The following is a 118,568-nucleotide window of genomic DNA, read 5'->3' as shown; positions in this document are numbered from 1 at the left end:
AAGCATAAAAATCCATGTTGGAAAAGTAAATATGAGAAGGCTCTACTCTATATTTTGGGTATCTTACTGTACTATCTTCGAAACTGCTTAGTCAGAGGAGATGTAAGGACACCCACTGTACCTTATGTTCACACATATACTGTAGCTACTTCATCAGCGTCCAAAATGTCGACAGTCCGTGCATGTAGCCCACAGATGTAATTTGATTTCAGGATTGCTGAATAACCACCTTGAGCAGGTGTGAGCCTCCCTTTCCCCTGTAGTGACAGGAGGGAATTAAACTTCGTATCGAATAAAGTAGATGTTTATGTATTAAGCCTTATCTTTTCATTAACCTCTTCCAAAATACTTGGGTCTCCGAACTGCTTCAAAATACACAGATCAAAATCTTCCATTACGAATACACAATATGGAGCATCAGATCACACATCTTTTTTTTTTTTTTATTGGAGACTTAGCTTAAAAATGAAAACATTAAGTGACCTTGATTCCCAATACGTAACTATATTCAGCTAATAAAAAACCTTTTCAAACTAATCCAGCATTTTTAACACACAGATGAAAAGGGCCAGATCAAGGCAAGCGTAATAAAAGTATAATTGTAAATTAGTTATAGTGTAATTGTGAATTATTCATTAAACATGTAGGGTGTGGGTCTGTCATTTTAGCGCGCTGATGCATAACTCTTATACAAGAACTTGAAGGACTGAAAGGTCACCAGAACATGTTCAAGGCGACACATTTTAAACAGCCCACGACACACAGTGCTTGAAAAGATGGCATCGTCACAAAGCGATAGAAAGTTCCAAACGTCATTTTTAATGTAAGTCATAACATGTCACATATTATCCTCAGGGCACACAGGGCAGGGCGAAAGTTTGTTGTTAGGGAGTTAGACACTGAGTCCGGTCCATTTTTTGTCGCACAAGTTTCTTGTGTTTACTCTAAAATGCTTGTTTGCCAATGACTGCTACTTTTCCAAATGAAATTGGTAATTGAACATTTTACATGTGAATATACTAGAAATTTTTAAAAAATGAACGGATTATTATCATGAATATGAAGGAAAATATTCTATTCTACAGTGTTGTCTTCAGTCCTTCTTTGAGCATGGTGCTGTTTTATTTATGGCAGTGGCCGGTTGATGACTAACTAGCTGTCAGAGCATGAAAGGACCCTTGAAATCCGCGTGAGTCATGCATGTCATAGTTGTGTTTCTCTACTTGAGACCCTGGTTACCCCTCTCTGGAGTTCCAGCTCTGAGTTCACCGCTGTTCCATCACAGTTCACTTTCAAATGCCTGCGTTTCTCTTTTCGACCAGCAGAGAAGGATAGCAGTCAGCCGCTACTGCTGTACTGCAAATAGGATCAGTGTCTCTTACGCCGCTCTGCCCACTGAAGCAGCCGCCTGCAGCCGGGAACAGATGTTAAAGTCTGGCTGTGTCATCACTCTACACGTGGAGGAGGTGTGAGCCGTTTTCAGGAGAAACCTCAAGCTAGTTTCACTCCATGTAAGTCTTAAAAATTTTTATCACCGCTTAGTCGCCACCCTTCAGAATCAGTTCACAGTGAGTAAACACAAATGGTCAGCTGAGAAATTTTTGTGTCACTCTTCATTTTCAACAAGTGCTCCACTCGGGTGAACCACAGTGGCTCTGAGAGGTCAGGAGGAAGTCATATCATTCACCGATGGAAATCTGTTGCTGCTTTAGAACACCAGTTGCGTCGTTGGTCATTTTCACAGGATCTTTTTAGACGGGTCACAGTCGGATGACCTTAAAAAGTCAGTGCGACAGGTGAAAAGGTGTGCTTATAGGAAAAGCTTGCAGTTTCAGCGGCAGATGCTACCCAGCTGCATTGTGGGAAGCATAAGTCGTTGTTTTCTATTCTAATTAGTAAAATTAACCCTTTAAGTCATAGAGTTCTTCTGATTCCCTCAACTTCATGGAAGTTTAATACAAAAAAGGGGTTTTATATCTATTGTTGATTTCATACAAAAGGCCCCTAATTCCACTTACTGTACAAACTGCAACAAAGTTGTCTCTAACATGTTTTATGACTGGGAGATGTGAAGGAGCTATTGTAGCATACTGACGTTGAAATTATAATAAAAATGTAATGACCCTGTCAGTTGAATCACCCACTTCATTAATTTAGTCTGAAAAAAAATACACATTTTGAAAAAAGCACATTCACCTTTTGGAGCAATGGCAGAATTGATGTAGATGAGTTGTAGTTGTGCTAAGTTAATTTCCTGTCTGTGAATAAGAAAAGGTTTTATACTGAAGTGCTGCTTCCAGGAGTGCCAGTCTTTCTCTCTCTCTCTCTTCATTTCAGACCCCTGTTTTATCCCCACGCCGGACCCGGGGAAGGAAGGAGGACTGTATCGCTCAGTGTTTTGATGGACCAGCTGTGAATCGAGCCGCCCAGTGTGAAGTGACGCAGACTCACCCCAGAGGAGTTCCTGTTCGATCCCGGCCAGCGCGTCGGATCCAGGATCCGGATCCGGATCCGACCCCTGCAGGTGAAGAAGGTCTGATCCTTTTTCTTTCTTTCTTTTCTTTTCTTTCAACCGTGAGCGGGCTTTCTGCTGGATTACAAACTATGAGGCGCCTCTCCTTCGCTGTCTCCTCCGGGCAGCTGTGACCGCCGCGGCCAGACTCCGACCTCCTCACGGCGGGAAGCATGCCGGCCCGGTCCCTGCTCTGCGCGCTGCTGCTGTCGGCCATCCACGCCCGGTGAGTGAGGCGCTTTGTGCTCGGAGGAAACTTTGTGTTTGGCTCCAAGTTTCTCTCGAAGGGGGCTGACGGATCACGATGTGCATGTCTGCTGACTGTCCTCTCTCACCCCCGCAGCTCGCTGAGCCTGCAGCCCGAAGGAGACTATGAGGATGTGACCGTCAACCAAATGCTGGCTCCTAAATCTCACCAAACCGACGCCACCGAAATCCTCAACAGCTTACTGAAGGAATACGATAAGAAACTGCGGCCGGATATCGGAGGTAGCTGTCTTCACTCTCAGTAATTACCCATCTAACTAGTTGTGGGCTCTAAATCCAGAACATGAAGTGAGGGATCTGTCAGATTTGTACTTGTAAGGCTCACATGGAGCTCATCCGCATGTCGTGTGGCTGTTGTGTGAAATGGTGTGCTTCAAAAGGCTCCATAATAAGCAGCTCATCACTGAGTGTAGTTAATGTAGCTGATTAACATATCACCAATACCTCATTAACTCCATAACTGGGCTCAAACTTTGTAAAGTTTTACTTTTATTAAAGGGATTACGTGCATTTATATGCATGAATGATTCAGTGTTGTAATGAATGAGTTACCTGAAGAGTTCATTAATGGCGTCATGATCCTACAGTCATTGTGTTGACATCTGTAAACACAACTGCATTTACATGAGGGTAAGTCTTAAATGTGCAGAATCGGGATTCAATATCCATAGTTTGAGTCTATAATAAATATATGATGTCCCCATAATTTTGCAGCTTTCTGATTACACACGTTGCTTGTCTGAGATGAGTGGTATGTTTTAAGTGGATATTGTATTTCAGACTGGCTCCTGGCCGGTCCACTGCGCTGGCATATTGCATTTTTCACAACTGCATTACGGTGTCCAATTAATCGGATATTCTTTTCATTTGACACTTTTGGCTTTGTATGGCCGCCGTGCCTTTGGCTCTAGACACATCTCCATTGCTTCAGTGAGTGGGAGAGGAAATGCTGGGATCCCTCGGTGATAGTGTGTGCTGCCTTCATCTGATCCATCCAACATCTGTGACACCGTTTCAGCTGCCAGCTGCTGTCCTGAACACCTAGCACTGCTCACAAGGTGTATTTTAACCTCTATAACACAGTGATGTCCAGCAACGATCACCACCACTGACCTACGACAAGGAGGACACTGTAAACCTGGCAGAAATAACTAAGTCTGATCTATAGTCGCAAATACGTTTTCATAGTAAGTACAGAACAAGTTTTAGAAAGTTCTTTGGTAATAATAACTAGACTCTGATATACAGTTAATGGTATTTAAAGCAACAGTACCATAGAAGTCAGATTGGGGTGTAACATTAAGCTCAGGTAGACTTTGGTTTATGTCTTAAAGCAAAGAAATAAAAACTCCCTGATTCACATTTTTATTCCTAATCCTCTGACCTACAATAGTGAACATCAGGAGGTACATAACTCATCAGCATATTTCTATGAATATAAATGTCATTCTGAGGTTTAAAGTTTGACTGGAGGACAGTGATTTGAGGTGCGCTCTCTTTTTGTGTTTTCAAACATGAGGTGATTGGGGAGTGACTTGGTCTTTGGGTCCGATGATTCAGTATTCCCACTCAGCTCTTAAAGCTTCTGCTTCTCGTTCATATGTGCTCACCAAACGTTTGGAAAGTGGCCTCTGATGTCTGGATTCATATCCTGATACATGTAAGCTATAATGAAACTGGGGACTTTGGCTTAATATGAAATATTTCCACAACTTGTTTTATTGCAAGATCAAGGTTTAGTTATTATTCCGTATCAAATTGCTGCAGCGCAAATTGGTTGCCCGGTGTTATCAGAGCCCAGACAGGAGCTTGAGGTCAGTTTTCATCCACCTGAACTGAAGTATGACAGCACACATGTCAGCAGGTCAGCAGGCTGTCCAGCTGAGGCTTACACGCTGTGTGCATCAGTGTTTAGGAGATGCTGTGCCTCGGACATGATTGGTATCTTGTTGCCTTGATTCTTTGTCTTGGATGTTTGTTGTTATCATGTCTGTGATACTTTTAGCTTTATTTTAATTGGCAGTCACTGACGAGGTGATATATCAGCTGGCATCTGGCCAGCTAACTCTTAATAGTTTCATCTGGATTATAAATCTTATATTTTAAGTTTGTACAGTATCATTGGATGAGGGATGGAACAAACACTGATAAAATGGAGGTGATGGAAATGTTGATTAAAAAAGAAAAGTCTCCATAGGATGAAAACAGAGCCATGTTTCAGAATTTTCTCTGATTTACATTCACCATTCATCTTCCACGATGGATCATTTGCTATTTGTCCTTTCGGGGAAGGGACCATAACTAACGAAGAAAAAGAGGTGGCAAAAAAAAAAAAAGGTGATGTGTTGGCATTTATTGTTCACTCCGGCATTATTTCTTTGTGCCAGAATGTAATTTAAATCCCACATCCATTCAGTGTTTGGCTCTGAACTTGCAGGCAGATGAGTTTGGCTCATGTGATTCCACTTGAACACAACTGTACCTCACTGTTCAGTCACAAGAATAATCTCCACGGACAGACCTTTTCAGGGAAAATGCAAATGATAGTGGATGTCCTATGAGAAACATGTGATATCTATAATCAGAATCAGAATCAGAAATACTTCCCAGAGGGGAAATTGCCTTTAGTTACAGATGCTCCCAATCAAAGTCTCAAAAGAAGTAGGAAGGTATAAAATATATCAATGAAGGTTTATATTTGTGGGTTGAGTTATTTTTGTATGTCATGATATGGCAGTGATCACTTTTTGGATTCTGCCTCTCCTTTTTTCCACCTTCACCAGATTCCCAGATGTTGTGCTGGCACAGCATAACATTGAAGTAAGTGCTGCTAGAACTACTGAGACAGTATGGTTTTCAGAGGATTCCCCTTTTGTCCTCTGCTGCCATTATATTTGTGGAGTGTGGTATATCCTATTTTTGAGAGAGGATTTACCAGCATGTAATGAATCTTGGGATAGGTCGGCCTGCTACCGCCTGCCACATTTTGCCATCTTTCTGCAGCTGTGACACAAATTGTCTTCCAAGAAAACAGAGTCTGATATTGAACACAGCCAGTGACTTTTGGATTCCGGTTGCCTGGCAACTGCAAGATGCCGATATAAAACTCAGTAAAAACCTCCACATCGTTACATTTCTGTTGTAGCATCACGTGAACCAGCTATACTGTGTGATGAGTAAGCTAGGCTAGTAGTTTTCTCCTATTTCCATCGCAGTTTCCTCATAAGTTTAGCATCAAAGTTAGATATCTTCACTCGTCTCCAAGGAGACGTTACATGGAGAGTAATGGCAATATCAGCTCTTATTTCTCAGTTGATGCTGAGTATAGGCAGTATCATTTTAATCCATGTCTCCAACCTGTCTCCAGAGAATTGGCGCACGTAAAATGCATCACATAAATGATATATTTATAATTAAATCACAGATGCATGAGCCGAACTACGAGGTTTTCTCTGTGCATTTTTCATTTTATTAGTTTGATTATTTGTGGAGAGAGTGGACTGACAAGGATGCAACACTTTTGTACACTCTCAGGCACGTGACGACCATCACTACCTGCTGATGGCAGGATGCCACATTATAAGAGAAATTCATGTTGTGATTTAGTGGAGCAGATTACAGCAGAATCAAATGTACTGTACTGTAATCACACATGAATTACCCCAATGAATGCATAAAATGTAAAGGCCTATAATTCCCAATGGTGCGCAGCTCGAGAGTATCAAAAGTAGGGGTGTTTTTCATGGAAGAAGAGCAGGTTGTGAATGTTGTCATGTGAAGTTCAATCTACACAGTAAAAACAAACCTTTGACGGACAAGTAAGTTTATTTTCCTTTTGCCAGGACATTATTTTAAATCTGTCTTCGTCCTGAAAGGCAAGTGAATTTTTAAGCTATTGTTTTCCATCTGTATGAATATCTACAAGAGGAAAGAGCCTTGAGAGAGAAGATCTCCCGCAGTCCTTAACACAGAGTTAGGTATTCTTAGAAGGATTTAATATTTATTCATTAGATTTGTTTTTCTTTGCTGGACTTTTACTAGATGATGCAAGAAAGATTGATGTTTCTATTCGTGTTTAACAAAGTGCTGAACCTGAGCCCTGCCATATAAAAAGGCAACGATGTATTGTCCTTGCAGGTTTAGCAGTATGCTGTACAGACGACCTTTTTTCCCCGTTGGCATCGGATCAACGCTCTTTATTATAAGTTCAGGAACTGAAAATTGGTTTCTGCATTTTATAAAAAGCTTTTAATTTGGATGCAGTGTTTTTAATTACCGTTCTTTTTGCTTGTTTGTTTGTTTTATAGCAACAAATGCACGAGAAATGTTCACATTGCAGAGCCCTGGTTTCTCACAGTCCCAACTTTCCCACAATGTCCTCACAACAGGCCCACAGAAAACATCATTTTATATCTATCGCACATCTGGTTTCCTCCCTGTTTGTGCATCTAAATTAGGCCAAATTGACTTGTATGGATTATTTCAAGCAGGTATTAATGGGACGTGTGCAATCAGAATTTTTCTTTTCCAATTCCTCGCAAACTGCTGATAAGTAAATTAGAAAATAATTAGTTGTGATTCCAGCTCATTAGTGGCAGATGGTGCAGTAAATTAATTTGACCTTGTCCTATTGAACATTAATGAATGTGGCTTTTTAAAGTGTGTAATGGCCCGTATTTAAGCAAAAAAGGACACTTCCACCACCTGGCTTAAATATGAAGTACTCAGGCCGGCCATGTTGACTGACTGTCCAAACAGAAAGGCTCCAGGCCTGGGAATCGCTAACCACCACGCCACCATGCTGCTCTGCCGCCACATACATACATAGAAAGATATAAATATAAATATTAATGTTTGGTGACTAATTGTTGCTCATAAGGGGCCTTAGTCATTTTTGTAATTGTATGAAAATCTAAAGAGGGAGGTTATCTCAGCGTAACTTCATTTCTTTAACTACATGTGTAACTCCTTTTATAGAAAATCCCCTTATAATTGCCAACCATGTTCTTTTTTTTTTCTATTGTGCATAATGTCAAGACACAAAAGTTCAAATCTGACACAATCACAGTAAGATAATAGGCTTTCAAAGCAGTGTGGCGAATCAAAAGAAGAAAAATCTTGAAAGTGGAAAGAAGCACAAAAGGAACATGTTTCAATTGGCACCTTAAGTTTTGACATTTAGTAAGAGTGTTACCAAGTAACTATATTATTGAGGAGAACTGTGTGAGGATCTGTCAGAATGTGCTCTGTGGATAACAGCGGCTGATTGATCTGGCTTGCATGCCGCTTTTCCTTCATTTTGATTCATCAGAGCTGTGTTTGTGGGAAAACCAAAAACAGCATGATGCTGGAGGAGTACACAGTATTTGGGACATCTTTTCTTCGTACATTGCAGTTTACAGCACTCGGTTCCCCTGATACTTAGAGCCATAGTTGGGGTTAGTTGACGTTGCCTTGTATCTCCACTGGTGCAGTTGAGAAAATGGCTGGACAGCAAGATGAAAAGGTGAGAAGGTGAGCGGTAGAAATCCATTTTTTAAAGTGGCTAAAACATGTTCCTATTGAAGGCATTGACAGCTGCACATGAATCAGCTTCTGTGATGCTTCTGGGTGTCCAGCTTTTGGCTTATTTGTGACAATTTCCACTTCTACAGTAAAATAAATTGGTCACGGTCAGGTGCTCCTGTTTTCCACATATAATCGCTGTCAGAGTGTTAAAGAGATGACTTTGCAATTTGTCCCCATTTTTCAGTATCAGCTATTGTGCATTCATTAGAGAGGCTGAAGAGAGATTGACTCTCGTCTCGGTAGACCTGCTCACCACCGTCTGCCCACCCTAATGACAAATAAATCTCACAACAGGTTAGGGCTTCCCTCTTTCTTGTCCGGATGATTTTATACATGCACCTGTTCAATAATGCAGAGCAGATTATACCCTCCTTAACGAGTTCATTCTCAGGTATGCTCTTGTGGTTTCTGTGGTTTCTATTTTCAGGTGGCATATAATAATTTATATTTATTTAGTGGACGACCGGTAAGAATAATTCACCAATGCATGCGATGATAAATAACCACCACACAACTGTTAATTAATTTCTGGTTCATCTGTTTCCCCACAGTTAATGAGCTGTCTCCACTTACTGAATGACTGGTCACGGACTAACTGCTGCGAAGTTGCGCTGTAGGCAGGTGGAGGGTTACAGCCTCCAACACAATTAGCACTGCGTAATGAAGGAAGTAATGCAATGCAGATTCCTCGCCAGAGGTGCAAACATTCAAAGGACCATAATTAACACCATAAATGCCCATTGTCTTTAGTCTTTCACAGCCCACACCTTGGAGCCAGTTGTCAGTCTAGCACAGCAGTCATACAATGCGACCCTTTACTGAATTGTCTGTCCCTCCAATGTTGTGGCACGACAGAAAGAGCGCGCTGGTGTGGTGGACAATTCGACAACGCGTTGACTTTTGTCTAAGTCCTCACCACTGACGCTATCGTTGCTGTTACACTTTCACACTCTAGCATATAATATACATGCAGTGTATCGAGCTAGCTGGATAACTTTAGCTGTATTCCAATTTGCGGGCAGCTGCATTTAGAGACCAAGTGCATCACAGCTGCACGACTGGGCTGCGCTTTTTCTAATGTCCTATTTGATCGTTGTTTGTTGCATGTGTTTTTAGGTTGCAGTGTAGTGAGCATTCAGGGCCACTGTAAATACCGTGCTTATACAGTATGACGGACCATTAACCCCATGGTCCACAGGTACACAGACATTTCTCTTGTTGTTCCAGATGGTCCAAATGGTTATTGTTCTATAACTTTACTTATAACCCACATTTTTAATGCATATCGGTCTTAATAATGAGAAAACCGCACATGTAACTATAGAATCAATTTAAATGATATCTGTGCATGAAAGTGGAAAATTCTCTCAATGAATTGCACCCGCACAACCTCCACCTTCTAACTTTTCATTGCACTGAAGAGCGTCACACTACAGTACTTCCTGGGAATATAAACGCTTGTAAATTTTAGCACATACCAGCCTAATTCACAGGAAACAGGGTTATACTCTCATGTATCTTTGCAGAGTTAACTTTGTGATCTAAATTAGATCAAACTGTTTCAGCACTGGTGATATCATATTTTGGAAACACTGTAATGAACCAGTTTATCTTTCCAATGGGATCACAAAAATGTGTTCTATTTATTTCCTCTTCTCATTTTGTGTTTATTACATAAATGAAAATCCCACTAAAACAACCTCATTATTCACAGAGAACTTAGTTTTAGGCAGTGACCCGATGGAATCAGCTGAGATTTCTGGGGCCATTAGTGATCTCAATTTAAAAAAAAAAAAGCATGGGTCACACCAGCAAGCTGTCTGTGTATGAATATTGTATTTCCCATATTGGGAAAAATGAGGTCATCTAGAGCGTTAAGCACAAGTCAAGCAGCAGTTTGTTGATGGCCAACCAGCAGGGTCTCAATTATTGTCATCGTCGGATAGTTTGGCTTGAGCGTCTAGTCTCTAGACTCTGGGGGGGTCACGCCAAATCAGTCAGCGTGTTATCAGATAATCCGTATCATGTCATAATCCATCCATCCATCCACCGCTGCCGTGCTGTCCATCATTCCATCATTCATTATTTCGATATTATAAAGATGATAGATACATACTTTATTTATCCTGAGGGAAATACACCAACATGCATCACTCACACAACAGACAAACAATAAGACACACAGAGACATGCTGCTTCACCTTCACACTGCAATGCGCTTCACTTCCCAACATGACAGACACACAGCTCGTTTTTGTAGATTAGATGATGAGAGGTTTGCAAACACAAAATATGCTCAGCAATGGGGAACTATATTGAAATGTATGTGTGCCTCCTTTTATGAAAGCACTTCTTGTCATAGATGCAGGATGATGGCACCTTAGCTAGCCCAGCTTATGCTAGTGTAGCTAAGCGGTGCGGGCCGACCTACAGCAGCTCCTCGAGCAGCCGGGATCTAGTCAGGGCGGCCGTCTGAGACAGGAAGTAGCTGTGGGCAGCAGCCCAGGTCACCACCAACCAGGTCACGACACCTGACCTAACCCGCTGAAAACTTTTTCCCTGGTTCGTCCATGTGTGCCGAAGGCTCGGATTCATTCACGAACGGGTCTTTCTGCCGTATATTTTCAGTGTAGAAACGACTGATTCGTTCACGGTCTTCGGGTCTTTCGGTCATTAGTGGTTACAGCGGTAAGATGCTGTTATTACTGGTGAGGAGAGCTACCTGACGTTAGCACGAAAGTTAATGTTAGTTATGCTGCTCTGGGATGGATGTTTCATTTGCCTTTCAGCTGGAACAAATTCATACACTACAGGTCTTCAGTGAGCAGGTAGGCTGAAGTGAACATCCATCATAGAATGAGATTTTTTTTTTTTTTAATGATAGGCTGAGCGCCCTCCTGCCAGCAAATGAAGTAATCAGTATTTTGTCTTCAGTAGGCTTTGGCCTAAAAGGGGGCTCAATAGTTTAACTAAAGCAAACGTGTGAATTATATGCCGAGTGAAGCAAACCATGTTGCTCTTGTGTTTGAAAGCTGTGCTTTTTCAGTCATTACTCAAATGACAGCTACAGCGCCACACTGGTTCCGATGAACAAAATGAACAAATTACTTGAAAAAATATTAGTTCATTTTAATGAATGCGATTAAAAGACCTGAGTCAGTAAAAGATCTGAACTTCCCATCACTATCACCAATCTTATAAAAGTGCTGGGCATCCCGCTCCCAAACAATCCTGCATGCTGGGTCTGAACAAAGCAGTCTCAAACCTGCAACCAATAAAGGTAACTCAACTCAACTAATGACCGTGTGTTTGTTTTAATTTACTCATGTGCTTTGATGCGAACAAAAACAAACAAACCTGGGATAGGAGATGGTGAAATCTTACGGCAGGGATGGCAAATTATGACAAAACGAAAATAATGTGGTATACTGTGAGAAGACGGGACTGCAAACCCACTTTGTCACAATCATTTCAATTTTATTTGGTTGTAGTCATAATTTCCTGGTTTTTTCGACAAAACCATTCAGATGAAAACGTGTAGTCACTGAAGTGACACTGGTTGTGTGGTTATGGATACAGTGCCTCTGAAAATCTGTCCCAGCAGGAACTCTCCTGAAGTGTTCTCCAGCGAGCCATCTGTCGGCACGTGTATTGAGCTGAAACAGACACTGTCAGGTGGAAAAATTCTTGCTGTGGATTAAATTGGATGAGACACAAACATTCCACAGACACGTAATGTAAAATGATGGAGAGGCTCTTTGTTATGCTAATGTGGATGTTCATGCCTGTCATCTACCAGACTTCAGCTTCATGCTTTCAATGACACAATTCCTGAGATTTGGGGAAAGCCGGGGGTGTCCCACCGCACCTGAGGCTGCCTGAGCTGGGAGGCAGATTTGTGCTGTAAACCGGTATGAGAGAGGCAATAACGTGGCAGCTTACAGTAAAGGTCACAAGGAGGCACCGACACGATTAACTCGTGAGAGCTGAATAATTTAGCTGTTGTCAACTATTGCCCAATATTAATCGCACAAAAACGGGACACACATTGAACTGATTTTATGCCATTAATCCTCCTCATTATTCATTGCAACTCACAAATGAACTAACTAGATTTCCGTGCTCAATCAGCCGTAGAGTGCTTGCTTTATCTGTTCATTGTGAAAATGGTGGAGTAGATTTTGTGATCGGCTGTCAGGATAAAAATCTGGAGAAGTTTGGATTCAGTCTTAAGAACCAGTGGAATCCCCTGAGGCTCTGCTGTGTGGAGTAATCTGCAAATTTTCACCTGTTTGTTGTTGTTTGTTGTTACGATTTGCTGTATTTAAGAAAGCAAAGTGACTGAGCTTTATGTGATTAAGATTGATTTGTGAGCATCGTTAACGAATGCAGCTCCCCGTGGACCGACTCCCCCCACATCTGCTTGCTGTTCATAAGAGCTCTGTACAACAAAGTGCCAGTGATTCAGCTTGTGCTGTCTCTGTGATTCACAGGAAACGTAAGTCCATTACCTGAGTAATGAAGGTATTGAGCCATAATTATTTTTGCTTTTTTCCTCCACAGTTAAACCAACTGTCATAGATGTCGACATATTAGTGAACAGCATTGGACCAGTGTCATCAATAAATATGGTAAGCTTTCAGTGTATAAGAGATTCATCCGTTCCATTATGTTTGCACATAAAAATGTTTATGGATTTTTCCCAGCTTGAAATGTCTGTCAACATTACTCCTGTGTTCTGTCCTGTAACGCGTGATTGCCTTCTGCCCCCCTTATGTCACCCCCTCCTTCACCACTTCATTTGTGCTGCACAGAACCTGGAAACTCTGGTTTTGAATAGTTTATCAAGTCTGGTAAAGGTTGACTGTAGGAGAACAGACTGTACGTTGCTATGGGGAGCAAAGGAAAGGAGGGAGTGATCAGAGAGGGATAATGGAGGTCAGGATAAATAAAGGCATGGAAGAAAAGCTTAGAGATCAGAAGAGAAGATTTAGATAAATGGAGCATTGGAAGAGTTGTCGAACGAGGGAAGGTTACAGGTTTTTGAAAATGACTGAGAACATATCGATGGTCTGAAGGACGTATAAAGAGAAGTTTTGAGTGAACAAATTTCTGGATGACTGAATTGCAGAGCCAAACAGACAAGATATTTTCCTCGACACTTAACAAAGATGACTGTTGTCTACGTTATAGGATGAGTTCTGAGCGTGAGGGTATGGGGACAATTAGCTGGGTCCCCTCGGGTAGCCTGTAGTATTCCCTATGAACCCGGATGTCATGGCCCAGAAAATTGGCCAGCATGTCTGTTTCATTATCTTATACTGATGCCATTTCTGAAATATTTATCACACATGCGCACACAACAAGTGCTAACAAGAGCTTGTAACTGCATTTTTTAAACTGCAAATTAAGCGCTACAACACCACTCAAGCATCTTCTCTTTTCTTGTGTAGCAAGCTAACTCAGGCTCCATTGTCACAGAAAACTGATATACAGACATGAGTGATCAGGCTGGTATTGTTTCTAATTATACTGCAGTGTGGCAATAATTCAGGGTGTCATGACTTCTCCAACATGACAGAAGGTAATTAATGTTCTTGTCTTTAGAGGAATTAGGACATTGTCACATTAAAACTACAAAAAAAAAAAAAAAAAAAGAAAATGTTCACACACTTTTTAAATTTAAATTCTGTATCTGAAAGAAATGATTTTATTCAGGTTCATTAGCCAACTGGAGTATGATAACAGGTTTTGTGACATAAAAGTGGGACTGCTTGTGTAAAATGCATTAATGATGATGAAAGGTGGAGGTGAGTGGATGATGTAGTACAAATGAAATTCATACTAAATGACATTATGACATTTGTACTCATCTTCTGAATGGCTAAATCAGGAATTGAGCTATCGGTCCAAAAACTTAGCTTCCCTTCCATGGAAATACTCCGCCATTGTTCTTGGATTTTACAAGAGTGTTCAGTTAGATGTGTTTTTGAGTATCTGCTTTGCGAGCTGTCCAAAAGGTTTTGTAATAAGTTTTCCGAACCACCCACTGATGTCAGCTGGATGTGCCAAATGTCTGCGCGGTCTACCCATTCATTTTGTTGTTTGTCGCTATCAATAATTAGATAATTAACAAGGTGGTGCATCCATAAATTTCAATTAAACTCTTTTCTGAATGAAATGGTGTGAAAAAAAAAAAAAAAAAGATAAAAGATTGAACTAAACTGTGCTTGTTCCCTCTGATTATCAGTTAGATTCAGCGGTTGCACATCCTCATGGAATTAATAAAGGAGCAAATAAAGCAGTCTTACATGGAAAGTAATGACAGTCATGATATACGCTGTGCTGCGGTGCATGAATCCTTTCTGGACTCGCCAATCGTTGACCAAATTAAATGCCGGCAGCCTTCTGCATTTTCAGACCATATTCACCATTTAAAGTTGTTAGTGATGAGTATATTCACATTTGCCTGTTAGCAACTGGTAACACCGATTACCAGTATCCCTGATGTTATGCTCTCACCGCATTTTGGTTAAATAGCTGATTTCAATAAAAACAGTAGCTGTTGCAGGAAATGTCTGTAATTGCTGGAGAACGTTAGTTTGTTTAAATGAACCTTACTCAAGCGTTACATGGAGGGAAGTGAACTATTAAAAACAGGATGTGGGAAAGTTCATACAGTATTAATTTCCTCGTCCCTTAATGGGGTGAATTATGCACGTCCAGGTCTTTCTTATCATTAATGTTAGGCCTGTAGATAGTCCATCAGCAAGACCACCAGTGAGTTATGTGCAATGAATTTAGGAAAAGGAGCCGAAACTGGTGAACAGGGGCACTGGAGAGATTGTCTAGCACAGAAGCGGATCAAACTCAGACTGTTACTGAATTACCCAGAATAAGAGAGGCTCTGGGCTCAATCGTTACCAGAAGGAATTTTCTACACTACAAGACAACATCTCCCCCCTTTTTTTTTTTTTATGGCAGTTTTTCATTCTAATTCTGTGCTCAGGAGAAAGGCCAAGATAGGCATGTGACACAAAATATTTGTCTTGTATTGTATTCAACTATTCTTCCCGTTTTCCAGGCTGTTTCCTTTTCTCTTCATTAGTTACTGCAAGACATACCGCAAGTGGCCTAATGAGAGGAAACAATACGTGGGGAAATTATTTGTAGAAATCGTTTGCATTTTGTTGAGCAGGAGAGGGCAGCATATTTGTAATTGAAAAGAAGCTGTTTTTATACTCGTGGGTTGTACAGTGTCCCAGGCAGGAACTCCTGCCCAAACGAAAGCTGGTGCTCGCCTGGTCTCTGATTTTGATTTCCCATGTGGGGAAACCTTCTTGCTTGCAGGCTACAATGCACCAGAAATCCAGAGAAATGCTGGTTCATTTCCCACTGGATAAGTGAACTGCTGGTGGGGCTAATGCAACATCTTTGTTGCTGAAGTTTAATTTGGCGCTCAGCACAGTATTCACTTCTAACATCCCTCTAATTTGAAGCCCGCTAATTGTTTGTTTGTTACCTGTTGTGATATGAAATGGCCGTGATCTTTTTATCTTCACATCATAAAATTCTTTTCTCAGTATGTTGATCAGCTGGTTCAACTTTGTTACTCAATGGCTCAGATACAAAAAGGAAAAGTGTTTCCACTTAATCAGTCAGAGTGGTACATTCAATTTTTTAATTTTCATGGCTGGATGATTTGGGTAATGAAATCATCAGCCTGAGGATCATATATTGATGCTCTTGGTAACGCCACAAACAGAACAGATCTCGGTGGACTGTTAATGTGCCACAAGTGTGACTCAATCAGTAATGAACTGACGAAAATATCTCTCCCATTTTACCAGTGTGATGTGTTTGTGTTACTACACTACAGGGCAGCTTCTGTTTCTTGATCCGCACAACAACTCTTATTGAAAAGTTTTGGACTGCACTGTTATACCTGAGAGATGAGCAGATGTACCATAACATTTCCGACCCATCATTTACTACTAAAGCCTCTAGAGATTTAATAAATGAGCCAGAGACGCCAATCAGTGTGTAGAAAAAAAAAAAAAAAAAGTGACAATTCAGAAAACGTAATTTCATTCAGGTGTCATCAAATAATTGGATGGAGGATCACAATACCGCTCCTGTCGACATGATTGTTCCACCAGCCCCGAACAGGGTGTGTTGTGTTAGCTGCCTTCTTGCGAACCGTACATGAATATATATGTGAAAGACAGAGATCCTGTTCTTCGTTGAAGCGGTTGCCTCAGAACGAAGCTTAATGAAGCAGCAGGATCACATAGGAAGGACCTGCTGGGTAACGGGTAGGTGACGGCAGTAAGAAGCGTGGAGGGTCTGAAAGGGCTGCTTAGGGTACATTTTGCTTTAGCGTCAATTATACCTGGATTATTTCTTCACTGAGAAGGAGGAAGGAATGGCACAGAAGGGTTTTTTTTTTTTTTTACGAAAGAAAAGATCGATGCAGGACCTGGTTGGTTGAAGACGGTGATAAAGAGATGTTTTATCCAATCACCTGCCAAGCATTCTGCCCTTTTCCCAGCAGTTTCCAATAAAGCCCTCCCAGATAGTGTGGGGTAAACCATCTGGTGTTCCAGCATTGAAAATTATTGCAAATTGCACAAGAAAATTCAATTTTGCAGTATCTCCAAAAGCATTTACATCGGAAAAGTATTTCACTCACAACTTTCTTTGACACATTTCCTCATTTATCTGGCATCATCAAACTGAATATGGAATACATTTACAATACCACAGCAGCTGTGTAAATGGACGGAACAAGCAAGCAAGCAAATTTTTGCAGGAAAATGAGCTCTGGTCATGTGCCACTCTTTGAACATTTTCAGACCATTTCAAAAATTGCGTGATAAAACCGATAGCTGTGGAAATTTGTGATGTTACATTTTCCAACTGTTTCCTCTCTGTTATATGCATGTGCAGATGTGTGTGGAGTCTGATCCAGCACATTAAGCATTGAGAGGCAGTAGTAGCAAGTTGAGGAGAAAATAATTCATCAGCGCTGTGCAGGATGTGCAGTTGATTTGAGACAGAATCTACTGCAGAGTAGAGCGACTCCTTGAGAGAGGGGAAGAGAAAGTGCTCAGAGTTGGACGGCTGTAAGTGGCCATAGCATTGCAGTATGTGCACTTGGTTTGTGCTACAGCTACAGCTACAACTCCTCAAGATTGTTGTTAATATCCAGTAGAATGTTTACCCGGTTTCTGTAGGAGAACCTGCAGGAGGATCATCACCATCCTTCCCAGTCGCAGTCCAGACTGTGAGGCAGGAAAGGTGAAAAACACTTAAAATACCGGATTCTGTCTTCTCACCCCAGTCAGTTAATGGTCGACGCTTTTGACGTGAGCAATTTGTGATGATCTTCTTCCATATGGCATATTTAACAGGTTTCAAATCCTGATGCTTCTTCGGGAATAGAGAAAGGTGCAAATGTCTGGACAGAGAACAGCAAGATGGCAGCACAAAATCACAAAGTCACTGAATACCAGCAAACGTTCCAACAGGAGTGCGTTTGTCATCTGTTCTATAGACTGGAAAACAAGAACTCAGGATCTGGAAGGTGACTGGTTGAAATATTTGGATTTGGTTTTTCTCGTCCCAACATCCTGGCAGTTACAAAAGGTAGAAATTTCACAGTGTGTAATTTTATGCCTCTTGGGTTTCTCTCAATCAAAACAATAACAAAAGATAGCATGAAATAGCTAAAGATCATGAAAATTGTTGTTTTCATCGCCATTGCTGTCAGCTTCTCCGGGTTTGTTTTACCAGTCCAAAACAAATAGACCAGGTAATAACTGTTAAAAATACAGACTAAAGCAGTTTCACATTTTATGGTCTCTTATTATTATTGACTTGCCAAAAAGTGCCTGTTTAAACTGCGACACCCTTCTTTTCATGGTGCAGCGAGACTAAATGATAAGTTATTCCTAAAAATGGAATCTAGTCACTGAATATTATTTTATCTGAAATCAGCCCAGTCATGAGCAGACTGATTTCGCCTAATGGGAGCCCAGATTTAGCTCGCCATTCTTGGCTGGAACACAAAGTAGAGGATCGGTAATCTTGGATGTCGGGCTTTGAATGGTCCATCTCGGCAGCCTGCTGGCACTGTTTTCCTCTGCATCAGTTCTTGTTAGGCTTCCCTGCAGGTGTTCATTGGCAGACTGTTGTGAGTTAATGTAAAATAAAGCTGGAATTGCCTTTAGTGGAGGCTGGTGTCCAAACTCGTCTGCTCCGAAACCTTAAGGAAAGACGCCAGGTGGGATCTTAACACACTGTATGTTACAGAATAGTCAGACCCATTTACTCAGATCTGTGTCTGCGAAGAGTAGCCTGCTGCCAGCTAGTGAGGACTGGAAGGTAGCTCGTAATCTGTTTCTGTTCGAGAGGGCCAGAAGGGAGAAGGTAACGTTTGTGTCTGAGAGAGAGACAAAGTCTCCAGGATTCACATTACTCTGTCGTGGTCCTTCTCAGTGTTCTATATAACAAACTAATGTCAGTTCAGTGTTGTATTGTTCCACATTGTTAATGGAGATTTTTGTTGTCGACTTCACTCCAATGAGTTGATGGTCTGGAAACGACCTCTGGAGGTGCTGCATGTCTCTGCGAGGTGCTGAGAGCCTGTCTGCGTTAGATTCCTTTGTCTATATATATATATATATATATATATATATGTGTGTATGTATATATATATACAGTATATATATATACTGGGAGTTTTAGTTTGACGGTGGTCGAGAGTAAGAAAGTGTCAATTTTGGGTCAGTACATTGGATCCTCACGCTGAACTTTTGATGAGCTGTGACTGATGCCAGAGCGGGTGTGTCAGTCACAGTTCACAATCATGATACAAAGCCATCCACGATACGATGACACAGTTCTTTGCATAATTAATAATGTCTCATGACATAAAGAGGCAAGGTCCCCCCCCCCTACATTTTTGACATTGGATAAAGTTTGTTAGTATGACCTGCTGCATACCAGAGTCAACCTTAAGTCACATGTGGACCTTTATAATGATTCGTATTCCCATTTGTCCCGGTGATTGAAAGCTTAATGGGGAAATGTTTTCACAATTCCAACAGGAAATCTGTTCAGCCTGACCTATCTTTACATATTTTAGCCCGGACACAATGATTAATGATCTAATTAAACATTTTACTTCCCACATTGTATGTAGACAGTACATCCACGCTGCACTGTGCAGGGGAGAGAAAGCTATTTTGTATTCACAGCAAATGAGAAAAACGCGCGGTGGAAAATGTTACTGGACGTTTCAGCAGAAGTGAAACCAGAACTCAAAGGTTCTGTTTCAGAAGTAAGACAACTGAATCACAATCCTACTGAGATTCGGGACAAATCTGGTAACAGAAAATTCAGTCAGTATGTCATTAGTGGTCCTTAGTTCTCTTTTATGATAATCAAGAATTACTATTCATAAAATTGAAAACAATATTGTGTAACATAGTGAGTAGTAAGATAATTTCTCCCAAAATGGAGCTAAGTGGCCAGCCACCTGTAATCCAGACTAAATTATATATATATCAGAGAAAAAACCTTTCCACACATTAAATGAATTTGTCCTGTGGGATCTATCATAAACTGCACGGCAGTATCTTTGATTTTCCTGAGTACAGACCATACCTGTATATCAGCAGCCTTAATATAGGAACTCCTCTGAGCCACTTCAGGCGAAAGCACCATTTTCGTCACAGCGTTGTCTGTTGTATTGGCTCAAAGCAGCTGCATGCAGCAGTGAACTCAATACTCTTTTAATGTGATTAAAAGTACAGTACAGGCCAAATGTTTGGACACACTTTCCTATTAGAATGAGAAGGAAACTTTTGGCCTGTACTGCACCTTCTAATATGAAATGCAACAAGAGATCACAAAAATGGAAACGTAGGTTTGTGATTTGACCTTCTACCTTCTACCCTCCATCTGTAACCTTAACTGTTTCCCTTTGTGATTGCCACCACTGTATTTGTTTGATTTGTTGTACTTCTCCGCAGATCATTAAATTCACCATTACGATCAGGTTTTCGTCCCCCAGAATCCTCTGAGCTCCACACAATTAAAGGTCATGAGCATCCAGTGGTTCTCTTGATTATAGACTTCATACTAATTGGTGAGTTATTCAAAGTGGTGCAGAGACTGGGTAAAAGGTCAAATGCATTCCAGGCAGTGGCAGCCATATGAAAAGCAGTGGGCCGGAGGAGGAGAGCAGACTATTATTAAATCCATTATACTCTACATCTTCAGCTGTATTGCTGCTAAGGAGGACCAAAAGAACGCGACTGCCAGCTGAGGACCACTGAGCTGGCACAGAAGAGCTATTGCCTGGAAAGTCAAATTACCGACTGTTTATTTGATATATTTGCTTAAATTTTAAATGCTGTTGTTGCAAAAGAGGCATTATTTACATTGTCACCTATATAATAACAAAAAGTGATGACATAAGTTCTGATAGACAATTAAAAGAGCAGTTGTTCCCTTCATTAAATTCGCATCTCGTGTAATTAATGTGAAGCAGCAGTGAGCGATTCGGTTAATCACAACTCCGGTGCGTGTCTCAAACAAATTAAAGAGCTCTAGATGTTTAATCCAATTAGAGTTCGCACAAAATCTATGATATAGTTTAATAACTGAATGTTCCTTCTAGGTAAGAATGCATGTAAGCGCTTAGTGTAAGTAAAGATACGTATGCATGATGCACACACTGGCTTCACTGCAGGAGGGAGCGGAAATGTCTGCACGATCCCTCATGCAGACATTTCCGCTCCCTCCTACAGCCAGCTTATCTGCAAGTATGTCGACAATTTGCATTCACTCACGAGAAAGTTGATCAAATTGTTTATTTTCCACTCTTCAACGTGCTAAAATCATCAAAAGTCACAAACACATCTGAAGGTAAACTACCTGTGTATGGGGACTCCCTTTTTCACGTAAACACTTCTTGATGAGGTTTATTTTTGCAAAGAATGATTTTGTGATTTATCTCAGGTTGGTTGAAAGAACTCTATGAGTGAATTTTGTGAATCTTTATGGTCATTATACACAGTGAAATGAAATTTGGTGTGGCTTTCTTTTGAAATGAAGGAGCACATTAAATAGATGAGTGAGCAAAATAAATAAAATAAGAGTAAAACGAGGTAAGATAAAAAAAAAAAAAAAAAAAAAAAAGGCGTGTCGATGCCCCCAGAATAAAAAACAACAGCATGACACGGCTATAAAGGTTAAAAAAGTGTCTTCAGTGCCATGCTGTGTGTAGTTTGTAGAGGTCTCAAGATATCATGGTAAAACGGCACAAACACACACACACACAACCAACCTAGGCCAAAGACAGCTTGACATCCTGCGTGACATCCCATTCTAAATCCGTCGGTATTCATTTGGGGTTCGACCTCAGCAGCTTCCGCTCTTCTGGGAAGACTTTCTACAAGATTTTGGCGCGTCTGTTGGAATTTTTTTCCATCCGTGCGGAGGGGCATTTTGTTGAGGTCAGGCACTGATGTCAGATGAGAGGGTGGGGTTGAGGTCAGGACTTGGTGCAGCCCAGTCCAGTTCTCCCTGCCTTTAGAAACTTTGCTTTGTGCAGTGGGGGCACAGTCATACTGAAACGTGAAAGCGCCTTCCTCAAACTCTTCCCACAAAGTTGGAGGCAAAGAATTGTCCAAAATGTCTTGGTGAGCTGAAGTAGTAAGATTTCCCCTCACTGGAAATCAGGGGCTTAGGCCAACGCCGTGGCATTATCCTTCCTCCACCAAACTTTACAGACGGCCCAACATAGGTAAACATGCAATGCAGCCTCAAAGAGTCCTCTGGCAGTACAATAGTGAGTTGAGCCAGTCACTGAGAAGTGGCCGCTTCATTTCTGAGCTTTCTGTACAGCATACAACACAACGCTTCCACTGGTGAAAGTGATGAATGATAGACATTTGTTGTGAGCGCTTTAGAAATGAAATTGCACCAAAGGATTCTGCACGACATATCCCCTCACACATCTTCTGGTTTTTGCTTTGTTAGGAATACCAAATCGACATAATCTTCGCCCAGACGTGGACAGACAGCCGCCTTAGATACAACAGCACAATGAAATTATTGACTTTGAACAGCAATATGGTTGGCCTTATTTGGCTACCAGACACCATCTTCAGAAACTCAAAGAAAGCGGATTCCCACTGGATTACAATGCCCAACCAGCTGCTCAGGATATGGAACGATGGGAAGATTCTTTATACTCTGAGGTAAGCACAGAAATCTATTTAAGGCTTTGGCCATCTCAGCATATGACCTTTAAATTCCTCTGAAGTGTCACCACACTATCAGTTTTCATAAATAATTTGCTTTGGGGCACAGTTTTTGGGCATACTCAGCATTCATTAACTTTGGCTCAACTCTGCTTAACAGGCGTGCATACCTTTATATTGTTTTTGTTTCACATATGTAAATTCAGCATCTGAAATACTCTGCAAGCCAATTAAAAAAAAAAGAATATAAAATGTTCACTTTTTTTGGGGGGGGCTCTTGAAAGATATAAGCGAAACATATGCTCTGATTTCACTAACTTGTGGATTATTAGCCTGTTATCGTAAAGCTGCAACATTTCTAAACAGGTTTCCTACAAATTTTTTCCCCAAAATCCCTTTGTCCATTTAAATATGTTTATCAATGAACTTATCTGTTTATATTGTTTCTGACTCCAGCGATCTTCTCCACAAAGACATTTTTAGAAAATGATATGTTTACAAGCTCTCCCCAAAAAGAGCATTGTAAGAGCAAGCTGCCAGTTTAAGTTTCAAGACCAATTTGCTGAAACAGTAACCTTCATGCCCTCAAGCAGTCTTTGTAATTGGAGCACAGAATTAATATGGAGTGTAAAGGGCTCCTTTAGTATCTTTCAACCGTCCCCATTCTTTTGAGTTGTCCTCATGCTTGAATGTTCATCTCCAGATGTTGAAATGATTCTGGACTAACACTTAGAGAAGATTAAGCCAGTGCATTTCTGCAAGAACTGAAAACCTAAAATCGTTTCTCTGAGGATCATTCCACAAACAAATAGCTCAAGAAGTGAAACTCAGTCACTTCACTAGTGATATTGACTATTCAGGAGCATGCAAACTTTGAGCAGTAATATCCAATGATGGCATGAGTGTAAGAGAATGAAATGTCAATTGGCATTAATTTTGTCTGCTTGGCTGAAGTAAACAGAGATGACATTTTGTGATATCCAGGCCGTGCTTACATACATAGCATTGTCCAAATTCCATGCTTTAATGAGGTTCAAAGATCACAACAGAACTGCTGGACAGCTTCTTTCCTTCTTTCCTTTTTTCCTTTTCTTCTTTTTATCTGTGTCAGCTGTTGAACATTATATAATTATTATTCTAATTTCCTTGGAATTGCTGGTTTTAGCTTGCACTCTGTGTAGTATGGACAAAGATCAGTAGCTGGATTGTTAAACCTCAACTCATTTTTTGGCGGGTGATGGAAGCAACACAAACCTAGTTGCAGTTGGCAATACCAATTTATTCATTAGTAAAGAGATAACTAACGATAAAAAAACAGGGATTGAAGCTAACCAAAGGGAGGAACAGGGCAAAATATAAAAAGACAGTGGTATAACCAGCTATGATTTTCTAAAGGCAGAAATAAAATGGAAAGAATACTTTTCTAGCTGCACAAAGATACATTTTTTTTCTTCTTTTTTACAGGCTGACAATAAACGCAGAATGCCAGCTGCAGCTGCACAATTTCCCAATGGACGAGCACTCCTGTCCACTCATCTTCTCCAGCTGTGAGTATGCCATCCACACCACATATTTTCTCTTCCTGTTAAAGTAATAAGCATAACGTGCCTGTAGTATAACGCTGTGTCATACATTACTATAAAACATAACCTGACAGAAAACACATTTTGCCCAAGCTAGGCTTCATGATAACAGCTCTAAAGGAGGAAGTCGTACTCAACAGAAACTCTCCTGTAAATTTCACCGAGTGGAATTAAATTTTTTGGTGTTTGGATGTCCATCTGGCAGGATATGCAGTAAACCTGATGACATCCTGAGGAATAGATGATGTAGTATCTTCTTTCGATCTTGAGTGGCCTGTTAAATTATTAATCGTCTCGACAAAAAGGTGACTTAATATGAGAAGACTTTGCACCTCATGCCGCCTGATAGGGCTTCAAACCTGTTCACCGCACTGCCAGGTCTGCTGGGATCCATAACAACCATTTCCTTAATCATGGAAATCACCAGGCATTACATTGGTTTCCATGACAGCATCTCTGTTTTCCGATGAAGGTTCGATTGTATTAATGCAATCATGCTCCGTGTAGGTTTGGAATAATTAACTGTGTATACCGTAAAAATACAGTGCCATTGAAACAGCACCAAAAAAAAAAAAAATTGCAACACCGTTACAGTTACCAAAAATTACATGGGATGCTGTTGTCACAATGTCTTTCAAGGGCCCATATGGTATCTGAAACACGTTTCAACATTGTACACGGGTACAATGACCATTATTGACCATATACTAACGTATTTCATAGCAGTGAGGTCTGAGCTCATCAGATCAACTGAGGATGTGCAGATGAGTGATTTACGGAAAAAGACTTGAAAAATTGGTGGAGAAACATAATGACGACTGAGACGTTGAATTTCTAAATGATGTGATGTAGCCTTGACATTCTGCAGCTGCCGCCGACATCCAGTGTGTCTCTGGTTTAATAAATCATGTTGCAAAGTTATATCAGCTGCTATCTTCTCTGTTTATTAGATTACACATTGTCATGAGTAAGCACTGTCGTTCTTTTAGGATAATGTGTTTTATTAGCTCTTAAACGCATCATGAATCATGCCATGAGACCATTACCAATGTTTCAATCAAGTGTCCTGCAAAATATTGCCAATGTATTGTTACCATTCATAAAGGGTGGTCCACTTAAGAAGCTACTCTTAATAGTAAACCTTTTGTGTTTTCTCAGATTTGTGAATTCGAGTAGTAATTGCCAAATCTTTAATGACATCATTAATACCAAATGAGAGAACTGTGGCATATGTTAATGGAAGTAATTCATCAAGCATGCTTGAAAACAATTAGTAATAGATAACAACTTCGCTCCCAATTAATGTTATTCTTAATTGAATGCCTATTACATCGAATTGCAATCAGCCAAGATCATACTTTTGTTCGCTCTTTTACTTCAGATGATAATGGGTCTGTTTAAAAGAGCAAAGATTCAAGCTTGTAGGCACCAAAGCAGAAAAGGAATCATGAACCCATCATTAACCTCACATGATCGATTGTGAAAGCAGTCCCAGGCTCTGCGCATATCATGTCAAGCTCAAGCCCAACATCAAGATGGATTCAGTGCATTATTGGACCAACGTTTTCATTTAGTCTACTTCCCTTCTACATCTGTTTTCTTTCCAGACCATCTTTTCATTAAACGCTCTCCAAAACAAGACAAATGTTGCTCTGGGTTGCCCTAGGTCTGTCTGTACAGGGGATCCATCATTAGGATGTGCTGCGTAGCACCAGGGGTCAGACACACACATGCTCTGTGTAATTGCAGATGGATACCCACGAGACGAGATGATTTACAAGTGGAGGAAGAACTCAGTGGAGGCGGCAGACCAAAAGTCCTGGCGTCTTTACCAGTTTGATTTTATGGGCCTGAGAAACACCACAGACATAATAAAGACTACAGCGGGTAAGAAGCTCTGCTTTGTCAGGAAACAAATCGTTTGCAGACACGTTGTTGCAAGTAGGAAGAGTGTTGATATTCAGCATCAGAACATATGTCGCACTGGATTTGTAGAAGTGACGGCGAAGTAAGTTTAAGTTCCTTATTAATTCTTTTTTTTTTTCATTTATTTACTGTAAACAATTTCTCATTTAAATGTGAACAATTTATGCGAAATTTTGTCCTAACTGCTGTGTGAATTGTTGCGTAATGACTGAGAAGTATTGTGAGGTCAAACTGTGACGCTCAACCTTTGCTTAATCTCTTCCCTCCAAGTGTAACCCCAGACTGTATTTAAAAATGGAAGTGAAGCCATTGTTGATATCCCTTAAATCTGCATCTAACAACCATCAGGAGGCAACTCCACTGATTGCAAAAAGTCAGATTGTATAGAAGTTAATGGAAAAATGTTTGTCGTAGAATGATCCTTCTAAGATTAAAACATATTACAGTAGCATCAAGCATGTAACATAATTTTCTTGTTTACAGGGAGCTTTCAAAATACAGAACAAATCCCAAAACCATGACTCAATCTTCTCATTCTTTTGTCACAAATTTTGGGCATGATCAAAAAAAGCAGAGATGTACTTCAAAAATATAGCGATTCATTGAAAGACAGCCGATGAAACTCAATGCTCTCTACTACTGCGCTGCTCAAAGAGGGCACAACTTCCGCCTCTTCTTAGGTAATCTAACGCAGCTATTAATTTGCTTTTCACAAACAGGCCACCTTCTCAGCTGAACTTCTGCCTTATTGCGTTTTAAAACCTTTTAAAATCAATAACCTTTAAAATGTTCTTTTCCAAAGGTCCCAAATATATATTTCAGAAAAATATCTAACCACCAATTTACTCTATAGATTACCATGTAACACTCACACCAGGTCTGTAAAGTTTCAAATGGAGTTCTGCTGCTTCTACAGGGGACTATGTGCTGATGACCGTGTACTTTGACCTAAGTAGGAGAATGGGCTACTTCACCATCCAAACTTACATCCCCTGCATCCTCACCGTGGTCCTGTCCTGGGTGTCTTTCTGGATCAAAAAAGATGCCACGCCAGCCAGAACAGCTTTAGGTACTGGGAGCTTACAGCTAAAATATCCCTTATGGGCAAATTCTGCTTTTGAGTTTCCATTTTTAGATGTTAATTTTTCCTTTGCTTTGATTCCGCTCCAATCTGTACTACGTGGATATTTGTTTGCCACTTGACTTGAGTTACTCCACCTTCTTCTGTTTTGTTGTTTGTTTCCCCTTCTTTTTTACAAACTCTGTTTTTGTTGTTGCAGTCCTGTGGAGCGTTTTGTTGAAGGTAACTGATTTTGTATTATTTTTTTTTCTTTTTCACTTTATCTCTCTTTCTTTTCATCTCACTACATTTTATTCCATTTGTCAAATGATATGCATTGTATGTGGTGTCTGGGTGAGGTTCTGTTTGCAGAGACATTAAATTAAGAAATTGGGAGAATGCTTTCCTAAACCAGCTTAAAGTTGGCTTTTAAAACTTGAATGTGTTATTTTCAGCCCTTTATGGTGTGCCCCTGGTGGTGAACCAGTGTCTGTGAAGAGGCAGTTCTCACATTATCACACTGGAACATATCTAAAAAAATAAGAGTGGTATTAGTCACGCAGATCTGGAGGATATTAGGGGCAGGCCAATTGTCAATGTAGTATGTCAAACTGACCCAACATGAGAGTAAAAATAAAACCCTACAGTTCAGGTTTTTGCTAAAATAACAAATAACTACAATACCACAATACTGCTTTGCTTTCTACAAAAGTAGTCACTTATAAATCACCTTAAAACAATCTACAGCGTGTTTCACCCATACAAACCTAACAACTTAATCCACATTAAGATGCCAGTAAAGACAGAAGGGCTTTATAGCTCCTCTTCAGAATATTTCATTTAATGTCTCACTATGGGCGAAAGCTCCACCGCAACCCTAAGAAGCACTAACCTCATCACGTCAGTCCTGATTGGCTGGTGAATGTGCACCAGGCAGCGCCGCCTACTTTAAATAATGTGTGGGGACAGAACGACCATTTCAAGATGAGCAGACCTCTTAGGTTTGGACAGACACATTCAAGAGCCAGTCAGGATTGGCGTAGTGAGATTAGTGATGCCTGCTCCCACAGTGAGACATCTCACTCATATTATTCAAAGAAGCGAGGTTATGTACATAACCTACAGATTTCCTTTTCACAAGCCTGCTTATTCTGTCTTTAAGAGCTAAATCTGCAGCATCAGCAGAAGAGAGGTAAGGGCACTCACTGCGGCAAGCTTATTCTACAGGAAAAGGGCGAGATGTCCAATTGAAATAGGCTTGGCCAGCTTTTTACCATGGGAACCTTAGTGAAACAGTCACAAATGGGTTTTTTTTTTTTCCTCATCTCAATAATGTTGATGGAAGATAGAGAGAGGAAAGATGGGAATAAAGCTACACAGCGGCACGTATGCTTTCTTACACTGTCCTTTAGCTCTAAATCGGCAGATTTCCTCCAAAGATCAGAAGACTATTGAATGTATAAAGAATCAGCGGCACTGATGAAGTGAAGAGCACCTTAGCTGGCTGTCTGTCTGTGGCCTGACACTGCAGACATTTGTTTTTAGCTAAATACCTCTGATAAGCCCAAAGCAGAAAAGTCAGGCACCTAATGGAGGCCTGGTGGCGCATTTATCAGTTTAAGAGACAGATATTTTCCCCCAGAGTCAGTGGAGATGAAGAAAACAAGTAAAAAGAGAATGGATGTTGGTTCAGCATACAGTATCTGTTGTCTTTAATGCTTACACAAAACAACTGCATTGCTGTATTACCAGGATCTGCTAAGTTTATGCAATTTTAATCCATCTGCTTTTTTTTTTTTTTTTTTTTCCAAAAACACTCTAAACCCATTGAGTAAAACCATTCAGAGGAGCATCCCGTTTAATTAACAAGACCAGGACCCGAGCTGCTATATTCAGGCAGAAAAACAATATTAACGTTTCAATGTAGTGTTGCTAACTGAAAGTAGATCCAGCATTACTAAATGTGAGCAATTCCTCAGTTGAGTCTGTCCTTTATTGCGACTTTCAGGTATCACCACTGTGCTGACTATGACTACTCTTAGCACCGTGGCGAGGACATCACTACCCCGAGTGTCTTATGTCACTGCCATGGACCTGTTCGTCACTGTCTGCTTCCTGTTTGTCTTCGCGGCTCTGATGGAGTATGCAACATTAAATTACTACTCATACAGCACAAGAAGACCGAGGTGCATGGAGACTAAAAGGCCCGTAAGTTTGTCTCCAGTCAGTCGTATATAGCACTTTTAAATATTGCTGCTGTATTCCTTAAAATTACAGACTTCATAAAAACTTTTTCTTTTCTTTTTTTTAAGTTGCTATAAGTGGTATCCTCGTGCAAAATTCTGCCATTGGTTACCAAAGATTTCCGTGTTATTACAAGAGGGAAGTGAGAAAAACTTTCAGGGTTGAGATGATGCGATGAGGTCCTTTAATGGGTTTTCTGATACAACTGTTACTATTTTAGGGCACACTACATCAGTCTGAACAAGATAAACAGGCATTTTCTAGCCCAGTAGGAATTGAGGGATGGAAGCAAAGCCTGTCACCTCATTTTGTCCACATAAAACCATTGTTCAAATCTGCAGCTCTAGTATAAGTGCATCGCCACTTATGCCCTGCAAATTGGACTAGGAGTGATATTAGTCTTCTTAATTTTCATTTGGCCATGTAATATAATTCATACCGCTTCCATTATAATATGTGCATGTCTTCTGTTTGCACAAATGAAACCAATGTAGAATTTTTGTGTTCACATTCCTAAGAAAAAACTTTATGTTGCCCTTCTGCTTGGGCAGGAAATTCGCAAATGTGTGTGTTAGGGATTCTAAAACATATCTCCAGTCTGCCATTTTAAAATACTTTATTTTCAGGTATGCCTTGCTCAGAGTATTTTCAATTTATTTCTACGCATCTGATGTATTATTGCAACCAAAATTAACATAAGATGATAGATTGTCTCAGACAATGACACTATATGTCATTTATATTGACTTCGATAAATCAGTTATCAATAGTTTTTGTATATTAGAGAAATGTTTCCAGGTTTAGCCACTAACAACAATATAAGTTCATAATTTCAATGTGGATATTACTAAACACAAATAGCACATGAGTCTGAGGCACAAGTCTCTCTGAGGTAGAGAGCAAACCATCTAGTCTCTATCATTACAAACAATAAATAAAATACTGAGGTGTAAATTTTGCTTCCTGTACTTCTGTATGTCTTTTCCTCTTCCCAGAGCTACTCTGTCCTGGATGGGCGACCTCCACATACTGTCATTGCTTTAAATAACTCCCTATACTGGCAGGAATTTGAAGACACTTGTGCTTACGAGTGCCTGGATGGAAAAGATTGCCAAAGCTTCTTCTGCTGCTTTGAGGAATGTAAAGATGGCTCGTGGAGAAAAGGACGCGTCCACATAGATCTGCTTGAGCTGGATGCATATTCACGTGTCTTTTTTCCCACCTCCTTCCTGCTCTTCAATGTCGTCTACTGGGTGGGCTATCTTTACCTTTAGCACAATACAGACGTGTTTCAGATGGCGGGCACCACAATTCAACTAAAGAAATTCAAGTTTAATAATAAGGTAGCACATAATAAATCCTGCTACCTGAAGGAGTGACCTGGAGAAGAAGACACTGTCTGTCTGGAGACCTGTGACAAGCAGGGAGCCCAGGATGGAGTGTGTGCTCTTGACAACACAAAGACAAAATCGCAGATGTGCTCGGTACCGTTACCCCAAACATCTTCATCAGGACGATGAGTTGTGTTGTAGGGAATGTACAGGCACAATATTATCCAGCCATCAGTCAAACCCAGTTAATGAAAATTCAAGGACATTTAAACCATTCATAGTGCCTTCCTCTGGAGGGGTAGATAGTATCTGCTACAATAATCAGGGAAAATTATTTCTAAAAAAAAAATAAATAATAATAAAATACAAGAGCCTGGTTTTGACTGATTGTGGCTGCTCACATTCAGAGATTTGAGTTAAATTTATGGTTCTTATTGCTTTATACGGACTTTCGGCCATTCGGCATGCCACATTCCTCTTGCTTGCAACAAGTCCATATGAGTTCTAATAAATAAACTGGTTCCCAGGGAAGAGTAACCTTCAAGCAGAAGTAATGTGAGTAGTAATTTTCGTGGTTCTCTATTTTAGTTGTGTGCTTATTTGTATTGAGACAAATCCCTCAGCAGGAGGTCCGTCAGGGGCTCGAGAGAAAATCTCATTATTTTGTGAAAGCCCCTTCAATAACTCGCATTGCTACCAGCGCAGAACCCCCCCCATGTTACTTTCACAATGAAATCATTTGGCATGTGGGATATTTGATGCTACTCTCTTAAGCCTAAGATTGAGCCTACTCTCATGTATGTAGGCTACATCAAAAAAGCTTAACACAAGACAAATTATAATATACTTCAGTGTTATTTTTTATTTTGACATAGCCAAGCTGGCCGACTTCGGTTTTGTCCCCAGCTTTTAAGCTAGGCTAAACGGCTGCAGGCTGTGAAATCATATTTGTCAGATGTGACGGTGGTATCAATTTTCTCATTTAAACAAAAAAACAAAAACAAGAAACAAGTAAGCATGGTTTCCAAATGTCAAAGAGAGGTATTAGTTTGAAAGGAAAAATGAATTCACACCACTGGAGTATTGGACTTTTCCCGCTGGTTGTTCCAAAAATCATTTGGGACATGAGATGGCTTCAATATTTTTTAATGTATTTGCTCAAATAGCAACACGGGCCTTTTCCTTAACTGCAAAAGCTTACATATTTGATGCAGGCTTTAAATTATACTTTCATCATGGTGTCACATTCCCAGTTCCAGTGCATCAGCTGTTTTGACTTAACCACCATTGTGGCAGGCCAACAGGATTTTTCTTGGTGCTGTCGATGGCCAGTCTGTTTAAAACACAGCCTCCTGGCATTTTCCAGTGACAATAGGCTAATAGGCTAATAGGCTAATAGGCATTGTAATGAAACTGGGATTTAATTCTTTCATGTTAAACTAGCAATTCACTGTTCGGGTTGTCCTGCACCTGAAGTGTCAGCACGAGGAGAGGACAAGTTAGACAGAATCTAAAAGTTCCATCACGCCTTGCAGACAAATGTACACAATCCAGCCATTTACTAGAATTACATAGCCTTATTCTAAACAATATTTAAGAGTTGAGTATAATTGCAGATTGTAGGAGAAGTTTATGTGCACCAACTGCAATGTTACAGATAGAAGCCATTTATAATAATAAAAATATTAATCAGGTGTTAGTTTTCTAGATGTTACACATGTATTGCTGTTGAACAGCAGGCACTTCTTGAAGAAAATAAGCATGTTTCCTCTCTTACCTGTTCAGCTAACAGCAGCCCTACAGGTCCTTGTCCAGCACTGTACAAGAGGAGCAGAGTTCTCAAATTAAGCATTATGAGTGTCATTTGTACATTAGTTTCAGCAGAAATAAAATAATCCTTCCCATTAGGTTCTCTCATGGCTTATTCATTGGAGTTCAGTGGAAGGTTAGTACGGGGGTTCCAGGGAGCAGGGAAGGATCTGTCAGGGCCAATGGGTTAGGGTGCAGGCAAGGCAGGGAACTGCTGGTCCGGGAGGCAGGGACTCCAGTGTAGAAAAAGGGATGAAGTGGGGCTGGCAATCAGCAGGATAAGTTAAAAAAAAAAAAAAAAGCCAACATGGAGCACAAGGAGACACAAGGAGAAAAGTTGGTGGAACAAGAATCTGCCAATGAGTGGGTGAGAACGCATACTAGGTCTCCTGATTGTTGGACTTGTGTGCAAGATGTCCAGTTGCAACTGCTCCTCCAACAAGGAACTGAAGGAGACAGGCTTGAGAATGGATATTGAAAGACTGGGGAGGCTTTTAAAGAAGCTGGCAGCTTCAATTTGACCATTAATTACCAAGTCCATCGTGTATGTGCCAACAAACTGGGATGCCAGTTTACAGGAGTGTATTTGTAATGGGGGGATTTGTGAGGAGAGCCAGATCTTTTGGCCTGCTTGGTAGACTGGTGCAGGAACCTGATTTCAGTTTGCAAGCCGCTGGTTTCGGAACGCTGTTCGGAGGAGGACTGCTCAGTCCAAATCAGCCAGCTGCATTGGAGATGGACTTGGACAGGGAACAGCCACCTCGTGCTCTTGGACTGGGTCCTGAAAAGCTGGTGGAGCAGCCAATCTGAGGGTTATGGAATCTATAACAGGGTTGGCATAAAATAAGTGGAGCTTGCAGGGATGAGATCACAATGCTTTTTGTATGATTGCCGAATAGGAACAGAGTTAGGGGAGAAATCTGGTGAGTGAGGTGGGCCAGTAATCTGCCATCGAGCACCTTAAAAGGTTTAGGATTGGCAGAGCCACCACAGGAATACTGGTTTGGGTGAGTAATTCCAATTCGATTGAGTTTTCATCTGCACTGGAATCTGATGAGAGCAGCAATGGGAAATAATTCTATGTTCCAAAGTAGGTTTGCAACCACTTGAGTGCAGACTAGGATGAAGTGCTGGTGGAGGCAGGAAGAAGACTCAGAGCTCCTCCAGTATCTGATGATTTTAGGCTTTGTGCTGCTGTGGACAGGTAACTAAGTGATGCCCAGCCTTGTTGCAGTAGAGGCTCCTGCAGCATTAACTTTGCTGGTCCCAACTGTATGGCGACCGAGGGAGGAGCTAGCTGACTGACCAGGGGGAGGGAGGTGGTTGGAGCTAACACTAAAGCCTAAAGGGTTATCCAAGGGTGAGGCAGGGACTTGCAAGTGACCAAACTTCCCTAAACAATTCTCGTCCCAAGAGGAACGTTCGTCCTTAATACCTTGGACAACTCATGAATGAAAGCTCCTTGCAAAGAAGCATCGTTCCAATTGCTTCATCAGCTAAAATCCTGAATTAAATAGAATAGTCTGCCATTACCATCTGTTACCATGGCGATTGGAAAAACACTGGCTGGTCAAACACTTTACGCATCTCATCAATGAAACTCAGATACAAGTTACAAATAGGTGAGTTAGATTCCCACAGGGTGGTCGTAAAGTAATCCCACTCTGTACGCAATGCGCGCCTGTTCTGACCCATAAGGAACACTGAAACAGAAATTGCCTGCAAGTCTCCAACTCAGCCGAATACTTCTCAGGAGTGTGGATGAAGGGTTCTCAAGTTCGGAGGGCAGTCGGCAGTAACTTGGGGAGGAGAACCCTCAGAGGCAACGGTGGTTGTAGGGAGAGGGGGGCAGACGGGGTGCCATTTGATCTGGGCGGGTCTAACTCTGAGTCAGGATGGCTGAATGTGTCTGGAAAGACTCTTCAATTCCCTGGAGAGCTCTGGATTGTTGGCCCACGAGACTCCCCTGGGCCACTAAGGCTCGATGGAAGGTATCTGGGTCTGCTGGGTCCACATGATCAGATCGTTCTGTCATGTTTAGACCTGGTCAGTACCCAAAAGCAGACACAGAGGTAAGTAGAGGTGGTGTTTATTGGAGTCCAGTGGAAAGTTAGTACAGGAAGGTTAGTACGGGGGTTCCAGGGAGCAGGGAAGGATCTGGCAGGGCCGATGGGTTGGGGTGCAGGCAAGGCAGGGACTCCAGTGTAGAAAAAGGGATGAAGTGGGGCTGGCAATCAGCAGGAATAGAAGCAGGTGGCAGAGGATACTGAGCGCAGGAAACCAAGGTTAGGGCGCCCAAAAAAAAAGAAAAAAAAATCCCAAACATAGAGCACAAGGAGACTTGGTACAAATGTAGGCCAAGAAATCTACCAAACTTGGTGGAACAACAGGCTATCATGAGTGCGTGAGAACATATACTGGGTCTCCTAATTGTTAATAATGGACTGGTGTTCAAGATGTTCAGCTGCTCCTCCAATCAGGCACACACAGACAAGAGGAGGGAATATGGGAAAGAACAAGACCATCACCAGATGGCGATAATGGACCAGCTGGTCCATGACACACGCAATACTGTAGACAACTGCAAATTACCCTGAAGAATCTGTAATATGTAGGGATCAGAATTATAATTTTAAATGGACTGTGTTTATCACAACTTGATTTCCCTTTGTTTAGATTTGGCATTAGCAACCATAGAATTGCCTTAGTGTAGCCCGCCAGGAGCTAGGATTTACAACAGAAATACAAATTTTACCTCTGATAATAATCTCAGTGTGGCGACGGCGTCATTGCAGTTCAGGCTATGTCCGTGCCATGGGCAGTACACTTAAATGGGACTTTTTTTCGAGCAGTTTTCTTTTTGCTGTACTTTCAACAATATTGGTGCCAAACTTATGTGCCCAGCCATTCATGTTTGAATAACCCTGAAATAACTATATTAATATGCTCTGATGTTGCACATACATTATGTTACCGTGGCAAAAGTCTTAAAGAGAAAACACACATGCTGCGTTCACACTGTGGGAAGATGCAGTAGAAGTGAGACTCAGCAGCCGTTGAAAACTGTAAACCACGCCAGCACAGGTGTAAAATGCCACCTATTGTGCCTGCAAACATGACAAACAAGATGTTAAAATGAAAATCTGTGCAGCCACATATGATCATGTCTCAGCAGTTCCTTTAACTGTCCTTTTGGTTCTCTTCTTTGGCATTTATGTCAATAACCATACTCATAAAATGAGAAGTCAAACTACCACTTATGGTATTTTGTCAGCCACAGTCACAAACCTGGTGTTTTAAAGCACAGTTTGCTGGTTCATCACTGTTGAGCCCACATGTTACTGAGCCAACTCCCAATGCAATAAGGTGTTCTGGGTGGTGCTATACTTTACAGTAACATTTGCATTATAATGTTGGTATAAAAAGTGATATAGGTTCCAAGAACATACAGTTTTGGTGGCGTGTAATCCCTTCATCGAACAGAGTGCAGGCATACAGTATGACAAAAATCTATTCTTCAGTTAAACCCTGACTATTGAAAGCATGTTAACTGTCAAGCAAATTGTGCCTAAACTTCAGCAGACAAAATGTTTGTGACACTAATTAAAATTAAGGAGTAAAGGTTGAACATTGATTGTGAACATGGATCCATGGACGTTAGCAAGATCATTTTTGTAACATTTTCTGATCAAAGATCTTATTTGTACCATTTGAAATTTAGTAATGTGGTTATAAGAAGTATTGTAAGTTTTGCGATTGCTACACGGCTAACATTAGCATCAATGGCTGCTTACTCACCAGTCCAAAAGGAATGTTACAATTTCAGCATCGAAACGCATCCCTTCACTCACTAATGACAGTCCTCAGAGGTATGACAGTCTCATCATTTTCTGGCCACAAGTGACAGTAGCAATCAGTCTTTTCTGAGCTTCTGAGCCTTTCCTGCTCAGAGGGCAAAATAAAACCTTTTATACGGTGGCCAGGAGGTGCAAACCAAAATTACAAAATCTGAAAGATTTTTACAAAGTTTGAGGCAAATGTACTATTTAGAAAACATTTTTACATATCATAAAACAAAACTACATTACTGTATCACATGTATAAGTGCCCAAAAAAATTACATTTTAGAAAATAATTTATCACCCAACTCCGGGGTTGACCTGGAAGTGGTAACGGGAGCCACACGGCCAGTTGGGTCATGACATTGGCATTGTTGGAGTGCATGGATGCAGTGGATATCAACTGAGTGAAGTTTTGCCCATTTTGTGGCAAACACAAGCCCCTTAATGTGGTTTTGTTTTTCCGGTGGTTGGTCTTTAGAGTTTTTAAATGGCGCAGACCAGACGAGATGTGTTTGCCACAAAACGGGCACAACATCACTCGTTCGAACTCCAACTGGCCGTGTCGCTCCCTTTATCAGATTTTGTAATGTGTTGCACCTCCTGGCCACCGTACTTTGGTCCTGTAAATGTAGTGTTCAGTAAGACAATCAGTAAACAGCTGATAATATGCGTTAGCTCAGCAAAACGTACATATATCCGCATTAGTTTTTTTGTTTTTGTTTTTTTTTTTTATATAATAAAAAGTGAGTCCCAACATTTGATTTGGCATGATGTCAGATTTGCAACCTACAAGAAGTCTAAGGGTAAAAAAAAAAAATAAAACACGTAATTTCCATTTACTCTCCGTACAATTATAATTTTTCCATCTGTAGATTTTTCAGTATTACTCTGGGAAAGCAGAGAGAGTCAACACAGGGAGTGCTTCAGCCTGGGATAAAATGCCAGCCTGCTGTGGCATGTGTGTGGCTCCAGACTGAACCAATGAATGCCAGCACTGCGCACTGTGGCATTTGTGCCAAGGATCAGCAGGACTTATGCTGTTGGGGATTGGGGAAGATTGGTGGGGAGATAGAAGCCAAACTTTCTGTTTGACATGAATGTTCAACCTCTTGCAAAGAAAGTTCTAAATTTGAAACGTTTCTGTTAAGTTTGCAGACTCATTAGTGCAGTTTTTTATGACAAACTACAATAAACTCATTTCATTCCAACTGCACTGATAATAAGCCACATTAAATATTGTGTGAATAAGCCAAAGACATTTCTGTTTCGGTTTTCTCTGTAATAGTTCAAATCATGGTTGAAGTAGTTCTTGTGGTAATAATTGTTGTTTTATCAAAAAAGGGGCAGCTTTGTTTGCTATTTATTGAGTGCAGTATTATGAGGCGTCATTTCCATAGAAACTATAGGCATAACAGAAGTAGCTCTTGAAGTGCTTAAAGATGGTGTGAGTCCCTTCCATTGTTGTAATATTGGCAGAAAAGTCACGTATAGCCTCTGTATGTGCTGAAGATGACACTGGTCTGTAAAGATGTATAGTACACAAAGTGTTTCTACCACAAGCGTTTTCTTCTGTAGCCAGTTTTTTTGCTGTTTATATTGTGTTTCAACAGCAGTGAGTCATATTTCTGTTGTATTACCTCCTCCTTAACTTCCTGTGTACACTGTACTCACGTGTAAACTTTCTGCTTTGTGTTTTTCATACTTTTGGCTTAATTGTGGATAATTAACTATCTCAGAACTCAATGGTACAGTCAAGTGCAAGTGTTGAGCTCTCCTCAGCAGTGTAGTGTCCTGTGATTGGGATGGTTTTGTTGGCATTGCTCTTTTGGTTCAGGTAATACAGTCCATTTAAGATGCCCATGCTATTTTCATAAATGTGGTTCTTTTTATATCTGAAATGTGCATCAGTACCAAGGAGCAGAAAATATTAAATAAAGTTTTTTTTTTCATAATTGTATATCACTGTAACCGATCTTTCTTTTAAAATTGAAAAAACTGATTTGTAATTTAAGGGTTAGGGTTATTTTAGAATCATTTGATTTGAAAATGTGTTTCCCAAAGGGCAATAGCTTACCTCGATGCCTGTAGTGTTGTCAGAAAAAATTGTTGGAGAAGAGGAATGAAGGACATCATGACCAGTGTTTATAATAGCACCTGAGTAAAGTCTGCCTCACCATCCCCACCATCTAAGAAAGGAAAGCAGATCACATCAGTCTGCTCAGCAACATGGCCAAAGACATTAGGTTCTATCAGCAGCTATAAACTGACTTCAATGATTGGAAAAGGGGAAAAAGCCGATGACCACCGCATTAACTTGCATTGTGGCATTGAACTTACTCATTTTGTGGTGAATTATGGTCTTAATACATCTGCAAGGGATCCAAAAAGTCCAAATTTGGGTAGAATATAATATCTTGTGTGTTTTTTTTCATTTCACACCTTCTTCTTCTCAGCAAAGGCACCAACTCCCTGATTTAAACATCTTAGAGGCTCTAGCTTTCCTGAGAGGGCGAGAGGTAACTTTTCTCTTCTTTTTTTCCGGGTTATATCGGTTGGTGTAACCATGGTAACTCTTTGTTTAATACCACAAAGCAGTGAATAGTGACTAATTGCATCATGCAGAAAGGTAAACAGAAGTGCTAATTTGCCTGCTAAGTGACTTAATGGTTTAACAGCACGAAGCCTCAGGCCCTCAAGAGTCCCTAGAAATGGACAATGGGTTCCTGTACCCAGGGACCCTAAACGCTCTTGAGATAACAAGATGTTACAGACCAGTAACTTAGAACTGAGGAGGTCTGAGGGAAGCAATAGAGCGGTACAATCTGTATGTTCTGTTAAGTGTCCTGTTAAAAATATCTAGTTAATGGCTAAAAGATCCACCTTGTTTACCAGTTGCTAATTTTGTCCTTCCCCATTCGGTGCAAAGTACCAAGAAGACTGAAGATTGGGTATTTAGAGCTAAAACCGAATAGACAAGATAATTCTTACATCACAAAACAACCCCTATCATATCCAGCGTGGTTGTTGATATTTTGTAAATCATATATGCTGATTAATCATTGAATAATTGTTGAGGAGGTATTTAAACTTCACTGAGCAGTTTAAAATGATTCCAATTTATAGTTATGATTTACATTTTGGAGACAAATTTGTGTTTTGTGCTTCAGTGCATTATTCTGACAGTTTTATGTGCATTACAGTTAGGTAAGTTAAGCTGGGACATGGTGGAGACACTGTGTCCACTGAACTCATGAGATTCTATTCAGGAGATTAACAGCAGGCGCTAATGCAAGGCGACTTTATTTGTACAGCACCATTCGTACATTCAGCGCTTCAAGGTGCTCAGAGAAAACTGTGTCCTTTTCTGTGCAAATCTTTACACGGCGGGTCTCCGAGCAAGATAACCTGTTCGAGAGATGATATGCAAGATCATTGTAATGTCTGTGTGTATAGAGAAATACCGAGAGAATGCTTTATGCCCTTCTGCTCGTAGCATGTTCTGTGTTACAGGCTGAAAATCACCCACTTGGAAGTATTTCGAATAACCTGGAAAAACCTTTTTCCTTTTTGCTTGAGTCCTCTGTTTCCAGAAAAGTTCCCAATACAGCACGCCCATATTCTGTTTTTTCCTGCACACAATGCCCAGATAAGAAATCCAATTAAGTCGATGATGCACAGTCTTCCTTCCCATTTCTGCAATCATCTCGTCTGAATGTCTGTAAACAATAAGCCATTGAGAGCGTATTGCATTTTTGTCATAGACATGCAAATGCTCTGTTATAATTTTTGTTTCTGTAGTCATGGTCAGGCCAGCTGCAGTTAAAAAAAAAAAAAAAATGTTCCACCTTTGTTGGGAAACGCACGGTTTGATTTGCACTGCCTTTAGCTCCTGGTAGCGGAGAGTATGGAATTGTTACTGTACTGTCATCTCATTTTCACAAAATGATATCAGGGATGTTAAAAACAAATGTCCATAACTAAAGTGACGTAGGCATTAATTTCCACACTGGAATGGAAATTCCGAATCTGCTTCGACAAAACAGTTAAACCATCAAATTTACATAACCCATGTATAAATCAACATGACAACATTGAAGGGATGACTGTCAGCTGGTGCATCACAAGTGACAGTGGATACATCAATACTTCAATGAATAAAAAAAAAAACAAAGTTGGGTGACATTCCTGGCTACTCGTGTTTATCTTTAACACAGAAGGTTGAGCTATTTCATAAGCTGTACAGAATATTCGTGACTCTTTTTGTCACAAACAAGTGCTGCTCTGATCATCTGTCGCATTAATGTAAGGGTGGAGAAACTGATCGACAGAATATCACTACGCAGCACTGATCTGTACATGAATGAGTCCATATAAATCAGAGATAAGAAACTTTCTTTAATAAGTAATATGTCATTTTAACACTCACTGGCTGATTGTTCCACAGATCAGATGATCATGTAGGAAAAGACACAATTTAAGCTTCACAATTAAAATTCTCATATTTGAAGGGATTGTAACAAAAACTGTTCAAAGAAAATGATTTCCCTTGTTTGTTTGTTTTATTACGCCTGTAAAAAAGCCTAATCCAAGCTTCTACAACAAGGAAGTAAAAAAAGACTCAAACCTGTTCTAGTTAGGGACATTTCAGGACAAATGAATGTCACTTGTGCCACTCCCGCTGTGGAAAGGGTCATCTGGACATCAGCGTGTCTTCGCAGATGGCAAATTGTGCTTTGACTGTCAGCTTTTGAAATAAACGCATTGTGGTTGTTTGTGAAATCAAACAGCAGCAGGCACAGTACTAGCCCACTATTCAAGTCAAAGTTGAAAATCTTATTTGGATAACTTGCATTTCTTGGCAGACCTCTTCATTCCTGGTCTCCATTGTTCCCTGAGCTATTGGAGGAGGCCAATGTTTTCTTACTGTCCAGGCTGTTTAGTTAGACTAGTATGGCACAAACTGCTTGTGTCCCTGTCAGGAATCTGACCAGCCGGCAAGCTGGCATTGGTGTATTTGAGACTTACACGGCATCTGTTCATATGTTAAGTTTGGCATGTTCACATTCATGCTGCTGAACATCCACACATGCTGGAGAAGTGACTTTGGATATTGGTTATTGTATTGAGCGTCAGCTTCGATAAGAAGCTGATCGTGCTAACTCAGGTCAGGCATGAGCTAAATATCACACATTGCAAATTACATTCCTTCTGGAGGGAAGCGAAAGGAGCCTGTTATCACTTTTGCTCTCCTGGACGAGTTTTTCCACTTTATCTACACAAAAAAACACATAGATGTGTTCATCACGACCTCAATATTTTCAAAGCATTTTTCATTGAGTCATACAACCTTCAGCTTTTCCTCAAATGCTTCTTGTGCTTCGAGTGCTCCAGAGGCTCTTTCTCTGCTGTTCAGGCAGCACACAGCTGCTGCTCATCAGCCAATCAAACATGTAGGCCGTTTGTTGCTCCCCTCTGATTGGTGGACTCAGTTCAAACCATTTTGATTGAAAATCTGGTCACTTTGGAGTTCTGCCGCTTCAGCACACTTCCACCTGCATTCAACCTTTAAACCATTCACAAAACCTTCAGCTGTGCTACTAGTATCACTGCTACTGTTCCTGCTACTATTATCAGTACTACAGGACTACTTCTATGATTCTTACTCCTATTCCTCCTCCTACTCTGAAGCAGGATAAGCAACACACAGGTAAGGAAAGGTAAGGTTCAGTCTTTTCAGCAGGTTCAGCTCCTTCAACAGTTAGAGTTCTCAGAGCTTGTGGGAGCTGGGCCGGATTGGGACGAGCAGGTGAGTATGTGCTCACAAACTACACAATGGCAATGAATTATTTTAGTGGTTCACTATATGCAAGAGTTAGAAAACAAATTGTCACTGTTATTGATTTGAACTCTTGTTGATGCATGGAAACAAAGACTTAACTGTCATCATGTCCCCCATCAGGGAGGCGCCTGGATCAGTGACCACAATTAACATGCTCCAAAGGCCTTAATTCTAATTAATGGTCTAGTAATGGCTGTGAAGTGAAGTCTTGGAGGCCGGAGGGCTGGGATTGGGAGCAAAGACATGAGCTGAATAGAAAGCTGCGCTCGCTCTGAGTCAAGTCAGACAGGATAGTGGCAGCATATACCCAGGACAGGTCGCCAATCAATTATAGTGCGTAAATACAGAGACAAACAACCATTCCTACTTACATACACACCTCATAATCAAAAACATGCAAATCCCACACAGAGGGGGCCCAGATTCAAGCCACAGAATCTGAAAGCCAGTCCAGAACCTTCTTTCTGTGAGGAGACAGCGGAAACTATGGAACCACAGTCCATCAAAGTAATTCACAAAGTCCAGAGAGGAACTGCTAATCACTAAATGAGCATCTTTTTAGCTGTAACTTTTCAATGTTTCCCATAACACACCTCACTTACATGTTTTGGTAAACCCTCTCTACCTTTAAAACTCCATCTCCATGAAAAATTGGCTTTCTGCTCCTTCTTAGATGGATCAAAAACTGAAGGCAATATCAGGTAAATTTGTCAGACTTCAACATGTTACTAAACACCGTAAATTATTTTCATAAGTCGTGGCACATCATCAACCTAATGAATAAATTGAGGAAATCACACTGAGCCGAATCCAGAAACATCACAAACTTTATTCATGTTGATTTGTGTCTGAATGTCCTGAACATCTTAACCTGCAAACACAGACAACTTCCCGTTTTCCTGGTTTAGCCGTAAATACGTGAATGGACCACAGAACACATATGGAGTTGATCAAGCCCCTCACAGGCCAAGGTACAAAGTTTTTGTCCATTTCATGTTAGAATATTTACATAATCAAATTCTACTCTAAAGTCTACTTTAAAGTTACACTAAATCATCGAGTTTACATTACTTGTGTACATAGTACAATAGATAGTATACAATGTGTAAATAACAGTCTAAATCTGTTTTATTGAATCTGTGATTAAGCCATTTGTAATCTTTAGTTATCAAATTTAGATTCTTTTTTCTACATTTAGTTACAGACCACCAATAATTGGGAATCCAACAAAGAAATATGCTTTATAAACTGTTATAAAATCCCTTTCACTGGGTTTTGTAAACCATGGGTGAAATGTACAAATCAGTGTCTAAGAGTCTCTGCAGGTAAAATGAGTATGACACATCTGGAGAAGTCCTGCCATTTGTAAACAGGCCACATGGATTTGGAAAACATCAGTCTGACAAAGGAGGCATTTGCACTGGAATCACTTACACCAGCTCCGCCCTCTGAAGCGGTAGCACCATGTATAGCATTGTGAGGCGGGCCTCATTTTTGGTCGAAGCTCCTGTGACTCAGGTCCCTGATGGTCTTCTCTTTCTTCAAAAACACTTATTCATACTTGAAAAATATAGTGTGGCTACAATGCTTCAAATATCATCTGTAATGCGATCAGTTAATCAGACGACGCATCACAATGACGTGAGCAGAAGCTCTGAACGTTTGGAGGATTGGTCTCACACACACACACACACACACACACACACACACACACACACACACACAGTCTCTTTGGCTATGTACAACAGGTGTGAACTACATGTTCCATCCCAGTCCGATGTGGGTGGCCAGTAGGTAGCACATGGCGATCATACAGGTCATTATCATCATGGGGAATCCTAACCTGTAACAACAAGAGAGAACACTTTTTCATTTGACACATGCGTACACAGTTCATACAGCGGGCCTTCTTCCCCAGGTGATGAATTACGACTGTCCTTCTATCAAGTACAACCACAGATCAGAGACTCCATTTTTAAAATATTCTTCACATGTTGCAGGACTTACCAACCACTATTCTGACTTAATGCTATTGTTAACATTTTATTTGTAAACTGAACACGTTAAATGTAAAAAAAAATAAAAAAAAAAAAATAAATAAATAAATAAATAAATAAATAAATGTGACGTAAACTGATCAGGTACATGATGATAAAAGTAGCACAGCACAAAAATAAGATTTGAACATTCAGATGTAAACATGGACATGTCAGACCTTGAATTTAAATAATGAATTTGTAACGTAATATTTATCATCACTCACTTTTTTTTCTGTTTTTTTAGGTTTTTGTCGGCCTTTCTGGGTTTATTAAATAGGACAGGCTTGAAGAGTGACAGGAAATGATTTGCGAGAGAGTGGGAACTGAACCAGTGTGACAGAGGAGGACCTTGTAGCCTCCTGTTGATGGGGTGTGTGCTCTACCAACTATGACTAGCTGTAAACACGTCTGTAAAAATAAAGCCTGAAACTGAGCACAGATGCTTCTTACTCAGAGAAGCTGTTCGCTTACTTTCTCTGCATCACGGTTCCTTTCTAAATACTAACAGCTAAATAAATTCAACTTTAGGCACGGTGTTTCTGTTATTTACTCATCGCTCTTAATTAGACAGTTTGCTAAAGATGCTCCAAAATGAAGTGGAATAGTGTTGAATCAATTAGCTGTCGGCTGACATTTATCAACAGGCTTTTCCACAGGAGCTGGATTTTTCCCAGGCTTCCTGCAGAGTAGATCCCCTCCATTCAGCCCGCTGCACAGCCCCGATGGAGCTGCTACAAATTCAGTGCCTCGCTTCAGGACAGCCTTCAGGCGATAGTTTTTCATTCTGCTCCCCAGCTGCTGCTCTGCCACAATGTTAAAACAGGTGTGCATAGTATTTGCCAAATGAAATCACATCATGTTTGTCGAAAGCCCTCAAATGCAACCCACCAGTTAGTAGTTTAAGTTGGACACGTGAAGGGGCTTTTGAGGTGTGCGGAAGTCGCGGGATTGTCTGGCATTTTTAGAGTCAACAGGAATTGAAATCTTGAGCCTCTCAGTACACCAGCAACAATCAGTGACTGCCTTCATTCCCAAAATAGCATCATCAATTTTAAATGTCTTTTTAGAGTTCTCCAGAACTGCAGATGGATGGCTGCCATGTCCAATGAGGACGCATGGTTGCCCCAGCCTGTGACACAGATCGGGCTTACAGGGTGAAGACAGAAAAAGGGGAACACATCGATATTTAGTGTGCCATCCAGCCATCTCCATCAAAACAGTAAAGTCTTAATTAAAACTATAGTCCCCCAAGTGAAGAATTTAGACCACCAATAGCATCAAAACAACTTTTAGAGCAGATGTTATCGACTGCTGTGATGGTAGACAAAAGATGCACCAAATGAAGCTGAGACTATGTACAGCTGCCATACCGCGCTCATGATGGTGATTCACATTGCTGTCTCTGAAAATGATAACAGCCACTTATTTTCCTTGCAAAACCGATTATCCTGATAATGAGTGGTAAGCCTAATATGTTTGTCTGACCATTGTCCAACAACAAACAAATACAGATTTTATATTCCATTCGCTCAAGCTATGGTTTAACCGAGAGACGTTGATTTTATTTTTTCAATTGGATGTATTGATTAGACTGATGTGTATTTCACTACAATAACCGTTGTAGCACACAGACAATTTTCTTTGCAGGTGTTGAACTTTTGATTAGATAGATTTTAATTATTAGAGATTGAGTGGACTTTTTCTGTTTTCTTTGATTCTGGTCCCCCTCGAGTATTTCAAGACCTGAGACGTGAACTCACACTTAAGATCAGTGCTTGATGTACAGTAAGTAACAGGTACTATTTGGTTTTGATAATTCCTTACTGTGTGAACTTGCTTGAACCTCTGAATATTACAGGAAGTACTTTTGTTTTGTTTTTGTTTCTTTTCTTCTTTTTTTTTAGTTTATTTGTTGGAATCTATCAACGTTATCAGGTGGTAGCTGATAATACTGCTGACACGAAGTACAACCATAGTGACGGTGCTGCTCAAGCCACACGTGTCAGTGCAGAGGTTGTACAACGGATAAATGCACCTATTCAAAAAGACATTTATAGCAGGACAGTCACAGAGTCATAACCATAGAGGCTACAGGGCACCGGGTAACAACCCGGTAATGATTCAGTAGATATCCGGGTATTCCGACTTTACCTGCAATGATTCTTGCTGTCTGCTATGTTTTATCTAGTTTATTGCTGGACCACTGTTCAAAAGCTTTGCTGCAGTTGGCCACCGTGAAAAATTGCTTCATTGTATTCCTTGTTGCCGACACGCACCATGTCGAAAGCAAATTAGTTAATAAACAAACCACAGCAAGTGAAAAAATATTTCTACAACTGTTAAATAGTGAGGATTTAATTGATCAAGGCTAACTGGAAGTCATAGAGATTCACGCGGTGGAATCTCTAGTCTAATCAAGACTACTTCTTACACTATTTTATTTATTATGAGATGAATTTATTTATTTGTCAGCTGAGAAAAGTTTAGTACTTATATGATTGCATATAGGTACTAAACAGGCTAAATACTAAACCTCATTGACTGGTGATATTCTGGATCAGTAAGAAGAACTGTGAAATTAAAAGAACAGAACAGGACTGTGGGTTGAGCATACGCACCCACAAATATATAGTCAAAGATAATAAGGACGTTATTAGAGGTACGGAGGACCTGATCCCAAAGCCGAGGTGGTTTATGTGTGAGCGTGCTTCCAGTGTATTCAGTGTATCCATTTATTAAACAAAAGGAAGCGTCCTGTTTATAGCAATAATAATAATGCGGTTTGTTGAATGGTCATGAATGACAGAAACAACATGAACTCCTTGCCAACCTTTGCTCTCCTGTGTAATATTCTGATGTTGAGCAATCCAGCCATCCAGTTTCTGGTATTATACTGTACACTAAAATGCTAAAAACTCCCGCCAGGAGTTGTTGCAACAGACAAAAGCATCATAAAAATTATGGGCCATGATCACGTGCACACACAGCCTATGACATCAGTATCCTGGTTTAGCTCTAACATGAAGGGGAAATACCTAAAAACAGATATTAATCACAAGAATGGTACTGAACGGCTGAATAGCTATAATGCAGTGCTGTTTTCAGCCACGTACTGTTTATGCTCTGATTATTTGGCTATTATTTGCTGTGTGGAGTGAGATATAAATACTACAAAACACTCCGGAGCCTGATAATAATGTAGTATGGATCTCAAGTGAGGGATTTCTGAGGTTATGTTAACTATTTTTTGCCAATGTCCTGTATTATAGCAGTCTAACTATATTCTCATTCTTACATATAATATGTAATAATATAGTTTCACAAGGTCATGGCCTTTTAATAGCCAGATAACAAGCGACCACTCTGACTGAAATTAGGGTCCAATTAAGATGGATGGGGTGAAGAATATCTAAACTCTTATCAGTCACACATGCAGAGGTCACCTCTACATCAAGTGCCTCTCCAATGAGCAGTACATATTTCCCCATTACAGCCTCAGTATGTAGAGACAGATGACACATGAAAAACTTGCAACAATACGGCAGAGAAGGGACCAAGGTTGACCTTGTTGAAAAATTCCTGACCTCGTGATCTCAACCGTTGCATTTGATAAGATCTCCTTGAAAATCCTGATGTAATCTCTGAAACACTCTTCTGATAAACCCAAAAGATGTGAAAATCTAACTGTGAAGGTTGTGGACTTACAGTACAGGACAGCACTTGTCCTTATGACTGTGCTCGGCCTGTATTATCAAATAAGACTCGTGTATTTGTATCTGCTTTAATTAGAGTCTAGTTTAGTTTAGTTGTGTCTCTGGTTGCAGTACATAGTAGGTTTTCTGCAAATGAAATTCATACACCGGTTGTCTCACGTGGCGTTTTGCCAACACAAGCCCCTTTTGCAGATGGAAAGAGCTGATTATTATGTATCTCTGGAAAATCCTATTGCAGTGTTTTAATTGTGGAAATCCTGGAAAATGCTGAAAATGATGTTTTAGCTGAACTTGGAACCACGAGCAGTGTCTATACCCTGTTAAGATGGAGCCTACTGTATGTGAAGGACGATGCTCCCCAGGTTAAGGATTTGGAGACAGGAGGCTGATTGGGCTGAGCAGCATGAATGAACCTACACGGACTATACCATCTAATTGCTGAGCTATTCAGGGCCTCTAATTTTGCTTTGTGGTGGTCCATGAAAAGGGCATTCATGTCCTTTCAGGCTCATCTTTAACCACCTGACACAACACTAGTCAGTCACAGCTGCCTGAAGCCATAAGCAGACGGGTTTCTCTCTTACCTGTCTCTGTGAACAGCTGTGACCCCTGTTACAGACAGCCAATTATAGGCAGTGCTTCAGTCAAGAGCAATGCCTCCGCCCAATATCACAGCAACAGTGTGAAAGAGCACCGTTGATAGTTTGCAACTGTTCTGTTCTGCACTCAAGCATCGCTTTAACAAGCATTTGTGAATGTCTTAACGCCATAGCTGCTGTTTTTTTTTTGTTTGTTTTTTTTTTTTTTTTTTTACCAGCCACAATCTCACAACCTCCTACTATCCTTTGCTCATCAAGTTTTAGAAAACCAAAATAAATCGGCCACATCTTAGTGGAGCCGGTGGAAGGAAATGACAGTACTGTAACTGACAAAGTCATTCTGGATTCATATATTTTTCTTTGATTGTTAACTGTGTAATTATTAAAATATCACAGAGTCCTTTGAAACACAAAGGTTTGAAGCAGGTAAGTCCGTCTCCAACCCCTCCAGTTACCTCGACATGAAGCGTTCCCACACTGTCTATTCATCAGTATATTCGGTAACCTCCCATGAATCCACTGCAATTTCTAAGTGATTGCATATTAAGCCTAATCAGACCCATATTCATGCTTTTTTCAACTTTTTCAACATCACTTGACCACCTACACTTCTCTGCCAAGCAATTAGCAACACAAAAGTATGTCTGCCTACTACATCTCCAGAATTAAAAGTATTGTGAGCAGGTGGTGGCTTCAGAGGTAGCTAATTTAGCATGCTTGAGATATATATGGCATATTTTGCACTTTGTCTAAAATATGGTTTAGTGAGTCCGTCATTCACATCAGTGCCATGTATGTTTCAATATTTAGGCAATTTCTTTTTTTAACTCAGTGGGGCAGCACAGCGGAATAGTTGTTAGTGCTGTTAAGAAGGTCGTGGGTTTGATTCCCAGGCCTGCAGCCTTTCTGTGCAGAGTTTGCATGTTCTCCCCGTGCCTGTGTGGGTTTCCTCCCACCGTCCAAAGACATCATGTTTGGGTTAACTGGTGACTCTAAACTGTCCGTAGGGCTGAGTGAGAGTGTCGGTCTCTGTCTGTCTCTGTGTGTACCCCACCCTCACCCAGTGAGCTGAGATTTTCTCCACCGCCCACAACCCAAAAAACTAATAAGCCGTAGAAGATGAATGAATGAATATAACTCAGTGTAAAGGATTTGTTTTCTGTGGACCATGAGCACATTTTACAGATTGGGAATCACTGCGCTGACAAAAAGACATAAAGTCAGGGCTGAAAGATTATTTACTTATTTCACTGAAAGAAATGCACACTACTCAAGGCCGTCTGAAAACCATTAAGTACCTCAATCTGCTTAGACAAATTCACTTGTGTGTCAGTATCCAGAATTCCTGCACTGTCCCTCAACAAGCAGACCAACCTCTGCCGGGTAACACAGACACCTGCACAAACACTGGTCAATGAACAGAGCTCATGTTTATCGAGCAAACCACCTACATTTGCTCACAGCAGAGGGCAGGACTACTTCTCAGAGAGAGTACGGCGTCACTGTTTTACAACAAACTGTGATGATGCACGATGACGACGACAAAACTTTAAACAGTGGCCCAGTTGAACATGTTGAAACCACTACAGCTGTCCCGTGCATGTTTTATGAGATAAATAACTTGGGATGATACCAAGGTTATATCAAGAACCTGCTCAGTCACGTCCTGCAAGATGTGTGTGTGTTAAAACCATAACAGTGGTTAAGTGCCAAAATGTGCCTTTGAGAAACTATTTACAACACAATGTGTGTTTTGTGTTGTTGTTGTGATTCATGGGGCTTTTTTAAATAAATGTTCTGAGGCAACTCAGTTGACATTGTTGCCATCTGTCATAGTGACAGATGAAGGACATTAATGTGCAAGTAACCACTTCAGGCACAATACGATCACAGTAATGTGGAAGTCTGACATTACCCAAAAGATAAACTGAAATTAAATTCTTGGTGACAGATTTTTTTTTCTGTGAGCTATGTCTAACTTTGGACTATTTGATTTGCTGCATTTAGCGCTGATGAGAGAGAAATGGCTCACCTGAAGAACTCCACAAAGGAAAATCCATATCCATGTTGCTCCGCAATTCCTGCACACACCACATTGGCTGAAGCGCCTATCAGCGTACCATTTCCTAATGGTGCAGGAAAACAGCATCACAATGAACAACTCTTTTATTTTAACTCCTAAATATTCTGATCTGAGTCCAGTGTCACAGTTACACAGGACAAGTTCATATACTGATATAATAATTGGATTACATTAGATTAGATAATATCAATAATCATTTTCCTGGTTTTAAGCATTCTCTCAGTATTTCACTTTTAATTTATTATTAAATCTTGTTGTCTCCCTTCTACTGCATCCGAGACAACTCCCAACTTTAAAGCTAACACTGTGAAGATGGAGCTGTGCAGTGGCAACATTATACCGTGGATCGATACCAACCTGTCACAGTGCAGTTGATTAAACTGAAACACTATGACAGCTCTTTCTATTGGTTTTGTGTCCTCCCCAGACATTAAGAACCACACAGTGCTGAAGCACCAGCTGCAAGAGGTGTGGCGGATCCTGAATGAGCAACCCAAGGCCCTTAAAGCCTTGGGTTGCTGTCAGAAAAAGTAAAGCCGGGCCTCCCCAGGGAGTGACACAGCTGTAAAGTGTGGCTGTTACTTAGAGCATATGATGTCTCCTTCTGACAGGCCGTCTTTAAAGAGCCTCACCTCAAACAGGGACAGACTATAAGGTGGCTGCTATTTTTAAGGAGCTGCCAGTTTCCCCCAAAACAAACAATATCAAAAAATCACACCCTCCCTTTACACTCCAGTTTATACATTATTACAGAGAGAGGTTAGAAATGCGACTTACCACCAAGGCAGGCTCCCATAGCCAAAGCAAAGATGAGAGGTTTTATTGGCAGGTTCACGTCTGCGTCCTGACTCAAGTTGATAAGAACTGGAATCTGTGAGAGCAAAAGGAAAACATACACCGATTTTAGTTTGGAATAAATTGATGGTAACGTTTGTCGAAATTGTTTTGTAAAATGATTTTAACGCTAAAAAAGAAACATAACAACAGACCCACTATGCGCAGACCTATTAAACACCTAACGCACACGGCGACATTTTTGCTGTCACGTGTGAGAGGCCAATATTCGACAGACAGTGTGTGAGGAGAAGTAGATTGCACCATGATTGCAGAACATTGTGAACTGTAGCATATTCCGGACCTTTTATAGCTGTATTCATTTTCCCATATATTTCTCTGTGTGCTCTGAGCACAAATCTACTCATAAGTCAAAAATTATAGCCAACATTTGCAGTCTAATAAAGAATATTGGTTGGTGTAGATGTAGCCAGAGCTTGTAATTCAATAGTTTTAATAGTGTTTGAGGAAACTGACATTAGGTAGGTACACCGGCTGTGTCCCACTATGACATTTTAACACAATGTAACATTATGATTTTGGTTTGGTTTGGAAAAAAATACTGTATTATTAATTTTTGGTAGCGAGCCGAACTAATTCTTTGAATAAAAGCTGCTGCCTCTTAGGCGACACAGTGGCATAGTGGTTAGAACTGTTGCCCCAGAGCAAGAGGATCGGGGGTTTGATTCCTGGGCCATTTTCTGTGTGGACTTTGCAAGTTGCCTGCATGGGTTTCCTCCCGCAGTCCAAAGTCTTGCACATCTAGTTTCACTGGTGACTCTAAATGCAAAAACTGACGTGAGTGTAAAAATGGCTGCAAGTCTTTTTTATGTTGGACCTGCAACAAAATGACGACCTGTCCAAGGTGTACCCCGCCCTCCCCGAGATGCCAGCTGGGATTGGCTCCAGCAGCCCCCGTGAGCCTGATGGATAAGCAGCTGAATATAAAATGAAATGAAAGTCTTCTTCTTGGCAAGAAAAGTGCCGGAGAAAAGGGCCTATTCCAAAGCTCTGGATTCACAGTGGGAGCTGTTTAGACAGCATCTCACTTTGTCAATGGCATTCTCCCTGTCATTTTAATGGAGCAGCAGGACACGCCTGAAATATTTACAGCCATCCATTAATTTCTAAAATCAATTTTTAAAAGATGACGCTCAACAACAAAAGAACCGAATATATGAATATAAATACAGATGTAGAAAGACACTGAAACATAACTGAAGGACAGCTGAGGATATAGTTGTTGTATGGAAGAACAACATTTTGTACACAACAGTGTAATTGCATATGGACTAGTATATTATTAGATTTTCTTTTTTTTTTTTATACTGATGCCTCTACTGACTTCCTGTTGGATGACGCAATATTTTATTTAGCTGTTGTTTAAAACATCTGAACAGTGAATGAAAATCTTCCTTTGAGTCGATTCTTTCAATAAAGTCAATAAGCCACGTCAACCTAAACAATTTAAAGAATTGCTCCATACAAACTGTGTGAGATGAATTGAACCGTGATAGTGTTTGTGACATAACTACGTATTGCTGCATGACACTAAAACGTCCTGCTGACGACCCTTACCATGGTGGCAGTGAAGGGAATGTTGTCAATGAGAGAAGATGCCAGGGCCGACACCCACATCACCAAAATGATGGCTATGGCCAAGCGCTGGTCCTCCGGCACCGCCTGGGAGAGGAGATAATAAAAGCGACAGATAACTGCCACTTTGCCGTCATTCGGATTCACACTTCCCCCTCCATCCATCACTGATTCATGTCTAGCACATGAATTATGCTCAGTCTCTGATACTGAGCTTCCTATCAGCGAGCTGAAGCTGACAGGGTGGAGCTGTTTGAGTGTGTGACTCGACCACAGGTCATGGTGGCGTCTCTAAGGTTTATCTCTGAGCCGCACACACAGCAAAGCTGTTCTCCACATGCCACAGCCATGACGCTGTTTATACCCTCTTGTTGCCCCTCTCTTATGTATGCTTGGCCAGGTTAATGGAGATGACATATATTCCTTTCAGCTGTCTTTTGTCGGTATCTGGGGAAAGACCATGCTCTTCCCAGCATGCTCTCTGTAGTTTGGGGACACCGAGCAGGTCGGAAACCGTGAAACACAGACCAGCTGTCATGTTTGATTGTTAAACTTCCGCAGGCCAACAGTCTAAACACAAGCTGACACACCTATTACTGGTGCAATCCCCGACTAGGACACACCACACTCTCACGATGCACACAGGCAAGAATATGAGTGGAAATCACTTCAGTCTCCTTTCAGGAATTAGATGTAAACTAAATTATTTAATTAAGAGCCTTGTTGAAAAAGACACAATATGCATGAAAAGTAATATGTCACCTGTACCCAATTATTAATGATGTCTATTATACTGAGATTATTGTTAAGGGTGAGAATCAAATCCAGAAACTCACTTTTATGAGAAGTGCAGTCTGTTCTCCAATGTAGTCAATCAGCTGCAACTGGGCTAAAGCCTGAAAAACGAAGAGGCAAAGAGAAGATTAATATACAAACATCAAGTCAATCAAGGGAAGAATAGCTATTTGTTCCTATTTATGTTGTATTACTGACGGAGAGAACGAAAACCATATTCACAAACCAGCGGACATTTCCTCGACTACTATATTGCCCTGCGCAATGTTTAATGTTTTGAACAAATTATTTTTCTAGGTCAGACACGAACCAAAGACCCAGAGGAGAAAAAGAACAAAGTGTTTATTGTGCTGAAACTCCACTTCCTTTTTATCCTTTTCCTTGGAGGCTCATGTTTAAAGGAATTGATAACTACTTTTCAGATTGAAAGCTCACTGACGGGCCGAATGTCTCTCACTGGCAATGTAAACTGTAATGTCAATACATCCAAGTGCTGAACCTGTTTTCCCTCATTGTACCAATACACGCTAACCACACATTTACCAAGGTGCTGGCTCACTTTTTATCTGTTGTGTTATTTTCACAATTTGAAATTCTCAAAAGAAAATGGAAATGGCCCAAACAAATGGCAAAAAAAATATAGGCGTATGCGAAATACCTCCATCAAAACAAAGAGGCCAGCAAAGAACAATAATGTGGCCCACTCCACACGGTGCAAGATGATCTCAAAATCCTGAATGTCGGCCAGAACCAAAAGCCACAGGGCACCCAAGACAGCAATCCACCCTGAAGGAGACAACAAGAAACCTCTTTATGATAATTAGAAATCGAATTCACACAGAGCAATTTAGCACATTTCCACAGACGTAAAACAGGAAGTCACATCACACATGGCATACTGAGTCTCTGGAGATTTTTCAAAAGATCAGAAGGCATTTATTCATTTGCTTAAAAGACAATCCATCATATTACAAGCCTTATAAATAACGAAAACCTTTCTCAAATGTGTCTGGACGTCTTCTAAGTCCTGCTGTCCTCTTCTGAAGTGCAGTTTAGCACGCTTACCACAGTTGTACTTCATTTATTCATACATTTCAGCAAATTGGTCCGAAATGAATTAATAATAAACGGCATCTGTTGCGTGACAATGAAAAATTGATGCTGTTGATGTGAATCGAAACAGTTACACTAACTGACTGGTACATGAAATAGTCAGCTTTATGAGGCACCGACATCACCAAAGCGCCATTTCAATATTTTCTAGACAGGAAGACAAAGGTTGGCTTTGGCATGCTGATATTTACAATTCAAGAGGTTTTTGAAAGAAGAAAGCGTGAGCGTCCACGTGGAGAGTATTTGCTTAAACAGGTGAACAGCAGTAACTGCCCTGGCTGAGGCCTTTGTGGAAATAATCTCACGTGATGGAAATTAGTGAAGAAAGGAACACAAAAGGAGAGAGCAAAAGAGGAACGTTTGGGGAGAGAGAGACGAAACGATGGATAAGAAGAGGTTCCAGCTGTTTCACAGCAATGTTAATACGCTCAGGAGCTGCTGGGTTGTTCTCACTCAGAGTTGGCCTCCACATTTCTGTTGTTTGGTGCCCCAGGACTGATGAAAATGTGTCTATGTGGCTTGATGGTTATGAACAAATGTGCAAAGAGATAGTAATTGAAAAAACTGACAAACTACAGGCTATCCACCTCTTTTTATAACATGGTTTCAATGGGTTTTTGTGAGATTAGAATGTACTTCAATTCAATAATTTCACTTCACATGTTTTTTTCTTACATAGTTTGAAGCAGTTTTAGTTATTTTTGAACCAGGATGAAATTTCTCCAGCCTATTGGCCACAGCATTCCTCTAAAGTTTTCAATGGATATATTTTATCCAAATTTAAAGCTTCCTTCCGATAAATATGATAGATGTCTCATCCCAGATGTCTTTAGGGTTAACAAAGCAGAGTAAAAGAACACAGGACTGAATCCAATAGATAAAGAGATTTGTAGTCTAGTGATATATTCATTACAGGTAAACAAATGACGAGATGTGAGACTGCAACTGTAAAGTGATTGTAATGTTCCAGGTATCTTTGGCCTAATTTAAGATTTAGAACAATTACATTTTTGGAAAAACCTTCGACAGAAATAACTTGTCAAAAAAGTTAAATCTCTAAAACCACATTTCCAACCCACGCTGGCTTTTTCAGTTAGTTTCTCTGGATCACTTTCTTGATTAGGGTCCCATAAGGAGTTATAACTCACACAGATATTTTATGGGGCTCTATTACCTGGGTAATAATCAGTCTGAAATGAAATCTTACCCTGTGAAGTTAATGAAAACTTATTGAGGTCCCAGTTTTGCTGCAAATGAACAGACTCTGGCTGTGACCTGCGTGTATTAATGAGAGCCATGTACTGACAGGCACCTAGACAGCTAAAACACTGCTGTGGGGTCATTCCTATTTAATGAATGTCACAGAGAGGTATCCTGAGCAGTTTCGTGACTGAGCAGCCATGGAGTGTATGAAGACATCCATCTTCATTTGGGGACAGCGTTAGCATTATTGAGTGGCTGCTAAGGTCACCAGCCGAGCACTTGTGGAAGACATCGCAGTCAGACAGACAAGATAAAACATTTCATGTAATCCACATCTTTTAATTTATCAATACGTGTGATTCATCACCTCGTTTTCAGGAAAGTAGCAGAAGTTAGTCTTTGCGACAAAACAAACTGCTGCAGCTCACTCCACCTCAGCGCCTTCCTTAAAGCACGTTGACAGCAGATTTTAATAAAAAAGCCATTCTAGCCATCATATTTTGTCAAATGAGTCACTATCCGAGGTTTGTGGATGTGAGCTGAATTATGCATGCTGACCACCCATACCTGGAATACGAGTCGTAAACGCAACACTAATATGTTATCACTTCAGCTCATATGGTATGCAGGTGGAACTGTCTCCCTTCACCAGATATGAAGCAACATTAACATTTTTCTTTCGTTTTTTCCCTCCTTTGTGTCTTTCTGGTGAGTTAAAGTTCACTCATTCACTAAACGCTGGATTGGGTTTGCTACTCTTATTGCTCTCTCTTTTGTATCCGGACAGGTGGTGAACAGTGAGACTTTTCACTGCAAGCAGGCTAAATCATTGATGTGTGTGGCAGTCTTATCCGGCTGCCAACGTTGCGTGCTTTGTTAGTTGCCCGATCTTGTCACATGGACTTTGTGGGTCCGTGACTGTGCTCATCTTTTCCAAGAAACTTTTCCAAAAATGGAGGATTTCAATCACATGTTGTATTAACGTGCCTATTGTAGCTTTCCTAAAGAAGATTATTCATCAGCAGGCCTGAAACTGCAGCGGCTCAATGGATATAATGAGATGGATCTAAATGGAGTTCAATATCCATGTAATTTGTTGGTTGTTTCTGCTTGTCAGCCCATTATTTCAGCTCATTTCAAACGCAAGGACAGAGGAAGTGTGTTTAATAATTACATGACAGAACCTATAACCAACCAGCGCGGGCTCAACAGAGTAATGAGAGAGTGTGGCGCTTACCGAGATCAAGATGAATGCTGGGAACAAAGGAGTTGAGGAAGAACATGAAGATCACCACGCCAAGGACAGACGCGCACTTCACCAAGAGAACTTTGTCAGTTATTCTGTGCTGTGAAGACGAAAATCATATTCTGTCTGAATTGGGAACAAGCTGATTTTATCAGTCAACTGAGACTACGCCGAATTCATTACTACGATAATATCGATGCACCGCAGACGCTGTGGGGGAAGAGTTTGTCTGAGGTGAAGTATCAAAGCTCACCTTCTTTTGTAGCTCTTGAATGTTTTGCTCCCAGTTTTTATCCTCCTGAGAGATTTGTCTGTTGAAACAATGCAACATTTCATTACATTTTGTCTCAAGAAACAAAAGACATTAAAATAAGCATTCAATTATAGACTAATCCCCTTTCTCAACAGCTTCAAAAATATAGTTTAATCATTTAAAATTCTGCTATAACTGCTGAGCCAAAGATGAGCTTGGACAAAGGCACAAAAAATAAACTATTCTTGGATTTCCATACAATAATTAAGGGGGTTTGTTCCATAAAAAAAAAAGAAAAACTAGTTTCTGTTAGAGTTGATAAAGCCTTTCCAAGAGATTACATTTTCAGTATTTCAGTGATTTTCTTTTAACCTTTGAAAGGTTTTCATCATCTTGCGAAGCAGACTTTCCAGGTTGAGGACCTTTTGCATCAGGAGGCATTTTACAGCTGTCTCTTCTCGGCTGGCAGGGTTAATGCGCTGAGCTGTCTGCCGCCAAACCAGGATCTCATGCTTGAGTTCTGGAGGAGCAGGACACAGAAGAAGAGAGAGAGCCATCTGTTTTATACATAGAATATGGCTTCAAGCTTTATGGCATAGCATTACATAGCATGCTAAAAGTGGGATTAGGTCAGTAACAGGTCCTATGGCTGAGAATGAGCTCCCATAAAATGACTAATGCGGGAGCAGGCTATTTTGAAGAAGATATAAAGCCTGACGGAGCCGGACACCTCCTGTAGATCCATCTCCATCCATCTCTTTTTCAGAGAGGTTGCTAGGTGACTTTAATGGGATCTAACTGGCACAGGAAAAAAACATTCCTGTAAGCAAATTTCCACAATTACCAATCGTTGCAGGGGCTTTCAGCTGATTTGCAGTCGGTAAATGTGGGGAGAAGCAGAAGCTCCAGCCATTCCGGGCCACACTGAACCATCACCACAGGGATCAGCATTGGGTTCCTTCAATCTGAAGGAAATGGGAGCTGGAGCTCAGCAGGTAAACACAGCTCCAGTCACTTTCCTCAAACAGGAGCAGCACACTGACAACAGCAGAACATGCTGATTTCTGTTTTAATGGCCCCCTGTTAAAGTTTTTCCCGGAGTAGTGGTGCTCTGGTATTAGGAGCAAACAGTGATAAAAACAGTTGTTAGCAACTCCACACAGATTTTCCTGTTTTATCAAATGTCCATTATCTACATTCCCAGGGTCTTATATAAACACAGTTTGGATAGATGAAACTACCCAACGTTTGGTTTCCATTTATCGCCAATGCACCAACATTCCCGCACCTTCTTTAACATGAAATTCAAAGGCCTTTTAAGTACTGTCCAGGTCCAACTGCTTCCAGTACAGGGGCAAAACAAGGCCAGTGAACCTAGTCTGGATAGAGGGCTGGCAAGGAGTCAGACAAGTTCGGTAAAAACCTAATCAATTTTTTGGCGGCCCACTGATGCAACAGGATTTCTCCCGGTGCCCCTGAAGGGCAGTCCGACTAAGACAGATGGTCCATTGTCAATGTGCTTGTGTGTGTGTGTGAGAGGGAACCAGAGAGAGTGGGCGGCGGGCAGGGAGAGGCTGAGTGAATCAATGTGCTGCACATGTGCTCAACAATGATATAAGGCTTTAGCCATTTGAAATAGTAAGGAAATAGAAAATCCGTCTAGGAAGGTCAATTGTAATTTTGTGTGAATCAAAAAGTGAGAGGCTTGAATCTGGGCACACATCAGCTGAGAAGTACTAAGCCTAATAACACCATCCTCCTACAGAATTTACACTTTCAAAGACCTGTATCTACGAATATATATTATTCAAAAACTTTCTAGGTTTTAGTCTCAAATTCACGCCTTGTGGGCGCCCTAATAATTAAAGAGATGGTGATATGTTTCACCCAAAAATGTTCTGCAGCAACAGTAAAACCAAGAAGCAAATCCAGTGTCTCGCTCAGGCTGGTTTCTGGCCAAACGAATTAGCTTCTTTCACTGCCAACTACACAAAGCTATGAGCCAGACATTACTGAAGAGGTGTTTTCTGAGATGAGCCATAGGGTGTCTGAAACAGCACCAGACTTGAAGGAGCAAATGAAAGAAGCAATGAAGGATGAGCGATAAAAGAGAGATACAAAGAAGCGATTGGTGGTCGGTGAAGTCGCAGAGGGTTGGTGGGGACTCCGTCAAGATTGCAAAGCAAAACACATGTTTAGACAAAAAAAAAAAAAAAAAAAAAGCCAGTGTTGTACTGTGGCTTCACAATGAAATGAGCTTCCAGATAAAAAACAGCCTTTGTCCTCTTTTAAGACCTAATTTTATTGGAAGGCATTCCCTGATCTTTATGAGCCATTCTTACAAATGATAGCTTTTTTTATTCCATGTTTGTTTATTGCCTTGTTATTTTTCACATGTTAATCATGCTCTTGCCTTCATGTGTCTACTGTGATCTTATTTTGTTCCGTGAAGTACTATATATCTGAAGGTATTCATCGTATCGTTGGTTGAGCAGGTCATGCTGAGCCCACAACTCTACATTTCAAATCCATAACATCATGCTAGCTCCTCCAACTCTTACCAGTGGCAGGCTTCATCTCTTCAAAAACTGATCATCCAAAGGAATCGAACTCACCAACTATTTCGATGGACTCTTTGTTGTAGAGCTTTTTGTTCCAGTAGAGCATCCGCAGTAAAGGAAATGAGGAGAAAAGCACGAGACATATCCCAAGGAACATATAGCCGGTGAAACTGGCAAAATCGATCCCCTGTAAAAGGCACAACAGAATAAAATAAACATTTTATTAGGTCCAACATTTGATACACTTGGTTAAAAAAAAATATATTGATTTGATATAGTTGCATAAACCTGACACTGATCTTTGGAAGAACTTTATTATATTTAGTGAAGTTTAATTGTTCTCTGAGCAAAGACCCCCAATTTGTGTGTCAGAGCACTGTACGACAGTCAATCATGTAATCACAGTTCCTCTTACAGTTGGCAATGAGAGGGGAAGGCAGTAGATTTGACTGTTACACTAAAGAGAGTGGTGATAATTGCATCTTTTCAGCTTCGCCAAGCTCTAGTTCAGCATGAAGCACATCTCTCTTACTTGATTAATAAGAAATAGCAGCCACTGTCTGAGTTTGTGCTCAAAACTGAGAGCAAATCGTTTACGAAGAATACAGTTTTCCTCGGCTGGAAATTTGTGACATCAATAACGAATCATGCCATATCTATATGAAAAGCCTTCTAATTTTAAACCTTTAAGCTGCTGAGAGCGAGCCACATTGACCTCTTTCACCTTAACTTGCGCAGTGTATAGAATTAAACTACAGATACTGAGTGATCGAACTAATCACAGTGACCTCTGCATGATTAACAATATAGAATAGCATGAAAAGCATCAGATAGTGGGACTCCTCTTACTCACACCCCCGCAGAGACCGACTGTGACCTTTAGGTCAGCCTTGCAGGCTGAAGCCAGCTACTCAGATAAACTTGCAGTAAATGAAAATCCTCATAATTCTTGTGTAAGCCTCGTGTCTAACCTCAGACTAGAGACCGCAAAAGACTGTATCTCAATCCAACTCATCTCTGTAACAGTGGGGGGGGGGGTCACTCCTCTGTCCTCTGTCTGGAGGAGGTCCATTTGGCAGAGAGAGTCGCCAGAGTCTCTGAGTGGAATGATACCAAACGGTGGTACAGATATTGTGAGCATCATGCTACCTTGCTCTTGGACAAATAGAAGACAAGGGCACTCTGCTCAGAGGCAGAGTCACCTAAACACAACAAATCACACACCACGGCTACGCCTCTCATCCCATCTCTGGATTTCCCCTTGTCACAAATAAGCAGAAATTCAAACAAACAGACAAGCTAGCCATGCATGTGTATATATATATAAGCTGTCCTTATCAGAGGGCAGACATAATTGACTCAGCACTCCTCTGCGTCCCTGCGGTTCAGTCGCCAGGGTAACAGAGCAAAGACACTCTGGACAATGAGCCATAGGAGTCCAGTATGATACAAACTACACTATGGTGTAGGAGCCCACATGTTGCTCCACCCACAAGGCCTGAAATGTCACAAGCAGGGAACAGATGCCATACAAAGCAGCTGAGGAAATGTCATGTCTTCCAGCGATGTAAAGTTATTCACTCTGAGTATAAGAGGAGTGAAGGTTATGAGACAAGCCTACAAGTCAGTGCCCTTTTCAGATGGCGACAGGCTGCTGTGATTAACTCTGTAAACGGTCCTTACGCTGCTTAGTGACACCTTTTCTTTCCACAATCACTGCAATAGAGGGCAACTTATCTGTAAATGGGTTTTCAAAACATCTTGGAGTGATAGACATTAATAATGTAAGATTTTAACTCCAGTAAATGTTTATTCTCGACGAAATGTTCAAAGCCAATTGATCAGAATAACATCATGACTAGCTGCCTAATATGGTTCTACTTCTGTTTCATCTATACAGCTCAAATAGAAAATCTCCTTTCACGTTATTATTCGCTGTTACGCAGTGTTTTCCTTACTGAGTCTCTGGTTCGTACGTCCGATCACTCAAAGCTGACCTGTTAAAGTATATAAATGCAAGTTTAGGCAGGGAGCTGTGAAAGTGCCTACTTCTTTGCGCAGGTCCTGATTTGATACTATAATCACATTGGGTGGATCGCCGACAGCTGTGGCAGCCCCGCCAATGTTGGTGAAGATTACTTCTGCAATCAGGACATGTCTGGGGTCTAGATTAAGCACCTCACACAACCTGCAAAATCAGAGAGAGACAAAAAGCCCTTTAACCACGATTAGATTGCAATGTTTGGGAGAAATAAATACAGGAATATAAAAAAGGATGCTGGAAAAAATGAAACCTTGGTCCTTTCACACTATGGCTGCGCAGGACATTCATCCCGCTGGACAAATGAATCAGAGCACAGTTTTGCCCAGATGTGCTATTGTGTATGAGCTGTCTATTTCAGGTCACGTCAAAATTTTAACTGTTCCTCGTGCAATCTTGAGAGCTTAATAATGGTTTAGAGTACAAATTCATTTCAGTAGCTTGAAATAAAGACAATGAAGAGGAGCCAGAAGTGCATGACACACTTACAGTTCATTTGTAAGACACCACACTACAGAAAATTATAGCTTCCGCGTTGCACTTCTATTTATAGGTATGCAATGTGTGTTCATCTGTGCGGGAATATATTCAGAGAAAGTCGTCCTCTATCATCTGGTGTGGCTATCCAACAGAATAGTATTTTATCATTCATAAAAAAAAATGTATACTTCTACTTCTACACTGAGAAATTCTGGCTCAGGGCGCCCCATAAACAGGCGGCGCTGACCAGATCTTTGTCAGCGACGCTGGTTTGGTATCAGCAGGTGTCATTTTCCGCTTGTCATTCCTCCCTTTCACTCACCCATTTCCTGCCGCTCTTTAAGCTGGCCTATCTAATAAAGCCAGAAAAAAAATCCTAAACTATTTTTTTTTTTTTTAAATGAAAGAAATTCTGGCTCAGACTTTGACTTTGTGAGGTAAGTATGTGTATGAGCACAGTGTTTGCTGGGATGTATAGATATAGTGGGACGTGGAAATTTCAAATGCCTGCACAGTACCTGATGGTGACAGGCGTGAATAGCATCATAGTTGTCACGTTGTCCAAAAAAGCAGAGAGAATGGCAGCAATGAGACAGAGGATGATGATCATAGGCCACACTCTTCCTCTGGATAACTGGTAAGCCTGCAGAGAGAGTTTATATGGTGATTATTCAGTGTAAATGTAAACCAATACTCTTTTAAGTGCATATCTTAATTCTTTCCCAGAAACTGAGAGAAAGCTGTGATTGAGCGCTGCTGCTGTGTGGGTGGCACTCATTTCAAGTTCTCATCACATCTAGGATGTCATTGAAATTCCAAAATTGAACGCCAATTTTCCATTATGAGTCGCACCAGGAAGGGGACTGTCTTTAGATTCCTGAAACTGCCATTTTACACATACCCGCCTTAACCCCATCAGCGTGGTTAAGGCAGGTATTCAATTTGAAGTGGTTGCCCTTTTCCGACTCACACTTAAAATTCATGAGCTTGTATGAACTCTCTGTTCTACACGTGAGTGCTGCTCTACATGAAGGACAAACGGCTGTGTTTCTGATACCAGGAAATACCACGAACACCATAAAATGAACATTACAGACATGAAAATTCAAGGTTACATGTGAAGCACATTACTATTATTACAGTCTTTTGAAATGTTATTATTTAAATCGACAGAATTGAGCTCATCATTGTCTTTTCAGATAGCTCAATGCTGAAAATTACAAATGTAATGAGGAGAAGGCCAAAGCCTGCCGGTACTGCTGTGTTCATCTCATGTCATGTTCACAATATCAGACTTTTTTTTTTTTTTTTTTTACAAGCACTTAGTGATTTTGTTTTCTTTGTACAGCCAACTCACCTTCACAGCACAGTAGTCGAAGAATCCGGTCTCTGAAAAAATTGCCACTAGCACCATCTGTAAGAAGCAGGACAAAACATATCCTATTATTTCACAAGATTTTATGACACAACATGGACAACAGGATTGTGCCAAGCAAGAAAAGGTGGCTGGTAAGAAATATATTTCCAATGTGCTCAACTTTTCAGTTATGGTTCAAAACCGTATTTTATCATCTTATTAGTTACACAATGGCAGCAAGCGAGAGCATGTTGTGTACTTTATGTCCGTCATGTGAATAAGGAAAGATGGTTATTTTGCTGAATATTTTGTTAATATGTTATTATGGAAATGATGCGCTATAAACCAAAGATTATTTCATTTTAGTTTGTTTGCTTTTATTTAAAGTTTTCAGACATCCTCTTCCACTTTATGTCAAACTGAAGGGACATATTTGTTGTGTCAATTTCTGTTACGCCTATATAAACAGGTTTCCCTTTCAGTAGCTGGGCAGGAGGAGGTTGGATCGGCTGAACACCAAATTCAGTGTGATTCTCATGTTAAAGTAGCAGTTTATGTTGTTTCTTACAGCAATGAACCTTTACCAAAGTTAACCAGGCTGTTATTACTGTAAGCACGGCTCTAATGTCAAATGGAAGTATTTATTTTTAACCCTCTGATCGTTCCCACCATCTTTGACTTATGAACCTCACCATGCCAAACAGAAGAGCCAATGTCTCATAATCGATCCACTCCACCACGGTAACCAGACTGGGTCGCTGTGGGGGAGAGAGAGTAAATAAACATTAATATGATCTGACAGGAATTCAGACAAGGTCTAAAAAGTCAAGGATTGGTAAATTAGAATCAGATACATGAAACTCAACCTGAGAATGTTAATTTCAGCAAAGAACCCAACTTTCTGGCAAGTTTAAGTTCAAGTTTGGTTGGTTTATCTGTATCTGAGCAGAAGAAGTAAGGAGAAGAAAATGGACTTACATCACCAATTATGGCGAGAGCAGCTAATGCTGCCAAAGATCCCAACATGGCAGCCAGAGTCCGATGCACAATCTAAAGATTGAAGCAAAATTACAATTTTGATGTTAGAACAAGCATCAGTCATTCAAATACACTTACAAATACAAAATTTCAATCATGCGTATTTTTACAAGCGACTGGATCAAGTTAAGTAATAAGCTTTTTATTTGCAGATTCTTTTCGATCTATTATCTTATATAACGTATTCAATTTTGATTTGCCTTGTTATCTTTCTCTTTTCTGCTTTTTTATATCTTGTAACAGAAGTAGGCTAGATGCCACACACACAGCATATAAAACTGCATATTGTAATTTAAAAGACATTCTCAATTCACAGCGCCAGTCGCTGAATGGATGGGCCAAAAAAATGTGATTGAGGCTTGTGCTAACAAGGTCCATGCAGATATGTCGCTTTCATCAGTGTAAACCATCAAGAAGCACAGGCCTTCAAGGAGATATTACAGACAAATCAGAGCCATGTTCCATCTTTACTTTCATGTATTGCACATCCCATTATTAAAAATTGAGGCCTGTGATAAGCATGGATGGACTGTTGGAAAAGACGGCTGCCCCTCTGACATTTGTTCCGTCCCAATAAATTGCAGGAAAGTAGGTTTATCTGCAAATAATGAGGCTAATCAAAAACCGGGATTTGCAGCCCTTACCTTAACTGAAACTGAAGACTATCATATTGCCAAAACATGACAATTGATCCCCTCACCAGGCGACAGCCGAATGTTTAAATTTGAGGTTTTGCAAAGTATTAGGTCTACTAACTTAGAAAGAGGGTAAGATTTTGTAGAAGGGATTAGCACCAAAGTATGTAAGTTCACTGAGCTATGATATCCAGGTTAATCTACAACGATAAGTCATCCTCTGTGAAATGTTGGGTTTAACAAAGCGTCAGGTGTCCTGCATTAGTAGGAACAACTAACAGACGAGTGGCTGAGCTGCCAATCACCTGCAGACAAGAGGAGGCAGCTAATCAAGTAAAAGGGAAACACCAACATGACATGACCTTTAATTTGTGCTTTAACATGATACATATCTAGTTTTCTAGGGAAACGGGAAACCCTGTTAACTTTTTTTAAACAGTGGCTGTATAGCAAATTGCTACTTTCAGAGTTCAGTCTGTTTGTAGTTGCAAAATCACGATTTATCGCTCACTAGCCTGTGTAACCCTGGCTGCCTGTCCAAGTAGGGCCTGGAGGGTCTGGAGATGGTAACATGCTCACGTGGCTTTTCCACAACATTAATTCTGACTTGTTGTAATTGATAACAATTCCATTAGTAATGGTCGATTAATTCAAGTTTCCCCATAAGTCATGAGCGTGTGAGCCAGTATGGACATATCAGGACCCTGAAACCGAAGCCCCTAAATTCTGAGATCGTCCATGTTGCACATTTTAACTGCGTAGCAGAAACTGAAAACGTGCTCATTTATCATTAATGCAAAAGAACAACCCCTAACAGGCCCTTTACCTCAAAGATTATGAGAACATAGACCCCAGCTAAGATGATTCCAGCTATGGCCACTTGTGTCTCCACACTGACAAAGAGTGGCTGGTGGGTCACGGACAGAGGCACCACTTCATTATTCTGCAGGAAGGCCTGAATCGTGATGGTGATGGGGTCACTGTGCAGGAAAGGAAACAGATTTGTATTTTTCATGACACATGAGCGCAGAAATCTCTGCAGCTTTCCAGCAGTCTAATACCAGAAAGAGCACACAGTGTGATATTGGCATCTTAAAAAAGATATTCAGCAATATTGGAACATGACGTGACATTCTGCTGCATGAATTCTGGAAGGCATTGAATACATAAGGAATTAAATATGGTCACCGTGTCAGGATAAAAAGACTAATGAGCGCAAAACCTGGCTGAGTTTGAAAGGCAGAGAGAATGTGCATTCATAATTCTTTGTTAGCAGAAAGATGGGCATCCATGGAGGGTTTTATCACGCGAGGTCTCCACAGAGTCCTCATCATGTAAAAACATGACATTTTCCAGCACAGGCTGCTGTGGACGTGTAGCGCAGCGCTCCGAGTACCTGCTGACCATCTCAAAGGTTTTTGCCACCAGTATCTGGTCACTTCTTTCACCATGCAGAGGAATGGTCCAATTATGAATCACCTGTGCACAAATAAATAAGTCACCTTCACAGAAGACAGAGCAAAGAAGCACAATGTACCATGAGGATGTTCTCACCTGCTGAGTCCTCCTCCTCCGTTGTCCCGGCTGCTCAGTCTGCTCTACCTGGATCAGGATGTACTCCTGGTTGGTGAAGTCCACCATCCCTCCTGTGAAAGGCCCCCCCACCTGGAGCTTCAGCAGGGCGTTGTCCCGAACGTCTGTCAGGTTCATTGCTGGAGGGCACAGCTCGTCAAGAAAAACTCTGAGATATAACTTTCAGACTATAATAAGGAGACGTGATCTTCTCTTGTTGAAAATGACTCTGAGATTGGCATGTTGCTGTAAATGCTGTTCATGCTGGATTTGTACACCTTAAGGAATTTGTGTCAATCCCCCCTTTTTACAGGATTCACTACTCGAAATGTTTCTTATGTTTCTTGTTTGCTTTTGTGGAAGAAGTGAAGGAGACAGCTTCTGATTTCATAACATAATCTAAAATACCAATGTGCAATGATAATAAAAAACAGCCAGCATGAATGCAGCGAGAGAGGATACAGAAACTGTCTGTGGGAGAAACTGCCAGCATCCTCCAGGGGTTGTCCCGATCTGGGTACATGCTGAAGAACAGCTGAAACAAGAACACAGTCAGCATATTATACGCTGTGTTATGCTACATCATGTTCAATGAGTCCATTCAGTTCATAGTATACTGTGGTACTGTTTACATGTAGTAGAATAATAATAATAATCATAATAAAGATCAAACTAAGCCACCCTTCAAACCCGACTAAGCTAACCCTCTAGTGACGTCGCCATAATTTAGCTTTCCTTTAAAATTAGATGGAAACATTCATACCACGGATATTTTTGCAAAAGAAAATCTTTCTGAATAGCAAATAGAAAAATCTGAGCACAAACTAGATGTGTCTTGTATCATGATATTTTTTGTCATTTTACATAATTAATGCTCCAAGTTATAAGCGATGGGGGAGATTTACTTACGCTGCAGAGAACAACAATACTGAAGATTGTGGCGATTTTGGAAACTTTGAAGCAGCACCTGAATAAGTATAAAAGAAAGGAGACTGTACACGGGGCAGTGTTTGGTGCAGTGGCGCTAGTTTCAAGAAGAAAAGGAGATGAATCACAGGTAGATATGGTGTTGCATTAACAGCTTAAAATGAAAAAAACATCTTGAGTCTCAGCACATAAATGAATCTTTTCTACTGGCGTCTCATCAGGTCTCACTTCATACTGCTGGTGATTTTGAAGTTGAGGTTTCGGTTGTCCAACGGGTCGTTCTTTTCTGAAGGGCTGGAGCGGGACAGAGAAAGGCTGGTGACCTCGCTCCCCAGTCGATATCTCTTCTCCAGGTCCAGGGCGTTGCTGTCCCAGTGCTCTTCTCTTCCAACAAAGCTGGGGTCATGTAGGGTCATGTAGGTTATGCTGGGAAAGAATAAGAGTGTAAATCACTTTTGTGTAAATCACAATGAAATTTCAGTGGCACAACACAGCAGGGAATTAAGGACACTAGCCGAAGTGTAAAATCTTAAATAAAGAAACATTCCGCTACTGAGCTTCAAAAACATGTCTGAGGAAGGAAAGAAACCTGTAATCCCAATTTCATTACATGCTCTGTACACCACCGCCAGTTGAATAAATATAAAAGGCTGTACAACGATGTTTTAAGTTGACCCATTTCATTAAATGACAATTCAAGCATGTCAGTTTGATTCATGACTAATACAAAATATTACAAAACAAAAACGCATAATCTCGTCACAATCTCCTCAGAAAACTGTAATTCTTCACTCAGACAACATCAGACAACCTAGATAAAAAATAGTTCATCTCCGATCTTTGCAGTCCGACAAACTACCTCAGTAAAGATCAAATCCACAAAACATTAATACTCAATTCACCCAACTCAACTCGACTGGCAGCAAGCAACTTAGACAACAGAGAATTCATACATTTTGAAAGTTGAGTTGAAAGTTAAGTCTTTCTCCATCTGCTGAAAAAAAGTGCAGTGAAGGAGTGATTGTTCATCTGAAATACACAACTGAGATAGAAATTAGCTTTGGTAATGTGGAGGTAAACGATGAAATCATCCTCACATTCTAATGATTGCATTTGAAACATTCCAGTTTTTTTGTATCATTATTTATTCCACAATATTTCATGAATTCAATATTGAGCACGGCGGCCGTCCTCATCAGACAATTCAAAGGCATTCCTCACCTGTCGTCTTGAGAGAATCTCAGCAGAGGGGACCTCTCCGAAATGTTGGCTGAATTAGTTTTTCCTCTGAGCATATTAACCACGCTGTAGCTGTGCCTGGGAAAACAAACACAAGATGATGTTGTTTTTCTAAAGCGGACAGAAAGCAGGTGAAAGTTGTTTGTGAACATTTTGAGTGCTGACCAACAAAGCTTTCATGAACTGTGAAACCAACAGTGAGGCCCTCAGCTGGCTCATCCCAGCTGTCAATCACCAGTTAAGGCAGCTTTGTCGAACCCATTGTGACCTGCAGGTGGCTGAGAGGTGGGTGAGCAGCTTATTTGTGGACTACATCTGATCATCAAAAGGCCTTTTGTGCCTCCTCTACTGCCCTGTGTCCCTGAGGATCCTACACATAGACAGCAGTGACTCTCTGAGCTAACATTTTTCTGTTAAAATACACTCTACTTCACTCAAACAAATGAGCTTTCTGAAAATTTAAGGTCCTCCTTGGTTAATCTTATGATCTTCAGGGTTTTTCTCTTTCTGCCGGGCCAAAGAGGTTCGGTGCTGAAATACAAATTGTGCAATTTTCTTCTTTTTATTGCTCACACACGGCGTGGTGAATGAATATGGTGACGACATTGGCTTCGCTGGTTTTATGGCACTGGTTTTTATTTAACCGTTTATCTTCTGCTGGGAATAATTCATTCATACAGTCCCACTGTTGCTGTTGTTGTTGTTGTTGTTGTTGCTAAAAACTTGTGGGTCTGGTGGGCATTACCAAAGAGGCTGCAAACAGCAGGCAGTCGGAAGCTGTCAATCAATAAACGTAGCAAGGGTGCTGGATAAAGGAGTGCGTTACATGAGGGAAGTTTGCACCATTAATCCACTTCAATACTCTTTTACAACTATAAAGGGATTTACTGCCGGCCTACAAATCCTTTCTCCCCTCTTCTTTTCCTGAGTCAGTCAGATCTCATTGCGTCTTGGGAGGGAAATGGTGCTTAACAGAAAAGAATTTTAAAGAATATTGAGCCAAGAAAAAAAAAAGGTCGAAGACAAAATTAGAAGGAATTACAGCGGTCTTTTCAAGACAAACAACATGATGAATATCCATCAATAGAAAATAGGTTGGGTTTTCACCACTTATTCTATCCTTCATCACTACTTATTTATTTTTCAAACATATGCGTGACATTTGCTTCCATCTGTTGATATGTATCGGTATTTTATTTGTTTCATCATAATTCAATTTTTAGTTCTCTTACTGAACCTGCATTAACTGGTTAGTGATATCTTTTGGCCACTTGGGGACAGCAGACTACTGTAACCAATCTGACATTGTGTTACCTCTCACATTTACACGGTGACTGTTTCAGAACATTCAAGCGGTATTGAATGCGTTCAGTAGATACAAAGCACCATTACTAGAGAGGGCAGCAGAGGGAGGGAACCAAAACTGTTTCAGAGTGTGCAAATCGATGAGTAAAGTGCACTCAGAGAGTAAAGTTGGGTAAAAAATCTTTGTCAAGTGACCCTTTGTTGTTAACACTTTGAAATATACAGTACAGGCCAAAAGCTGGGACACAACTTCTCATTCAAATGAATAGGAAAGTTATATTATATGTTATATTTACATATATATATAAATATATTATATTACAAATTATATGCAGCAGTGTTTTTGTCCAGCTTTTATGAAACAGAAAGCTAAATGCAACAGGTGAACAGATTTTCTTTGTAGAAGAACTGGAGAACTTCTGTATATTATCAGTCTGAATGAGTGCATTTCCTGTATGTTCATCTCTGCAGTAATTCTGTTTTTAATGGAAAAAGTACAAAAGTACAGTGCAGAAAATACACTAGTGTCAGCTGCAGCACAACCTTTGTCATGTGCAACTTCTGACTCGAAATTAATGAAGCCAAAAATTCTCTAGTCTAATCCCAATAACGTCACAGCCTCAGGTTTAAGATTAGCATCCCCTTGAGTGACTGAGATACACACCCACAGCCACACACACACACACACACACACACACACACACGAGTCTGTCTGTGTGTAAACCTGAAATGTTTTTCATGTATGTTCATACATTCCCTGGAAGCTTTAGCCACCATGACCCATGCAACATGATTCTGCACGTGTGGTTCAGACTCTTTAAAGTGGTATTATGTTTTGACTCCAGTGATGAGAGAGAATGGGATCTAATCTGCTAACCAGCAAAAACGTGATGAAAAGGAACTGTGGGCTTTACGTGTAAACGTGACAGCTAAAACATATTGCGGCTATGTGACCGGGACAGTGATCCTAAAGACAATCAAACATATAATATTAGTTTAATAATACTGGGTTACCTCATTTGTAAGAGCAATTAGACCTACATGCTATTATAGTAACATTTTTGCTTACACTAATTAGTGGCAATGGCAATGAGGGGGCAGAGAATAAGATTAGATTTGTTCTTATTGTCAACAAAGTGAACTCCAAAGCCATAAACTATTTCCTGTTGCCATCCAAAAGCAGATTGAATGAGCTACACAGATGCACCAACATTTATCGGTGACATCACATCAGTCCCACACAGACTGTCCTACTGCCACAGATACTCACAAGCCATTCCCCTTTTTAAATATCAAAGCGTACTTTCATGACCAAAGTATTTCCCTAATCATTAGGATGGGACTCAGCTTGACCAATATTTTGTTTTTGGTAACATCTCCTTAATAAGCTCTCAAGGCTGCCTCTGTGTCCCTCCCTGCAACAAAAATAGCACTCCAAATAGAAATACATGCAAAAGTTATACCCGTCGTCCTGTCGAACTGGGACAAAGCCCTCAGTATGAATGACGCACTGTCCAGAGGTCAGAACTGCAGACTGCTGGAGCTTCTGAGTGTCTCTCCTCTGTGAGATGTCCTGCAGCAGACAAAGCTCCTCAAAATTCCCAGCAACGGCTTCTGGAGACCTCAGGCCGCTCCTGACCTGATGGCCTTGGGCCGCAGCCTGAGACATCTCAATCTCCAGATTGCTTTTGTTCTCCAAATACATGATGAGACACTTGAGGGGGGAAAAAAAAGGAAGAGCTTTTGTTGCTGTTCACATCAAAGCTATCATGAATAAATCAACTTTTTATGTGTATTTTTTTTTACATCATGAGGAAGGGTTAGAATATAAAGAACACATTATGTAAATATTAAATGAATGGGGGGATTTTTTTTTTTATTAGGCTCATTAAGACTAACTGCCTGTGTCCCATAGGAGTCTTACTCACTATTGACATATAGATGTGATCAAGGCGTGCAATTTCTCCAACCAATGAAATATCGAAATCTCATGCATTCCTGTCATGAGTTTTGGAGTACGTTAAAGTCCTGCAATTTGCAGAAAAATAATAAAGAAGAACGCCGACAGATGCAATAAGTCGGTCCTCTGCACTGTCGAGTGCTCACTTTGGCTTATCTAGAACAAATTTCACAGGCTGAGGTAAAAACTTGAAATGCTGGCTATAATTTGACCGACCTGGTCCCCGTCTCTTCCATTTATACATGTTGCACCTGCCAATTAACAGGTCCTAGATTAACAACAGGACGTCATTACGTCACTGCGTCTTTATGCAGAAAATAGCTGTATTTAGTATTTCAGTGCATCCTGGTCTTGTCTTACAGGATAAACGGTATACTTTTCACGGGTTGAAACCTGTGTTCCAAAAATAGATCAATAAATAAATAAATAAATCACCCCTTGTTCTTTCACAGTAATGCCAGGGGAAGTTGACATGCGTGAGAACAGCTGACTGCTTCTCGGCGCCAGTAAAGCACAGCATGAGGTCAGCATATGAGGTCAGGCAGACATGTGGTCTTCTTAAACACAAAGGCTGCATGAATTCAACAGAAACTCACGTGCGACTTGTGAGCCCTCTGTAATAATCGCTCTTTGAGAGGGTTGGACTGCAGTACAGAGTTCAGGGGCTAATTCTTTGAAATATTTGCAGAGATACTTCCAGGAAAAAAGAAAACACCGCTTTGAGCACTCCCTGTCACATTAGACAGCTGACATAAGGATAACGATTATGGCAGTTTTAAAGATGGACTTCCATCACCTATCAAAGCATGCACATAAATTTTACACTTATTTATTATTCGAATTGACTAAAAAGTGATTCGGTGATTAATTAGTGTGAAAATGCCCCCTTTTGTATGACACCCTGCCTGTTGGCTGTATGCGACCACAAAGACAAACTGCTTTCTTACATTTTTTCCACCCTTGTTCACAGCAATTAAGAAATCAAAATGAATGTCTTTCAAGGAACATATCAAGATTAACGCAAAACCAGTCTTATAAGACTGTCGCGGTGGGATTAATGTGGGAGGTGGTTTCTATATTTGTAAAGTTTTAGCAGTCTTTCACATAAACATAAACAGGAATAAAAAGACATAAATAGGACCTTAAACCCACAGAAACCAAGCTCAGCGATGAAATACAGTGCAATAAATCCACTTTACAGAATGCAAATGAACTCACATGAATATTGGCTGCTCATTAAATGAAAATTTTGCTGATTTTTTTTTTTTTTGTAGTTTCTTAGAACTTTGAAATGAAATAAAAACTTGAATCTGTGCAAAATGAGAAAAAAATGAAAACAAGAAACTTACCTTGGTAACAGTTGTTTTGTATGATACTGAGACAGATGATGAAGGCAAAGACAACGATGAAATCAGTGATGGTGATTATTAGTTTGCGATGTCAAATAATGAACATCCAAGAGTTATTGATAATCCTGTGAAAATGTGTTACAGTTGCTGAAACCTTTTTGTTGTAGTTGTTGTTGTGTTGTTTTTTTTTTTTTTAAAACTTGAGCACGATGTCGTTGTTGAGGACGAGAGAGGCCGGGATGTTTCTTCTCCTCTCTTGTGCTCCACAGAAAAGGAGGGAGATGTTCCTGAGCAGTCAGTGCCTGGCTCTGGAGCTGTGGAGCTGTGGAGATCGGGGAGGGGGAGTGGTGCAATTCACGCTCCACTAATAGGAGCTTAACAGAAAACTTTGCCATTAAATCTCTCCCTCCTATCCTATTCCTCCCGCCCCTATTCACCATCACTCCAAACCTTTGAGCTGCAAATCGACAGGTGAAAAGTTTATATTTCTGAAAGTTTCCTGAACTAAATATATACAAGTTTAAGTTCAATATTGAGGCATTTTTGAACAGCTTTTAATGGATTTTCACCTTTGTTGGCTTGTGTCATGTTAAACACGTTACCACAGTCTTCCTTGTTGTCAATGTAAAAACAATGCTTGGGCATTTGCACTATATTTCTCTCTCTCTTTCTTAATGATTTGACATTGATGAGGATTTCTCCAGATGATGAATGTCGGCTGAGTCAACTTTGCAGATTTAAAGGGTAGAAAGGTCAGACAGGTCAGCGACAGAGAAATTTCAAGGAACTCTCCCAGGCTGCCTTTTCAGGACTGAATATATTGGGTTTTGTTTTGTTTGGTTTTTTTTCTGGACATGATTGTTTATTTATCGAAATTATCATTCATTATATAGTGTATATATTCATGCATGAGAAGATTCCCAAACAACATGCACATGCAGCTCATTTTAAGATTTTTCATGGCTTTAGTCCAGTCACTGAAAATTTCCCTCCATTAGCTCGTACTAAATCTTTGCAACAGCTGTTGGTGCATTTGTTCGCAACTTCAATGTAGGAGTGAGTCTGCGAGTCTGCCTGTGGGGCCTCAACATGTGTGTGAGCAAAAGGTCAGGGGGTCAGAATGAACTTGTGAAAAGAACTGGCTAATTGAACACACGCTCCAAAGAGGACAGTAGAACCTTATTTGTATCCTAAAATTAAACATTAGAGAGAGCCTCAGATTTTATAGTAATTACTGCCTAGCTGCCCATCTAATGACTGCCGTGACTATAATCATTTATAGAAAGTTAATGTCAAAGCCAAAGGCGCTACAGACCAAAAAATATCAGAGAAACCTTCTACAGAGTTCCACTTACCAAAATCGCAGACCTTTTTTTTAACACCATAACTGTACTGCTTAATTTCAAAATAGACATTTTAATTTTTTCATTTTATAATTCCGAAGGTTCGGTTCCCAGGCCTGGGGCCTTTCTCTGTGGAGTTTCAATGTTCTCCCCGTGCCTGCGTGGGTTTCCTCCCACTGTCCAAAGACATCATGTTTAGGTTAAATGGTGACTCTAGTGTGAGTGTGTGTTGGTCCTGTGATGGACTGGCGACCTGTCCAGGGTGACCCCGCCCTCACCAAGTGTGTGCTGGGATTGGCACCAGCACACCCCACAACCTGGAAACAGATAAGTGGCAGAAAATGAATGAAGATATATGCCATAGTACCTTGAGCACACAACAAACACGGATGATATCTTAAATTTAATCTTTTAATATGTTTTTCTTAACCCAACAAAGTTGAGCAGATTAGGATTATTTTAACACCATGTCATCCGTGAGTAAGCGCAAGTGAACCAGACTAACAGAACCTAAGTAATTAGAAACTCCCACCATTGAAACCTTCCCCCCTGTTAGAACTATCCATCCAGTGAACTGAACACAATCAATGACAAAAATGCATTTCCATTAAGCCCCGTTCCCGAAATTATCCTTGTTGCCAAGTGAGGTCAGCATTTGCGTCTTTCATTCTCAGAGCTCAGGAAAAGACAAAGTTCCCCATTGACGGCTGAAGTCACCTGTTCTCTCACTATTTCCTGTAAAGCCAGAATATTCAGGCAGCCCAAAGGGGAAAACTGCACACTGGTCTTGTGGGTTGATGTGAGATATAGTAGGAAGAATGGAGCAATCACATGTACAACCAGGACAGGGGAGAGTGAGCCACAAGCTTTGGATCACATTGACTAACGCTATTCTGGACAAGACTAGTGAGTTTTTTCAATGAATGAGTTACTCACTCACATGAACCGATGACTTAGGATTCAGAGAGCTGGGAAACCATAAAGTGTATCATATAAAGTAAAGAGCCAGATTAAAAGACGTCAGGAGAGAAGGCAGAATAAAAAGAACGCCTTAATGACTCACAGGCTGCAGAGAAGTGTTATTCATGAAATTCATGAACATCAACAAGCTAATTTTCTCACCATGAAATTGCTAGTGAGGTGAATTTTATTGGTATTGTGTTTAAGTTAAGGAACCAAAATTGAATAGGGTGAATAGTGGAGAGACTTTTTGAGTGGTCAACTACATGGTCTTCATCAAGAGATATGGTTTGGCTCCATTCCAAGTTTCATCAACCTTTTAATCAGGATGAAATGAAAATGTAAATTAGAACTGCACTGCAGGCCAAATCCAGCTGCTAAGGAGGAGCTGAGAGCGACAGAAGGAAAAAGACTTCACACTGATCACACTGGTGAGAATCAGCTGTCCTGATTACAGAGCTGCAGGGTGAGCACTGTCCCCCCGCACTCTCACTCTACTGTATCATGTGCTGCAAACTTAGCAGCCTCTCTGGCTCAGCGGAAAGCTAACCAACCATTTTGAGCTCAACAATGGGCGAGGGACTAAGCCACCGTTCCCCAATTCAACAGGGCTCAACTCAACTAAACAAAATCTGAACAACAGTTGGCCTGGAAGGGAGCTGATGAACAGCCCGCTTTAGAGTTTTATACTGCAGAGTTTATCTGAGAAACTTTTTCATATACTTGATAAAAGAATTCCTGTCTCAACCTTCAAAAGGTGCAACTTATTTGGTCTACTTGGTCTAAATACTCATCAGAGGTTGGTTTAGACCTGTTAAAGGTCAGATCAGACATCTGTTCTACTGTTTTGACGAGACAAAATAAAATTTGCTGAATAATCTGATTTCAAACTGCATCCCTTTGGACAGTTACACTTCCCAGTAGCTGTGGTGGTGCCATCATGAAATTTCTATCAGCAGCCCCAAAGTTCAAAGTCTTGTTCCCATAATCTTCTGATCCTTTATGGCCGAAGGAGCTGCCTGGTTCCTTTCTGTGAGGGTCAAACGTGACCTATTGTAAACAACATCTTCATTCTTTCAAAAACGTCACAAACTATCTGTTTAAGGTTAAAGGTTAAAGGTTAAAGGTTAAGGACATCCCGCAAAAGCCATTAAAATTTAATCTGGCGACAGAAACTATTGCATCCTTTACTTTAGGTTACACATAATACTTTTTCAGCCTGGGGTGCCCCAGTGAATCTGGTCAAGCATAACATGTACTATTAAGGCTCTTTCTCATTTTCACTGTCACAAGACAAAAACGAGGTGGGTGGGGGGGGGATCAGGTGATAATTCTCTGTGAATTCATCATTACAAGAGACTCACATGATCTGTACTTAACAAGGAATTACACAGATACAGTACCAGTTATATTTACTATCACTTCAAAACTATTTAGACCAAGTATTTAATATCAATATTAAGTTGAGTTTTTAAGCAACACGCTGAGCTGCTTAATGTGTCAGCGGAAGCGTCTCAGACCAGTGAGCTCAAATCAGGCATGTCCAACGGATGCTGCGATGACCTGAGATGGTTTGGCCAAGTTGGAAGACTGACAGACAGGAAGATAGTCAGACAGACAGACAGACAGATAGACAGATAGACAAACAGGCAGATAGCAAGACAGACAGTCAGACAGGTAGATAGTCAGACAGACAGTCAGACAGACAGAAAGACAGACAGACAGATAGACAAACAGGCAGATAGCAAGACAGACAGATAGACAAGCAGGCAGATAGTAAGACAGACAGACAGACAAACAGGCAGATAGTCAGGGAGATAGTCAGACAGACAGGTACACAGACAGGCAGACAGACAGGTAGATAGTCAGACAGACAGACAGACAAGCATGCAGATATTCAGTCAGACAGAAAGACAGACAGGTACACAGACAAGCAGACAGACAGACAAACAGGCAGATCGTAAGAAAGACAGTCAGACAGGTAGACAGACAGATAGACAAGCAGGCAGACAGTCAGACAGACAGGCAGATAGTCAGACAGTCAGACAGAAGCTCTGTGGGTCTGCTGCAGCATGTGGGATTAATGAATGGGTTTGGTTGTAAAGCATGACATAATGACATGGTTAATGCACAGTGCAGTATGGACACCTATATTCTGCTTTGCTGATGGATGGATGGGACCGAGTGAAGAACAGAACAGGAACAGAAATCAAAGAAAAGAACGAAAGGTTAATATTACATTAAAGTAAAAGGACTTATGAGGTAATACTAGCACTCTCAGTCAACCTTTCCCTGATACTTGCTGACTAGTTTATGTAACAGTCTATATAACACAACCACACTCAGCTTAAGTGCTGTTCAACTCTGACCTCCACCGTCTTCAGTTCTGGTCTGGACTGTATCAAAAGCACCTGACTCCAACCAGCGTAGTGTACTCTGATTATTACTGAAAAAAACCCACTAAGTCCACAAAGAACGCTAATGATATTTAAGCCAAAGCAAGCCGGCATAAAACATGTTTTTTTTTTTCTCGTGCCTTTGAACCATGCATTCATTTATGAGGTGGGCTGGGCGTAGGTGGCACACACACATTCACAGGAGTGAGTTTACACACCGCGACACCGAGGAATGTGTAGTGAAGTCTGTGAGTTAGGTCTCAAGATCTCCTTCATGACAGCATTTTTCTCAGCACGAGGGAGGCACAGCTGACAGCAGCACACTGCAGAGGGAGTTAGAGGGAATTTCTCGAACTCTCTACAGTCATGTCCAGTAACAAGGCAACATTATGCCACCATTCAGTTACTACCTTTGTGCCGCAGCACCACCCGGAGAAAACTCAGAATCGCCTATGACCCAATTTGGGAGAATTAAATATAACGTTTGAACCCTTACAAAAAGCATGACATTTACACAACAGCCTTAATCCAGATTACAATATCAGATTTATACAGAAAAGGAAATAGAGGCAAGCTTGAATGTTCTGTTCGTGCATACAGAATTCACAATATTAGATAAAATGTTTCTTATATTTTAACAATACAACCACTAAGATTTCAATCTTTTTTCATTAGTTTATTAACAGAAACATATTAACATTTAATATGCAAGAATGAGACCTTCTGTGATTACATGGCACAATCAAATTATATACATTCTTTAAAGGAGACAAACATGGTGGAGGGACGGGGTAAATACAGGAATCTTAAAATGACCCTTCAGTGGGCTCTGACTGTGAGCCGAGTGAGAAACACTTTTTAAAGTTAAAAATGGTTTTCTTTTTTTATATATATATATATATATATATATATATATATATATATAAATATAAAGAAACATGGCTATTACCAAGAAACAAAGTGATACTACTGTTGTGTTGCACATTAATTTCTATATACAAACTAGGGACAGGTAATTCACACAAACCAGAGGGAGAAATCTACCACAGTGCTAGGCTGAAGCCTTTTTTTTTTTTTTTTTTAAACTCTGTAATAATATACAATTTTACCATGTAACATGACTTTCACATGTGCAGCTGATCACCCCACTTCATTTTTCAAGAAACTAAATTAGAGCAAACCAGTGTTGGATCTTCTCTTTAGCTTATAATGCTTTTAAAGCTCATTGCACTTGTTTCCCCCCACTGACGTCTGTGTCTGAGTAGAACGCCTGTATGAATACTTGCATTAACAGCTGAGATTAATGCAATCTCTCTGTGGCTCTTCTCCCACTGGTCAGAGTTCAATGCCCTGTCAGGTAGTCCTGGGTGGAGTCCGAAGCGAAGGAGTCGGCGTCCTCATTGTCAGAGTCTTCGCTGCTGTCATCGGCAGCTGGCTCTCCGGTCAGGGCGATGCGAGCATAGTCATCTGTGTCAATTGACTTGCAGAAGTGGATGGCATATTTCAGTTTCTCCTCCAGTACCTGTTTGCAGGAGTACCTCGGCAGCTTGAGCAGGAAGAAACACGTGTAGGACTCTGGCAGGAAGTGGTCAGGTGGGTTGTACTTATCCAGAACCTAAGAAAGTAGAGATTCAATTAGACATTTATTATGTCAATACGTCACTTCACATTCAACAATGTGAAGACAATCACAGCATAAGGAAACTACAATTTATAAGCTTTGTTACGTGTGTTTGTGTAGCTTATTCCACAGGCAAAATGATAAATGTATAACAGCACATCTTCAAAGGCATCATCAAGAGGTAGACAATTTTAAAAACAACACCATTAACACGGTTAACTCTTCTGTTCTCATTTACTCTCCAAAAATTTTAATTGGCACGTCAACAATAACTCACCATAGAGGGATTAGTAGCACCCCGACACTGAAATGGCTAAGACGTTTGACATTATTCAGTGGTGGAAAACTCTTTAAGGATTTAAGCTTTTGATTAGAGTATTGGAACCTAAAAAAATGATAGGCTAAGCAGGTCACATTTTAGCAGAAAAAAATGTACCTCCATATAAGATAAGTTTCCAGTTTACTGTACTCTCTCATGACTCCATGGGACACAATTTCCTTTGAAATATCAGCCCAGCTTTCAAAGAGGTACTGTACACCAATCACAGCTTGAAGAGCTCAGCTGTAGATCAGGGATCTTAACTCATGATTTTTTACAGAAGCAGAGGAATAATATACTCAATTACATCTGTTCATTCACATGGTAGAGAAAAAAACTACTATACTGGCCCAAATATTAGACTGACATTATAGTAGAAAAGTATAAACTGCTAAAAGGTTAAACTGGATTAACCCTTTCAGAGCCACGAGGAAAAAAGACAAAAAGACACACAATATACACAATATAAACTGACTGACAAACAACAAAATAAATAGCCCTGCACATGTGGCTGGTATTGTTTTCACCTTTCACCCTTTTCTCACCTGCACAACAAAGTCCCTCCCCCGGAAGTCAGCGATGGTACGTGGCAGACGTGTGCGGCCCCAGACAAACCTCAGAAACAGAGACCTCTCTGTGTTGGAGAAGGACTCCATCACTTCCCAGAACCACTGGATGAGCGGCGCCGTTGGCTCCACTCCTTTGTAAGTGGCCACTGACTTAAGCAGGTGCAGAGGGATGTCTGGGCTTCCACACACCTGTGGGGGGGTGGGAGGGCACGTTAAGTATAAAAGTCAGCCCACTAGGTGAGGACAGAAAACATTTAACAAGTCAAAACTACTCTCACTTACCATAGTTTCCAGCTCATAACCAGTAAAGAGAGACAACAAGGGAACAGGAACCACTCGAGCCATTCCCTCACGCACTGCAGACACCTGCTCATCAAACTCATGGAGCCTGCAGGGTAGGAAAAAACAAAACAAAACAGATGGCAGGTAAACACACACACCAAAAAAAAAAAAAAAAAAAAAAAAATTTGATTAGACAATACATCTTTTTTACATTGAGCAGGTTTTCTCACCTGTAGTTAATTGCCAGCCGGACATATTCTGCACGGTTCTCCAGGGTGATGTGGGAGTACTTGGGGCTGAGTTGGATGTCCTGACCACTGGCATTGGGCACTGTGAAGGGCAGAGTCATGGCCTCAAACTCCTCAGCTGTGGCCTCATTGTCACGGATGTACATCAACCCCGGAATAAAATCCTTATCAACCTGTATGGAAGAGATCAAGATTTTTTTCCTCATTAACAAGCTGAAGCACTTTAGCCCACAACAGTTCCTGTGAGCTCCACGACGGCCCACTCTGAGTCTTGTGCTGGACTCTTTTCCCTTTAAACTTTCTAATACCTCAAGGGCAAAACTGCAAAACAAGAGAAGCATTGTGAGGGGAAAGGTCCTTTTTCCACATCAGTTTTCTCCCAAAGATGTTCAGGAGCTCATGATCTCAGCGTGAGAGGTGTCATTGCTTCAACAAAAACAAAGGTTGAGGATATTTACAGAATTGATCCAAATATTTGCATATATTTTGAAAACTAGATAGTCTCAGCTCATGGGAATTTGTAATAATGTTCTAGACCATTTAGTGAGTAGGGGGATTATGGATTCAAGGATTGGTTTGTAGAGGAATGTATAGGACCGTTCTTTTTGCAGGTTATGCAGATCATGAAGGCTTGAAGAATTACATAATGTCTGACAAAGGAATTTTCTGTTTTCCTGTAGTTGTTGGTGTCATGTTAGCTAAAAACAATATGTGCTGTGGTGGACTTGTGTAAAATACATGATACTTAGCACCGCCATGTAAAATAATGAGCTACATAAAAGAACATGCGTTTTGTGTTCAGTACATTTAGCCAAATGTTTTCTTCTATCAAGATCATTAATGCAAGTTTCCCCACGTTAAAAAGACAATTGATGGCAGAAACCTGACATAAATGCCTTGTTTTGAGCCGATTAATAGGGCCTGTGCAAATTCATTCAGATTTATGTTACAGTTCTTCAAAAAGTCTCTTTTACAAATGAATGATGTGTGAATGTTGCAAGTACAGATGCAAATCGTTGATTAATTCCTTAATCAGTTCAATCATCTACATAGAAAATATAATATATGTAGGCTACTTTCAAATGGAAAAAAAAAAAAAAAAAAAGGGGGGGGGGGGCACTGGCTCATCTGTGAAGTCGGCAATGAACTGATTGATTAATTCACATCCAAAGTTGTCCAAAATGTCAGTTCCCTCTGGGACTCAAATTTTGTGGAATATCTTTGCAAATACATAAAAACAAAACATGAAAAAAATATTAAAATTACAAAACAACATGAATACTGACTTGAATTTCCATTACTATGGAAACAGTAGAGGCTTTGAGTCAGCCACAATCAATCAGCCATCAGTTGACTGAGCTAGTGCCCATTAGTATCACACCCACACTGAAGCGCAGGACTGAACACACCTCACTTAGGTCAGCAATCGTAAGGTTCATGCCTGCCAGTTGTTTCCATACGGGTTCTGCCAGATTCAGACTAAGAGGGCTTCCGGTCCGGATTGCAATACCCAGGAGCACTCCTGCAGACATAGCAAGTCAGAGGATATCAACTACAAATGGAGCCTGACAACAGCGTCATCGTGATGTGTAAAATGTTTGCAGGAAAGAAAGACAACAGACAAAACGCAAAGACAAAAGATGTTTCAAACCGTTCTGACCGTGCTTTATCAGTAAAAATGCACATGAAGCATTTGGGTGTTTTAAAATAATTTATGCATATTTTGAGTTTTTGTTTAGGATTAACACCCCAGAAGATCCAACTGGGAGATTAACTGGATTATACCTAGGAAGCGGAACATGCTCATGTGAAGAGGGGACTTGGCTGCAGGGTTGAGCAGGAAACAGTCCCTGTTGGCACCTGACTCATCACGGCCATTGGGGGTGACAATAAGCAGCGGCGTCAGGGTGTTCTGTAGCTCCTCACACATTTCTGCGATGGATTCACTGTAGCCTCCACCACAGTCATCTACAGACTCCCCTGAGAGAAAGCACATTTATGTGAATTGACGTGAGACACTTTCTTCTTCCTGGCTGACAATTTCACTTTTATTTTAAAGAAAACGCAACATCAAAGTCATATGGTGCACATTGATGCGTACCCACAAATTTGACCTTCCAGACACGATGAGGAAGTAATAGACTGTCTGGACTGAATGAGCTCATTTTAGCACACATCTGACCAAACACCGACTTAGTTCCATCTGGACCTGCAAGACCCCCTTTGCTACGGGAACGCTTCACCTACAGGGTGAAGGGACAAGGTCATGGTTAGATATGTTTCAGTTCTGTGATTTAGAAACTAAACTTACAGACTGGCATGTATTCCTGGAAATGACAAGGGGGAGATTGCAGATCTCACCAATACACACGTACACAACTCTCCTTACAAAAGACATCATCATATGTAATGCTCAGGTACTTGTCTGGCACATCTAGCCTCAGAGTGAGAGTGAAGTGATGTGGGGGAGTAAGGATGAGGAAGGAGGAGACATGAAGGAAGCCAACTCATCGTAGATGTGTATAAATGTATCTACAGTGTTGCTGTACCTGTATCCTGTTGAGCTCTACCACAGGCCCATGCTGTCTGTCCCTCACCATTGTAGCTTGAACCACCTTCCTGAAAGCTGCTTCCTGCCCACAAATAAAAAATATTCCACTGATTAATATACATGATTGGTGTACATACTGCCATGTAAGCCTTATATGCATGTTTCTTGGTTTGATGACCATGCCTCCCACCTTGCCCTGTGAGATGAGGATGCCCCTGAGTGTGTCAAAGCCCACTGATGGTCCATGGCCTGTCTGTCCGAGCCGACCTTCCAGGTCAAACATAGGTATACACGGGCAGAATAGTTCTGAGATGTGATGCAGGAGAAGCAGCCGGTTCCTCAATGCCATAATGGGGATTTCTTGCAGGTGGTTGTATTCCATAGGCACCTTTAACACACGATAGAAGCACTCAGCTGCTGTTATCCTAGTATTTGAAGTTTTGCAAGTGGCCTATATTAATACTGATGCTTGTTTAGCTTACCGCCATCTGTTCCAATCAAACAAAAAAATAAAAATCTTATCACAGACAAAACAAAACACCATTACCCGCCTTTCACAGCGTGGGTAAGTACAGATACGGTACCTGTGCAGGCAGTTTTCCAGCATTGGTGGGCTTGCTTGTGGACCAAGCAAGGGTGTGAGCAGAACCACAAGCCACCCTATTGATTTTCTTGCCCTGAAGTGCAGCCACCAGCCGTGGCCTCTGGATGGCATTGGTTGTCCCATCTCCAAGTTGGCCCTCATCGTTGTCGCCCCATGTGTATACTTCTCCTGTACCAAATGCAACAGCACAGCAAAGCTTTCTGTAAAGCAGCAGTCCAACTGAACCAAGCCTAATTCTCTGGACTCATTGATAACACATGGCATGATTCTAAATCATTAGAAATCCAACAGAAAGTGGTGATTGACACCATTAAGTCGCCTTTCCTACCATCTTCTGTGCAGCACACGCAGTGCAGTGACCCTGTGGCAATGGCGATGACCCTTTTCCCTTGGAGGCCTTGGACCTGTCTGGGTCGCCGCACATGGTCATCGGAACCATGGCCCAAGCGATGATAGTCTCCTTTACCCCTGAGAATTACACAATAAGCACACACAGCCATGTCAACTTCATGATTTAAACATGTTTAAAAAATAAATGAACACAGGACAGATCCATTTCCCCATATCATACTGCACGTACCACGTATACACTGCTCCAGACTTGGTGAGAGCCACAGAAAACTGAGAGCCACACTCCACTTTGACCACTCCAAGGCCAGTCAGAGAGTCAATCTGAAGACAAAACATACGCATATTATTATTATTATTAATCTAATCAGGTGTCCATAACAATATAATTCAATACTTAATAATAATTTACACAAAGATAGAATGACAAATCTGGAAAACTTATTTTAAGCTTGTTTCTCTTTTGTTCTTGTTCCATGTTAAATAGCACGGAAAAATAACAAATATAAAGCAGTGACTTTGCTGACTTGTAATTTGCCCTACCTTCATAGGGATTTTGCAGCCATCACTGCCTCCTCTGCCCAATTTGCCATAGTCCCCATCTCCCCAGGACCAAACCATGTCATCATCTGTTAGACACAGTGTCTGGGCATCCCCACTGCCACATGCTACATCAATGACCCTATGGCCCTGTAGTGCATCCACCTACAAAAACCACACAGACAAACAGCAACTCTATCTCATGTGACCACTTAGGAAATCTCAGTTAGTCAAAGACTAACATTGATTGTGGTTGAAAAATTGACAGAAGTACATGGAACTTAAAAATGGTTGGCAACCTGCTATTTTTTGTGTTAAGGGCATACAATGTCAAGTTCTGTGAGAAAATTGGTTGTTGAAAGAGTTGACTGACCAATTTGGGTTTAAGCTGGTCCTCGCTGTCTCCATGACCCAGTCTTCCATAGCGACCTTTGCCCCAGGTGAAAAGCTCTCCACTGGCAGTGATGCAGGCACTATGAGCTCCTCCTGCTGCAATATCTACCACTTCAACTCCCCTCAAGGACTCAATTACACGTGGACGATCACAGGGGCTAAATTCAAGAGGACTCAAAGTTAGTATTAAAATTAATCTGTAATTGGTATAGTGACATTGTGTGTGTTTCAGGCTGACACAAAGTGATTTAAGAGATTCATTTTCAACCTTCTGTTCCCGTGTCCAAGTTTTCCATCTTCAGCTTCTCCCCATGAATAGACCTCTCCTTCAGAGGACAGCGCCAGGCAGTGCTTCCCTCCAGAGTTCACAGCCACCTTCCTGATGAAGACATGCTGGATAGACTCCAGTAAAGTGGGAGTGGACACAGACTCTGTGCCACCGATTCCCAATCTGCCCCCTGCTCCATATCCTGTAGCATACAGCTGAGGATAAAGACAAATATATTAGTGTGGGGATATATATATAATTACATGCTAAAAGATGCACGAGGCACAGAATTTGATGAAAGGAAGATGTGGGCACACCTTTCCATCAGCAGTGACAGCAAATAAAGTCTGCTCCCCTCCGATGAGCTGAACTGGCCGCAATGTAGCAAGGGCTTCAGTTGGAGTGGGCACTTTGACCTTGGCACCCTCAATGCCCCCCAGCTGCCCTCTGTGGTTATGGCCCCAGCCATAGATAGTGCCGCTGCCCCCAGCTGACAGGGTCCAGTCATCTGGTCGTCGATTCATCCACTGTACAAGCTGTTCATCGTGCTCGCGCTTGAACAGTTCGTGACTCTCATGGAGAGCATTCATGCTCTCATGATCGGCCATAAGCTCGCGAATTTTCTTTGTAACCTTCAAAGGGATATAAATGGAAAGACGTGGATTAAGAGCCTTTTTAGGTCAAAGTGGGATGAAGAAAAGTACAGGCCAGCACAGCCTGGCAAACCCACCTCATCCAGGAAGGGTCTTGGCAGAGAGGTTCTCTTGTCAAGAGCCACAGCCACCCTAGAGGCCGTACAGTATCGGCGGAACCAGGCCCACTTATGAGTTTCAGCACAGCAAGGTAATGTGTCAAGCTCAAGGTCACATGCAAGAGCAACCAAGACCTAGAAGAAATGTAAATAGTGACAACACATAATGGATAATAATCCACAATATTCTTAGGTGAGGTGGTACTGTGTGGACAGAGTTGTTGTACCTTGAAAAACGGACTATGAAGCAGCTGCTTTCCTCCTCTGACGATAGGGTCCTCATACTCATACTGTCTCTGCAGAGCCTCTGGTAGACCCTTTACTAAAGCTGCTAGTGCACTACCTGTGAAAGTCTGAAAGAAATATGGAAATAAGGGCCTGGACTTTCTGTTAAATGTAGGTGTCTATTGTTAGCATAACAATCATGCAACTGCAAAATAGCGAGGGACGTAAAGAAGACTTAAATAGTGAAAGGGGAGATATAGGGACACAAGTAAAGGGAGTAAACGAATAAATGTATGTTAAAAAAGTAGGGCATTGAACAAAATTACATTAATACCACTGATCAGCTACTTTATGAACTCAACAAAATAAAATGGTTTTTCCATAATTTTTTTTTTTTTTTTTTTTTTTTTTTTTTTTTTTTTTTTTTAGATGCATCTGTGGAGCAGTATTATTCAATAAAATCTTTGTATAAATGCACTGCACTGGTAATAATTGAGACTGAACTCACCATGGAGCGAGCCTCGCCTTCACTGTCTCCTAGCAATCTGTTTATGTTGATGGACTGACCGTACTCAGTGGTCAGGAGCTTTCGTAGACGCTGCAGAGCCCACATTCTGTGTCCAGCAGCTGAGTGAAATAGACCAAGAAATGGTTACAAGCAGAATTTCCAACTGATTTGGAATCAATCAAGCTTAATTTCAGTATCTTGCTGAATTAGGACAATCATATGTACCTAGAGCACTAAGCTGAGCACAAGCAGCGAGGGAGGCAGCTAGTCGGGGTACAATGCTTCTGTTGGAAGCAAAGTTGAGCCTGAAGTCCAGGAGACATGTCACCAAGTCCATGGAGGGGCAGGACAAGATACAGCGGTCAGACAGCAAGTCTTTGGGACCTTAAAAGAGGAAAATTGAAAAATCTTAAGAGGTGTGTTTTTGGAAGTGTGTGTATGAACAGAGGAGTAGGAGTATTGATGACTGATTTCAGGAAGATTCTCTTAAAAAAAGAAAAAAAAAAAAAAGTACACGGTGTGTATGACCATGAAAGAGGTAACCTCTGGTGTATTTCTGTGAAATCAGATCATGTGAACATCTGGTACCAAAATGAATCTCTATTATTTTCTTGTGCGTTTGCAGCATTTGCAGCTCACCAGCAGCAGGCATGATGGGATAGACAGTGAAGCGCCAGCCCCATCCATTGACTGAGCCATCACTGGTGAATTTCCATTTGAGTTCATCTCCTGGGATCCTTAATTCACTGGACCAGTCGGACCACTCCCGACCTGAAGCAGATTCAATAAATTTTTTTTTTATTGAAATGAACAACACAAATCTTACTTGTTTTTGCAAGCGCATTACAAGTTGGCCACCTAGTTTTATGTGATGCAGCTTAACTTAACTGGGCCTGGAACATCTACATGCCATGATGTATGACTGCCGACTGCATTTTCAGAGAAGCTTATTAAAATATTTCTCTAAGAAGACAAAAGGAGCTGAGGATGAAGATAACACTAGTAGGGTTATGGATGGTATTTTAAAGTGCCATACAGTTGTTTAAAGGCTATATTCAAATCTATTTTTACTGAGCATTTTGATTGTTTTGCTTAATACATTAAGCCTTTACTTATCCATGGAAAAAAAACTTTTTACTACCAGGAAGACTATAAAAATAAGAAATCTGAAATTATTGGGGGAATATATATATGAAAGAAAACTTTAGGTTTATTCTAAATCCCTTTTCTTCACTTGTATTTGATGACAATTAAGTTTTACAGTCTTCCTCTCATCACCTGATCTAACAGAGACAATCCTGTTGGCTCCGTCCATGATTGTTAGTGGGTCGTGCCGTCTCTCAGTTGAACACTGTCGGTCAAATTCTATCCTTAGACCCTCAGCACCTACAAAAAGCAAAGAGATGCTGGTATTCAAGAGGTTGGGCACAGTGATCCGCAAAATTTGAATTTCTTGCTCATTAAAGTTACTCAAGGTAAAAAGGTTTAGTCACTACTGCAAACTCCCAGGGCTGTGCAAGGTTCTTCTTTTTACCTGGGATCTTCACAGTGCCACTTGTAGACGTGTCATCCGTGTATGGATGGCTGCTTTCTACAACAACCGGCTGGGAGGACAGGCGCCCACTCTGTGAATCCGTGGCAACATCCTCCAACTCAGTGACACACAGCTCCAGCAGCATGTCAGCAACCTGTACATCACAAGAGTCAAATGTCTAACAATGACAGACGACCATTTATCACAGGCATTCAAACATTCAGACCCTGAAATGGTGCTCAGAACCCCACCTGTGGATAAGCTGTACCCATGCCAGACAGTACAGCAGACAGCACCTCTTTGCCTTTCTCCCCAGAGCGACAGGACACTGCCAGTTTGAGCAAGTCCACCATTACTCTTGTGTCATCGGGCACAAGAAGGCTTGTGAACTCGTCCAGATACTGAGGCTCTGGACCAGCGACTTTGCTCTGGCTCTCTGAGTCCTGAAGATGATCATAATGAGAAAAAGGCTGAGTGTATGGCTTTACCAAATACACATAGAAGTATGTCAATGAACAGGTTTACCTCTTTAGTTTTCGTCATTGTCTCAGCTATGATGCTGGCCGCTCCTGGATCATCAGTGACAGGGATAAAAGGACGTGAAGAAGCACCAGAGGCAGATGGAGTCACAGCTGATGATGGAGTGATGGCATCCTCTGATGAAGGAACCTGTTCACACAATTTTTCTAATTATTTTTACTAAAGTCCATTATATTATGAAAACTAGATTGATGCTAAGCATATTTAACAAACTACAAATCTGCAGCCTCCCACTCCATGAATGACCTGCGACTGGCCAACGATCTGAATGAGTATTACTTTCACAGCGCAACTACAGACCAGTCACCCTGACCTCTGGTCATGAACGCGTTGTGCTTGCTCACCTCAAGGATATAACTGGCGCATTCCTGGACAGCCTTCTATAGATGTATCTGAATGTCGCAATGTCTAAAAGGTTCTGACTAACTAAATGTAGGAAATTTTGGTAGAAAGGACCAATTATGATGCACCCCCTATGAGATTCTAGTGCTTCTGAATTGGACCCAAGTCATAATAGACACAAATGCACACTAATTTATCAAGTTTTGTTTTTGAGAAAAAATGTTTGGCATTCCTAAATCAAAAGGACTGGTTTGTGAGCCATACCTCATTCTTCTTGTCTTGCCAGGGATTGGGGCTGACTCGCTCCTCAGCTTCAGGTGGGACTGGTGGACCTTCTTCATCACTCACAATGGATGAGGATGAGGAGTCTGAGTGAGGAACAGGTGAGCTGGATGGACACTCTGCTGGAAGAATCATGCTGGCTGGCATCAGAGCACCAACCACTGCATCCCTGGAGAAGGCAAAACACGCGCTGTCAACAGCAATACTGACTGATGACAATTAATGGTACAAGTCGGGAGATGAATCGATTTAGAGGTCATACACACGTTGGTCTCATTCTATTAAGAATTCTAGTCACTGCAGAGCATAAATTTTTGTTGATGCACCAATTAGGGTTTCGACCAGTGCTAAAACAAACAAGACAGTAATCTTCTGCTTGATTTATGCACACCCTCACTGGTTCCAGGGGAAATGCTGAGATGATTTTACAAGTTTTCCAATTATATGTGACGCTCAGTTTAATGCAAAATTTCCTCCAAGTCAAGGTTCCTCTGAACGCTCCATACTAAATAACTAATAGTAATTGCATTTCTGTAGAGTAGAGGATATTTTAAATGCTGTGGTTAAAACATACCTTGCATACATGATTTGGAGTGCTGACAGCACGTGAGACAGAGCCTGCTGTTTGGCCAAGTTTCCATCTAGACTGAGGAGAATCTTTGCCAGGGAGGGCCGATTCGGCTTCACACTGTTCTGGCCACTCATTTTGTTGCTAATGGCTGATGGGTCACTATCTGACTGGACCCCTGTTATGTACGACACAAAAACAGTGAGACAGCGTTATTGATGTGAAGCACCTTTAACAAAATTCAGCCATTGACACCCAGTTGTAGAGCTCAATTGACAGCCACTGATATAAAAAAAAAAAAAAAAAAAAAAAGTAACTGCTACATATGCAGACGTTTACACAGTCATGTCTGCCATCTACAGGCAGGGAAATTTATAACTTCTGTAACTCAAATGAATAACTGACATGTAGTAGGTGTTCAAACTGTCAGTGCTTTGCTTTAATACAGCTATTAACATGTACTTGTCTGAAAATGTTTTGGCTTTTCCATCCTTTTGCAACAAGCAGGACAAGGCTGAGTACAACTGGACCCAGCTCTACCAAACTCAGAATTATTACACTTAACTGTCTGATAGGATCGGTACTATGTTTAGTTGAAGGAGAATCAGTCAATTAGAAATGCGCCTGAAATCTCCATTCTTTGATGTTTTGTTTTAATAACTTCATGTTTTACATTGTGAGTTTTTTTCCATAAAACATCTTTTAAACTAGTTAAAACACAATTGCCTTGTTAGCCTCTCTGATTATCTTGCCCAAATTGCAAAATAACAAATTTTTGAATCCTGCAGATTAAAATGGTGTATTTTACATTTGGATTACTTTGACAAAAAATTAAACATAACTTTTCTTTTTTTAAATACCACAATTTCACCCTTATGAACTTACGACCGCTTACGAACCATCATTACACCTCTATTATGGTAATTATGAGCCAAACAATCAAGACTGAAAGTGGACAATATGGTATGAAGAGAGGGAGAATTACCCAAATATGAAGCTCCAAGGGAGTCTCTGGCTGTCTGGAAGAGGACTGGCTCATGGACTGATGGTGTGGTCACATCCACAGTGGTCCAGGCAACGCTGTGGGAGGAGCCACATGCCACTCGAGTGATCTTCTGTCCCTCAAGGCCCTGAACCAGAGTAGGCTTCCTATTGACCGTTGTGGTGCCGTTCCCCTGCTGCCCATGGTCATTGTCACCCCAAGCATACACCTGGTAGAGAAGCATATCACTTTAATTCTGATAGAGGCTTAAACAGTGCTGTATACTGAATGCTGACCAAAATATACTGTTATTAAACTGATTTTCTAAAACAGGCAATAACATTATTTTTTCTTACTTCTAGGGACATTACTGTTCAGTGGAAGAACCCTTAATAATATTAAAAGGCAATGCTCCAAATAGTAAGCTCCTAAAGTCGCCAAATACTAAGCATCTGCCTCTCATCACAGGAAGTGATGTGCTGACATTTTTAATTTGTTCACAGGGGAGTTATACAAAGTGAAATAAGCTGTGGAACAACAAAGGCCAGAGGTGCCTAAAAAGTAGTTTGAAAGTCAATATATCGACTAGCACTGCAGGAGGAGTAACAGTTGGAACAGAGCCATGGCAGTAGCTATGGCAGTAAATGAGCAGTGTCTGAATGATGCTCTGTGTTTTATAAGACTCTGCTAGTGGGGCCAACACAAACCTGCCCTGTGTCTGTGACAGCCAGACAGTGTAGTGCTCCAACTGCAACATGGACAATCTTTTTGCCTCTCAGTCCCTCCACCATCTGGGGCTTTCGCACATGGACATCAGTGCCATGGCCCAATCGGAAATAGTCCCCTTTCCCCCTGTTTGGGAATACAATCAGTTAATAGCCATGAGAGCTAAAGGACAGATAAGGACAGATCATGTGCTCGTGCATCTCTTTTACCAAGTCCACACCACTCCAGATTTGGTGAGAGCCAAGGAGAACTGTGCTCCACATTCAATTTGGCAGACACCCTGTCCATTAAGTCTCTCGATGTTTTGTGGGATGTTGCAGCCCTCACTGCCTCCACGGCCAAGCTTGCCAAAATCCCCATCACCCCAGGAGAATACCAATCCTGATGCAAACAAATATATTTATTTTCAACCAAAAACTGAGACATCTCCATCCAACCAAAGATAAAAGTTGACTCACTTAAGGTCATTTGTGGGGGGAATTTTAATTAACAAGTGTTGAAATAATTTACTTTTGAATCAATACCTAATTGCAAGCATTAACAACTCACATATCTGCAAGTGGAATATTTCACACAAAATGCAAGTGAGTTCTCACTGAAATGCTAGCACAAAGGGGATTACAAAATCAAATCAATGTAGTTAAATTCTTGCATGCAACAGAAGTACCTTCATCAGTGAGGGCTAGAGTTTGAGCATCCCTGCTCCCACAAGCCACCTGTATCACACGGTGCCCCAGAAGAACTTTAACCTAGACGAAGAAGACAGAGAAACCAGAGGTGCAGACAAATTCTTGCACGCTGTAATTTAAGATTTTGGGTATAGATATCTGTCTATCAACCTGAACCTTAACACCACTACTGTTAATTAGCTATGAAGAAAGGCAGGAGATAAAGACATACCAGTTTAGGCCTCAGCTGAGTAGTGTTGTCTCCGTGTCCAAGGCGGCCATACTCCCCTAAACCCCAGCTGTATAACTCCCCGCTGGAGGTGATTGCAGCACTGTGTGAGCTGCCACAGGCAATGTCACGAATACGCTTGGTTTTCAGTGCCTCAATTAGCCGAGGTTTGTCACAGTTCCTGTTGGGAGAATCGTTTTCTTTTTAAAGCTGAGCGCTTAAAAAAAACAAACAAACAAAAAAAAAAAACTAACAAAATAAAATCCATTCCATGATTTCAGATATGAAGTGCTATACTGTCATCTGTAAAGCCACAAATTTAAAAGTGCCTGGGGCAGGAACATTTCCTTGAGAACATGATGAAAGTAGCTATTACAGAGTTATTAAAGAATTCTGAAAAGGAGTAAATAGCCTTTGTTGACTCTCAGATTTAGCAAAGAGATTCCTAATATGTTCTGCTCAAAAAAAAAAAGACATACATTCTGCTAAAGTGTCCCAGTTTGCCATCGTCACCCTCTCCCCAGGAGAACACTTTCCCGTCCACAGTCAGGGCCATGGCATGGCGTCCCCCAGAATGCACTGCAACTTTCTTCACCACATAGTTACTAAGTGCAGTGATCTGACGGGGAATAGGAATGGTACCACTGGACAGACCCAGGCCTAACCTGCCATTAGTGGCTTCACCACAAGCATAAATCTTCCCTTCAACTGTCACTGCAATATGAACAGATACATAATTAAAAACACATTATGTTCTTGTTATAAAAGAGCACAACTCTAGTTGTATTTATTACTTACCTGCAAAGAGGCTTTTGGAACCACCAGCAACTTGTACCACATTAAGTGCAGAGAGAGTTTCAGAGAATGAAGGCACCTTGATCTGTGAAGAACAGAGAAATATCTGTGTTGATATCTGTGTCAGATAAACTTGAATGACCTATGGTAACTTCACTGAGAAGATGAAAAACGTGATAAATAAAACAGAACAGTCATTTATTTTTCCTGATGACTTCGACAATAATGATGATAATATGATTCGATAATAATGATACAGAGTTTCTAATTGGGGAAAATACACACAAGCCTTGAAGCTGAATTATTATTTCATTATATGGGAAGCTGCACCTTAGAGCCCTTTAGTCCTCCTAGTTGGTCCTTATCATTCAACCCCCACACAAACACTTTGGTCCTGATGGTTGCAGCTGACTCCAGCCCTGATGACTTCTTCCGAGCAAGACTGAAGGACAAAACCAAAGCACATATGAAAATTCAAATCTATCACATAATGGAATAGATCAAACATTCTGAATATAGAAATCTTTTTAGGTAAGCAGACAGACACTCTCAATCTGCTGCCTCAACTATGAAACACCACAAATGCAGACATATAGAAGAAACATGCAACTTTAAGATCTGTAAGATTTGTTTAAGATGAGGAAACTTTGAATTAATAAATTTAGTCAGTCATTCCTGCAAATATGGAGTGGCAAAAGGAGAGAAAATTTGGAATTTTGGGGGACAGTAAGGAATTTAATGGGAATAATAAGGGAATTAACGAGAATGTCTGGGAATAAAAACGGGCATAAATCATAAATTTGCTTTAAGACAAGGAACTTAAATATAGTTGGGGAAAATGTACTGTCTCACAATCTTGGCTAAAACAACCAGATTTGAAGCAATTATGCTTGCATAGCTATAATCCTATAGTCACTTGCATATTCACATTTGTGGGAATTAACAAGAAAAAAAAAAAAAAAAAAAAAAAAAAAAAAAATTGGCAATTCCCTTAATTGCAGGTTAGCCAGTAACAGCAAACTTAAATGTAGCTGGAAAAACATTTTGCAGCATTTGAAGCTAATTTCCAAATTTGGAAGTTCAAAATCTAAATTCTCAAAATTTCCAAAATCCAGAGATTTTCCACCACTTTGCAACTGTAAGTTTTAGACAATCCATAATATCTTCTCCTTGACCAGCCATACCTCCCAGTGGAAGTTTTGTCATCATCCTCTTCTTCATTGTCAGATGCCAGGAAAGGGACTGTGGCCAGGTCTTCATCCTCTGCTCTGATACGCCCCACAATGGCAAGTCCATGAATCTTGCAGTCAATACCGGAGCTGCGGCACTGCTTTATTGCAATCTCAATGTATCTGTGATACTGCTGAAGACATCCGTCAGGTTAGTACAACACTACTTTAATGACAAACAATAAGAAGATGGTGTCATTTACTAAGTCGACAAACCTCAGTGCAGTCACTCAACAGGAGCACAGTGGTGTCTGTAGGATTGATGTTAATTGTTTTCAGCTCAATCAAGTTGTTCAAAGAACTTCCACCTGCATATATATATATAAAAAAATATATATATTTTAATTAAAAATTATTAATATTCATCTTTTGAAATCATTTCAAAATTCTTTATACAAGAGTCACAAAAAAATAAAAATACCTAATGGGTAAATATTATATTTACTGAACTAAGTGGAAACAAAATAACCATGCTGATATTAAAAATAAATAAACAAACTCACCTGACACCACCACTAACGATGGCATGTAGCTGCTGTCTGCTGGGTCTACGACCATCTTCAGTCTATGTACAAGAACATCTGGGAAAAGCTCAAGACGTATCCAGTGCTGAAGAATAAACAATGACAAATCCTCTCAAGTGATGCATTAAGTTAGACTATCTTCCATATTTTTTGAGTGTGGAATTCAATCTTCTACCTTTCCCTGGGAGCCAGAGGACTGCCAACACTGATCACTGCAGTCAATGAGGCGTGAGGCCTGGTTAACCGATGATGACACATTGAGGCTCTTGACAGCGCGAGACCAATCGTCAATCAGCATTCCCCGCTGGCTGCTGTGATGCTTCTTGAGCTGTTTTCCTGAGCGGCCACAAAAAGCTGGAGACTGGCCTATTGCAACAAAGATGAGCAAAAGGTTCACTTGGACCCACGAACAGAGACAGTGTAAATCCTAAAGAATGGACAACTAACCAGGCTCGTTGATTCTGCCGAAGGAATGTCTGGTGTTATGTTTGCGGGTCTTGAAGCAGTTTTCACAGAAGTCAAAGTCATCGCAATTCCTACATTTGAACCTTGGGCCATTTATTGGGAACATCTGACAGCCATCACACCTGCAGAGTGAAAAAAGGATTCCGTTAGAAAAACACAGTGAGTAAAATGGATACTGTAAATGCGGGAGAGAAATTTCAGACATATCCATACCTGACTCCTGGGTGAACACTGGGTACCAGTTCCATCTCAGATAACAACCCAGTCCAGTGGGACTGCTGAGGAAAGTCTACAATCACATCCTTTCCGTTGGCACTAAAAGCTGGGAAAAAAAAAATAAATCAAATCAAGATATCCCTTCATCAGATTGTGGATATGATCTACTGTTCAAAGGCAACAAAAAAAGCTTACCTTTCACAACACCCACACTCCTGTGAGTGACCGAGCCCCATTTGTACTTTGGTGTTGTAACTGTTGGTTTCACCCTCACTTTGTCACCAATCTTTATATGGGATGGAGAACTTTGGGGTGGAAATCCTGGTTAAGGAAATAAACATGTTGAGAAGTGATTAAGGGGGGAAAAAAAAAAAAAAAAAAAAAAAGCCAAAGTTTCCCCACAGAAATACACTTGTTATTATTACCAAGACCATGTCACAGTAAAAACATACCAAGTAGTTCAATGTGGATGTAACGGACCCAGTATGTTCCTCCTTTTTGCTGCCAGTCACACTGCACATTTAAGTCATGAAGTCCATCTCTGTCCAGTTTAATCACTTTCCCTACATCGCCATCATACACTTCCTCATACGTTCTGCAGCACTTCACCATCATCCCCACCTGCACAGGAGTCAGTGTTCATTCAGACTTGCGTTACATTTCATCAAGATGTTTTTAAAAAGTGAAAATATGACTACTCTTACCTGAATGTTCTCTCTTACATACACAGCATAATCATCATTGCTTTGGAAGTCTGATCTCTTCTTAAATGTCTGACTTTCAGTCACCACTGCACCTGGAGGCTGATGTAGAACACATGAACCGTTAAATGTTTTCAGTCCATTATTCAGAGGTTTATGGCAGATAATAATGAAAGTAATGTACCACGGGAAATGTTGTCTCTGCTTCCTCCAGCTCCTCCAGCACCTCCTCATCAGAGTAATCATCTGACACGGTGTCAGCATCTGACAGCTCAGTGATGTGAATGTCTGGATGGTCCAGCAGCCAGCTCACCAGAGCCTCGACACCTGATACATGTGCTCAATTATTCTCTAAAAGTACATCTCAAAAGTAATGTGACATGCATAGTCAACACACTGCTGCAGTGACAGGTACAGAGTTATTGCTGTAGTGATAGAGACTGAAGGGCAAAGTTTCACAGGCAAGCACTCCAATATATTTACAAGTTCAAATTATGTTCATCATATGATGATATACCTGGCACACCAGAGGCACTGCCTGTAGTTCCAGACAGTGACTTCAACGCAAACTCTATGTTTTTCCGTGGGAATCCCATCTCCATGAGCTGAAGGACAATGGGTAAGGGGGGAATGGGGGATGTCTTCTGTTTTTTCTGTTTAGGAGGTCTGACATGTTGTATGGTGACAGGTGTGGTTGCCTCACTGGAGCTGCTTTCCTCAAACAGAGGAGAGGATGGATGGGCAGATTCTACAGCCAGGTACTGACACACTGCCAATGCAGCTGCCTGCACATTCAAAGACACACAGACACTGATCAAAATAAACACACCACCTGCATGTGATGAATTATACTGTTGCCTTACCCTACATGGGGGAGACCAACTACAAAAAAAATTTGGAATTTAAATATGAACAAGACAGTGCTTCCATGTGTGAATTCTTTTAACATATCTGGTATATATTTGGTGGCCAAAAATAAACCATCTTTTGACTCACCTCCATCTCCTGTCTGTCAAAAATGGATTTGATTGGAGAAGGTTGTGTAGCAGCAGACAGCAGCTGCTGCAGGAGGATCAATGGAGGGAGGGGTCCCTCAGGAGACAAGTCTCCCACATCAGATGAAACTACTGGATCCTCTGCAGACAAAAAAATGCAATTTTCTGAATCAAACTTAACATTTTCACTGTATAATAACGGTTATTAAAACAGCAATAAGGTTTACATCCACCTATGCTCAGGGAATCCTCCAAAGAAGGTAAGCAGCCTGGTTATACACTGCCAAGTTTGTTCTAATGTGTTAAATGTTCACTAATAGGCTAAGGCCAGCTCATCATAACCTTGTAAATATGAACCATAAAAATGTCAAAAAAGTCATTTCATATGTTGAGGGCTTACCACTTGGGTTCTGTCCTAGGTCCATAACTGCAGGCTGGGAGAGGATCTGCCTGAGTTTGTCTTGGTGAGAGAGCAGCGCTCGTGCAGCCTTCAAAATATACAGCCTGAGCTGCTGGCAACGTAGCAAATGGATGTCTACCTGGTCAGCTGGATAAATAATAACTTTGATTAAACTCTAAAACTTGAGCTCTGACCTCTAAATCAAAGTATCCTCAACATGTTAAAAACTGTGTGTTCACCATTTGTAAAGAAGGAATCAGAAGAGGGACCATTTATCTAAAGGCCAAAGCCTTGTGACTTGTTGAGGAATAAATACAATTTAGTTAATATTAAATTTTTTTAACAAGACACGTGAGACTATTAATCTGTAGCACAGTAGCTTCTGTACCCGTAAGCCCTCGGCTAAGGGACTTCTTCATGCGCTGCTTCTCGAGCTTGCTTCCAGCCAGGCTGACCAGCTGGGCCCAAACAGCCAACATGGGATCAGTGAAGGGTAGGTTCTGCACACTGAAGGATATTGCAGGCAGCTGAGGGAAAAAAGGCATTAACTGAAGTCAATATAATAGTCCCATGAATTTGTTTTAGAAAAAAGCAGTAGCAATATCCCATTTGCAGATGCACAAATGGACATTAAAACACATTCATACCGGTCTGAGATGGCTGAGCAAGCAAACACGGCAGTTCCTCATCTCATGAAACTGGACAGTGATTCGTCCCTTAGGGGTGATGCGTGTGACTGTTCCCTCTCCATACTCCTCATGAATGACCTGACCACCCAGTCTGAGGCGCCCATCAATTCCACCAATCACTGCCAGCACTGCCATTAGACTGCCCACTCTAGGACCCTCTGAATCTGGAAAATATTCCTCCAGGAAACACTGAAAGGAGAGTAAGGGATTTATACTCGCAATTTTCATGAAAAAAAAAATTTATAAATTAAGTCAGAGTCAAAGCATTCTTGAGAGTCAGGGTCAAGATTTAAATTTATTACACATTAGCAGGTCTTACTGCTTCAGACTGGCAGCCAGCCATAACATCTCCAATGGCACTCAGCTGAGTATTGATGTAATCATTTATCAGACTGTTCCACTGGCCAAGTGAGTGCAGAGTACGCAGGACAGCAACAATTTCTTCAGCCAGAGTGCTGCTGTGAGTGGCTGTAAGAGATGCCTGAGGGCGGGACTTCCTCCTGCGCAAGGAACCCTCTGTAAGGAGAAGTTTGCATTTTTTATTTTTTTTTAAATATATACATTACAGTGAATTATTACACATGCATTAAAAAAGGTACCGTCTCAGGGACAAACCTCTAAGGAGAGGCAGGTCTGAAGAGCAAGTACTCAGTAGACTTCCCAAAAAGTTAAACAACTTCTCTACCAGGAACTTCATGTCATGAGAGCGTTCCACCTTCTCCCATGAAGGCAGCACTGCCTGCAGGAGACGCAATGCCAGGATCTGGAGACAGAACAAGAACAAGTTTGCAGCATGAGTTGACAACAGAGAGAGTTTGTGTGTTAAGGTAGCCCATTTCTTCCTTCTGAGACACTAATTCTATATGAACCTTTCAGTAACTCGAACATAAGCGAAGTCTCAAAATTTAAGTAAATTCATTGGAGAATGTCTATAATGAAGAAAATTGCATCATTAACAGAATGGGAAACTTATTTTGCACATCTTGTTGCCCACCTGTCTCTGCAGAGTGATGGCATTGAAGGACTGGTGTCCCTCAACAATTCTGATTAGCAGGCTAATCCATGCAGATGTGCTTAGTGTGCTGCACATCTGGGGCATGAGAGCAATGCTTCGTATGAAGCCCAGTGTGCACCAACTTCGGTGCTGCTCCCGAGACACCAACCTGTGGGAGTGACAGCCTGACAACAAAGGTGGATAAAGTTAGAATAATATGATACACAATGACTTGTGTGAAAAATATTATGGTGGTTCAGCTACCTGACTTATCATTGGCTCCACTTTCAACAAGCATCCTAAGTAGCCCACACAGGGTCCTTGTGGCGTCTGTTTGCAGCACTTCTGCATAGATCCCAGCTGACAGAGAAAGCATCTTCAGCAGGTTGACTGTGCTGGTTAGCATCATGGCTGTCGGATGACTGCTCTTCTCCATCAGTTCACCCTCTGTCCCAGAGACAGCATATTGTAAAGATGAAAGATTGAGATAAAGAGATGTAGAGATGAAGGAAGCACATCACTGTTTTTTTTTTTTTTATTATTTTGTGGTCTTCGCTGAGACATGCAAAATCACCTGTGTCATCCTCTGTGTCTGAATCCTCAGTGGGGGGCTGGGCAGCTGGAGGTGGTTCTGCCAGTTTAAGATCATACTTCCCTTCTTTGCCCATCCTGTAGGAGTTGGTGCTGCTTGTATCCCACTGAACCCTGATCCAGCCATCCTCACCCAGCTCCCCAATCACCCTCCCCAGACCTGGTGCTGGACCATCCTGTAAACAGCATGGACAATGTCAAATACTATCAGCAGGCCTCTGTTAGCTTCTTACTACACAGTAATCCATCAGCTGTCAAGGTATATAAAGGTATATATATCATAAAATGGATTCCCCTACCTGGTCTCCCCATTTCCAGTCAACTCCTCTCATAACCCGAGTGCCTATTTTCATCATGGCAGCCAGCTCAGGGCCAGAGGACGGTAAAGGGGCAGGGGCAGCCTCTTTTCTCGACTCTTCCAAAACTGTAGCTGAACCTCCATGTGCACATAAACTCAGGTCTTCTTCACTGCTGTCTGAAGTGGGTCCTGGAAAAAGATGAACAAAAGAGACATCAAATACCGCCTTTAAAAAAAAAAAAAAAAAGTGTGTGCGCTTTTACTAGACCGAATTGCGAATATTTAATCAAACCCCACTCACCTATAAGCCTGAGGATGCTCTGTGTGAGAGCAAGTATGCCAGAATTGAGTAAGAGGCTGAGGCTATTAGACCCATGTTTTAGGGACAGTATGTGTATCATGGCCAAAAGGAAGCGGGCTTGTGGAATGGTGCCAAGGCTTGGTCCTGCAGGGTTTTCATTGGTGATGGTCTGCAAGGGAACAGGCTGCACACCTGTGTATGACACAAACAGATGGCCAGTGAGATTGTGTGAGTACCAGGTAGAGAAATGATGCATTATTATTTCCAGTTTAGATTTCTTTTATTTCTTTTTTTATTTATTATATATATTTTTTATTTTTTTTTTTTTGGCACCGCCACTTACCCAGCTCTTTGAAGCGAGAGCTGGCCTCAAGCAGGATGTTACGGACGTTCTGGATGGCCCAGGAATACAACTTGCCAAAGGTCACCTCCAAAAGCATGCGGTTGAAGGGAGGAATCAAATCCACATCTTTCAGGCAGTCAGATAATGGCTCTCTGAAAAAGAATGTTTAGACAGTTGAAGACTTTGTATTGAAAAACAAAACTGAACTGTATGTACTAAAATGCACAGAATAGTAATTCAAATCACTACAAGATTAAGGGAACCTGCTGACTTACCCAATGTTGGTCCCTTCTGGTATGATCCTTTGCCAACCACAGAGCATTGCATATTGCACAGACGGGAGCAAAAAGCTTTTGGAGGCCAACTTTAGCATTGTGTCGATACCTTCCAGCCTCACCTCAGCCCTCTCCAGCTGTGATGAGATAAAGATACAGGGTCACTTTTCTTGTTCTTAATATTGCCTCACTGACAGCTTATGAAATGACCTGTGACTTATAACTTTGCTGTGACCTGTTTGAGAAGACATTTCCTCATCTTCTCCACATCCAGTGGTTCTTCTTTCAGTACAAACTCCACTATGGTGGCCATAAGGCTGGATTGTGAAAAGACACCCTGAACACTGTGTTTCAGCCACCGGTACTTCTGGACATTGGCCATGGTGTTTAAAAGAGGCTGCCATTTGTCTTGCTAAAAAGAAACACAAGATAAAAAGGAATGTCAGACTAGACTAACATAACCCCTGTTTTGCCCGATGCCTACACCTGCAGGACAATACAGTTCGATGTAAGAAAGTAAGCCTCCAAGAGAAACTGTATTGTGTGAATCTCATTCAATGCTAACCTTGATCCCCACAAGCATTAATTTATGTTAATATTGTCAAAATGAAAAAGTGTGTGTTGTGATTATTCTGAGATGACACAAACACCAGCCCCCTTGACTGCCTTATATCCTGGCATGATCACCAGAACAAAAGAATACGCATTAGTAATATTCTCATTAGCACAGTCAACTGTTCTACCTCTTTCCTTAACTTAGGTGTAAATATTGTATTTCCTCTGTATAGAGTTCCTGAGTTACAAAAAAAATGTTTTCTGCAGACTCTGCAAAGAATGTACATCAGTGGCAAGGAAACCTCTAGAACAATTGACAACAATCTTGAACAATTAAACTACCTTGGTTGTCTTGTTAGTGGGAGATTTCCTGTCAGCAGGTGTGGGACTGATATGAACGTTAAGTTCCCCTTCATTGGTCCCTTCATTCTCCAACTTTGGCTCTTCCATGTCAGACTCTGACTTCTTAGGCACTGCAAAAATAGAATACATTTACTTTTAGAAATGTAGGTATATATTTGAAGAAAACAAAAAACCTAAGAGAAAAAACATCTCTCTGCAGTAGGTTAGGAAAAAGCAACCTCTTTTTTTCCTGCGGTCTCTGATGAGTTTCTGGGTGATCCTCCTCCAGCGGGGCTGAGAGCTCAGCAGCTTTAATTTGGACACTATAGACAGGTCATTGCTTACAGCTGGACGCAGTTCATTAAAAAGGAAGCGCAGACGTTCTATGACAGGGGCACACACTTCCTTGTAAGAGCGACCTTGCTCTTGATGGGTCTGAAATGAGGGGGGGACAAAGCCAGCATGTCATTGCAAGCTTTGTTCTGTCTCTTCTCCTTCGTTACACAAATGAACTGCACAACCTTTTAATGAGGAAGACTAATATAATAACAGTATTTTATCATTACAATGTTACAAGCAGGAATCATACCTTGATTAAAGAACACTTTGCTTGGTAGACCATGCGGCACACATCAATCACAGATTTAGGGAGGGACCTCTGTTTCCCTTGGTCCACACCCAAGGCACATTGACTGACAAGTGAAAGAGCAATGTGACCTGTGACAGGAAGAAATATTACATCACATTGCTGAATGCCAATACTTTAAGATCTCAAGATTGCTTGCTTATACTAGTGTTGTAAATTGTGTGAGCGCAGAAAGGAAAGATTTTAAAGCTTCTTGAATTTTTTAAATAAAAAAAAAAAAAAGCATATCAGTGTTGAGCCAAAATTAGACCCTAATTGCTCATTAAACAGCCAGTCAGTGGCAGCAGTTGCTAGGTTACCGAGGTCTTGATGCTTGAGCAAGCAGCAGAGCAGCAGGCGACCAACTTCCTCCACAGGGTGTTCCGGAGGGAAGGTGATGGGTGTAATAAGATGGTACTGCTTACAGCAACGCTCTATTTGGCATAGGAAGTCCTATAATGTCATTAAGAAAATACAAAAGCATTACTCCATCTTTTACCTTGAGATTCATATGTGACATTAGGGGTCCAAGCTGCTGCTTGTTATCATCATTATTCTTTGTCATTTTCTTCCATTACTTGTTTGCTCAGCAAACAAACTAATGGGCAAAATTGTTAGGTTGAATTCACCCAGAATTCAGGGATTTGATTATTGGCAGTTGGGCTAATTTGAAAATTCTTGCTTTTTTTCCCCCCCTATCTCTGCAATCACCTGCATCTTTTTTTCTGTAATACTAGATTGCTGACAAAAAGTTATGATCAGGTTTTAATTCTTTCAATGCATGCTGCTTAGATCCTAGTAAGTGCTGCAAGTGGATGCTTCTTATTTTCATACCTTCACAGTATGGTCCTGAGTGTTGTTGTCAGCAATGGCCTGCAGAAAAGGCTGTGCGTGGTCACTGAGGGTTATTCTTCGGGAATAGAGTTTGGCCTTGTCTGGAGTGGTTGTACCCAGGGAGCTGCAGTGGTCTTCGTCCTTCTCCTCATTGTAGTTATAGTGGATTTGACTGGTCTGCAGACCCCCACAGAATATGGAGGATTGGAGCCATTCTGTGCAACAGATTAAAATTTAAGTTAAACTTGTTACTCTTACAAATACACTTTTAAAAGACAAGGATTATCAGACCAGGTCGAGGCAGATGGCTGCCCCCCCCCGAGCCTGGTTCTGCTCAAGGTTTCTGCCTCTTAAAAAGGAAGTTTTTCCTTGCCACTGTCGCCAAGTACTTTCTCATCGGGGGATCTGTTGGGTCCCTAAATAATTTTCTAAAGAGTTTGGTCTAGACCTGCTTTATATGTAAAGTGCCTTGATGTAACTTTGTTATGATTTGGCGCTATACAAATAAATCTGATTTGATTTATATAAAATCATTAAACTCACTGGCACACTCATTCTCCATGGGGGAAAGAGGGGTGCTCTTGGTCAGGTAGGAAGCATGGAGACCCAGCAGCAGCCCAAGGTTTCTCTCAGTGTCAATAAGTGGGGAGGACAGACTGCTTAGGTCTGGAGTTGTGACTGTCTCCTGGTTAGGCTGTAAATAACAAAGCATTATAAAATCAAAAACCAGAACAAATGATTAAGCCAGACATTGCAATTAGTATGTTTCACTAGCAGACCTCCATATACTGGCCAACACAGAAGGCCTGCATTGGTTCCCTGGTGTCCTCAAATTGGAGAGCAGCCTCTAAGGCAACAACGGGATCTTCTCCTGCAAACTGAGCTGTAAAAGGAGGACAGGCAAATGCAACTTTTAATCAAAAAAAGTTTATGCTTCAATGAAAACATTTTTTTTTTTGGGGGGGGGGGGGGGGTATTACCCAAGACACTGTTCCCTGTTAGTGACTGGGACTGAGCCTGGAAGTCCTTTATGTCATAGACTTTTCCATCAATGACTGTCCAGAAACCACCATCTTTGTTGTGATTTTCCAGATCAGCCTTGCGGATTAGGGAAACCTCCTCATTGTTCTTGGTGTTTTGTCCTGTAAAGAAGGACCCTGCCACAGCAGAGTTAGAGCTAGTTACGCTTTGAACAAAAGTTGCAAATAACCCATTCATCACGATTCTGTAAACACCAGGAACATAGAAGATACAGTCTCTGTTATACCCATAATGCCTGGCCATGCCAGATCCTCATTATCATCCCTCTCGTGTCCTGGAGCCAGGTGGTTGAAACGGTCAAGATGCTCCAGAAGTCCAGCAAGGAGAGGGATAGAGCCAGTCTCCTGCATCAAACCTGCATCGATGGTGAGGAGGAGAACAATGGATACAACCAGCTCAGGCAGAAGTACTCCTACCAGAGAAAGACAAAAGGACATTCATGACGCCAACAAGATCCCTTAATGAAGTGCTGTTGATTAATGCTGTTCAACGGGTTTGGAAGAAATAATTACCAGTTAGATCTCCTTCAATAACACGAGAGACTTCTGCAAAGTGGCGGCAACCAGTAGAGGCAATACTTGTTGCCACTGGAAGGATGTCTCCAATGTGAGTACACAGAAGTGCAATGTACTTCTTCAACAGGGACCCAACACCCAAAAGCTCTGGATCTGCAAGAAAAACAGTACAGTCAAACACTGCTAATCCAGACTCAAACTTGATGAACCTGGGTGAATGAAGCAAACACATAATTACTTACTGTATCCATTAACATTTTCTGTGCCATTAACTCCAAGGTAGAGTTTGCTAACAAGCAGCCTCTGGAAACGCAACAGCAGGTCCAGTGATGCAGAACGTTCCTTGCTGATGTGTCCTGCCTCTAAATAGTTGGAGATGCGGCGAGCGACATCTTTCAGCCTTGCAATGGTTTGGGAGGCAATATTTCTGAAAGAAAAAAATATATATATAAATTTGAAAATCTGCTGGAAGAAAGTGAGGATAAACACATTTAAAAATAGCATGAATCAGAAAAAGCGCATGTACCTCAACAGCTGCTGGACAAGTTGCACCAAAGGCAGGCTTTGTTTTCCTGCTGACTCGTAGATGCCTGTGTTGATGAGGTCTTTGTCCAGCATGGTGCGACAGCGCTGCATGGTGGAGGCATTTGCCTCTTGCTCATCTATCTCCTTCTCTTTCTGGGCCTCTTTTTTAGCTTCAATATCCTGTCATGAATAAAATGTCCAGGCATATCAATGCAGGATATTTAAACTACGGATGCTGTATGTTATTTTAGTTTAAAGAATACAATGGTGCACTAAATGGTGAGAAATATAAATCAAAATTAAAATCTATGGTAAAGCTTTGCAATCACTGAATTCCAGAGACAAATCTTCACAAACATTTTGTTATAGAAATAAGAGTGTTTAACAAACTGGCCTGTATCTCAGCAGTGATGGCTGCATTCAGTGCAGATTCCAAGCCCCCATCAGCCATTAGGCTGCTGACAAGCAGGTCGATCATGAAGCGACGGCCAGGGCTCACACTCATCTCATTGCCAGATGCTAAACACAAAAAGGATGAAAGGATAATTAACCCTGACTATTAAGTACCCAGTATTGTGAATAAAATGTTTCAGCAAACAATGTGACTAGCACCTACCAGCATTAGGGAGAAGTGAAGATAGTGCCCTCGCCCTTTCCTCAGCAGTGGGCAGCAGCACTGACCAGCCACTCTGGAGAACAGCTTGGGCAGCTGCCTGCACGGTATTGAGCACCCCAGCATTGCTAGCAAGTACTACCACAGTTTGTTTCAAGTTGTTAAGAAGCACACTGCCAAGGCCCAATCCCAGTTCCTCTGGATCAACTTGGTTACAGATGGCTGCATGGAGCTGAGGACAGAGAGGGAAGATTCCAGAAAGGCTGTCAACCATTGTTGTGACAACCTGAAATAATAGAAATTACTGGACACAGCTGTGTGCAGTAAACTAGGCATTAGCGAGGATGTGAATAAGTTCCTGAAATGGCACAAATTAAAGTTATGACACAAACAAATGCTTTTCTAATAAAGCGCCTGAAGACAGCTGTTTACAGACCAACTTACCTGTAGCCTGAGCAGATTAAGTGTGGCGACTACCATACATTCCTCCTCCTGTGGGGGAGGCCAGTCTGAACTGCCATCCATTCCTTCACTGACCTGCCGCAAGAGTAGGTCTAGCTGCTCAAAGGTCATTGGGCATACGTCCACTACAAAGGGCACACGCTGCCCAATAGACCACTCTGAGCATGAGGACCAGGCAAAGCTCTGGAGACAAACAAATACTATGTGTTGAGCCAATCTTTAATCAAATTAGGCATAAAAAAAGAAAATCGTGAAAAAGCTGCATGCTTGTATTTTACCTGTCCCGCACCACAGGAGATTCCAACTATGTGTTTGGAGTTGAGCCCTGGTAGAGCTTTAGGTTGCTTCTTGTTGAAAAACAATGTATCAAAGTGTTGTAATTTATCATTGCCGCCCCAGCTGTGCACCTCTCCATCATCAGTGAGAGCTAAGCAATGGGTCGATCCCACAGCAATATCCACTACTTTCTTTCCTAATTGTAGAAATCCAAGATCAGTCTTTGCATTTTAAACATTTTTATAAGTCTCCTTAATGTAATGAACTCACCCTGTAAACTGTCAAGCAACTTTGGGTAGCGGACATGCTCATCAGTACCATGACCCAGACGCTGATTGTCTCCTTTTCCCCAAGTGTACACTTGGCCATCTTTAGTGAGGGCCACTGAAAATTGGCTGCCGCAGCACACCTTTACTATGTCCAGGTCCTGCAGTTTCTCCACAAGTTTAGGCGTCTTGCAGCCATCACTGCCCCCTCGGCCCAGTTTGCCATAGTCTCCGTCCCCCCATGACCAAACCTGGCCTATGGGTATACACACAGGTGAATGAAAACATTATTTATACAATGTGTGTGATACTGGTGGGTTATATGGCCAAAAATTACTATTGCTCCCACCTACCATTCTCTGTCACAGCAAGTGTTTGTGCATCACCACTCCCACATGCCACATCCACCACCTTTAGTCCCTTTAAAGCTGTCACCAGCATGGGAGTAGTCTGATCCTCACTGGAGCCTAAAACCCAATCAAAGGCATGGTAATTAATTTTATTTCAGTGATTAAAAACTAGATCTTATATCCAACACTATGTTCTGCAACACGTGGCACTCACCGTGACCTAGTCGACCATAGTTCCCTCTGCCCCACGTGTAGAGCTCTCCATCAGCTGTAATAGCAGCACTGTATGTGCTCCCGCAAGCAATATGAACCACATGCTTTCCTGCTTGTTTCCCATTGAAGGCTGCTATCATTGCAGGCTCTTCAAGATACCTTAAAGAAAGCAGAAATTAATACTGAAAATCCTTTTTGGGTGGTTTTAAGAGTATGGTATAACAAGAACCCTTTCAGGAGCTTTCATGATAGGGAAAAGCAATAATGCCTTTTGCAAAATAGCTACAATTTCACTCCACGATTGATTACTAATGCAAACTTAATCCAGAGAAAATGGGATTTATTATCAAAAATACAAACTTTCCAACTTTACTGTTCTACAGTACTGTTTTGTTTTCCAGCCATATGTTTTGCTATAAAAAGGTGGAAATAAAAAAACTGGACATCCCTTTACAAATTCAAATATCGGCCACAGTTTTTGGCAGATACTTACGTTGTGTCTCCATGTCCTAGACGGCCACCATCACCACAGCCCCAGGAGAACACCTCTCCATTAGATGACAGGGCCAGGTAGTGCTGCCCATCAGGATGAGCTGCAAGCTTTATGATCTTTCTTGAGCTCAGACTGTGGACCAGCATAGGAGCCTTCAAATAAATAAATAAAAACAAAAACACACAAACAAAAGAAATCAGTTTCTAAATGCACAGCAGACGCAGAATGCTTTGTTCCCTCCAAAAATAAATAGTTTTTAAGAGCGTTTAGATTGCTGAACAACAAATAACTGACCAGAGTTGTGCTCTTGTAATTCTGGGTGTAAACAGCGCTATTGGACAGGATGAGAAAGCCCTTTTCTGAACAGACAATTTGTGTGACTCCAAGGCTGGACAGGGCTTTACATTCAATGGGTCCATTAACATTTGGATAAAGTTTCCAGCCCAAAAGACCCCAGGCAATCACCTCTTGCAAAGTTCCCTGGACCAAAAAGAAGGAGAGAGAAATAAATCATGCATATTAATTACTTTAGAAATGCATCTTTATGAGCGGTCCCCTCCCCCCCCAAGGGAAGAATTGATGATGTTTATCCATGCTAAGTAAATAGGGCACAGACATATATAGCTCAAACATGATAAAACAAGCCTGTAATTCAAGCTGTGAGTGGGGGAGGAAGTAGTATCACTGACCTAAAAACAAAAATAAACAAAATCACTTAAGATTTGTCACTATATAAAGAGAGACTTCACCTTATGGGATGTGGGGGAGTTGCAGTGTGGAGGACTGCATGGAGAAGCCAAGCGGTCCAGGTGAGCCATGATCACCACTGCTGTTTGCCGAAGGTCAATGGCCAATTCACTATCGTGAGGCAAAGTCAGGTACCGCAGGAAACTCTCATTTGGACTTAAAGGGGCTGTGAGGATCTGAAAATCACAAGAATTAACCAGTACTAATCAGCACATTTCAGAACCAGGAATAGCAGAACTGGGGTATTTTAAGACACATGTTCCCAAGCAACATTATCAGGCAAAAGATTTGATGATATTTTCCTTGAAAGGGATGTTCTTTCATTGCCATTAAAATCTTGTATTCATTTGATGCTGTGAGCAATATACAGAAGAAATATTAACCTCAGTTTCCTCCTCAGGAACAGACTCTTCATTGCTGCTGTGTATGTTCTGAAAGCGCTGCAGGAGGGGTAGAAGAGGAGCACTGGTTCCCTGAGTGGAGCGCTCATTGTCCATCTCTCTGGTGCCACTTTCCCACAGGCGCAGCAGTAATATAACAGCAGACAATAGCTGACTGTAAAGATGAAAAGGATGAATGAGTAGTCAGCAGAGAGGAAGAAGTGCATTTCAACTGGAGTAACATATCAGCAGAGGCAACTAAATCATTACATTGAGTATCTTGTTACCTAAGAGTGCCCCTCTGTACAGCCAGTTCAAGCAAAATTGCCAGGACAAGGTGCTGGTCCTGCTGAGGAATGTTCCCTTTGGTTGTGGCACTTCCATGTACATCACTAATTCCAAAGGAAAAAGAACTTGAAATCAGCAAAATGGTTCTGGATTTTTTGTACGTACAAAAAGTGATTGGTAAATAACAAACCTGAGGAACTTTGTGGCCCTCTCAACAACCTCCAGCCACACTGATGACACAGTTCCCTCATCAAATAGTGTGGCCTCTGGCAGGGCGCGCAGGGCATCCAGAGACTCCTGGAGAAGCTCACTGCAGAGATCAGCATCATCCCCTGTAATCAAGCAAAATGTCTTGTTTTATAAATGAACATCAGAGTTTGTTACACAAACATAAATGGCCAGTTTCACAAAGATTTATAATATTTTTAATTGCAATATATTCCTATATGGCCCTCAACTGAAAGAAAACAATTTGTATAGAAGCATCTAATGACACAAACTGGTTAAAAATACTTCCTTGGGAAAGGAGAACAATTATTGCCTCACTTTTACACTGCGAGTCATGGCTAGTACTGTTCCATTAACATCTCTTTATAGCGCAACAGGATTTATAAATGTATTTATTCAGCAGGTGGTGGATGAAAGAGCACATAGCAACACATCTGCTGTTCTTACAGTGTATTTCAGGAACACAGCTAGACAGAGGAGGAGAAGCTTAGGTGTGTGTGTGTTAGTGTTATTTATATGGAGATGACAGAAGATAGGCAAACTCTTTGTTCACACCCAGTCCCTGTGGACAGACAGCTCTCAAACGCATATCAGTACATGCCAAAAAAAAAAAAAATCCCTACTCTTCTTGCGAAAATAACAATTGAGGGCTCTTAAATAAATACAACCACTGCCAAAGCTGTTTATCATTACATTTTAAAATCAGGCTTTGAGACTCGTGTACACTGAGAAACAGTTAATTGTGTGTGTGTGCAATGAAATTCAAAATCAGCTCTCATTTGTTGAAGTCATGGTATGTGGCACCAAATGGCAAATTTCCAGACAAAATACATTATCACTGAGGATTTTGAAAATTACCAACAGGATAATGTGGCCCTATCCTGCATAAACTCCTGCATCTTATGTAGTACCAAACCACAAGATAATACTTAAAACATACAATTGTGAAATATGATGAGTTGTTTACACTGAGCATACAAATTGGTGCCACACATTCATCAACAGCTGCCAAGCACAGCTCTATTACTCTGAGAGCAGCTGTCAGAGCTACCACTAGGGGACAAAACATCTACAGTGTCAGTAACCAGGGACATGCTTACCTGATCTCCAGGCCCGACGCAGGAAAGCGAAGGCAAAAGAGAGCGCTGCCCTGGAGCCAACTCTGGCCAACCCTTCAACACCTTTACTGATTGGACGAGGGCTGAAATATACATGACGACAACTCTCACTGTGTACTAGTGAAGTTCAAATTAAGTATAAAAGAAGTATTTCAAATATTAGGAAACCATAGTCACACCTCAGGATCTGTGTCATAATAATTTGTTTGTCAAACCTTTATTGATAACATAGCTTGGTTAGATTGATGCACATGGAGAGGAGGGGAAACACGTATGAAGTACTCAACAGCAAAAAAGCATAGGCAATACTTGAGACCTACAATAATGAAGGCTTTCATTCACCAAATGTAGGATTTAACTCAAATAATGTAGAACTATTTACAAGCTAGTCTGCTATGCATACAAGGAAAATGTAATACTGTGATTTGTAGGCCACTTTGCTTTTAACAGTCACCAGTGAAAATAATTTCTCCATGAAATTTCCTAGATTACAACACAATGCACTCAGAACGCAAACATGTTAAGGTGGAAGCACTGACCACTGATGAATGACAGGCATAAAATTTTTTCACCTTTTATTGTCAGCAGCAGGCAGCGGTGGGCTGGGAGGCGTCTTCCAGCGGAACTTGTACTTCTCCTCCATCATGTTGTGGCTGAGAGAGATGAGGTAGCGCTCCAGGATGAGCAGGCGCTGGCGCAGGCGTTGAGCAGACAGAGTGCTTTTGGCCATCTGAGCTGAGAGCTTCTGCTGATCGTCAACTAGGACCATCAGGCAGTCCTTCAGCTCAATCTCATCTAGACACAACAAATGGGCAATGAAAAATGAAAAACGTATTAACTGTAGATTGTCACTGATAATTAGATCTTACATAACACTTAAACATTAAATATTACTTGTGTTACGTGCCTATATGTTTACATGTCACTTTCTTTTTGAATGCATTATTCAGTTGTCAACTTTTTTCTTCTGCAGTTTGAAGCTAGATTCTGGCAAAAGGACTCTTCTTAAAGTCTCATTGTCATTGTGCTTAAACTGAGGAACTGAGAAACTGGGGAAAAAAAACAAAAACATGCTACTTTTTGTGACCTAAAAGCTTTGTAAATAATATTTCATACAACCTAGAGGTAATTTAACAATACAAAAGCCTGATTTTAACAACAAAAACCCTTTTTTCCCCCCATTCTATAAATGTACTGCAGCATCTTAATAATTTAAGATGCCGTGTCCCTTAAAATTTTCTTATTTAACTGTTCTGTTTACAAGAACAGTACAAATTTACAATACGAAAAGTAAAGAAGTTATTTATTAAAAAAAAAAAAAGGGGGGGGGGGGGGGGTGTCTTGTGACACTTTAGCTTATTACTTTTAGCCTTGGCTGTGTAAAGAGAAAATTAATAAACCACATTCAAAAATTTTCCCAGCAAGCCTCCAACACAAGTAGTCCTTTGTTCAGATCCAGTTCAAGAGAAAATGCTTCATTATGTGTTTGGTCAGCAGCGCTGTAGGGAAGACGAGATGGGCCAAAATAGCAGGTCTGAAATCCACTTAAGCTTCATGTAAGCCAGACTGGCGTGAGGTTGTATGAAGCACACAGGAGTCAGCTCTGCTTCGCGATCATGAACAGATATGCTTCTCAATAAGAAAAAGTATCAGGATGTTTCAGTAGTAACTTGTGCTAAAGAAATTCCTAAATCAGTCAATCATTTGACATGCTAAGGTTTTAACAAGGAAATACACTGCTGGCAATTAGAGCAAAGCAGTCATTTGCCCATGCATCAGTGTGAATTCAAAACAACAGCTTGGGTCTGGGCTGTAAGTGCTGAGATCAACACGTTCCAGATATGAGCACTCATTGAAAAAGCAGGAAGTTCAGTGATTGAACTTTAAGCATCAGTGACTAGTTTATGTAGCGATCCGGTTACACTCACAGTGCAGACCAGTGTAACCTCCTGTTTAGTCCATAAATTAAGAGAAAAATAATCCTAATATTTATTTCACTAGTTATGTAGATCATGGCCTTATCATCCCCTTACCATACGCTTATCACCCACGACCACAACACTGTCCCACCCAGTCCTGTCTGTAAACACAGCTTGGGTGAAAGACACTACCCTGTGCTGGTCAACATTATAACACCTACCCAGACTGCACTCTAGAGGAGTAAAAATAACCACTCAGACTTCCAGATTGCAAGTTGTCATTTCAAAGTTTCCACACCTCACGTGCCAGCAAAACATGTGTACATCAGCAGGCCCTGACAGATATGGAACTGATAAACAGAGAGGTTGACCATGTGTCAAAATGGTCAGTGTGAATTTATCTAGTCAACATCTACGTGTTGTGAAACCATGTGGGTGACTGTGGCATCCATTACGTTACTTGGAAACAGAAAGGTAGAAAATAGCAAGACCCACAAGAGGAAAACAGGGATAAATCACAGCTGCAACAGGGTGAATTGTGCCCCAGTACATTTTAACATGGTTAATGGTGGCACTCACCTGGCTGCCGCCCCCAGTCCCAGGTTTCAATGATGGAGTGATGTACAGATGTTAATGTCTCCTCCTCTTCTTTCTTTTCTTTGTCATTGGGTTCATCTTTCTTCTGAGTTCCAAAGCAGTCACAATCTTCTAAAAAAAAAAAAAAAAAGAAATCTGTCGGCCATGTTCATAACATCAAAATGGTTTTAAAATTAAAAAAAAAAAAAAAAACTTCCCTGCTTCAAATATCATCTGTGTCTCCACAGTGCACCATTTTATAAGATTCCTGACATGTCCATCATTTGGAATTTCACAGTGCCATACCTGGGTGAGCTGATTCTTCTCCATTGAATGTTATTTCCTCATCTTTTACCATTTCGTTCCACATCTCACTCAGTCCCTCTGGAGAGAATGCACGCTACCAAAGGAAGGAAGAAAGTAAATTGAAAATCAAATCACACCTAAAATGTTCAATTTACTTTCACTTATTGGTTGTATGCATTTTCTTAATAAAACAGGTATGCAACACACAGGCTACCATCACTTTGAGGACACCACCATTAAAATGCTGTCAAAAATAGATCAAATTTGAACAGCAAACTTTCCTTTAAATATGAAATGCATTAATTGTTATTTCATCCGCATCATTGCTGATTTCAAACATTTACAGCAAATACAAACTATTTCAATGGTTTGATTTTTTTGTGGAAAATCTATTGTTCTTAGTCCAGCAAAGAATGTCAGCACCAAAAAACTACCAAATTATAGAAAGAACAAAACGCTTTGAGTAAAGATGCTGCAAGACTCCATAGCTGCCTTAGTGTTATACTGATCATCCATTTCCTCACCTTAGCAAGAAACACTCACATGCCAGCTCACAAGAGTCAGCTCTTGGTTTCAAGGATATGGTGTCTTAAATTTCAAAAAAAAAAAAAAAAAAAAAAGTAGCTCATGAATGACACCAGACCAGACATATTAAAACTGTAGCTGTCTTCAGCACTGCAGAGACGTTCTAATGAGGGGAAAGCATGACACCGCTCCTTAATTTTAGATCTCATTTGGTAGTACAAATCAATTTTCAAGATCAGGCTGAGTCCAGACATGCTGCAATTTGTGGAGGTGAGAGCAGACAGCTTGCTGCCTGGCACATTTGGTAGGATAAAACAATCCATTCCATCTTTTTGTCACTCACTTTACTTTCAACCAATTACACTAATAATGACCTCAAAAATAGTACCAATAAGAGTTTGTTTGAACACCACAAGTCTTAGACATATACATATAAAAAGAGCATTTTCACTTACTTTCTCTGTAATTAGAGGCTACACTTTTCACAAGCACAACAGAACAATCCTCTGTACAAAAGATCATACAATTGCAGGGCAGTGGTTGCAGATATGCAACGAGCTGTGTTTGTTTATTACAGTATATGCAGCCTTTATTGTTCCATTCTCTCTAAAGTCAAAGTAGTCATACATGACTCACGCAATATGTGTAGAGGCTTATATTTTGACTCACAACTATGACAAATAACAGCACTTGGGAGAAAAAGCACATTCTTGGTTAGATTTGTTTTCTTTAAAAAAAAAAAAAAAAAAAGCAAATGTGACTCAGCACACAAGATAACAGTCTAAGCAATCTAAAACAAAAACGGGAGGGGGGCTTCACAACAACTCCTTCCTTTAATTTGGTACTTGTACCTGTAAGTCTATCTTCAGCCATTTGTCATGAAATCGCAGCTGAGCATCAAGGGTAAAAGATGGAGAAGGCATATTCCCCTCTTCTGGCTGCAGACGCAGCCAACCTGTAAGATAAAGAAATGACAGGCTGAATTTAAAAAATTATTTCCAACGTTGAAATTAGATGAGTGTACTGGTAATTACAGAATTTATGAAATGTCTATGTCGGGGAAGCCTGGCTGCCTTGCCTGAGACGTAACACCAGGCTTTATTATTACCTTCTTTGCCAGTTATGTTTCCAGTCCCTCAATTTAAATATGCAGATCGTTTAACTGTCAGCTGTCAAAACGCGCTTATATTAAACCAACCCAGGTTGTCACCTGAATGTAAACAAAAGGGAAACAGAGCACAGGTCTCCAAAGCTCGGAACAAAAATCATCCTAAATCTCATTGATACGTCTTTAAAAACAAACAGCATATTAATCAGCTGTGGTGCTTTTTATCATTCATGTTCCTAATGTAGTAACGTTACACGACCTGCTTTCTTAGCTCATCCTCACCAGTACCAAAGTGCATTTAGTGTCACAGTGCATTAACTGCATTTTGTAGCATTTTTTTTTTAAATAGACGTGAGCGCTTAAGGCCAGAGATGTATGCATTACTAACTGTTAGACGTTTGAAAAACACGAGAATATTGTAGCATTTAGGCTAGCAAGAGCATAGTCTGCATTAGCCACTGTAGCTCAGTCTTAGTCCGGTTATCGCAGATAAGAGTACAAAACCCTGTCGGACAAAAACACAGCATGTTGACACAGCATATTATGCCTATAATGCAACACCTAAGGCGGAGTAACGTTCACGTTAGCTTAACAGCTAAAGCTAACCACTTAGCTTGCTGGTCAGCTAGTACCAAGACAGCGTTAGCTAGCTGAATCACCTCCCGTCATCCGCGCAGCGGTGAGCGAGCTTCAGCAACTTGACACGAAATCCAAGTGAGAGCAGCTCACTGCTGCGGTGAGACAACAGCGAACAAACACGTCAGGTTAGACAAACAAATTACCTGCCGTCTCTTCTCAAGCTATTCTGGTCCCCTCAGCTGCTCTGCTGCATTAACGAGACCTTTACAATTGATTTGATTTGATTGGCAGGTGGCGGACTGGGGCACGAGGCATGGAAACAAATTACGTAGCCGTTACGGGGGGATTCGGTGCGTTTGATTCTTTCACCGCCGCAGAGCGGAGGACTCTAATGCGAGCCGGTCGGGTCGACACAGCGGTGACTCCGCCCACTCAAACTGCAAGGTGTATTTAAACGTGCGCTTGTTTTGGCTATGAGGCGGGACATAGGAGGGGCGGGGTTGGCTTGTAATGAGGATAAACTCCTCACTAAGGGGAGCTGTGTGTCCAGAAAAGGATGATGCATGCCGTGATCGGTTCACACACACATTAGTCATATCAATTCATTGAAATGATAAAGGCAACATCATGCTCAGGCAACAAATGTAACATACCTTTTCAACTGAATGAAACTATTTTTCATTGAAATTTGTTTCACTTTTCGCTGTAATATTTCAGTGCTATATCTATATCTATATTCTGTTCTTTCACATTTGTTATTTGTTATTTAAAAAAACGTGAAAGGCAGTAGTTAGTTCAGCCTAGATTGAGTATTTTAACTGTACAGTGTACAAATCTGTCAAAAACATCCTGAACATTTGTTGTCCAGCTCAAAAT

The 118,568-nt window shown here is 40.9% G+C and overlaps 3 protein-coding genes across 8 annotated transcripts; 1 reads left to right on the top strand and 2 right to left on the bottom strand.

Moving 5' to 3' along the window:
• Positions 1–2,685: 2,685 nt before the first annotated feature.
• Positions 2,686–30,710, top strand: gabrg3 (gamma-aminobutyric acid type A receptor subunit gamma3). Its single transcript, XM_029500114.1, has 9 exons — positions 2,686–2,738; positions 2,856–3,001; positions 12,911–12,978; positions 22,400–22,620; positions 24,088–24,170; positions 25,956–26,093; positions 27,049–27,201; positions 29,201–29,400; positions 30,432–30,710. Exons 1-9 carry the CDS (start codon positions 2,686–2,688, stop codon positions 30,708–30,710), a joined length of 1,341 nt encoding a protein of 446 aa, XP_029355974.1.
• A 13,302-nt stretch (positions 30,711–44,012) lies between these two features.
• On the bottom strand, positions 44,013–72,591 carry oca2 (oculocutaneous albinism II). Its single transcript, XM_029500681.1, has 23 exons — positions 72,350–72,591; positions 69,564–69,659; positions 68,571–68,768; positions 68,325–68,382; positions 67,878–67,950; positions 67,398–67,555; positions 67,240–67,322; positions 66,670–66,823; positions 65,149–65,220; positions 64,863–64,928; positions 64,171–64,227; positions 63,332–63,456; positions 62,342–62,480; positions 60,347–60,479; positions 58,104–58,251; positions 57,732–57,789; positions 57,470–57,578; positions 54,575–54,702; positions 53,958–54,017; positions 53,104–53,208; positions 51,469–51,562; positions 50,641–50,734; positions 44,013–44,100 (listed from the first exon to the last, which is right to left on the bottom strand). Exons 1-23 carry the CDS (start codon positions 72,589–72,591, stop codon positions 44,013–44,015), a joined length of 2,538 nt encoding a protein of 845 aa, XP_029356541.1.
• Positions 72,592–79,917: 7,326 nt separating this feature from the next.
• On the bottom strand, positions 79,918–117,968 carry herc2 (HECT and RLD domain containing E3 ubiquitin protein ligase 2). 6 transcript variants are annotated; one of them, XM_029501070.1, is made up of 91 exons: positions 117,896–117,968; positions 116,857–116,960; positions 115,481–115,574; positions 115,178–115,306; positions 113,252–113,474; positions 112,662–112,762; positions 111,524–111,665; positions 111,333–111,437; positions 111,049–111,220; positions 110,668–110,841; positions 110,213–110,398; positions 109,919–110,070; positions 109,427–109,584; positions 109,216–109,329; positions 108,867–109,118; positions 108,599–108,792; positions 108,303–108,503; positions 107,862–108,090; positions 107,640–107,764; positions 107,247–107,425; positions 106,963–107,147; positions 106,718–106,873; positions 106,432–106,617; positions 106,145–106,321; positions 105,944–106,047; positions 105,708–105,858; positions 105,165–105,379; positions 104,651–104,783; positions 104,295–104,422; positions 103,945–104,140; positions 103,706–103,836; positions 103,044–103,220; positions 102,809–102,945; positions 102,534–102,685; positions 102,191–102,382; positions 101,891–102,078; positions 101,575–101,767; positions 101,265–101,447; positions 101,001–101,185; positions 100,622–100,769; positions 100,326–100,522; positions 99,965–100,195; positions 99,706–99,844; positions 99,318–99,464; positions 98,919–99,058; positions 98,440–98,707; positions 98,107–98,249; positions 97,926–98,024; positions 97,674–97,842; positions 97,417–97,542; positions 97,219–97,327; positions 96,988–97,127; positions 96,716–96,906; positions 96,520–96,625; positions 96,233–96,324; positions 95,972–96,150; positions 95,118–95,229; positions 94,791–94,872; positions 94,472–94,706; positions 93,996–94,173; positions 93,763–93,844; positions 93,305–93,476; positions 93,077–93,221; positions 92,373–92,598; positions 91,394–91,565; positions 90,802–90,988; positions 90,181–90,324; positions 89,907–90,098; positions 89,656–89,809; positions 89,400–89,507; positions 88,761–88,892; positions 88,347–88,505; positions 88,122–88,240; positions 87,616–87,741; positions 87,368–87,523; positions 86,955–87,269; positions 86,638–86,852; positions 86,350–86,527; positions 85,980–86,141; positions 85,669–85,760; positions 85,417–85,556; positions 85,069–85,265; positions 84,675–84,872; positions 84,483–84,566; positions 84,035–84,176; positions 83,719–83,913; positions 83,343–83,455; positions 81,916–82,106; positions 81,686–81,791; positions 81,380–81,592; positions 79,918–80,509 (listed from the first exon to the last, which is right to left on the bottom strand). In XM_029501070.1, exons 2-91 carry the CDS (start codon positions 116,926–116,928, stop codon positions 80,237–80,239), a joined length of 14,490 nt encoding a protein of 4,829 aa, XP_029356930.1. In that variant the 5' UTR covers positions 116,929–116,960; positions 117,896–117,968; the 3' UTR covers positions 79,918–80,236. The 6 variants fall into 6 exon arrangements, with proteins under 6 accessions (XP_029356930.1, XP_029356932.1, XP_029356927.1 ...); XM_029501072.1 differs by lacking the exon at positions 117,896–117,968 and adding an exon at positions 117,773–117,791 and having other exon boundaries at positions 85,069–85,256; positions 95,972–96,147; positions 106,718–106,913; positions 106,994–107,147; positions 111,333–111,458; XM_029501067.1 differs by lacking the exon at positions 117,896–117,968 and adding an exon at positions 117,773–117,791.
• Positions 117,969–118,568: the final 600 nt, after the last annotated feature.

This window comes from Echeneis naucrates, chromosome 4 (assembly GCF_900963305.1).
Source record: "Echeneis naucrates chromosome 4, fEcheNa1.1, whole genome shotgun sequence".
In the NCBI taxonomy this organism is placed as follows: domain Eukaryota; kingdom Metazoa; phylum Chordata; class Actinopteri; order Carangiformes; family Echeneidae; genus Echeneis; species Echeneis naucrates.
This window is presented reverse-complemented; position numbering and strand designations above follow the sequence as displayed.

Bases quoted from the DNA above. Each gene is read 5' to 3' on its own strand.
- herc2 (XM_029501072.1), bottom strand. The intron at 100,523-100,621 runs GTTTGTCCCTGA...TTCTCCTTACAG, and splicing joins AGACCTGCCTCTCCTTAGAG to AGGGTTCCTTGCGCAGGAGG. The intron at 94,174-94,471 runs GTATGTCTTTTT...TTCTCCCAACAG, and splicing joins CTGGGACACTTTAGCAGAAT to GAACTGTGACAAACCTCGGC.
- oca2 (XM_029500681.1), bottom strand. From the start codon at position 72,591: ATGTATTTGGAGAACAAAAGCAATCTGGAGATTGAGATGTCTCAGGCT. The intron at 68,769-69,563 runs GTGAGGAATGCC...ATTCTTTCCCAG, and splicing joins AGATTCTCTCAAGACGACAG to CATAACCTACATGACCCTAC. The intron at 67,951-68,324 runs GTAAGTAAATCT...TTCTTGTTTCAG, and splicing joins GTATTGTTGTTCTCTGCAGC to CTGTTCTTCAGCATGTACCC.
- gabrg3 (XM_029500114.1), top strand. From the start codon at position 2,686: ATGCCGGCCCGGTCCCTGCTCTGCGCGCTGCTGCTGTCGGCCATCCAC. The intron at 2,739-2,855 runs GTGAGTGAGGCG...TCACCCCCGCAG, and splicing joins CTGTCGGCCATCCACGCCCG to CTCGCTGAGCCTGCAGCCCG. The intron at 3,002-12,910 runs GTAGCTGTCTTC...TTTCCTCCACAG, and splicing joins ACTGCGGCCGGATATCGGAG to TTAAACCAACTGTCATAGAT.